This window comes from Vanellus vanellus (assembly GCF_965231255.1).
Source record: "Vanellus vanellus genome assembly, chromosome: 28".
Classification (NCBI taxonomy): domain Eukaryota; kingdom Metazoa; phylum Chordata; class Aves; order Charadriiformes; family Charadriidae; genus Vanellus; species Vanellus vanellus.
In genome coordinates, this window is record NC_138933.1 from 66,444 (window position 1) to 183,088 (window position 116,645).

Genomic DNA, 116,645 nt, shown 5'->3' on the forward strand with positions numbered 1-116,645 from the left:
CACAGCTCTGGTAGACGCGGATCGAGCTCTGGCAGCGGTGGCTCCATCTGTGGTGGCGGTTCAGGGTATGGAGGAGGAGGCAGCTCCGGCAGTGGAGGCTCCATCTCTGGAGGTGGCCACAGCTATGGAGGAGGATCCAGCTCTGGCAGTGGCAGATGCAGTCCCCACAGTGGAGGGATGAGCTCTGGGGGTGGCAGTGGCTCTGGCAGGAGAGGCTCCATCTCTGGAGGAGGAGGAGGAGGAGGAAGCTCAGGTCATGGAGGATCCAGCTCTGGCAGCGGTGGCTCCATCTGTGGTGGAGGTTCAGGGTATGGAGGAGGAGGCAGCTCCGGCAGTGGAGGCTCCATCTCTGGAGGTGGCCACAGCTATGGAGGAGGATCGAGCTCTGGCAGCGGTGGCTCCATCTGTGGTGGAGGTTCAGGGTATGGAGGAGGAGGCAGCTCCGGCAGTGGAGGCTCCATCTCTGGAGGTGGCCACAGCTATGGTAGACGCGGATCCAGCTCTGGCAGCGGTGGCTCCATCTGTGGTGGAGGTTCAGGGTATGGAGGAGGAGGCAGCTCCGGCAGTGGAGGCTCCATCTCTGGAGGTGGCCACAGCTATGGAGGAGGATCCAGCTCTGGCAGTGGCAGATGCAGTCCCCACAGTGGAGGGATGAGCTCTGGGGGTGGCAGTGGCTCTGGCAGGAGAGGCTCCATCTCTGGAGGAGGAGGAGGAGGAAGCTCAGGTCATGGAGGATCCAGCTCTGGCAGCAGTGGCTCCATCTGTGGTGGAGGTTCAGGGTATGGAGGAGGAGGCAGCTCCGGCAGTGGAGGCTCCATCTCTGGAGGTGGCCACAGCTCTGGTAGACGCGGATCGAGCTCTGGCAGCGGTGGCTCCATCTGTGGTGGCCGTTCAGGGTATGGAGGAGGAGGCAGCTCCGGCAGTGGAGGCTCCATCTCTGGAGATGGCCACAGCTATGGAGGAGGATCCAGCTCTGGCAGTGGCAGATGCAGTCCCCACAGTGGAGGGATGAGCTCTGGGGGTGGCAGTGGCTCTGGCAGGAGAGGCTCCATCTCTGGAGGAGGAGGAGGAGGAAGCTCAGGTCATGGAGGATCCAGCTCTGGCAGCAGTGGCTCCATCTGTGGTGGAGGTTCAGGGCATGGAGGAGGAGGCAGCTCCGGCAGTGGAGGCTCCATCTCTGGAGGTGGCCACAGCTATGGAGGAGGATCCAGCTCTGGCAGTGGTGGCTCCATCTGTGGTGGCGGTTCAGGGTATGGAGGAGGAGGCAGCTCCGGCAGTGGAGGCTCCATCTCTGGAGGTGGCCACAGCTATGGAGGAGGATCGAGCTCTGGCAGCGGTGGCTCCATCTGTGGTGGAGGTTCAGGGTATGGAGGAGGAGGCAGCTCCGGCAGTGGAGCCTCCATCTCTGGAGGTGGCCACAGCTATGGAGGAGGATCCAGCTCTGGCAGTGGCAGATGCAGTCCCCACAGTGGAGGGATGAGCTCTGGGGGTGGCAGTGGCTCTGGCAGGAGAGGCTCCATCTGTGGAGGAGGAGGAGGAAGCTCAAGTCATGGAGGATCCAGCTCTGGCAGCGGTGGCTCCATCTGTGGTGGCGGTTCAGGGTATGGAGGAGGAGGCAGCTCCGGCAGTGGAGGCTCCATCTCTGGAGGTGGCCACAGCTATGGTAGACGCGGATCGAGCTCTGGCAGCGGTGGCTCCATCTGTGGTGGAGGTTCAGGGTATGGAGGAGGAGGCAGCTCCGGCAGTGGAGGCTCCATCTCTGGAGGTGGCCACAGCTATGGAGGAGGATCCAGCTCTGGCAGCGCTGGCTCCATCTGTGGTGGCGGTTCAGGGTATGGAGGAGGAGGCAGCTCCGGCAGTGGAGGCTCCATCTCTGGAGGTGGCCACAGCTATGGTAGACGCGGATCGAGCTCTGGCAGCGGTGGCTCCATCTGTGGTGGAGGTTCAGGGTATGGAGGAGGAGGCAGCTCCGGCAGTGGAGGCTCCATCTCTGGAGGTGGCCACAGCTATGGAGGAGGATCGAGCTCTGGCAGCGGTGGCTCCATCTGTGGTGGAGGTTCAGGGTATGGAGGAGGAGGCAGCTCCGGCAGTGGAGGCTCCATCTCTGGAGGTGGCCACAGCTATGGAGGAGGATCCAGCTCTGGCAGTGGCAGATGCAGTCCCCACAGTGGAGGGATGAGCTCTGGGGGTGGCAGTGGCTCTGGCAGGAGAGGCTCCATCTCTGGAGAAGGAGGAAGCTCAGTTTCTGTTGGTGTGGGATCAAGGTCTGGTAGTATCTGCACTTCTGGCAGCGGAGGGTATGGCTACGGGGGTGGGGGATCCAGCTCCGGGGGTGTCTGCGTGTCTGGCAGTGGCGGGTACTGCTCTGGTGGGGAAGAGGCTTATGGAGTGGAGAGCTGTGGAACTGGGATATACAGCCCCTCCGATGGGAGTGGAGAATGCCGCTCTGAAGGAGGCTGCTCTCCTCGAAGGTGGGATTACAGGTCTACTTATGGAAGTGGCTCAGGTTCTTCTGAAGATGCTTCCTACAAGTGATATTTGCAGGCGAATATCTGCTGGTGGGGTAGGAAGAAGGCATTCCCCTCGCTATCGGAGGCCATCGTGGCTTTCCTGCCCACTGCTGACTCACTGCTGGTCTGAACGGGGTCACACGTAAGCCCGAGCTATCTTCTCCCTGCTCAGCCATCTCCTGCATTCTCCAGCCACACACCTCTGTTTTACCACAACGTTGTGATGGTTTCTATTGTTTCCTTCAACTTCCTCTGAGCGCTTCAATCCAGGACGTTTGGAACCTTTGTTCTTTGGCAACTAAAAGCTTGACACCCTGCCTGCTGTGTGCGTACTGGTCATTGGCGGATTCGCGACTCTCACGCGTACGATGAGATTTTCTAAAGAGCTCTTTAACCACTTTATGGTGCTCTGATCCAACCTCAAGAAAAAAAAAAAAAGTGGAAAAAGTGGAAGAAGGTGTTTACGAAAGAATTTCTGTTGGGGGTGGGGGGACAAACACGGAACATCTGCTGCGAAAATGGGTTTCAGGGGAGAAGTCCTATTGGCCTAATCTAGCCAGTCAACCAGGACACATGGCTACATCTCCGTTCCGTCATTCCCTCCAGGAGTCACTCTTCAAATAACCGGGGGACAGACCGAACTGTCCATGTAGATTTTGTTAGAATTGCAGCTGCAGATAAAAAACAAGGAGCAGAGAGTTTATGAACAACACTGTCTCCTTATCTCGCTTCTAGTGTAGTTTTTCCACCAGGGGTCCCAAATCGAAGCTGGATGGTATGTACCCAAGTAAGCCTTTTTTTGGCCAACATCTCATTCAATGGTCACCTCCATCCTTTAAGTCCAATCAAAAGTCCCAATGAAGAGCAGAGCAGCTGAGATTACCGGGAAAGTTTGTTCAAGACGCTCAATGCAACTGTGTCACCTTAATTTGGCAACACTCCACTTAAATAACCAGAGTGTCACAATCCCGTCAGGAATATTTCACCTCTTTTCCCCAGTTGGAGGGAAGGTGGGATCCTCTTCACTGTTTTTCAATGAAACCCAACTGTGAAGAGTCCTGGGGGCGGCAGCCAGCAGGGAGCGAGGTGCTCAGCTGGTTGGGAAGTCCACTGTGGAGACCCGTTCCCAAATGGCCGTAGAGCCACGAAAACAGCTACAGCAGTTTGATGGGCAGGCACAAAGGGCTAAATCACACCTTCATAGCGTAGTCTGGAAGCAGTTAGGAGTACCCTGCCCGTGGGGAGGTCTAGACGCTATTTCAGTCAAAACTAGGTTATCGCTGCCCTCATCAAATGCAGAAAGCCCCACGCAAGCTGTGAAGCAGTCAGCCGTGTTAGCAAACCCCGCTGAGATAAGCCTGTGTTTCCATCTGGGCTGGCTCGCACCCCGCAGGTTCAGCGTGTGGGTGGTGTGAGTCTACCTTGGCTTGCGAAATGCCACGTAGAGCTACCCTCCGACCGCTGAGACGGTTTATTCACCCTGTTAATTCACCCGAGCGCAAACCCAGGCTGGGTGGAGAATGGCTGGAGAGCAGCCCTGAGGAGAAGGACTTGGGGGTGCTGGTGGATGAGAAGCTCAACGTGAGCCGGCAATGTGCGATCGCAGCCCAGCGAGCCCCCGGCACCCCGGGATACATCCCCGGCAGCGTGGCCAGCAGGGCGAGGGGGGGACTGTGCCCCTCTGCTGCGCTCTGCTCTGGGGAGACCCCCCCGCAGTGCTGCCTCCAGCTCGGGGGCCTCAGCACAGGAGAGACATGGACCTGGTGGAGCGAGGCCAGAGGAGGCCCCGGAGATGCTGGGAGGGCTGGAGCCCCTCTGCTGGGAGGACAGGCTGGGGGAGGTGGGGGAGGTCAGCCTGGAGAAGAGAAGGCTCCGGGGAGACCTCAGAGCCCCTTCCAGTCCCTAAAGGGGCTCCAGGAGAGGTGGGGAGGGACTCGATCAGGGAGGGGAGCGATGGGATGAGGGGGAACGGTTTGAAACCAAAAGAGGGGAGATTGAGATGAGATATGAGGAAGAAATTGTTGCCTGTGCGGGTGGTGAGCCCCTGGCGCAGGTTGCCCCGAGAAGCTGTGGCTGCCCCATCCCTGGAGATGTTCAAGGCCAGGTTGGACGGGGCTGGGAGCAACCTGGGCTGGGGGGGGTGTCCCTGCCCAGGGCAGGGGGGTGGAACTGGATGATCTTCAAGGTCCCTCCCAGCCCAAACCGCTCTGTGATTCTATGATTAATGGTTGCTTCTACATCACTCACTGAAACAGTTCAGTTCTTCAGGATCGAAGCTGCATCATAACATCCCCATTTTTTATCTGAGAGATTTGGTGAGAGGTCAAGAAAAAGCCTCCCCCCTTGCAATAAAAAGCAGAAGCTGTGAAAGGTAATTCTGCACGCTACCACGTATTGTTGGGCTTTAGTTTCACTGTGAAATTAATTGTGTAGACAGGGTGCCTGGAGCTTCTCATCTCTCATCAGAAGAAATAAAGCAAGAATATCACCACTGCGGTCGGGTCTGTGGTTTTTTTTACTGCTCAGTTTTGTAGAGCGAAAGGTTGAAAAGGAAGAAGGGAGAGTCAATGGAGAGAACCCGGCGCTTCTGGAGGCAATTCAAAAGACTTAATTTGTGCATCTACCTCAGTACGGGATGAGTCACCCGCTGGAGATCAGACGAACCATCTGTTTCGGCCGACTACAAGAGGAGCCTGGGAGAGAAAAGAGATTGCGAACCCCCAACTCGTACGAGGGGCCTGATCAGCATTTCCACTAAGTTCTTTTAAGTACTGTTTACACCCTGGCAGGACGTAGCCTGAAGTGCTGGGCTAATTTAGTGAAGGAATGGTTTGGAAGGTCTATCAAAACCTGTTCTGCTTGTCAGCTAAGCTATAATCATATCTCCAGTTTCTGGAGATGAGCGTTCTGGCTCCTCCTTCCGTATAAAACTATCCCTTTTTAAGTAGGAGTGAAAAATCTGGCCCAGGATTTCAGTTGTCTAAAAATATAATCTCTTTAAAATGTTTAATTATTTGCTGTTCCTTTCCTTCAGCAGTTGTGTGGTCCCACTCCTGCTAGTACCTGTCGGGCGCTCGTGTATTTGGCTCTGTTAAGGCCGAGGGTGAGTTTCGGGTCTTTGGACCGTACAGATTTGAGCTGGGATGATCAAGCAGATGATTTGCTTTCCACCGCCACAACACATGTGAAGTATGGAAAGTGGCTAAAAGAGGTGCAATGTCAACGTGGGGAGCATGGGGGCATGCCCACTGCTGATTTCTTGTTGACTCAACACTAAGTTGCTCACGTCAATTAGATGTTGCCTATGCATTTTTGATGGAAAATGCCACAAGACAGACGGCCTACGGCTGCGCCCAGAGACATTTTGATTTTTGAGGTTCAGGGGCTGAGCTGAAGTCATGAGAAGAAGAAGATCATAAGACGGGGCCTTCGGATTAGTGCCAGTTAATGTCTTGGGGCACGTGTTATCAGTCATCGCAATCCTGTAAACAGGCTCAGGATGTAGCACTGAAAGAAGGTGTCTGCTGACACCCTGTGCCCAGGCACAGCTTGAGCCTCCGAGAGCACTGATGTGATGAACAGGGCGTCAGGTATGAGGAGAAGACACCAAGGCGGTGAAGAAGAGGACAGTAGGTCAGGTGTCATTAAAGCTGGTGGTAACTCTCCCTGTGTTGTGTTTCTGCCAGAGGCGCATTACTGGAGGCACGCATATTTTACAGAACGTCCAGGCTCATAGCTGACCTCGGTGTACAAATCCACGTGAAACCTCACTGTCTCACGAGGACTGAGGACCTTGTTGGTCCTGAACTGTCCTGGCTTCTAAATATTGCCCTCTACAGCTGTGAGCCAGCTCTTGCTAGTGGTATCCTGAGCGGTTTCTGAGCGTTGAGCTAGGTGTGAACAGGCTCATGTCACCACCAAGATCCCAACCAAGAACCCATGTGGACAGGGAGGCTGAAGATGCATTAGATACCACCACCTAGTGGGAGAAAACAGTTGTACCTCAGTAGCATAGAGCGGGTCTTTGCGCCGTCTCTCCCACTCTCTCTCTAATTGATGGAGTTTTGGGCTTGAGCCCTCTTCGCTGTACGGATGTGGCCAGAACAACACGTTCCCTCCTGATTTACATTGGCAAAACCCTGTGAAATTAGTCAGGGCCCCATTGTAGCGCCATGAAAATTGTGGGCCTCCTATCTTCATTGCTGGGCCTCCTTCCAAAATTCCTGGTGATTAGAAGTAAACGAATGAGCTGTGATTACCCTGGGAGCTACTCACCTGGTGCCCACGTACACATACAACCCTCCCTCTGCTGAAAGGGACCTGCAGCAAGCACAGTTGCTCTGACCTGAATACACCGAGTTCCATCAACTAGATGGAAGCAAGTGGAGAAGATCTGGTGCATTTTAAATGCATTTAAATGGAGACTCTCTGCTGTTGAATGACACACAAAAACTTTGTCTCCTGCTGCAAGTTGGGTGGGATGAAAGGAAGCTGGGAGAGGAAGGCAGAGCTGACCTTGTGGTCCTATCGCTCGAGCTGGGCAGTTGAGAACAGCCCAAGGGTTGCATCAGGTGCCATCATCTCCCTTTTGGGGACTCAGGGTCATCAGGGGACACCTAGACTCAGAGGTGAGGCTGATCCAGATGGATGAACCTTTTGCTATGTCTGGGGGCGTGAAAACCCAAGTTCAGGAGTTTTGCTTATCAAAGTGTATCTATGGGAGGAAACTTGTGAAACCATCCATGACCCGGTAGGCTCTAACCCCAGCAAGGAAACAAAAGCTCTGAGCTGAGGCTTTCTTGCTTGAAAGGAACCAAACTCTCCTTGCTAGCACCAGGTTTGCCGTGAGGTCACCCATCCCTGCTCAGAAGGTGCAGGAGGACCACCCGGCATCGTGGCACCTCATCACCGAGGCCGTGCAGGAGCAAGCAAGGGGATCCAGTGGAAGACCAAAGAGAGACAAACTGGAAGCACAAAATGAAGACGGAGTCAGAGGAGCTCCAGGCCAAGCGCCCTCCTCCTGGGCTCCAACCCTGCTCTTCCAGCTGGGATTGCCACGGACTCTGCCTGTATTTAAGCAGCCGAGTGAGACACACAGGACTTCAATCATTCCTGCTCTGCGGTGCGTAGGTGTAATTGATAGTGCTGTCAAGAACCTGCAATTAAGCTAGTTGTCTTTCCAGCTACTTCATACCATCAATTATCTCTCTTGCTGGGCTAAGGGCAAGCTGTTCCAGCACAGAACATTTGCAAATAATGAGGTAACAAGGAAACCTTTGGCATCAGCCGCTCTTGGAGACAGAATACCAGCAAGGTTTCTGGTAACCAGTTTTGTTTGTCATCAGCCTTCTTGCGCAAGGTGGTGAAAGAGGCCTCCAATGAGCCCAGGGGGCGAAAAAAAAAAATAAAAAAAAAAATAAAAAAATCCCTGCAAAACCAAGGAAAGACGTGAGCACGTGAAATGCTACCCCGTTTCTTGGGATTCTGAAACGCTTAAATGTTTTCGGCAAAAAAAACACTGACCCAGGTTTGAGCCTACCGAAAAAGTTAAGGAGGAGTGTGGCATAATAGCAGGGGAAACCCATTTCTTTCAAATCACCTGAAATGAAACCCTTCGCCTTTCTGTTTTGAAAGAGCCTTTGGCAAGAAGCCACAAGGACAGGGATGTCACCGTGGCTCCACCTCTGAGGCTCTCAGCAAATATATTAAACTTATCAGCCTTTTCTTCCCCGCCTGTCAAGCAACTCCAATAAATCTTTTCTGTTTGCCTTGAGGTCTCCCAAAGGTTCTAATTACGCACTCAGATATAAAGGATATAGTAACAGAGAGTAGCCACGCAGCAGCCGCATTAATGAGGTATTTTTGCAGGATACCGGTTGCTGGTGCATTCACAGCCTGCCCACCAAGACCGAGTTTACCACTGTTTCCAATTAAACAATTAACGATCATCCGGTTCACGGCCTTGTGGCTGAACTTCCTATTTTCTAAGCTATTTATTGTCTTCTCCACGCGGCTCTCATTTTTCGATGTGTCCTACACGATCAAAGCCAAAAACTTAACGAGAAGACACAGCTACGCTAACCTATTCCTCTAAATTTGGGCATCTGAGCCTGAGCTGCTGGGAGGGCTGGAGCCCCTCTGCTGGGAGGACAGGCTGGGAGAGGTGGGGGGGCTCAGCCTGGAGAAGAGAAGGCTCTGGGGAGACCTCAGAGCCCCTTCCAGTGCCTAAAGGGGCTCCAGGAGAGCTGGGGAAGGAGTTTCTACAAGGGCATGGAGTGATAGGACAAGGAGGAATGGTTTCAAACTGGCAGAGGGGAGATTTAAATGAGATATTAGGGAGAAATTGTTGCCTGAGAGGGCGGTGAGCCCCTGGTGCAGGTTGCCCTGAGAAGCTGTGGCTGCCCCATCCCTGGAGGTGTTCAAGGCCAGGTTGGACGGGGCTGGGGGCAACCTGGGCTGGTGGGAGGTGTCCCTGCCCAGGGCAGGGGGGTTGGAACTGGATGAGCTTTAAAGGTCCCTTCCAACCCAAACCACTCCATGATTCTATGATTTTAGACTTTCTTGGACTCAACAAATAAGCGAAAGACTCTCTGGAGAGCAATAGCTCAGACGCGCCTGTCTCTTAGCAGACCCATCATCAAATGTTAGAGGAGATGAGTCCTGCCCCATCAGTTACGGTCTTTAACTGGGGATGGTGTGTGGAGGGTTATTTATAAAAAAAGAAGTAATTCACCCTCTTGTATCCCAGCAAGGACGTTCGCGTGTCTGGTCCACTCTGTGGTTCCCAGCTTCCAACGGTGGGCTGTGCCTCACACCGTCCTTCGTGAAGGGAGCGACTATGGACAGAACAGATACAGCGAAAATCACTTACAATTTGGTGTTCAACACAACATTCCTCTACAGCGCGTCCTTGACAGCGGGAGGTACTCTTAAGGCCACTTGCTAAACTGTAATTAATGTAAGGAAGGCGGACAAACTCAAACAGAAGAAGAATCCTCACAAAACCCAGCCCGTGGGATCCTCCAAGCTGAGGATGCAAACCAAGCGATTTAAAAACAGTAAAATTCCATAGGATTTCACAAATGTTCGGAGTTATGCATTGTTTTGCATATTTAAACCTGCAAATTGCTGCCAGGCAAGGCAAACCCCAAGAAAACCCCAAATTATTCATCTGCATCGACCAAGCCCCGCTTCTGAGGCGCGTATAAAGGCGGCGCTCAGGGGCGTCGGAGCAGAGAGGGCCCTTTTTTGAGCTGCGTGCTCTGTGGTCCTCCAGCATCCTCCCCCCCCTCCATCACGTCTGCCAGCATGAGCCAGCAGCTGTCGGCTGGAAGGTCGTTCCATGGGAGAAAGTTCTTCTCATCATCTCCTGCTCTGAATGGCACGAGCCGCTGCCGGGGCAGCGCTTCGCCCTCTGCTGCGCTACTTGGAAGAGGTTATGGAGCCTGGAGCCACAGCAGCCAAAGCCTCCGAAACACAGATGGGTGTAGATGGATTTCTTCTGGCCGAAGCTTCGCACAAGGGGCCTGGGGAGGCTGGGGGTGCAGGGGCATCCATGCCAATGGTGGAGGTGGGAGTCACGGGGTAGGTTTCCATGGCAGGAGCTGCAAAAGTGAAGGTATTCGTGCAGTGCACATCAACGAGAGCCTGCTACAGCCCCTCGATGCGAAGATCGACCCCGAAATCCAGCACGTCCGAAAGCAGGAGAGAGAGCAGATGAGGAGCCTCAATAACCGGTTTGCCTCTTTGATTGACAAGGTGAGAGCTGAGACAAGGCTTAAAGGAAGGATGAGCTGTGAAGTGTGAAGGAAACCTTTTTGTGCTCAGGTCTTTGATTCCTCTCTTTCTCTCACCCTATTACATGAGCCTTGTGCTCGTGTTGGCACGCATGACCCCAGTACCGTGGGCTGCAGGCGCAGGTCTAGCTGATAACGTTACTTTAATCTGGTTTATGTGCTTTGATCATAGAATTACAGAATGGTTTGGGTTGGGAGGGACCTCGAAGACCATCCAGTTCCAACCCCCCTGCCCTGGGCAGGGACACCTCCCACCAGCCCAGGTTGCCCCAAGCCCCGTCCAACCCGGCCTTGAGCACCTCCAGGGATGGGGCAGCCACAGCTTCTCGGGGCAACCTGCGCCGGGGGCTCACCGCCCTCACACTCAACAATTTCTCCCCAATATCTCACCTCAATCTCCCCTCTTGCAGTATAAAACCGTTCCTCCTCATCCCATTGCTCCCCTCCCTGATCAAGAGTCCCTCCCCAGCTCTCCTGAAGCCCCTTTAGGCACTGGAAGGGGCTCTGAGGTCTCCCCGGAGCCTTCTCCTCTCCAGGCTGACCCCCCCACCTCTCCCCTCCTGTCCTCCCAGCAGAGGGGCTCCAGCCCTCCCAGCATCTCCGGGGCCCCCTCTGGCCCCACTCCAACAGCTCCGTGTCCTTCTGCTGATAAGCTGCATCTGTTTTATAACTAGTGGAAGAGAGCTGTTCCTCCAAAGTATCTTACTGAGCTTCTGATTTCTCCCTGTGTAGCTGGACCTTGTAAAGTTGCATTGTCTCCTATCGATAAGTGATGGTTTCCACTATCAGCCAACTGAGGTGCAGATCTATTTCAATATTCCGTGGCTTCTGCAGCTGTCGCAAAGGCTGTGCTGTCTAGGGCTTCCTCGGAGAATGGGAGAGCAGCGTGCCCAGTTTGCCGTAGGATGACAGGATGATGAAGATCGCAATGCCCATTTGTCCTCTCATCCCCTTCAAACCACAATAAGCCCCTGGAGCACTGACTCAGAAGAGCAGACGCCTTGTCGCCCCCCTCCCCATTCATTTGGTCCCCATACAATGCATCTAAGCACGTGTCTGAAGGAGGCGGCTTTGCTTTCTGACTGCAGGTCCAGCACCTGGAGCAGCAGAACAGGGTGTTGGCCACCAAATGGGACCTACTCCAAAAGCAGGTCCTGCCATCCCCCAGGAACATCAGCCGTGTCTTCGACAACTTCATTTGCCGCCTGTGGAGGCGGCTGGACTCGTTGCTGCATGAGAAGGGGCAGATGGAGCCTGAGCTGAACGACATGGACAAGCTCGTTGAGGAGTTCAGATGCAAGTGAGTGAGCAGAAACCATCCACAGGGCAACGCGAGCTCAAACAGCTTGTCTAATTGGATTTTCTTATTTTTGTCCACATAATTAGACTTCTCTCTAACAAAAGGCGGAGATCCAAAAGCACCCTGAGCCCGAAATACCACAAAGAAGGTCTCCAGTCTCAGAATGACCCAGCAACCCTTCTCTCCTCTTCCCCAACAGATACGAGCAGGAAGGCAACAGGCGCACAGCTGCCGAGAACGAGTTTGTGCTACTGCAGAAGGTAAGGGGTTCGCACGAATGGAAGGGTTGGATGCAGAGATCCGAGGACTTCCCTCCCATCTGCTCCTTGCAAGGCAAGGGTCTGGTCTTGAGAATAAGTCATGGGACAAGTACGGATGCAGAAAAACACGTCACGGAGGATTGCCAGAGAGCAGGAACCCTCTGCCCTTCAGCACATAAAGCGTATTTCACTCTAAACGGACACCTGGCTCCTCCTAATGCCCAAATCACGATGCTTTTCAAGCAAGAACTCGGCAATGTTGTATATGCTTTTGGGACCCCTCAGCTGTTGCTGTTCCGGGAGTATCTGAGCATCCCAATTACATTTCCTAAAGAAAATGACTTACCCTAAACATATAACAAAATTGCTTTAGGTCTCCGTGTAGGCACCATCTTGACTTCTAAATGCCTGGAAACTCTTTTAGGATGCCGACTGCGTCTATCTGGCCAAGGCAGAGCTGGAAGCAAAGGTAGAAACCCTAAAGCAAGAGACAGAGTTCCTGAAATGTGTTTCTGCTCAGGTATGGATGCCCCTGTCCCAACCTTCCTTGATGGCAGCTATTCCTACCACCCGCTCCTTGTCTACAGTGATTTAGGCCTGATTAAACCGATCCATCAGGCTCTCTTTGGGAGGCAATGGGAACCCCAGACAAGGAAGACCTTGAGATCTCAAAAAACCCCAAACCCTCAAGTTGCATGCATGACCAAATCTGGTCTCAATCTCGGGCCAAACCCTCAGTGGTGGTGTTACCGCCACTGGAGTGTGAGATAAGAACTCCGGGGACAGAGACGTACTGACCACTTACTGCCACTTCACGTGGCTTCTAGGAAATCGCTGAGCTGGAGAGAAGTCCCTGCGACACCTCTGTGGTCGTGAAGATGGACAACAGCCGAGGCCTGGACATGGAGGGCGTCCTCAGGAGCGTTGCGTGCTGGTATGAGGACACGGCTCAGAAGAGCAAAGCAGAGTTGGACGCCTTGTACAGAACCAGGGTAGGTTGTAGCGTCCGGTGGCATACCCTTCGTTCACTCACTGTCAAAAGCGCCAGTGCACAGGTGGAGGTTTTTTTCCTTCTGTCTTCACTACGTAACTCCTGAACCTAATTTTCCATTCTGCAAAACTCTTTGAGTCTCAAAGTCAGGAGAACAACCCCGGAAGTGGCACAGCGCAATGGGACACGCGGAAAATGGGGTGGTTGTGGTTGAACAGCGAAAGCTACAGGAGGAAAGCTCCGTTTGCTGATGGAAGTCTCAGGAGCTCCAAAGTCGTGAGGACTTCTCTAAATCCAGTTTAATTCACTCTGGAAAGAGAAGCAAGGCTCCTATATTGTGTACACTACAAGAATTAATTTCCAGCTCTCTCTTTTCTTACTATCAGTTCCAAGAGCTTGAGGGGGCAAAGGAGAGACATTGCAACGAACTGAAGTCCCACCAGCAAGAGATTGAAGAGCTGAGTTTTGTGATCCAGAGAAGGCAGCGCGACCTTGAAAATGCAAAGAAGCAGGTATGATGGATCCTATTTACTCACTAGATCCCAGTTGTGAGATCCCAGGTCGTGTTTTCTACATCTCTGTGGCGTTTCTTTCATCTTTAGCAAAGAACATTGCCTCACGCTGGCTCCATTGGGCTGGAGAAGATCTTACCAGGGCTGAAGGGGGAGGAAGGATTATCTGCTGGCCTATGCTCTGCTGAATCATTTTGATTATTGCAAAGAACTAATTGCACCAAATTAGGTTGTTGGATTAGCTACAGCCACTCGGAAAATTGTTAAAATTGCTCCAGCAAGAATTCTGGCAGGAGACAATGCTTCTGACACAGGTTCAAAGCATCCAATAAGTAGGGTAGAATTATGACTCACCAGTAATTCAGCACCCATAGAAACTGGTATAATTTTCAGACCATCTAATTCATTATATAGTTTATAACGGGAAATAATGGAAAACCTTAATTATTAGTTCCAATTAGAGCAAAGTATTGGTATCCTCGAAACAAGACCTAAACTGGTCTGGCAGCACAGGGACACGTCCAGCCTTTCTGTAGTACTTCAGAATTGATAGCTGATTTTGGAAACATTTGGCTTTCCTGAAAACAACCCCAATACTTCCCAATTTGGGTCTCTCAAAAGAAGCAAGGGTTTCTCTTTCAAAGGTGAGTATGGCAAAGAAAGAGGGCAGGGAGAGTATGGACTTCTTGTGTCCCCCCTGGCAGGTGTCCTCTCTGCAAACGTCAGTTTGTGACACTGAGCGGCGCGGGGATTGCGCCCTCAAGGATGCCCGGGAGAAGCACGTTGAGCTGCAGAATGCCCTCCAGAAGGCCAAGGACGAGTTGGCTTGCATGCTGCGGGATTACCAGGAGCTGCTGAACGTCAAGCTGGCCCTGGATATCGAGATCGCCACATACAAGACTCTACTGGAGGGTGAAGAGAGCAGGTGGGTACCACCACGACCACCTGTGGGCAGTCTTCAGTCCTTGGGACTGGACGTGATGGCTAACCTTGCGACCTTCTTCTCCTTCAGGATACGCCTTGGGAGCCCCGTGAGAGTGTGTAAGTAAGCTCAAGGTTTTTTTTTTTTTTTTTTTTTTTAATTTTCCTTAAAACATTAAGCAATCTAGCTCTGGTTTTCAGGGGGAGGAGGAAAGCTGCGTCCTCCCCATGAGCGCTTCAGCTTGTGTTTCCCCACGACAGCCATCACCACCGCTTGCAACGCCATCTCTGGCGGCGCAGCCGATCTGGGATGTGGGTCTGGGAGACAGGCCAGAAGATGCAAGTCCTCCTGTCGCGCTGGTGGAGCGTCCCTACCCGAAGATGCTGGAGGATTCACCCCCAGGAGCGCTGCCAGCTCTGCAGGCACGCAGCACATCCCTGCTGCTCCCCGCGGCACCCCCAGGAGTGAAGAATTTAGGGCCGGAGGTGGGGACCCTCCGTGCCAGAGCTCAGCCCCTCCGGGCACCGGCAGACTCTGCAGTAGGACTGCAGAGAGCTGCAGAGCCGCAAAGAGTTTGGGGAACTCAGCTCACCCACGAGGGCCGCGTTGGCCAGGGGTGAGGATTTCCACCGGACCTCCCTGCCCCAGGAACACCCAGATCTAAACTTCAGCTGTGAGAGTCAGGGCAACCAGGGCGCGAGACCTGAAGTAGCAAAAGGAAAGCTCTCCTCCACTTTCAGTGCTAAAAACGTCCTCAACTCCACCTCCCACGCAAGGAAGGGCCGTACCGGGTAGGAGCAGGTTGTAGCATCGCGAAACCACATCAGAGAAACTCCACCGGGATCACATCAAAAAAGGGACACTTAAAACATATCCCTTTTGATTTCTGCTGTTTCTTTAAAGGGTTGGTGGTTGTGTTGGGGCACTCGTCTCATTATCACTCAACTCCTGCTTCCCACCAGCCGCCTTTCTTATTTATTTATTTCCCCCCCCCCCCCCAATTAAGCCTTCGCTATCTCTGAAACAAGTTGTGATATTTAATTGGGAATCCTTTCCCCGGAGTGCTCTGGGAAGTGTTTCTGGAAATGAGCTCTCGAGGACTCACCGCTTCATCAAAGTCCGTCTTGAAGTGATTTTAGGCAAGTCAGCGGAGTGGCGGTGGTGAGACGCTCGGGGTGACGGAGAGGAGGGGCAGGACTCCAGCCACGCTCTTTGTTCGCTGTCTTGGAGCAGTTTGGTCATCCCTACGCGGGCAGGCAAGTCACAAAGGAAATCTCCGTTCCAAAACACACATTTCACCTTCTGCAGCCAGCAAAGGGTAATTAGCTCCCGCGCTTGGTGTCCTGACACGCGCATAAATGACAGCACCCTCACGTGCCATCTCGACGACTCGCGAGCTTTAAACTTTTTGCTCTTTTCCCAATAAATTGCACGGACAGCAAACGTGTTGCCGCTTGTTTTTCAGCGTTTGCCGAGAACACAGAAAGGCCCTATTCCCACATCGGACAAGACATCGCTGCTGATTAGGGGTCTTAGCAATTAAGCAGAGGTGGCAAGGCTGCCCTGAGAGTCTCACTGCAGATGCAGTCTTCGGTTGGCGTAAATTCTGGAAGCCTTTGAAAGTCAGCCTATTTATGCTGGTTTGCACCAAATTTGGCTCCTACCCAGCGCTACTCAGTGGGGGTTTTAAGATTCGTAGAGAAGCCATCTCGGTCCCTCTGCATGTCGATGGCACGACTGCCACAGAGGTGTGACGACAAAACACACTTTATACCTCTTCAAAATGTGCTGCTATAGGGTCATTACAGGGAAAAAAAAAACCAAAACAAACAAGCTCAGGAATGCGCTTGGTTGCTTTTTTCAGCATCATTTCAAAAATCCTACAACTACCAGTTTAGGATTTCAAAACAGATCAAAGGGAGATATTTTATTGTACGTTTGAGCAGATTAAAAAAAAAAAAAAAGAAGCCAACAAATTAGTAACGCAAATCAACCACAAAGGACTGAAGTGTTTTGCGATTAAACTGATGAAAGCAAACGAGCAGAACAAAGAAACGAGCCATACAGAGGCAAGTTGGACAGAGAGGTGTTCTGCAAAAGGGGGGAATCTGGAAAGAAGGTCTTTCCTATCCGAATCAATTATTGCGATTCAGAACTGGAAGAGCTTTCGCTCCCCCCACAATTCTCCTGTGATGGGAAGTTATTTCCCAATCAAATATCAGGAGCACGAGAGAAACCAGGCACAATCTCTAATGAAGAAAACCACAAGAAAGATTCCCGAAGAAAAGAACAATCGAGCAGCCATAAATATTCATTAAGAGGGGTTTAAGCATCTCATAAAGGTTATGGTGTTCCCATTGAAAATAGACGATCCTGTCACTTTTTATGCAAGAGAACAATATGTCAGGGAAATGACGCAGAATTAGGGTTGCTTTCTCACCTCCAAACTCCCCCCCAGGTCACCACTTCAAGATCTGATACCTCTCTGAACATCAGCACTTCTGGAGTCAGCCGGGCGTCCCGCCGGAGTCGGAAATTCAGCAGTACATCACAAAGCTGCGCAAACCAAGTCGAACGTGGGCTCGGGCACCAGGGCATCAGCATAACAAAAGGACGAGCTTATCTCCTGCCGGCTGAAGGCGCTTCCCAGGGGGACCCGACCCACCTTCCATGGGCAATTCCTTCCTTCTACGGCTTGGAGAACCTCTTCTGCCCAAGAAAACGGCCTCAGCTGGAAGGGATAAGGGCTCCTGTAGATTTGTAAAGAAGTTGCTGTAACCTAATAACAGCCGCAATATTTTTTATTTTTTTTTTTTCTCCTTTTCTAATCTTTGTGCTTTCACGGGCAGTGTGATGCCACCCCATTCAGGGGCCCCCATTCCCATACACCCCACGTTCATTTCCACTGTGCAATCCTGTGGGAGGAAGACATCAACATGAAAAAGATCAAAACAATCCTTTGCTTTGTTGCACGCCTCAGCTTTACAGGCGCTAATCACTGCACGGAGATAGGACACATGCACGCATCAGGAGCCCAGCGAATCTGGAGAGCGTGTGATGTTGCTTGCCTACTCTCATTAGGACTTCAAAGGCGCTAAAGAAATTTGGCGCCCAAAGGGTGGGACTAATTTCACCTAACTTTAACCGTCCAGAAGTGGGGCGCCTGGTCGAGTTGTCTGGTTGTCTAGACTGCCTCTGGTAGTCAATGAGAAGAGAGGTGAGTCCCTCCAGAGGTGGATTCCTCCCACCCGCCTCAGCTGCCTATTTTAGGATGCGATGAGTCACCGTCTGGAGATGCCTATCTCTTTCCATTAGCCACAGAGGGAGTCTCAAAGACGAAATTAGAATACACGGCTAGTTTGATGGCTGAAGTAGGGAGGAAGGTGCACCCAGGCCCAGTGTTTGATGAATTTTATGAGGAACATCCTTTGAAAATCCCAGCCTCGACTTCTAACATAGAGCAGATGTAGGCTAATGAGAGGAAAAAATACATTGCCAGACTGAATTCCCTTGCACAACTTTGGCTTTGGGATACCAGGGAGCCAGGCTGCGCTAATTAATTCAATTCTTTAACATCTCCTGAACAACATGGGCAAGAGTCTACACAGTCCAAGAAACTGTGTGTATAAAACCCCACGTTACGACCCAATCTTACGTCTATCAAATGGTGTTAGCCCAGGCAGGTTATTGCCATTGTCCTGTCTGAATGCAATGAGTTTTCTACGGCTGCGGATAATTACAGAGATGGAGCACGGCTCTTTGAGACTATCACATAAAACATATTTTAAGAGCTAGTTCGGATTCAACTCCAGAGGCAACAAACAAATTAGTGAACTTCACATGTTCTTATAATGAATTCCATTTTCAGCAGCACATGGAGGGAGAAGAATGCTGACAAAGGGAGAGATTGCAAGTTGTCAAAATGACTCATCCAACCCCTCATCAAAATGTTTTCCTTTTTGGCTTCCTCAGTCCTTCCCCTCTTTTTCTTTTTTTTTTTTTTTTTTTCTTTTTGAGTCAAAAAGGCGCAACTTTTGGCTTCGGAGTACTCCCCCATTGCCTGTGTCCATACTCATAACAACAAACTGTCAACTCTTGAGGCAAAACGCTCATCGTTCCTTGGAAAGACCTAAAAGACATGAAGTGACCCTTCTGCATAGGCGCTTTCCCACCGGGATTCAGGAGCAACAACAGCGACTTGGCTCACACAGAAATTTAACCCGATATTGGGCAACCTGTGCCCAAAATCTCTCACCTATCAGGAAGCCGGTGGCTGTGGCGAGGTGTTTTGGAACTGGGGCTGCTGCAGCCCAGCTGGTTCACAGACGTTTAATTGCAGCCTCTGCGGCGTTCCAGGTGTCTCCCACACAGCCGACGCGTATTATGGGGCGCAGAAAAGCAGCGGTGGCACACCAGCCTTGGGTCTGGCTCCTGGTCCGGGATGCAGTTTTCCTATATCCCGCTCACAACAACTGCCTTTCGTACTCGTCGTTGGATTCAAAAATGCCTTTCGCTTCAGATAAATTTTTGTTTGGCGCTTAAAGGATCTGGGAAGTTACAAGCGTTAGCTTGAAGTCTCTAATATTTGTTTCAGCTGATAATGCCAATTGTGCTGGCAACCCAGTACAAACTGTGAGCCTAAAACACTATAAACAAAGCTGTAATCTGAAAGTCATGCTATAAATATGTCGAATTATCCTGTTTGTATAGGGCAAAAGTATCAGTTTACGCAACTAATTTATACCACCAGCCCCTCAAACTCACAATTACACGTTCAATTAATAGCCTTGTGAATCTCGGTGCTGCAGTCACGTCCGATGGTTTCCGCGTGCGTGTCTTCTTAAAAAGAACTTGATAGTAGATGGTTTCACGTTTTAAGGAGGTTTAGCACTGTTTTTATGATTTGCACTGCCTGATCCTAACTCCCGGAAAATGTTTTTGGAGTGGGTTAGCGAGGATGAGGGAACACAGCTACCAGGCGTCTCCAAATACCGTCATGTTGTGTGTATAACGCACAGACTTCTCCATGCGCTGCTCCTCTTCAGTTAGGAAGGACCGAGGTCATTTCGTTGTTGGCACTACAATGTCTATTTTTCTCCCAAACAATTTAGTCTCAAAGAGCTGAAAGAGCCCTATTGTTTTGACTTTCCAAATGTCGGTTTGGAGAAGGCCCCGAGATGGTTGGCAGATAGGTTGACTGTCTCACCTCCTTGGGCTAGCGATTAGGAGAGAGAGAGAGATTCATCTTGCCGATGTGAGTCAAAGCCATCCCTGGTGTCCAGTCTAATCTACTCATTAAGTCTTCCCCTGTTGATGGAGAAAGACCAGCGCCTGCGGAGGGTGAATCACCACAGTTCCCCTAAGCACGGACCCAGGGGCTGTTTCTCTTGGAGGTGGCTCTCCATCGAGTGTCAAGGACGTGTCTGGCAGAGTCACCCAACTTTTAGCTGTCGCTTCTTGCATGGGGTGGATCTCACCAGGCTGAAATGTGCTACTGTTCCTTTTTTGTTCCCTGTACAGACTACCAGAAGATGAAACAAAAAGGTCTCTGACGTCCAGGTTGGTAGAAGCTCCACTACAGCAAGGGCCAAGGATTGTGTCGAATCGACTTCAGGTTAAGAATTTGCACAATTACTCAAGTGAAAATGTCACTGACTGCAGAGAACATAAAGCGAGTAAGAAAATTGAAATACGCATATGAATCCAGACCCATAACTCAGTGAAATTGTTGGTGTTTCAGGCACAGAAATGATCCATCCATCCCAACACCACTTCCACGGTGTTTTTTCCATTGTTGACTTTCTTCTTTTTTTTTTTTTTTTTTGGTTACTTTTCCGCACCCAAAACAAGCCTGGTGAGAGAAAAAAGGAGAGATTGTGAAATTACCCCCACAAAGTGCAAGTCTGCAAAACATGCCATCATACACAAAAACCCATGAGACACAAAACCCCAAACGACACACTGCAAACAAATCACAAAGAGTTTCTTCAAAAATGTTCGCTAAACTATAATTAGCGTAAGTTAGGGGAACACTTCAAACCGTAATATATTCTAAGCCAACTTGCACACAGAGCACTTTTAGATTCCTTTTTATTTCCTCAGTAGTTAGTATTTGCCGGGCTGTTTTGCATTTTGAGGAGCATTTATTGCTGCCAGGCAAACCAAACCCTTAAGCGCTTTAAATTAATGTCCTGATCCTATCAAGGCCAGCTTCCCAAATGTATATAAGGGGTAGCATCACTGTGGCACTTCAGCGGGATCTCTGTTCCTCTCCTGCAGAAGAGCTTCCCCTAAACTTTCATATTCCACCTTCAAATAAGCCACGATGAGCAGACAGGCGCCTACGGTGAGATCTGTCCTGGGACGAAGAGGCTTCAGTTCAGCTTCGGAGATTTGTGGTCGAAGCTACGCCGCCTCTGCCTGCCAACCCGGCCGATGCGGAGCTGGTGCCTACAGCAGCCGGAGCGTCTGCAACCTAGGTGGAAACAGGAGGATTTCCTACGTCAACGGGGTCTGCGGCACTGGATGTTTTGGAGACTTCGGCTTCGGAGGCGTAGGCTATGGTAGCGTTGGAGGAAGGGTTGGCCTTTGTGGCCCCAGGGGATATAGTATTGTGAGGGGTTACCCCGATCGCAAGGCGGATGGCATCCAAGGTATCTGCATCGACGAGCGTCTTCTGAAGCCCCTCTGCGTTGGGGTCGACCCGCTGGAACATGAGATACGCTGTCAGGAGAAGGAACAGATCAAGACCCTCAACACCCAGTTTGCCTGCTTCATCGACAAGGTGAGTGCAAACCTGCCCCGTGCTTGCACTTCTTCGAGAAAAGTGAAGCACAACCAAACCCCTCCAAAACCCCCAGCCCAGCTGACGGCATGAATCCCTGAGCCGGGTCCATGCAGGGGTGCAGGTTCCCACAGAGCCATGTTGGTTCAGACTGGGATCTTCAGGACTGGGGAAGGGCTCATTTCAGCCACGTACCGGTATTCGCTGGTGTTTGTATCGCGGCTGCGGTAGCACTGGACTTTCTTGCAGGTGTCTCCTCTCTGGACGGCTTCAGGTCAAGGCCGGGTTTCTCATTGCAACCTTGTTCTAGCTCAGCTAGAAGTTACAGCCCCGACAGGCTCATCTTTCTCTCCTGTGTTAGACACTTTTTTCCCCCTTTGTAAATAATATAGTGACCGTTCCGAAAACATTCCTGAAGGCAAAGGAGGTTAATCTTGATTTAGGCACCTAAACGTTAGATAGTCAAGTCTGAGCCACCACCTTAAGATCCCTTTGTAAAAAAACCAGAGACAAACAGGTTTCACCCTCTGGGGACTCAATCTCATCCTACAATACATCAGAGGCACCATCCAGAGGAGTTTTATTTCTATTCATTGGTGAGAAAGGCAGATTTAGACATATGACTTTTGGATTTCTGAATAATTTAGACGTGTGACTTTTAGATTTCTAAATAAGGGCAGATAATTTTATGACCATCGTGGCGTATCGCCTCTCACTTCCCCAAAACAGTGAGAGCAGACAGTTAAACCCGGTGCCAACTTACCGCCTTCATCTCTTTATTTGAAGAACTGCTGTTTTTTTGGCCTGCAGGTCCGATTCCTGGAGCAGCAGAACAAAGTGCTGGAGACCAAGTGGGGCCTCCTGCAGCAGTACGTCCTACCAAAGAAAGGGAAGAACCTTGAACTGTACTTTGAGAATTACATCTGCGACCTGCGGAAGCGCCTGGACTGCTTGCTCTGTGAGAAGCAAAAACTGGGCAGCGAAGAATGTGCCACCAGCCAGCTGGTGGAGGAGTTCAAGTGCAAGTAAGGACCTTCAGGTCTCCTCTAGCTGTTGGCATACCGCTTCTCTGGTTCATCTCAGGCAACATCTCCCAGACATGTGGCACATCCCCTTTGGGGATGTCACATTCTTCTGCCTCACTTGCAAACTCTTTGCATTGTTAATGCTGTTGCTCGTGAAGAAGCTTCTGATCTTGGGACGGTCTAATGTTTGGTCTCCAGACACTGATCTCACAGTGCCTGATGGCAATCTCTGAGCAAGGGAAGGTTGTTATTTATACCTGGTGGTTAATGTCTCTGTGTCTGATGGTATTGCTTTCCCTCAGCCTTTTCCTTCTCCTTTTCCAACAGATATGAAGAGGAAATCAACAGGCGCACAACTGTGGAGAACGAGTTTGTGGCACTCAAAAAGGTGAGAAGCTCAAAATACATGAATCACGATACCTATCAGAGGTTTATGTGGTGTGAAGCTTAGCTGAAATAGCGCCTTATTAGCAAACGCCCAGGGAAAAAATGTTATAATGAGCAGAAGGAGGGAGGCCTGTAAAGAGGCACAGGGTCAGAAAAAGAGGCAAATGAAAGTAGAAAGTAAAAATAATGTACCCTCAAAGCTTACATCATCGGCACGACAGCAATAGTTGTCTTACCCCACGCACAGTCTGGAAGTGTAATGGGAGGGTGGATTTGTGGAAGGGAGACAGAGCGGGAGAGGTCACGCTGGAATACCTGGTGTCTGAGATGCTGGTTATTTTCTGACCGTCTCTTCCCATCCTTTATACTTGGACATCAGAAAAGCAGAAATCATTTGAACAATATTAAAAAATGGTGTTTAAATACTCATTAGTCGATTCTGAGTTTGTAGCTACGTCCTAAGTAATAAATAAACTAATCCCTGTAAGTCACGTTGGCATGGTTTTGTTTTCCTTCAGGAGACACCAGGGCATCTTGACTCACCCTCTCACACCTTCCTACTCCTGAAATCTTGTTGAAACATGTTTCTCTCTTATTGGCGCTGCCTCTGTCTTCCGTGAGTTTCTCCAATGTTTTCGGCGAGATTGGGCTGGACCGTGTCTCCTCTCTTTCAGGATGCAGACTGTATCTTTTTGAACAAGGAAGAGCTGGAGGTGAAGGTGGATCTGTTGAGAAGGCAGCTGGAGTTGTTGAAATGTGTATTTGAGGAGGTGAGTGTCTCTGGTCCGCCCCAGGAGTCTGGTAGTGCTGTCTCATCCTTCAGGTTCTCCAAATTTCTACATCTCGAAATCCCTCTTGGACATCTCTCATCCCAAGCCCTGAATACTTGAAAGCATGGAACTACGAGGTTGATATAATATTAGCATGGAATCATAGAATTGTCTAGGTTGGAAGGGACCTTTAAGATCATCTGATCCAACCGTGATTATGCATTCTTAATGCAGCTCCAGGTATGAATTGGCCGTGTCCTAACTCTACCCCTGAGACAAGAGATGCGTCTGTCTCGTTACTCCGGATTGCAGTTGTCTGATTAGAGCTAAAGAAACTCCCAGCTTCACCCTGTCATTAACATCAGTAAAGCAGCTGAAGATGACAGGATACCAAGGGTTAAGTCACTCAGATTCCTTGCCCTTGATGTGGACAGAATTGCTGCAGGTCAGCATGTAGGTCAGCAGCTGACATGTGGCAACTCATCCAGCAGGGAGGATTTTCTGCTGAGCCAACCCCAGGGACATTTCTTGACTTGTTATACCCACCAGCTGAGCAGTGTGGCTCTTTGTTCCAGCCCTTCCTTCCCTACAAAGCCTGAGAACTGCTAACAGCTGACTAAGCCATTCCCCAACCTGTAGGAACGAGCTCAGGTGGATCGCCAGCTATGCGACACCTCGGTCATCGTGAAAATGGACAACAACCGCGACCTGGACATGGAAAGCATCATCAAGAACGTTGAATGCTGGTACCAAGAAATAGCTCAGAAGAGCAAAGAAGAAGTTGACGCTTTCTACCAAACCAGGGTGAGTAAGAAGCAACCTGGGCGTCTGCCTGGCAGCTTAACAGGCTGCAGGTCAAAAACGACCATTGTCTTCTTTCTTGGTTCCAGTTCCAGGAGCTTCAGGATAAGAGAGGCAAGTACTGCGACGATCTGCAGAGCAACAAGTGCGAGATCTCAGAGCTAACCCGGATGATACAGAAGCTGCAGTGTGAACTGGAGAACGTGAAGAAGCAGGTAGGAGAGGCCCAGAGGCGATGTCTCCAGAAAGGGCAATGTCTTGGAGGACAGCTCAGATACGGGGAAAGATGATGCATTGGCCTTTAGTAGACTTAAAGCTGCTCTAGGCTGTAGTTGGAAAGCGTATAGTTGAAAAGTGGATAGATAGAAGGAAAGATGGTGGGATTTTTTCTCTCTTTGCAATTGAAAGAGCAGATTAATCCCAAACCAGAATGTCCGGGAATTAGGAAACGAAGCCTTGAAGCCACCTACACTGTTATCCTCCCCTCTGACAGGTCTCCTGCCTGCAAACCTCCATTTGTGATGTTGAGCAGCGCGGGGATTGTGCCCTCAAGGATGCCCGGGAGAAGCATGTTGAGCTGCAGAATGCCCTCCAGAAGGCCAAGGACGAGCTGGCTTGCATGCTGCGGGATTACCAGGAGCTGCTGAACGTCAAGCTGGCCCTGGATATCGAGATCGCCACATACAAGACTCTACTGGAGGGTGAAGAGAGCAGGTGGGTGACAGAGACCTTGTCCCTTTACTCCTGTATATCACAGGCCAGAACGATTCCAGCTCCCAAGTGAATTTTGCCGCTCCAGGATCCTCCCAGGCTCACAGAAACTGGGGCTGGAGAGGTGGCTGGAGGCCACCCAGGCCACCCTCGTGCCAGCAAAAACAGCTCCTGTCCTAGGGATAGTCAGGCGCGTTACAACAAGGGATTAAGTGGGCTGGATGTATGGCTGGAAGTTATGAGTAACGTCAGGTTTCCAGATGTACGTGCAACTGGTTAACAGGATAACGCGTATTTATCTTCTCTCCCCTTACAGGATATGTGTGGGGAACCCGGTGAGCGTGTGTAAGTAACCCAAAAATTTACAGCCATGAGGGTTTCTGGCTTTAGGAAAGGCAGTTTATGGAGTATCTGTCTTCCCCATCTCCCTCTGCCTCCGCCTCCCTTTGCCATTTCGGCCCAGGCTGACTTTGAAGGTTTACTTCCAGAAATCTCAAATACCTCTGAATTAAAAAAAAAACAACCCAAAACAAAACACAAACTTTATCAACCTTTGGATGGAGGGGGGAAGGTCAAATTCATGACCCTTTTCTACTCTTGGAGGCAACAGCGAGCTGTCCTGGTGAACCCTCCAGGCAACGCACCGACCTGGGAAAGAATTTGCCACCAGCCAGATGAAGCAAAGTGGGAACGGGGAGGATCTGCGAGGGGATGTACTGGGACACGGGGGAGGAGTTGGAAGGAGCAGGGGCTCAGATACGTTGGACAAATCTAGAGGAAATCAGGTTGGGTCGGTTCAGCCACTCGTGAAACAACTTGCCTTGTGAAAGTCTTCCAGTTTTCCTCTCTCAGTAATTAATCCCGTGGGCTGTCTTGCAGCTGTGGTCAGCAGCGGCTACAATATCCCCGACGACTGCGGGATGCTGGCTGCAAACGGGGCTGCGTGTGGCTACGGCTCCCTGGGGAGAAGGTCCGGACGACACGGCTCCCAGAACGGAGGATTCAGCTCCCGGAGCGCTGGGATCCATCCCAAGAGAGTCATCAGCTCGGTGGCCAAGCAGTGTGTCCCAGAGGTGTATTGCCAAGCCGGAGGGGTCAACTGCAAAAATGGGGGATTCAGTTCCCGGAGCGGGGGGTACCCAGCCCGCACCGTCATCAGCACGGGAAACGGGGGCTTGAACGCTAGGATGGGGGCTTGCCAAGCTGGTGGGGTGGTCAGCTTCGGAAACCAAGGCTGCGTCATCAGGCAGCTGGGGGGCTCTCCCGTCGTGGTCGCGAACAGCCCTGAAGTGGTGGGGTGCAACAACGGCGTGGTGGGCAACTACGGGGTTGTCAGAGACCCGTGCGTTGTCCCATAGGGCCACCGGCTGGGGAGGTGGCACAGCCAGCAACGTCGGAGAGCAAGGCCCAGACGCGCAGGTCCTACCACCGAGATGATGCAGGATAGCTTCTCTGCCCACTAGTAGCGACATTTGTCACCCAGCCTATCCCCCCGATTATTAGCATCGGATACAGACCCCACCAAGTCACATTTTCAGAGTCCCCAACCCTAAAGACACCCCCAACAAGCTTCTCCAGCAGGTGCTCACCACAGTGTTACTTCTCTGAGTTTATACTGTCGGGATTATCGCAGCTTTAAGGGTTTGCTTGTGGCGCTGCCTTCTCTCTCCGGCTTTTCCCATAACGAGCAGATTCATTAACAATGTTCTTCCTTACAAGACGCCTCTTTTTCTTCCAGCTCCTCCCAAAGCATTTCAGAAAAGAGAGTGATGATTTAACTTTCCCAGGAGGCACTGCAAAGAGCACGTCCCCTTATTTTTTATTCTTTATTTTTTTTCTTTTATTATTATTATTATTACTATTATTTTGGTCAAAGAAGAAACCCTGAGCTGCAAATTTGAGCTTAAATTTTAAAACAAGGCAATTTCAACTTTCAAAGCACCTGCTAGTTACGCTGCAGCCATAGGCTTTTTGTGGAATTTGCTTACAGATGAACACGTAGTACTTTACTTTCATTTGCTTCTGCATGTTAGGGGTGGCTAGTTCAAAGCGTGCTGATTTTTAGAAGAGCTCACCCCCCCCCATCCCCATCCCCATCCCCATCCCCATCCCTGAAATGCCGAGGGAAGTTATTGGTGCACAAGTCCGAGTTGACACCTTGTACTCACACGAACAAAGCTTCTCTTATCGACCGCTCAAACTCCCCAGCTTTTCACCGTGCCTTCAATAAACTGCATTGAAAGTACGTGGTTCGTCTCTGAATTTTTCCATAGATGGTATTTAGAGAAATTACAAAATGGGGGAAGAAGTGTTCTTTCCCAGTCTACAGGGGGAAGAAAGGACCAAACAGATCTTTTGATTCTCTTTAGGCAGTTTGGAGCGTGGTGGGACTCAGATGCCAGTAGAGTCCAATGGTGTTTATTCTGTTTTATTTACCTCCTGATGTCACATCACCTGTAAGATATTTTATAGCCCAATTAACACCTGATGTCAAAGATTGCCAGAAACCCCCAAAACGGTTCTGAGCACTGTAAGATGTCCTCTGTGATGAGTTTGCCAACCTGCAGGTTCACTCACCACTGCAACCTCAGAACAACCTATTTCTTTGATCCTTCCATGTTACCGCAGTTGAATGAAGATAGATGCCGATGATGACCTTCTGGGCTCAACGGGCTTGTCATCAGGGCTGGGCTCTGCCAGAGTCGTATCGTGCACATACATTGTATTTCAGACATGAAAACCTTTGCTTTGGTGGCATCAGGGCCAACAAAGTGTGACATGTACCCCGCACGACTTAAAAGGCAATGGGATAAGCGAAGAGATCTCTTGGCCATAACGGGGTGGAATCGACTTTGCCTCAGTTTCGAAGTCTCCCACGGAGAGCTCAAACGTGAGCTGGTGGGCTCATTTCATGGAAAGAAACCAAGATTTCCACGGGGTTATTCATCTGACCAAACACAGGCACCCAATTTAGCACGAAATGCATCAAGCTCTAGACTCTACTGACTCCATCAGTTAGATCTCTCCTGGCTCTGCAGGCAGCCCGGGGCAGGGGTATTAGTGCAAATGCAGACATCACCATGCGAGACGCCGGCATGTCCTCAGACGAATACACCCTGCCTGTCATCTGCTGGATTTGCAGACGCTATTATCACAGTGAAGTTCTCCCTGTCTCCAGCACATGAAGAATTACAGGTCACACGGCACCACTAATCTCCCCGCTCTCACAGGGCAAAACTCTAATTGCAGCCTAAAAAAAGTGAATATTAAAGACTGACGCAAGGAGGAAGATAAGCACCTTTGGGGAAGGGCACGAGATGTTATTTCTGTGCTAAGAGCAGAAACTGTCTCATCTAACTTTGACCATCTGCGTGTCAGACTCGGGTTAGGTGAGGTGGACAGTCCTCCACCCGACCCCCTCTCTCAAACGAGGAAACCCACTTGAGCAGTTTACCTACCCTTGATGTGGCTCCAATTAGATGAGACAGATCCCACCTCAGCAGGTAATTTTGCATCTGAGCTTGATGCATTCACCACTTGCAAATGTAATTTGGGAAGAAGGCAAGCCCTGTGCTTAGAGTCCCTGCTGGAACATTAGGCAGCTCCAGTGAACTGCCTGAAGGTCACCGATTCCCTGCACGGTTTCAAGATGTCACTCTGGACCACAGGAGCACACAGGACGGTTGTCCAGGAACCACCGTGGCTCCAGGTTTGGGTCTTCCTTGTGGCTACGAGGAGGCATGGTCGTCCCTTCCCAATCCATAGCCAGAACGACTCCGCTCGGCTTTGTTTCAGAGGCCACTTCTCGTTGGGTTTTGCTGTTCCTAAAAAAGATGGTTGGAACTCTATGATCTTCAAGGTCTTTTCCAACATAAACCATTCTATGATTCTATGGTTCTATGGTTTGTTCGAGGTGGAGAAAGCCACAGCTTTGGGACCTGGGGTTAGTCCTCACCAGCAGCTGCTGGTTGACACGACCAGTTGGTCCTGCTCTTGTTCACTCTCCCTCTGTGGCCCAGAGAAACAGGAACGGGCTTTGCATGACGTTCCCAGCCTCGAAGGGCTGAAAGCCCAGCAAGCCCCGGAGTCTTCCAGAGCTTTCCCCTCCCCACCATTAAAGTCAGGACACCAAGGTGTCCCCAGATAAGAGAAGACACAAGCCTGGGATGTCGGTTGCGGTGCCTCATTCTCTTGCTTCAGGCGTGAACTGCAGACAGGAGGCTAAAATAACCTCCTCACATTAGCAAGGGTGACTCGTCCCATCCCCACCGAGGAAGCAGTAGGCGACTGCCTAATTTCAGTGGGAGAATAATTATCTTTTAGTGGACTGAATAATAGAGAGAAGAAAGGAAGATGATACTACCTCTTCCAAAAGAAGGGCAGCTCCTCTCCTCCTCATGTTTGAGCCAACACCCAAATATTCTTAGCTATAATTTTGGCAAACCGAAGAGGAAAATGAAGGCGGCATTTATTTTTCCTCTATGGCTACAGCTGAGTGGGCTAGCTCTTCAGATTTTGTCACAGTAGCAAAAGGAAAAGGTTCATCTCAAATGGTTTTCAAGCTATTCATTAAAGCTTGTATTACAAGCTCAGGAACATTTCCTGGTAAATGATTGCTATTTTTCTTTCCTTTTTTTTTTTTTAATCTTGAGGATTGTTGTTTTTTTTTTTTTTTTTTTTTCTCTTCTTTCTAATAGAGATTATCTTAAACAAACAGTTGTTTTAAGTCGGGGAACTGGATTTTCCGTCAGTTAAAAATAACTAGAGAAAACATCTTGATAATTGAGAAATGTTTCCATTCAGTCCTTTTTGTAAAGAATATGAACAATTTAAAAATACCGTTCCAGTAATTTTATTCTATGAAACGCTTTGGTTTTGATGTTTTGGCTGACCAACACAAGCACTCCAAGACAAAGCCTACCATGGTCAAGGAGATAAAGAAGAAAGTGGGAAGAAGCAAAGCCATCTGGACTAAGTGCATGGTCCAGGTCTCCTCCATCATCTGTGGGGACAGATGGGCAGCTCGGAGGATGCCCCCTCCAAAAACCAAGCATGTCTTGGGTGCGTTGCAAAAAGAACAGTATGCAGAAAAGGGTGACTCTACTCTTGCATCGGGCAACCTCCTGCAAATATGTCACCACCCTTTATAACCAGCATTTTCCATTTCAGCCATCCTGTCCAGGGTGCAACGCTTCTGCCAGAAATGAATCTTCAAAAAAGACAGTTGTATCACACTGACCCACTCACCCTGAACCTAATTTATAGACTAGAAAGGGTGACTCACCTTAAGCATCTCTCTGCACTAAATAGACCAAGACGAGAACGCGGGAAGAGGCGGGACTCTTACTGGAACAGAGAGAAAGTCATCTTCCAAGAAAGTCATCTCCAAGAAAGTCATCTCCAAGAAAGTCATCTCCACGGTGCGTCCCTGCGGTATGAGGCAGAAGAGATGGCACAACCGCAGCCATCAGCTGAAAGAAAACACTTCGCAGTAAATATTTGAACTGGTAATTAACCCGAGTGGAACACATTAAACAAGGAAATGTTCTCCGAGCCAAGATTGCCATTTAGGCTTTTTCACTTGCTCATTATTCTGTGTGTGTGTGATAGTTACTATAATGTTTTTTCATGTCAAAAGCAGATACCAATTACCACTGGCCAAACAAAACCACGCGGGCTCAAAAGACATTTGTGTCACCCAGCCATGCCCAGCATAAGGGATATTTTCAAAGTCTGCCACTAGACGGGCTCTTTCCCTTCCTCCTCTGCCTCTTTCTCCTCTCCCTACCCGGAATGAGCTAAAGATGCCAGACTTCTGCGGTCTAGCGTTGGACGATGGGTCTTTGAAACCTTTTTTGCTCAGAAGCAGCAGAAAAGGCAAAAGCAAACTCGTCCAGCTTCGAATCGGTAGCAACAGTAAGAAATTTGAACGGCTTTGCTGGAACAAGAACCCTCTTTGGTCTCTGTGCGAGTCCATGGAGACCTTGGTGCTGGACCGGTGGACCACACGCGGGCTGCAGAGAGGGCGACACAAGGTGTGGAAGTACCTACCGGAGTTTTGGCTTTTAAGATCTCAGAGACTGCAGGGACCCGGGTGAGGGCAGAAGGTTTGGAGTTCATGGCAGCAGAGGAGCTTGCAGGGTGAACCGTGGTCACGGCGATACTGGTCCCACTCAACCTGCAAGCAGCAAAACCAGTCAAAGCATCAGCCGAGATGAAAGGTCCCAGCAGTGGTACAGCTCTGGGGCTGAATCATCTGGGACTAGGAAACACCTAGATGAAGAAATCGCAGGAGCAAATCTGCCCTCTTTGCTGATAAGGCAGGAGCAGGAAATTTGCTTTACTCTGTGGCGAATTCCTTACAGAGCCAAACTGGGAAGCCCTCAGCCACATCAGAAAGATACGGTTTGGAATATCCCACTTAAAAAAAAACCCAAACATCAACTTGTGTAATTTCAGCTTTTTACCTTAGGAGTTAAAAAAAAAAAAAAAAAAAAAAAAGTTGAAATACCTCAGAATTTCCTGGAGGACAGAAGTTGCGTTTTCGTGGCCTGACGAAGCGGATGCAGATTTATTGCGTTTTTTACCATTACTCAGGGAATCATTATCAAGGATCATTTGCCTCTCCCCCTCCCCCAAATTTTGAAGCTATGCATCCAGCTCCCAGAAAGCACAGTGGTTTTATTTCCCCTTTCTGACCGCTGGACCAAATGCGATGGTCTTGCTCTCCTCCTGACACGCTGCCTTCTACTCTTTAACGAACGCACCGTTTACTATAATTATTACTCTGTTATTATCACCCCCAGCACACCAAGTGGGGCGTCTCGCGGTTGCACAGATGGGAAACCCGAGGATGGATTTTCAGCCCTGCATCTGCCGCCCCAGAGACACTTTGCGCAGGAGGTGGGAACAGACGATAGCCAAGGAACCTGCCACAAAGCAGATTGTGGATAAATACGGGTAAGAAATTAGCCAGTAATTAGTTCCTCCTGTGAACGCTCATTCCTTGCAGCCAGACGGCTCCACAATCCACATTATATTCAAAAGCAAGTTGTTCCTTGTGATGTGGTCGATATTACTAACGGGAGGGAGGGGGAAGGTTTCAGGCAGAGGTCTCACTCGAAAAGGGGTGGATCGGGGCAGGAGCAAGATATTCTGGGCTTGTGGTCCAGGCTCAGCGTGTGGGTGGAGAATTCTCCACCTCCCCGGGTATGAGCAACACCGGATCATGCTGGATCTTTCTCGCCTCTGCCGAGTACAACTTCTTTCCTTTTAAGCTGATTTTAATGGAAACTCCAGTTTTCTTTGGATGCTTCTTTGGATGCGCCTCGGGTATTTGTCAGTCCTTAATTGAAATGAGGACAACTAGAACAAAGTGGACGGTGGTCCTTTCTGTTTGGTGGCCAAACCAAACATCTGGGTAAATTCTGACCCGGCTGTCGCTAAGCATTTTGGGGGCGTTCAAGGTTTCTCTTCTACATCAATGATGTAGACCTTTTCAGGAGGTCTCCTCAAAACCCAGGCCAGCAGATTTAACTTTCCTCCTCCGCTTTTCCTCGGCTTGTGTCATTGAGGTGGCTTGAGGAAACTCCTACCCACAGCCAACACGACGCACAAGGCTGCTCAGAAGAAACGAAGGGAACCCAAACCCAAAGCAGCCACGCAAACCGATGGGCTAGTTGGGTGTGAACGGTTCGGTGTCTGGTCCTGCGTCAGCTCCCGCGGCGCTGGACGGTGCATGCCGTGCTACGACAGAGCCGCGGGGCAGGGTGGGTTCGTTGGGGCAGGAGCTGGAATTGCTGAGATGTGTGTTTGAAGAGGTAGCAATTCCTCCCTTTCTCTCCGCAGGGAAATGCAGGTTATGGGTTGGTTGGGTTTTTTTTTCCTGGAAACACCCTCATCCTTAGCACAGCCCAGTTTAGCGTAGACAGAGTTGGGTTTCGGAGATGGACCATCTACGTATCCACCATACTAACAGGCCTTATGTGCTAGTTGCATATGGGAACAAAAATCCCACTGATGTTCTTCGGGGTTCAGGTGTTACCTAAGTGGGGAATCCTCTGTCTCTACCCAACGCTCGCTGGCCACCATCCACTTCAGTAGGTGGATTTATCCTTTTTCAGGATGAAAGTTGGCTGGGTATATTCCTCAGCGATGAATCACTCCAGGTCAGATTGTAGCTGCAGGATGAAGACTCACATTAGACAATTAGTTCTGCATTTCCCCAAAAGCGATGCAAATGAGGGGGAATCGCTCCGGACTGCAGCTTTTTTTGCAACCTTTAGGCACAAGCTTTGCAACGCCTCCGTCGCTGTGAAAACGGACAAGTGATGGGAGATGGGCACCATGAGAAGCGCCAGCACCAAGCAGAGCTCAGAGCAGAGCAGACATCGGGGCTTTGTACCATAGATGGATGGACCCATCAGCTCCTGAATACCACCGCGCAAGAGCAACTGCCAGCTCTGGAGGAGCCCAGATGTTGACCTAGGATGGTGTATTAAACAGGACCTTTGCCAGCTTTCTTGAAATGGGCCATTTTTGTACAACAGAAACTAAATTAACCATGTTATCACGTGAAGAAAGCAGGCAGATGGAAGGGTAAAGCGTAAAACCCTTTAACTTTTTAAAGTGCTCTTTCGGTTCTGGGGTCAAGGAGCCTGGTGTGACTGAGAAACGGGGTCTGAACCCTCAGCACCCGAGACCTCCGGCGCTGGAGAGGAGACCATGAGCTTGCCCCGCAGCGCTCTGCTCGTGACAGTGACAAAGGGTTTGGGTGGGAAGGAGGTGCTAAACCTCTGCCGAGCAACAGGCAATTATGCCAAACCCAGTAGCAATCTCATAAGCAACAGGTCCTCTTTATCATACGCTCTTGGAGTAACTTGAAAGAAGCCACTCAAAGGGGGTATGACGTTTTGGGGACTGTGCGCCTCGGGTATTTGTCAGTCCTTAAATGAAATGAGGACAACGAAGCCACAGTTGTCATGCTCAGTAATTAAAGGGAAAGTAAAGCCACCCATCTGTCCTTTGACAGGTAGCCTGTCTGCAGACGGGTATTTGCCATGCTGAGCAGCGCGGTGACGGCGTTTGCGAAAACGCCTGGGAGAAAAAAAAAAAAACCAACATGAAATGCTCTCCAGGTTAAGCCAAGGAGGAGCTGGAAGGCCGGGTGTGCAATTATTAGGATGTCTTGAACACCAAGCTGCCTTTTTGGTCATTGAGATTTCCACATGCAAGCCACTTCTGGATGGAGAACAAGAGAGGCAGGTGCTTAACACTCCCTGGTATCACACGCAGCGCCCAGCAGGCGGATTACCCCATAGGATATTCACGGAGAAAAAGCAACCACATAATAACAAGAACAAAGAGAATAACAAGGCCAAACACCGGTGTGTGGATGTTGCTTCAAGAAACGACACCGGAGTTCCCCAAATGAATCTCCTCGGCGTGCGCATCCCCCGCTGAGCGGAGGAGGAGATGGGTCCTGATTCACTCGGGGATCCCCTGAGGGCAGAGTTAAGAGTTAAACAAAATCAAGAAACTTCCAAGATCTCTGTGCTGTTTTGGGCTTTCTCTCCCCATCACGGAGCGCTGGGTTTTCTTGCAGCGCTGGTTCCCACGGCCGGTGTGATGGATGGTGACGGTGGCCCAGTTGGGATTTCAAACTCAGAATGGGCACGTCTCTGGCCATGGAAGAAGAGTTTCCTAAAACACGAGATTTAGGTCAAGAAGCGAAGGAACCCACCTCAGAAACACAGTGAAACCAAAGCGTGACTGAAGGCACAGTGGTCTTACACGCTGGAGGACACAGCTGGGGCAGAGCAGCGTTTAGCCGTGGGATGAGGGATTACCCATCCAGAGGTACAATCGTTACCGTCGCTCGCCTTTATCTCCCTGAACGTGTGGTTTCGTCGCAGTTCGGAGAGCAGAAATGGAGGTTACCGCCCCGCCGCCGTGCTGAGCTGGGGAAATAGCGACGGCGGTGCCCCGCGTTTCAGCCGGCTGCTCTCCGGGGCACCGGGGCTTCAGGGAGCATCCGAGCGGGTTTTTCTGAGCATGATGAATAGAAGGCGGTTGCAAACTCCTCTAGGACTAATAATGCGCTTTATCTCCAGTTAACCCCACGGAGACAACCAGAATACAGAGCTGCCACCTCTGGGGTGACACATCACCCTTTTTTTTTTTTTTTTTTTTGCGTGTTGGTGGCAAAATGAATCACAAAAGTGACTCCAACCATTCATTATGATAATAGGTACGTCCTCGAGAAGCTGTACCTTCTGTAATCTCCTTAATCTGAGTGTCCATCGGGGAAGCTTAATGAATAGGTGCTCATAAACACGGCATTGTTATTTCTCCTGGTTCGTATTTGTCCTTTTATTTTGCCGGGGCTGGTAGCCGCGCAGAGATCCCACCTCTGCTCTTGGATCACGGCCCCGTGGCCCTGCGAAGCGTGACTCCTTGCCTCCAGGTCCTCCTGCCACTGGTGGTGACTCTAGAAAACAACCTTTTGCTGGATGGTACCAAGCGCTCTCATTGCCTATTCATGGAGCCCAGGCCTCTCGCTTCAACTTGGCGACTAGTTTTTAGGCAGCTGAGTTCACGTAGAAGCAGTCCCACACCAGAAGTGGTTTTATTCTTTCGTGTTATCTCACCTGCCGAGTCATTTTTACAAGGCCAGCGACAGGGTTTGCTCTCTGCTGAACACCTCTCCTTGTCCCTCTCTGCAGAGCGATGAGTTTTACTGGACGTGGCACAGAGAGGTCGCGCTGCTGCTGAAAGCTCTGCGTCCTCTGCTCCGCTGCCAATAAACAGCGCATAATGTCTGTGCATCGTCTCTACTCCACTTTTTTTTTTTTTTTTTTCTCCAGGAACCCTGTTTATAAGTTTGCAAAATTAACCCTGTTACATTAACCACACACTGAAGAGCTACTTTCCGTGGTCATTACTATATATACTCATGCGCACACACAGACACAGACGTACGGACCTATCGATGGGAACTAGTTGAAATTCAGTGGCTGAATTTCCCTCCTCCCACGCGCTCCCCTTTCGCTCAGCTGCTGGAGGGCATCGCTGGAGTCCCTGCTCGGCTCAGGGCATGAAGGAACACGCTTTCTGGTGAAAAAAGAAGAGAAGCATAGCACAGAAGAGAAGAGACAACTGTCCCGTGACACAGTATGGCAGTACTTCCAGCTTCAAAATCCGATGTGGTTCTCACGGCTGTTTTTTACAAGAATTTCCCGCCTTTCCCCAGAAAACCACCTTCTGTGCAAAACTCATGCCCGTGGCCGGCGGATGCTCTCCCTCCGCAGTGGCAATCCCCAACGCTTGGTCCTGGCCGCCGTGCTTTCATCACGGCTCTACCATACCAATTCCACCCCATTACTCAGAGCCCTAATAGTCCACCGGGCCCCGAGCGTGAGCACAAAGTTGGTCAGATGATGCAAAAGCGCCTTGCAAATTCCTATGCAAAAGAGGAACCTTGCGAAGGAAGGGGGTGGACACCCGCGGTGTTTGGTACAAAACCTATTCGTCTCTTGCAAAACAAGACAGTAAATAAGAACTACGAAGGAGAGTTTCTTGGCTTAGGTCACCCGGTAACGCCGTTGAAATGGAGAGTTTAAAAACCCAACTGAGCTGCCTTGTGCTGCCGCTGGCACTCTGCCCCTCCAGCCAAACATCCAGGGGTCGCAGAAGTTCTACCTGAAAGATGCAGGCAGCTCTGCACCCAACGCCCGGGCTTTCCACCACACAAGAAAAGAATTGCCCAGAATATGACAAAGTTGCCCTGAAGGAAGAACCTGGACCTGCTGCCAGGGGACCAACCGTGGCCAACGCATCGCAGTGGGCACAGGCAGGGCAGATGTCCAGCTCTGGCTGGTAGGTAACTCTCTAGGTTCCTCACATGAGACACCACCTTTGGGAGCGATACTCTCTTCTGCTTAGCTTCCTGCCACGGTACCCCAACATCTTCTGATCAGTACTGGTGTTGTGACCGACATTGGTCACCCACATTTTGTTATTGTCCAGCAGAAAGACTGCAGAAGGAGGGTAAAGGTTTTGGCAAATGTCTTGTCCGGCAGCACTGCAGATGGTGCACATGGGCAGTGACCACCAATTCTCCAGGAACGGCCTGGGAGTAACCTCAGGAGATATCTTGTCCGTCTTTTTGCCCCAAAGCAGCATAAATGGCCAAGCTGAAGGTGAACGGCTACTGTGGAGCAAGGTTACTGGTAGGAAAGCAAGGTGCCCAGTGGCGATGGAAGGAGCCCAGACCATCACCTCTACCCCAGTCCCCACAAATCCACCATCTGCTTTGATGTGGCAGCAGAATCAAGCTGCAGTTAAGAGACTGGGAACAGCCACCTTTGGAGGGGTGGACCCGCGAAACCAGAGGGAGATGTCCCAGGGGCCTCATTAGCCATTTTAATGGTGACTTCGCTGTCCCTTTCGCAAGGAGCCACAAAAACTGCCCAGCCTGGAGGGAAGGAGGGAGAGCATCAGCGCGGCCAAGCCCTGCCGACCCAGTTTCCTCAGGACAGGGTCTTAAAAAGCGGTTTTCTCAGTGGGAGAAAGCAGATGTGGGTGGCTGGGTTGCTACCGCCGGAATCGTAACAGGAGGTTGGAGAACCCCCCTGGGCTCTCCCTCTCTGCATGGGTGGCTTAACAGGTCCCAATTTAGTAAGGTGTTTAAGCAGAATTAATTTATCCTAATGCATCTGGGTACATGTAAATCTCAAAGGCGTAAGTCTCATGGAAGCCACCACGGTTCAAGGAATACTTAGAGCCAAGGACCTCAGGGGTTTCCCCGGTAAATCGGGGTGGAAGCTGCTGCTTTAAAGCTTTGCTGAATCCCGTCAGCTTGAAAACAGCGGTTTCACCTCTTCCTTGTGAAGAGGAAGGTTAGTCCCTCTCTACGGCTCTTCAACCACTACACCTGACCTGCAATCAGCCAGGACGTGGTCATGGAGGCATGAAGAAGGTCTCTACGAAGAAGGCATTTGCGTCTGACTTGAGCCAGTGCTCAATAAAAGTGATCGCAATCCTTCTCTTCAGAAGACCAAATCACATCAGAGCGCTTCCTCCTTTGAAGTTGATGTAACCGGCGCTCAGGGCTTCCACCATGTGACTGCGAACCGGCTTTGTGAAAGCTCAGCAGATGGAAACCACAAGCGCTGCCCTGAACCGTCACCCTCTGATGTGCAAGGCTGGGCACCTGGAAGAAGCCACTTCTTAGGGCTGCGAGGAGGAGCCAGAGGTTGAAGCGCAGGTTTGTTGCTTTCGATCCATGGGGAAACAGCCTGGCAGCACATCGTACGTAAGAAGGGGTCTCAGGGCTCGCAGCCGGTGGAGGAACGTGGATGGTTGTCCCACGAGTGGCATTTTCCCTGCTTTCCAACAAGACCGGGGGCTTAGAGGGTCTACAGCCCTCCAGCGGTGCTTGTAGCACCCATGGGGCACAAGGCACTCTACGGTGGGTGGCCGAGCAGAGGTATGGGAGATAGCAGCGACCTGATCCGAATCAAGATCCAGATTTCTCACAGCTGGAAAAGCCGGCAAGTCGCTGCCCTCGAGGATGAAGGGCCGCCTCCTTCTGGCCATGAAAAAGAGCTGGAGCCTGCCTCTCTGCTCCTGCTGGATGGCAGAGCTTGGAGAGCGGCTGCTCCTGGTCACCATCCATGATCATCTCTGCCCCACTGCGGCTGCACCAGGCCAGCGTGTGGGGCTGAGGTTTGCAGAAAGCAGGACCGCAGCAATCTGGCCGCCTGGCTTCTCCCTGCTTTTCAGCTTGCCCATGGTTGTGCCCACCTAAAAGAGCTCATGAAAGTCACGTCGTATGGACCTACCTCAAGGCGAAGTGATGCTTTAGCCCATCCACAAATATCCTATTCCCAGGCAGTGCTCCAGGCTTGGCTGCAGACCACACACACAATTGTCCTCTGCAACGCTTCCACCAACACTTCAGCACAAAATAAAATAAATTTCCAAAATATTTCCCCCTTTCACCTATTAGCAAGAGGTCACGGTGCTTGGATTACCTCGGGCAGAGTGACCTGAAGGACGCAGTGCCCAAAAGCTCATCTGCTTTCTCCAACTATCTCAATCTCAAAAATGAAAGCACATCTCATTGCAAGATGTGCCTCCTAATGTACTCTGACCAATGCAGCCACAGCGGAACTCCTGCACGATTATAATTGCATATGGTATTTTATAGTTCATTTCAGCCCATTATGAGACCTGTAGAAAAAAAAAAGGAAGGTCTTTACCTGCAGAGACTCCACAAATATTCTAAATCACCCTAATTCCCTTGCATTATTTTTAATTCAAGGCAACCTACTTCAAGTCTACAATAGCATCGACTAGGAACCCTCCCAGAACCTGTTAATTTTGCCCCAGCAAAGATGCAGAGACTTCTTAGGGCGAGCTACGCAGTCACTTGTGATTCTGTGATTAGACCCCTTTGTCAAGGCAAAAAAGGAACTTTATTTGTTTCCAAGCAAATTCAAAAATCTTTTTAAGAATTTTAATTAAGACGGTGCGGCACCTTCTCATTAGCAGATATTACTAGAATAATTTAACGTCAAATAGGTGTGTCACAGGAATACGAGGAAAAAAAGTTCACTCCGGCTAACATTTCTCAACCTGTTTGTAACACTTCGCTTCACTTCTTTGTTGCATCTCCAGCTATCGCTTGCGCGAACCCGCCGCGCGCGCCAGCCGCATCACACCCAGATGCTAAACACAATTATCACCTTCCCATGGCACATAATTCGGCAATAAATCGCCGTCTGCGGTAATTCTTTCCCAGAAATGCCTCATCGTCGGTTCCGTACATTGTAAGGGGCACACGGAGCCCAGCGCCTCGACTCCGTGTGTGTGAACCCCACATCTGCCCCACGACCGAATCTGTCCTCGGCACCATCGCGCCCCGTTCACGCTCCGTCCATAGGGAAACCGCCAACCCCATCCCGCCCCGCTTATCCGCACGCGAGCCGGCAAACGCGGTGGCCACCGAGTCGCCCACGAGAGCCCTGGCCATACCCACGAGAGGAAGAAAGGAGAAGGTTCCCGACAGCGTCGGTGCCGCGCTGTGACGGATACGCCTTGCCTCCCTTCTCCCCTGTCGCCACCGGTCGTTGCTCAAGAGCCAGCCCGGGGCTGGCGAGGGACCCTGGAAGGGGCGTCATCGCCACCAGGTTCTGCAGGAGGTCCTGAAACATAATTAAACGCTGTGGTGAAACCGAACCGTAAACAAGCCATGAATAAAAACCCCTTGAATTATTTTGCTAAACTATAATTACACAATAAGGAAGCAGATTAATTAAGTAAAATATAAGTCCTGAAACTGAAGCTTGCAAGCAAAGCAGTTTATTTTAATTTCCACATTATTTCGTATGAGATAGAAGTGTTTGCTGTGGGTTTAAAATGTTGGAAGCCATTCCTTGCTGCCAGGCAGACCAAACCCAGTTGGATAAATTAAATTTTTGCATCTCAGGCACCTCCTGGAATGTATATAAGGAGAAGGGCTCTGCCTCAGAGAAGCTAAAGGAGATCTCCTTCTTCCACTCCCTGCTCCTCTCTCGCTCGTCTGCTTTGCCGGTCCCGCTTCACCCCCCCGTCTCCCCCAGCCACCATGAGTCGACAGTGCTACACCTCCAGCTCCCTCCTGGGAAGACGGGGCTTCTCCTCGGCGTCCGCCGTCTGCGGGCTGGGCAGGGGCAACAGCAGCTCAGCCTCCGTCTGCCAGCCGGTGGGACGGAGATGTGGCATCGGTGGCTTCAGCAGCCGGAGCGTCTGCGACCTGGGGAGAGGGCAAAGGATTTCCTTCGGCGGGAGCTGCCGCAGCGGGGTCTACGGCGGCGCCGGTGGCGTTGGCCGCTGCGGCGTGGCTTACGGCGGAGGCCGCTTTGGCGTGGGCACCGTCGTGGGGTTTGGTAACTGCGGAGGCTACGGGGGCCTGGGCAGCTACAGAGGTCTTGGGGACGGCGTGGCCATCGGAGGCTACGGCGGCGGCATCGGCATCGGCCTGGGCGGAGGGAGATCGGAAGGCATTCGGGGCGTCAGCATCCACCCAGAGCTCCTCAAGCCCCTCTGCGTGGGGGTCGACCCCGAGGAGTGCCAAGTGCGGACCCACGAGAAAGAGCAGATCAAGAACCTCAACAACCAGTTCGCCTGCTTCATCGACAAGGTGAGACCCCGCGTCCCTCGGGGCGGGCCGGCTGCCCCGCGGCTCTGACGGATGGAGGGTCTCTAGAGAGACAGCGTCGGTAGCTATGTCTCCTGCCACCCTGGTCTCGTAAACCTTTCTGGTAGCCCACGGGGGTCCTGACCTGGCAACTGTTTGGATTTAAGCCTTGCGCCAAGGCAACCGCACCGGTGTTTTACCTTTCCACGGTCACCAGTCTGCTAAATAGCTAAATTGGGAGCGGCTCCAGTAAATCAAAACCTGTGAGAGAAGGGATGGAGACACGGAAATGTAAAAAGGCAAAAAATAGGAAGTTTTATTACAAATGTATAATCTGACATTGTTATCGCACCTCTATAGAATCATAGAGTCATAGAATCATAGAACGGTTTAGGTTGGAAGGGACCTTGAAGATCATCAAGTTCCAACCCCCCTGCCCTGGGGAGGGACACCTCCCACCAGCCCAGGTTGCCCAAGGCTCTGTAGACTCCAAAGGACATCTGCATTGTAGAACAGTTTGTGTGCTTCATCAAGGAGACGTAGAAAGACAGAAGTCTTGCTAAAATGAGATGAACAATTCTAACTTCTCCGTCCCTCCACTCTGTGAATGAAACGATTTGGTGATTTCCAAAACAGACATAATTTATCATTGCTTTCTTAGCTTAGCCTAAGGGTTTTCAGGACTGTTTAGAGATGTGTTACAGGAAATGATTTTTCAAACGGCAGAGAAACCTTTGCTCTGCCCGATCTTGATTTTCCTTGTGAGTTGTTCTGCAGCCGGAAAAACCAAACCCATGTAGGAGAAGCTGCTCCGCTTCCTCCCATTTGAAAAAATGACTTATTCATGACCCATAAAGGTTCTCAACTACTAGAGAGCTCTTTAATCTAGAAGTGAAAGGCGTGATAACTAAATTAGATACATTCAAATGAGATCCTGGATGGAGCTTTGAGTGCCAGAAAATTGTGATCAGCCCATCAGGGGAGGCAGTGGATCCTCCCTGGGCCGGTTGTCGCAGGGGAAGAGGTGGTGGTTGGTTGAACTGTGCTTTGGTCAAACCCACCATTGGCCTCAACACAGAGCAAACAAAGAGAGATGTCCAAGCCTGTGACACGAGTCCTGGGTGGGACCGGGTTTAGCTCAGAGAAGATGCTGTTCTCACTGAGAAAACAGCCCTTAACTGTTTACATTTCTGATTTTATCTTTATTTTTCCCGTTTGGAAGTGGAGGAACCCAAAGCACCTTTGCCTGGGACAAGCTGGGGGCGTTGCGTGACTCTTGCATCTCTTGCTTCCCCAGGTCCGACTGCTGGAGCAGCAGAACAAGGTGCTGACCACCAAGTGGGAGCTGCTGCAGCAGTATGTCCTCCCAGCTTCCAGGAGAAACCTGGAGCCCGTTTTCGAGAACTTCATCTGCAACCTGAGGAAGCAGCTGGAGTGTGTGCTGGGGGAGCGGGAGAGGCTGGAAAACGAGGAGCGGTGCCTCAGGGACCTGGTCCAAGAGTACAAGTGCAAGTAAGTAGTACGCAGAGAGAAGCTGCAGAGCGGGGTGTTTGCTGGCCTGGAGTGGCTTTTCTGAGCGTGAAGCCAACGCAATTGCGTTGGGTCCAAGAACTGGGGCACAGGGAGGAGAGAAGGGCAGGGCACACCGGTAGCGGGCTGGCTTCCCATACTGGGGTCCTACTGCTGCACCTCAGATGCTGGTGATGGACTGGGAGAGCTCTTCAACCACGGTGTTTCCTTAGGGAGAGGGCCAGGGAACCACTTTTCCTCTCCCTAATGCTCCTGCACACCACCGTGGTTTGCCCTATCAAATCTCCCACATCATCTGCGCCTGTGGCTGCCCCAAATCTTGTGTCCCCAGTGTCACCCGTTCCCACAAAACCCTCAGCCTATTTGTCTTCACCCCACGCTTTATCCACAGCGTCTCCGTTGGGGTTCCTCCCCTCTTCCCAGAGGGAATGTGGGAATTGGATTTTTTAATCTAAGCTACAGACATTCCTTAATAACTCCCCGTGCGCTCTGCGGAGCCACGAACCAGGACACTTGGTGGCTGGTGGTACACAGCACGGCATAACAGAGTAGTCCTTTCTCCAGAGATCTTACAGTCAAGTCATCTCAGATGGTTTTTTTTCTTGTGGAGACACCACCAAGGAGGTCAGACTCATCTCCCATGGGAAAGTTCTTCTGGGCCCCAATTACTTGGTCGTTACACACCGGCTTTCCTTCCCATTGCACCTGGGAGCTTCAAAGGTTGCTCAAGCTCCTGACCTCCCTTGGGGCAGTCTGGCCACAGTCTCCCCATAAACACTGGGAGCAGAGTCTTGGGTGCTTCAGAAAAACATCACGCAAAGCAGCAGGGCTAGAAGATGCAATCCAAGCCTTCAGCTGAGCTACACAGTTTTGCATTTCTAGTGGTTTGGCCTGAATTACTGCCGTCTCACACCAGCCACCGCGGCTGCTGGCGTGGACTATTTAAAACTGCTGAACAAAGCCCAGTGGGGAGGAAAGAAATAGCAACAAAGCAAAAATCAAAGAGGAGGTACAAAGCGACCAGGGCGAGGCTCTGGTTTTAATCACGCTCCCCTTGTTCTGCACTGGCCGTTTGGGTGGTGGGGACGGGACCCCCGGGGCTCAGCATCCCACCCCTCTCCTCTCCTCCTGCAGATACGAAGATGAGATCAACAAGCGCACGGCTGCGGAGAATGAGTTTGTGGTCCTCAAGAAGGTGAGTCACGCCAGGGACAACATTGGTGAGACCAACTGAGTGTGGTGGGCGCGAGGGCAAAACCCAGGCGTGGGGCCAGGGAGAGAAATGGGGAGTCCTGGCACCGTGACGCCGCCCGAGCCCTCATCGGGTAGCCCCAAAACAGAGGTAACCCAATGAATCTGGAGAACCCCCATCAGGTTGTAAGCACACGCAACGCAAACCCAGACAGTCTTAAGGGCTGGAAATAGTGAGGTTTCTTCCAAACCCAACATAAACCATGGGCTTTGCCACAGTTCTTGTTTCTTCACCTCTTTTGACCAAATCTGTGGTGTCTTGCCAGGATGTGGACTGTCTCTACCTGACCAAGGAGGAGCTGGAGGTGAGAGTGGGCCTCCTGCGGCAGCAGCTGGAGTTCCTGAAGTGCATCTACGCCGAGGTAAGAGCTCCCGGCTCCCCATCTGCTGCCCCCCTGAGCTCTTACACCAAAACTAAATGCAGGGAAAGGTGACTTTTCTGAAAACCCTGAAATCACAGCCCCCAAATCTGTCTCTCTCTGCTAACAACACTTTGGGAAGGCAAAGGGCGTTCTTGGTTGTCTCCCACATCGCTGGCTGCAAAGGGAGGGATCTTTTGCATGAAAAAGCCCCTCGAATTCTCATCCCAACCATCCCTGGAAACTACTGAAACATTTCACTCTCCAAAACTCAAATATTTTTAGCACTTGACTCTTTAAGCTACATTAGTCAAAATATTTTGGTGAAAGTAACACTTTCATCCAAAACATAGCAAGTTCTTACCAAAACACGCACCTTTTCTAGCCAAACACCTCCCAGCACTCGCCCCCGAGGGCTTCACAGCCCCGAAAACTGCTGACGCAGCCAGAAACGCCGAGCTGCGTCGAAGCCAGTTGCTCCACCAGGATTCCCCACCCTTCCTTAGGGAACTGCATGCAGCAATCCCATATTGTGCCACCAAAACAGGTCCCAGCTGCCAGCTCTTGTTGGAAACCAGTCACCTGCCTGGAGATCCCCACGCTCTAGTTGGGTGTTAATGGGAGAACCTGCCCCAACCCTCCACCTTCTCACCAGACCCCCCCTTTGTTGGGGGCGCTTGCAGGCACGGCATGGGCTGGTTGAGGGAAGGGGACTGACATGTGATGGACCTTGCAGGAGAGAGCTCAGCTGGACTGCCAGCTGTGTGACACCTCCGTCATCGTGCAAATGGACAACAGCCGGGACCTGGACATGGAGGGCATCATCAAAAGTGTCGAGTGCTGCTACGAGGAGATAGCCCAGAAGAGCAAGGCTGAAGTGGAGGCTTTCTACCAAACCAGAGTGAGTATTCGCACCGCCAGCACAGATAGCAATGAAACCCCTTGGCCAACACAACTCTGAGGACCTCCAACTCTGAGGACCTTCTGTCCTCCATGATGCAACTTAAACCCACCCCACAGTGTGTGTGCGCTGTAGTTTGCAAAAGAAAGTCATGCCAAAAAAAAACCCCCACAACCCTAAAGAACCCTTAAAACTGTGTTTTAAGAGTTTTCTCTAAAAGCAGTGCACGGCAGATCACATTGTTGCTTCAGAGAGGTCTCCTCTCTGCACACCCATCGGGAACACCATCCCCTTCCCAAAGGGCAAATGCTCGGGACTTACCCGGGACTGTCGCCTTGGCTGGGCTGAGGTCATGTCTGGGTGCTTCCCCGGGAGCACTGACATCACTGCGGCTCTGCAGAGTCGCCACCTTCCCTGGAAGGGGTGATTTGGGCGCGTTAACGTCATCTTCTTCCCGCGCAATAGCTGGAGGAGCTCCACAGCAGCCGGGGCAAGTTCTGCGACGACCTGAGAAACAACCAGAGCGAGATAGCTGAGCTCAACCGGATGATCCAGAAGCTGCAGTGCGAGTCGGATAACGTGAAGAAACAGGTAGGACGAAGGGTTGAATGCCGCATGGGCAACGGGGCGTGCGGCAAAGGGCTTCGTCCTCACCAGCTCCCACCCCGCTGAGGTGCAAAGAACCCCCCAGCCCTGTGTTTGCAGCTTCTGCTCTGCTGTTGGTACACAAAGAAGCAGATTTACTTCTCACTTAGCAAATAAGCAGAAGCCACTTGGTTTGGCTGTAGCAGAAACGGTGTTCACTGTATCCTTCTACCGGGGTGCAGCCAACGGGTCCCCCCCTCTTCACCCCAAATAGCTTGGCCATCACGTGTCCAGCCTAAATCCAGGTTCTCTGGTAGTTCCCAGCTGAGAAACAAGGGGTTACACGCGCAACCCTGTGGAGATGCCTCTTCACATCACCACTGGCCACCCTCTTGCCCCTTACCGTCCCCAGATCGCAGCTCTGCAGACGGCCATCTGCGACGCGGAGCAACGGGGCGACTGCGCCCTCAAAGACGCGCGGCAGAAGCTGATCGACCTGCAGACTGCGCTGCAGCAAGCCAAGGACAAGATGGCATGCTTGCTGAGAGACTACCAGGAGCTGCTGAACGTCAAGCTGGCCCTGGACATTGAGATTGCCACTTACAGGACGCTGCTGGAAGGAGAAGAGAGCAGGTAGGAGCATCCCGGGCTGCACCTTGTCCCCATAGCTGGGAAAACGCAAGAGGAGGAGAGAGAGGCGGTGGGAAATGTTGAGTGGAGGCAGCTCCCCATGGGCGCGGAGGGGAGCAGTGTCCCTTTTCTCCCTCCATGGGTGCAGAGTGGAGCATCATCCCTTTTCTCCCCCCATGGGCGCAGAGGGGAGCATCATCCCTTTTCTCCCCCCATGGGCGCAGAGGTGACCATCGTCCCTTTTCTCCTGCCATGGGTGCAGAGGTGACCATCGTCCCTTTTGTCCCCCCATGGGCGCAGAGGGGACCATCGTCCCCGTTTCCTCCTCACCCTCCCAGGGCAGCGGGATCACAGCGCACCGAGCACGCTGCAGTCAGATCTCCTGCCTGGGGTACCAAAAGAGGATGGGATACTATGATGTCTATGGGATTTGGGGATCCAACCCCACAGTGCTTCAGTGGGCGATTTGGAGCAGCACCTCACGTTTGGGTGCAGAGAGAAGCTGAAGGAGGCAATGGCTGGGCGGCACCTCTATTTTCTTGTGTGTTTGAAGGAATATTTCCCTCAACACATCTCTGAGACGTTCCTTTTCTCAACAGGATATGTACCGGCAACCCTGTGAGCGTCGGTAAGCTAATGAAGCATTCCCTTGATTTCCTTACAAGTCTTTTAAGCTTATAAGTTTCCTTATAAGCCGGGTTTTAGCTGCTCTGGGAGTGACTGAGCCTGTTTTTCTCCCACAGCTGTGGTCAGCGGCGGTGGCACCGTCGGGGAGTGCCGATCCCTATCTGGAATGGGAGGCAAATGCACCGTCAAGACAGGAGGAGCCGGCGCGGGGTTAGGGGTGGTCTCCTCCTTCGGCGTCGGCGGCGCCGGCTTTAGCACCCGGAGCGTCGATTGCCTCCCCAGGGTTGGGGGCGGCTTTGGGGCCAGGAGCGCCGTCAGCTGCGTGGGGCGAGAAGTCCTCACCGGGGCGGAGGGGGTGCAGTGCACCACCGGCGTGGGCAACCTGGGCAACGTGATGTGCGCCGGCGTGGAGCAGTGCAGCCCGGGAGCCGTCATCATTCCCGGGGCAGGGGTCTGCGGCACCGGGAGCCGGTACAGCACAGCTGTGCGGGTGGTCAGAACAACCCGGTAGAGTCCAGGCTGGGGGGGGGGGCGACGACCCGTTGTATTTTAAAATAATCAGCATTTCTGCAATAAAACAGTATTCCCCTTCCTTCCGACAGCTACAGGGATCACACAACCATGCGCTGCCCGTGCCCGCACAATCAGGCTTAGTTGCTCTGCTGAAAACCCTTTGCATGATCAAAACCCACCTTCTCTTGCGTGTCCTTCTTGGGGGAAACTTACCCCCACGGTCTCCGCCAGGTGAGAGTTTCATTTCAGAGAGTCCACACCGGTCCTTCACACATCGTCTCGGCTCTTAAATCAGTCTTCTCTCCTTGACCCCTTTCCAGCGGGGATTTTCTTCCCCTAACGCAGCTATTGCAAAAGGATGAAGAATTTGGTCATCCCAACTTCAGAAAGAGCAGCCACATTTTTAATTGTGGCTGCGGCTATTATTTCACTTCTTTAACGACACCAGAAAATCCCATTTTTCCTGTTTACGAGAGGGTTGGTAATGCTTATGCAAATTGGTCCAAGTTGCCACACCAGGTTTGGCAGAGCCGATTTTAATTACACACCGACGAGCACCTTATATTTCTGTAGTTAAATGCATGCGTTGTTTTTCCTGTGTGTGTACCAGATAGACGGATTTAAAGCTTTTAATGTGTAAGTGAACAGAGTTGATTATCCTTCGCTTACTCCAAACTTTCAGCTGTACCTTCAATAAACTACACGCATAATTCATGCTTTGCTTCCCGGGTTTCATTTCCCTCCCCGGTATTACCAAAAGCACAGGTATTTTCTCAAACGTGAAACTCCGAACGGGCGGGGTTGGGAGCTCGCAAGAAGCAGAGTTTTAACAAAGTTCTGGTTTTTGCCAACTTTGTCTGCTCTCCATCCTGCTGCGCTTTTGCATACCTTTATTCCATCCAGACAGCAGCGTGGCCACAAGGAAGTCTGGAAACGCAGCGTAAAGTAGGATATTTAACGGCCGGTGGGACGTGCGGCTCGGTCGGGATCTCTCGCGTGGTCAGGGATCTCTGGAGGCAGAACAAAAGAGCAGCCAGGCCCTCGGTTAAAGAAATCGGTGAGAACCAGCGCTGGTAGTAACTGGACGAAAATCATACGGGCATGTAGTGATAGGACGAGGGGTGATGGCTTCAAACTGGAAGAGGGGAGATTTAGATTGGGTATCAGGGAGAAATTCTTCCCCGTGGGGGCGGTGAGCCCCTGGCGCAGGGTGCCCCGAGGAGCTGTGGCTGCCCCATCCCTGGGGGTGTTCAAGGCCGGATTGGACGGGGCTTGGGGCAACCTGGGCTGGGGGGAGGTGGCCCTGCCCAGGGCAGGGGGTGGCACTGGATGGTCTTCAAGGTCCCTTACAACCTAAACCATTCTATGAGTCGATGATCCCACACCCCACCCCTGAAACCCTCTCACAAGACTCTGCTAATTTTAAGAGAAAGGAAAAGAAAAGTGCACCTTCCCAAACTTCCTCAAATGCCCCACAGTCCTCAGAACAGAGGAACCTCCACGGAGAGCAGCGGCTGTTGGATGTGCCCGGGTGTCCCCTCCTCAACATCCTTTGCGGGGAGGGGAAAACCTTCTCCAACCAGTTTAGGGGACTGGGATTTAGGTGAGATCAGGTTGCCCCCTCCCTTTTCCCTGTGAGGGTCCCCACTTTCCAAGGGACGGTGACCCACGGAAAGGGCTCCATACCGCGGCTGGGAAGGGCTTGTGCGGTGGTGCTCATCACAGCTGGGTGCACAGCTGGATGCCGGGAAAAGCAACTGGCCTTCCCTATCTTCTCCCACGGCTCACCAGGGCGCAGATGAAAGCCCCCAAGACAACTTTGCTCTGGACTGCCCTGTGGGCAGGTCCATTCACCCTGTGAGAGCTACACCGAGGAGTGGGTGTCGTAATTTATTCCCCGACGTCCCACTCCGCTTCCTAGACTTCACTGCTGACTCACAGCTTGTCTGCCCCGTCCTCTCCACGGCTGGAGGATGAGTTGAACCATCACACCGGGCTCGGTCTATCCATGCCGGTGTGATGGTGATGAACCCACCACGGGTTCCCACTGGTTGAGCATCTGCCTCTGCTTCTCTCCCAGCACAGAGTGTGGCGGTTTGAGGCTCCCCACGTCCGCAGTGCTTTTCTGATGAGAAGCAAGATGGTTTAGTGGAAGTGATGAGCAGATAGAAGATCACAAATTATTTTTTAATAGATGACATGCCTTAGCAACACTGCCTGGGCTGGGGTGGGGGTGGTGACAGCCAAATGGATCAGCCCTTGCTGAGAAGGCAAAACCCACCCACCTCAAGAGGATGTTTTTCGAAACGGTTATCTTCATCTCTTCTGTCTCAACGCATAGGACTCGGACTTCACCTCGTTTGTATGTAAATAAGAAGCAGAAACACCCAAACAAGAAGCTCCCCGTGCCCCAACAGCTCATAACTCATGTTGATCACCTCCCTGCAAAGCAATACCCGCACACCAAAAACCAGCCGGCTCCCCAGGGTACCAAAGCAGCCCAGCAGCTCCTCATTTCTGGGAGAATACCTTTAATCATCCCTGCCCTTCTCAACCCCCCAGTATTGCAAAACCCCACGTTTTCTGCTGCCTGCTCGAAGATGTTCACGTAGCTCAGGCTATTTTGGAGAGAAAAAAAGGCCAGGAGCGCGGGTTTTGGGGCAGTTTGGAGGCCAAATCCGGCTTGGTGTCACTCTGGACGTGCCCCTGGGTAGAGTGACAAAGTCTAGCGGAGTCGATCCAAATTAACAGATGCAAATCGCCACAACTGTCTCTGGGGACGGAGCCCACAAACCTCAGCTCCTCCGTGCGATAGACCAGCCCGGTAAAGAAACGGTGCATTTTTTCTCCAGCCTTTGCATCGCTCGCATACCTTGTGGACAGTGGGCTGAAGGAAGAAGAGTGTGGGAGCCGAAAATGACAATTCCCTCTTTCTTATTGGCAGCCCCACCTTTAATCCCATTATATTCATTCAGCTCTAATATCTGATCCGAACCCGTTTGTCAGCTTCAGGACAATCTGCCTTTTCTGGGGTCAAGAAAGCATGAAGACAATCTCATTTTCCCATCGCACCCGGGCTTTGAGTTTCATGCAAATAATCAAGGCTATAGATGTTCATGAATTTCAAGTGACAACCCAGGCAGATTCGGAGCAACATTTTCCAAAGAGAAGCGAGCCGACCTGCTCCAACCGGGAATTTCCCACTGCAATGGGAAATTCCGTTCGAGTGACCCAACTCTCCCGGTTTGAGCCTGCCTGGTGGCATTTCTCTGAGGATAATCAGATATTTGGTCTTCTCTATTCGGTAGAACACGAAGCGCCTGCTTAATTTTTCTTCCAGAGATGCCAGTGGGATTTTTTAGCTCGTACTTAATGGTTTTGTAGCGCTGGAGCACATGAATGTGTTTTTCAGGGCATGCAGAGCCCTGTCCTGTAAATATGTTTAAGCTCCAGTCATGCGCACAGCACGGGCAACGCCACCAGGACAGCAACACGCTCCGAAAACGAACGGAGCTCTTAAATATAAAGAATAAAATAGGCTAAACATTGCCGTTCCACAAAGTCTGAGATGCCAGAAAATGTCACCACACCCTATTGAATTTGCTCTTTTTCCCAAGGACTCCAGGAAGTAAAATAAGGGGAATTTGTGGGAGTATTTTTCATGCTGGTTAAATCTTTGCTTTTGGCAACATTTTGAATGGAAAGGTTCAAAGGTCTTTAAAAGAAATCACAGCTGTAAAGAGCTAGAAACTCAAGACCGATTACATCTGAACGTTAACATGCAAATAATACTGCTCCACAAAGCCGGGCAAAGCGTTTTGCAGAAAATCTGCCTCTTTCATGGAAATGATTTTAGATCAAGATGAAAATGCATCGATCGGTTGGCTGGAGACATTGCAACGGCAACCTCTGGGTGGGATGGAGTTGTCCTCTGAAGATGCCAATCGAAAGGAAGCCTGGGAAACCTGCCACAGACTAAGCACCCGACACTAAATGGCCAAAATTTAAGGTGACATTTAAATATAGTGTCTCATAGGAAAATCATGGATCCGGACCTGTTTGAGCTAGTCAGCTCAAAAAGACGGTCTCTGCCATGAAGAGGCAGGCTGGATAAACGAGAGCCCCGAAAGAGGTGTCAGGCTTCATGAACATCACCCCCGCACTCCGCCTTCATGTGAAGAAACCCCGCCAAGTATTTTTGCTCAGATTTAGCCATTTTATTCTCACTGCCTTTCACTCAAGCGGATTCAGGGGACTCTCCGCTGAGCTCTATAGTGATCTGCTACACCTTATAAATAGCATAGGGGTATCTGGGTAGCTATTTCTCTTTCTTTCACCCTTTTTTATTTCTTTTCTTTTGCTTCGCAGCTAGGAAATAAAATAATCCACCTCTGCAAGCGCATAGAGGCTGTGCAGCCCTCCCTGCCAAAAAAAATCAGGGGGTTAGATAACTCTTCTAGCTGAGCAGATTCGCACCGGCTCCGATAGGCGTGTTCGCGTGCAATCAGTGTTTAACGAGTTTCAATAAGACAGCTGGCTGCCTGGCACGTCAAAACCATGAAGGCACTAAATTGATCGCTGGACTTCCCTGCAACCAAGCCCAGATCCCCAGAGGGATAAAAAGGGCATCCCGCACCCCCTTTCCAGAGAGCCGCACTCTCCCAGTTTGCTGCTTCTCGCCAGTGCCGGGCTGTTACCTCCTGCTGCAATGAACCGGCAAACCAGCAGCATGAGAGCGGGAGGTGGAGGCAGATCCTACAGCACGGCCTCGGCTATTATTCCGAGCGGCAACAGGGCCGGCTTTAGTTCGATGTCTGTGGCACGGTCTGGTGGAGGTGGAGGTGGTGGTGGTTTTGGAAGGCTCATCGGAGGAGGTGGTGGCGGTTTTGGCAGCGGTTTTGGCAGCAGGAGCCTCTACAACCTTGGTGGTAGCAAGAGGATGTCCATCGGTGTTGGAAGTAGCTTCCGAGCTGCTTTTGGCAGTGGAGCTGGTGGTGGCTCCGGCCTGGGAGGTGGAGGTGGTTGTGGACTTGGTGGTGGCGGAGCTGGTGGCAATCTCGGACTTGGTCTCGGTGGTGCAGGTGGTGGGTACGGCTTTGGTGGAGGTGCTGGTGGGCTTGGCTTTGGTGGTGGACAGGGAGGTGGCGGGGGGTTTGGCTTTGGGGGAGTAGGGGGGCTGGGAGGCTTCAGTGGAGGGCTGGGTGGTGGCAGGAACCCAGCGGGATTTGTTGGTGGCCCACCTGGAGTCGGTACAATCCAAGAAGTGACCATCAACCAGAGCCTCTTGGCACCACTAAACCTGGAGATAGATCCAAACATCCATCAGGTGCGAAAAGATGAGAAGGAGCAAATCAAGACCCTCAACAACAAGTTTGCTTCTTTCATTGACAAGGTGAGACTTCACCAAATGCCGTGGAACCGTGGTAGAGGGGGAGCGAGACAGTCTTGTAGCTACAAAAATACGACTTCAGAGATCTATAGCCTATTGCATGTTTCCTGTCTGCATGTCTTCATTAAATTCATCAAAAAAGAACATTCTTCTAAAGAGTTACAAGGCAGAAAACTAGACTAGAGACTAGTAGGAAAAGGATTAGATCCAGGTTTTGCGCCTGAGAAATAAGACATAATAGGTCAAATGGAGAGAGCCAGAGTTTCAGGTCCAGACCTTGCTGCTTAACCTAGCCCTCTCTGTGGGGAATCACAGCAGACGTGTTAGTCCTTATTGCTGTCTTGCCTGCAAGCTAAAGTCCTTTTTATATTGACTCAACTTAAGTCCTTCCTTGGCTTTTACTTGGGTAAATACGCAGTGTATGTGAGCAAAAGGAAAGGCAATTAAGTACCTGTCTTTTTACCTGTAGTATTCAGATCTCAGCTTTAATGAAGGAAGATAAATATCTCTTACAAAGAAAGAAAAACCAGAGGATGTTAAAGAAAGCGAGTAATGAAAGAGCTGAACCCACATTTTCTAATGATTGCTCATTGGCTTGCTAAATTAAATTAAACGAGAACTGTCCACCGAGGGCAGATGGACTCACTTAGCCCTAGATAATCTGGAGGATATTCACAGCTGGACTTAATAGTCTCTCTCGGTTTGGGATTTCCTTGGTTTGTGCTATGCATCACTCCCAGTTACTGATGACTGGCCACCAGCACACTCCCAGGTACCTTCTGCTAAACCTCTTCTGCTTCCCAATGCTCAGGTTCGCTTCCTGGAGCAGCAGAACAAGGTGCTTGAGACCAAATGGACCCTCCTGCAGGACCAGGGTCAAAAAAACAACTCAGGCAAAAGCAACCTGGACCCACTCTTTGAGGCTTACATCAACAACCTGAAACGGCAGCTGGCCAACCTGCTCAACGAGAGAGGACGCATGGACGGGGAGCTCAAGAACATGCAAGACCTCGTTGAGGACTTCAAGAACAAGTGAGTGCCTGTTAGCGACACATCCAGGCACCCTGGGGTGAAACGGGATGCAAATGGTTCAGCTTAGCATTAGGCAGTAGGACTTATCCCACTTAAATTTAGCTTTGTGAAAGTCAAATGTTTAGCCCGAGACAGCCACCAAACTTTCTACAGGAAAGGGAAAAAAAAAGTATCTCCAGTTTGTGCTCTAGCCCGCAACACAGTACGTACCTAATCCCCCTCTAACATGCCGCTCCTGGGAGGTAACGCGCTCTGCAGAACCCCTCTCTTCCTCAACAGCAGCAGAAGGTGGTCCATCGACAGTTTTCCAACCAGAAGATGACCAGGGAGACCTTATAGCAGCCTTCCAGTATCTGAAGGGCACCTACAAGAAAGGTGGAGAGGGGGTCTTTTTACAAGGGCATGTAGTGATAGGATGAGGGGAAATGGCTACAACCTGGAAAAGGGGAGATTTAGAATACATATTAGGAAAAAAAATTTTACTCTGAGGGTGGTGAGCCCCTGGCGCAGGTTGCCCAGGGAAGCTGTGGCTGCCCCATCCCTGGAGATGTTCAAGCCCAGGTTGGACGGGGCTCGGAGCAACCTGGGCTGGGGGGAGGTGTCCCTGCCCAGGGCAGGGGGGTTGGAACGATTTGATCTTTAAGGTCCCCTCCAACCCAAACCATTCTATGATTTTACAAAAATGCAGATTCAGCCAGGACACAACTTGTGGTGACGCTTGTGAAGGAAAATCATCTAAACCAGTTTTCAGCAAAGGAAAATCACCTACATCAGCTTTAGCCTCCTTTTTCCATCTGCATTATGTCAAAATGTCATTTTAACCCTTTGAGAAATGGAACTGTCACAAATTTGAGCTGGGCGGTTTCCAGGAGGTTGATTTAGAAACCCCGTACCCAGCCCAGATAACCTTGCACTCCTACCTGTACCACTTTTCTGCTTACCGAGGTATGATCCAGCACGTCTTTCCCTTTATCCCCACAGGTATGAAGAAGAAATCAACCGACGCACAGCAGCGGAGAATGAATTTGTGGTGCTGAAGAAGGTGGGTGAGACAGGAGGTATTAGGGATGCTGAGCTAACCCTAACCATTGCATGGGCTGGGAATGTCCTGAAGGATGGGAGATCTCATGGAGCCACATCCTCATCCTTTAAAAGCTGTCATCTGGAGTGTGGTTTTGGGGGAAAGGAATGGAGGGGCTCGGAAGATAGAAGTAAATTCTTGTCCCACTCCTGTCCCACAACATATACACATGCTCGCCTAGGAAAAACAGAGCACGGAGAAACAAAGATCATAGAATCATAGAATGGTTTAGGTTGGAAAGGACCTTGAAGATCATCGAGCTCCAACCCCCTGACCATAGGCAGGGACACCTCCCACCAGACCAGGTTGCCCAAGGCCATGTCCAGCCTGGCCTTGAACACCTCCAGGGATGGGGCCTCAACAACCTCTCTGGGCAACCTGTTCCAGTGCCTCACTGCCCTCAAAGTGAAAAATTTCTTCCTAATCTTTAATCTAAACCTGCCCTCTTCCAGTTTGAAGCCATTCCCCCTCGTCTTATCGTTACAAGCCCCAGTAAAAAGTCCTTCCCCAGCTCTCCTGTAGGCCCCCTTTAGGGACTGGAAGGCCACAATAAGATCTCCCCGGAGCCTTCTCTTCTCCAGGCTGAACAGCCCCAACTCTTTTAGCCTCTCCTCATAGGAGAGGTGCTCCAGCCCTCAGATCATCCTTGTGGCTCTCCTCTGGACACGCTCCAGCAGGTCCATCTCCTTCTTATGTTGGGGACTCCAGAGCTGGAGGCAGTACTCCAGGTGGGGTCTCACAAGCGTGGAGTAGAGGGGCAGAACCACCTCCTTTGACCTGCTGGCCACACTTCTCCTGATGCAGCCCAGGATACAGTTGGCCTAATGGGCTGTGATCGCACAGTGCCGGCTCATGTTGAGCTTCTCGTCAATCAGCACCCCCAGGGCCTTCTCAGGGCTGCTCTCCAGCCATTCCCCGCCCAGCCTGGATTTGTGCTTGGGATTGCCCCGACCCAGGTGTAGGACCTTGCACTTGGCCTTGTTGAACTGCATGAGGTTGGCTTGGGCCCACCTCTCCAGCCTGTCCAGATCCCTCCCCTCCAGCGTGTCTACCTCGCCAAACAGCTTGATGGTCATTAGTGCCGGAAAGCCCAGGTACCAAGGCCAGTGGCCTGGACCCCCCCCTTATCCACTAACAAAGTTACACACAGCACTTCTTTTGGCCAAGAGGTGTCCTCTTGGTGCTCTTCCAGGGGAATGTGCCAACCAGAGCTTCTCCAGTCAGGCAGCAGTGGCAGGGGCAGCCTCATCCCCAGGCTTGGCCAGCTCTTGGCTGAGCTGAAGAAGAGGTACCAGGGGCCGCAGATGTCCCCATGGTTGCTCTTTTCCAGGATGTGGATGCTGCTTACATGAACAAGGTGGAGCTGGAGGCCAAAGTGGATGCCCTGACCGATGAACTCAGTTTCCTCCGAGCACTCTACGATGCGGTACAGACACCCTCCTCCCCCGATTTCTGTCCTGTTGTCACCCCCTGGATGGTGGCTGCCATCACTCGTGGCTTTTGAAAAGGTAAGTGGAGCTGACCGGGATCCTCTGTGCTTCCTCGCAGGAGCTGGCTCAGCTCAGTGCACAAGTGTCCGACACCGCTGTCATCCTGTCAATGGACAACAACCGGGACCTGGACCTCAGCAGCATCATAGCTGAAGTCAAAGCTCAGTATGAAGACATCGCCAACAGGAGCCGGGCCGAGGCGGAGGCCTGGTACCAAACCAAGGTGAACAGACCCATAGATGCCATGGATGCATTTCTGGGGAAAATGACTGCTGGCCCTATGTAAGGCTGTTTGAGCCACCTCTTGTCCACCTGGACATCTCAGACGCTTTACTCTTCCTTCTGAACCTCAGTTCGAGGAGCTGCAGGCCACAGCTGGGAAGCACGGGGACGACCTGCGCAACACAAAGGGGGAAATCTCTGAGCTCAACCGGCTGATCCAGAGGATCCGGTCAGAGATAGAGAACACGAGGAACCAGGTAGGAATGGCAAAAGGAGCCCGTGGAGCCCCGTTCTGTGGTCCTTTAGCACTGCAGCTCTGCTCTCTGCCACTGCTTTGCTGATTGGGGACTTTAGCAGCCACAGAGTATGATGTCCCTCATTAAACGTACTGAATTCCTTCCCGAGAAGGGTACCACGCTGGAACATGTATTAAATCATTCTTGCCAGGCTGGCATTTCAACTCCAGCAATGTCAGCTACGGGTGAATGACCTCAGTCACAGCTTTTTTCATTAATGCCCCAACCAGAATGGTTTTCTCCCTTGGGTGACTCTTACCCAAAAAGAAAAGCAGCGGTTACGAGTCCCAATCCCTCCTCTTGCAGTGTGCCACCCTGCAGACGGCCATCGGAGACTCCGAGGAGCGCGGAGAACTGGCCCTCAAAGATGCCAAGGCAAAGATGATTGACCTGGAAGATGCTCTGCAGAAAGCCAAAGCAGACATGGCCCGGCAGCTCCGTGAGTACCAGGAGCTGATGAACGTCAAGCTGGCCCTGGACATCGAGATCGCGACCTACAGAAAGCTCCTGGAAGGAGAGGAGAGCAGGTGGGGGCAAAATCCCTGCAGGAATAATGGTGACCATCGCTCTGCCCCTGCCAGCAGTTGGTCCCCCTGCCCGTCTCCTTCGTTTTGCTCTAACCTCCCCCTTCTCTGCCCTCCAACAGGCTGAGCGGAGAGGGACTCAACCCCATCAGCTACTGTAAGTATCGCAACGCTTGTTTTGCTTTGGGCCCATCGGGAGCAGGGGCTGTGAGGAACCTTGGGAAAAGGGAGGTTTTGCCCAATACAAGACATTCAGAGCCCTCCACCAGCTTTAGCGGCTTGCACAGGGGACAGAAGTTGGGTTCGGGTCCTGCAGGTCAAGGTCCTGCTGATGGTGTTTTCTGGAACTGGGTAACTGTCAAGCAGATGTCCAACCCTCTGGTTGCTTTCTCTTGCAGCTGTCATCAGCTCTGGCATGGCTGGTGGAGCTGGGTTAGGAGGAGGGTTTGGTGGACTCGGCCTAAGCGGCGGCGGCGGCGGAGGCGGTTTTGGTCTTGGAGGAGGCGGCAGCGGAGGTGGTTTTGGTCTTGGAGGAGGTGGCGGCGGCAGCAGTTTTGGTCTTGGAGGAGGCGGCGGCGGCGGCGGTTTTGGTCTTGGAGGAGGCGGCGGCGGCGGCGGTTTTGGTCTTGGAGGAGGCGGCGGTGGTGGAGGCTACAGCTTTGGAAGTGGAGGACTTGGACTCGGGGGTGGTGGTGGTCTCGGAGGTGGATTTGGAGGAGGCAGCGGTCTCAGCGTTGCGGGCGGTCTTGGCTACGGAGCAGGTGGCGGCAGCGGTCTGAGCACCGGCGGAGGGAATTTCAGCTCTGGAAGTGCGAAAGGCACCAACCCAGGTGTGAAAATCGTCTCCAAAACCTCCTCCAGCAAAAAGAGCATAAAAAGCCAAAGCCTGAAGAACGCGACGCAGCCCGAGTAAAACCGCCACCAGACCCTCCCCAAAACCATCACTCCTGCATCACTCCCGCGTCGCTCCTGCGCACCACCATCCCCTCCACCCACCTCTGTCCCGGCTCCTCGCACTGTAGTTCTTAAGCGTTTGGATCACAGTTCAAGAAAAGCAGTGGAGCACATCTTCACCAGATCCCTCAAAGTACCTGAAACAGGATTAAAAAGAAAACACGGGCCTAAGCGGTTTTCTGAATGGGGAATTATTTTTTTGTTTGTTTGTTTGTTTGCTTTTAATGAGGCTGAGCAGCGTGTTTGTAATTGCTGGGCCATCAGCCGGCACAGATCAAATAGCAGGGAAGATGCAAAAACTTGGGTTTTTAGCTCAGTTCTGGCCCACGGGAGCCCAGAGACGGGCTGGGAACTTGGCTTCCCTTCAGCCTGCTCCGTCGTCACGGCGGGGGTGAACCAAGCTCGCTCCTTCCAGTTAAGCAACTCGTCTTTATCAGAGACGTGGGTTATTTTTCTGCTATGTAGAAATACCCCAGGAGGTTGCTGAAAGATCCCAGGCAGCGGTTTGCGAGCAGGGGGGGCCCTCTTCAAATATCCCTTATCGCAGGAGGACAGAGCCCGTTAGGAGTCACCTCTGAGTCATGCAAGTGCGATGGGAAAAAAAATAAATAAAAAAAATCCCTTTTTTCCCCCCCATTCACAGCCGAGCTGCAAAATACATGTTTCTTCCAGATGTGCTGAGCATTGCAGCTGGGTGAAGTCAGGCACACGAGCCGGGCCAGTGGTTCAGAGCGTGGTATTAGGAAAGCAATCTGAGATACCTCCACCCGAGAACCACCACCCACAGGGATGCCGAGTCAACCTGCAACCAGCTTATCTAAAAGGAAGCCCAAACTACTCTCCCGCTCCCGTCCTTTCCCTTCATAAATGACAGTTTGCCCATAGCGGCACCTTCCACGTCATCTCCTGGGTGCGTTTTGTCAGAGGAGCCATCAGGGACTGATCCACAGCATACGGGAAAGGGCTTGTTTTCTAAATTATAGGATTTTATAATTCTAAATAATGACCGAGGCAGAGAGTTCTTCAAAAGCCAGATTGGTGTTTGTAGTTAAATTGGGTTGCTGTCCTGTCTCACGCTAGGTTTTGTTGGAACGGCCTCAAAAATGCCCAAATCATCCAACAGTCCAAGTCACGCTGACTTTGCCCACTGTCGTGGTAGCAGCAGTCGAGGTGAAAGTCTGAGCCAGGGAAAATCCCACTGAAAAAACTGCCTGAAAGGGCCATGTCCACACCGCTCCTGGGGTTATTCCCACATCTCCACGGGGTGGGGGTTTCTTTGCCGAAAGACCGAATTTGGTAAACCGAAAAGTGCCGTCAGTTTTCAGCGCAGCAGGTGGGAAATGAGGCAACTGGGAGCAGGAGCCCAAAGGCAAAGGAGTGCCCAAAATCTAACTTTTCCCTTTCTGATGGAATTTACCCCTCGAGCTTTCCACCACGTCTTTTTTTTATTTTTCTGAAAGTACCGCTAAAAAAGAAAATTGCCGCTTTTTCTACTTCAGTGATAGCGATGTGACGCTGTGTTTTCCTTCCTCTCTCTTTTTGGAATGTGTCCAATAAAACTGGATTGTAACTCATTTGTTCCCACATCTCTTGATTCTAAACCAGAACCAGTCACATGAAATACTCCCAACCTTCAGCAGACCGAGCTTGGGGGGGGGCTTTTGCTTTACTTTGGGGGAGAAGTTTCAAAATTCTGAGAAAATTGTAATGAAAGCCTTGAAACCAGTTGTCCCAAACCAAATTGAAGAATCGGAGAAAAGAGGAGGAGGAGGAGGGTGGGGGTTTATCCATTAAGTGACCAAAAAAAAAAAAAAAAAAAAAAAAAAAATCAATCACTCTTCATTTTTTAACTCATGATGGGGGTTAATCCAAAAGTCCTTCCTCTGTGGAGGGGAGGGTGTCGCACAGCTCTGCTGGCTCGGGACAAACCCCAGTCCTGATAAAAACCCAGAAAAATGTAATTTTTCCTTTTTTAAAAAGACTTGGCAAACCCAAGCACACACAGAGCTCTGGGGGAGGACTTTTATCAGACTGACCTAGACTGAGGATGGGTTTCGGCGAGCTGGAGCAGAGCTACTCCCCAAACCGCGCAGGTATTTCAGTCGACCGTCATTGCAAAAGGAGAATAAAAAAAAAAAAAAAAAAACACAAAAAGGGGGGAAAAAAAACCCCACAACCCTCAGACACACAGTCACACCTTATTGCATTTCAAAGAGTCAGACGCTTTGCTCTTCCCTGACCTCTCGACACCGCGGCTTCGCAAAACTCAGCGCAGCAAATGGGAAAGAGCAAGTAAATACACGCCGGGCCAGCGGCTTCGCTGCAGACGCTCCCCGCCGCCGCTTCGGCAAAACCGCACCGAAACCCAGACGCACCGAAAGACGGGAGCATCCAACGGCCCCTCGCCCCCCCGAAAATCAAAGGAGCCGCGGGCAGAAAGGCTATAAAGTCCGGGGACAAAACCCCTCGTCCCCTGCTGCGGCAGAGGATGCTGCAGACAGACGAGCCAAAAACGAGGGAAGGTTAAAAATAAACCCTGAGTCACCTCCGTTTCTGCACTCACCGGGGCGAACACCGAATTACACCGCGCGGGTGTGAGGAATTCCTACAGCTCATGACGACCTAACCTTAACTAACCTGAAAAGTTTGAATGTCTTTCTTCCAGCCTGCGCTGAAAAAAACAAAAAATACAATGAAAAGGGAATAACCGGGCGCTGAAGTGATGCTCGTGGGCAGCTGAGCTCCCCCAAACCGCCCTTCGCTGCGCACCCCCGGCCCACCCACCACCCTCTGGGCACCCCCTGCCTCCCAAAATGCCATCCGAGGGGGCAAACGCAGCCCTGAGCCGCCCCGGGAGGACGGCCAGCGACACCAGCCAAGCAAGGAAACCGTGTGGGACTGAGAGATTCTGCAAGAATTTGCCTTGTTTTGGTGCCTAAACCATCATTCACTTTACTCTTCCAAATCCTTTGTAATATTCCACTTAATTGCCGTTGTCTGCAGCAACAGGCTTTCCTAGAAGAGCTGGGGAGGTAATGACTGCCTTCAACGTGAATCCTTGCTCTTTGCTTTAATTAAAACACTTCCAGCCTGTGCTCTGGTTCCCAGGTGTGACTTTGCATAGCTCTTTTCGGGACTCAGAGGCAGACTCCCTGCCCGGCCCCCCCTCCACGGGACCCGGCACACGTGTGCCGAATCACACCCGCAGCCTTCGGAAAGCAAATCTCCGTACCTCTGCCGTGCTCGTAACAGAATTTATTGATTATTTCGCCAATACCGGCACGACCCCGGGGCGGCGTTACAGGGGGGCCGCCTCTGCATGGCCACAGGGCTTCGTTGCTTCTGGACGGGGCGAGCGAGCGTGGGTGCGGTTTTCCCTGCGAAACTCCGCCGTTTCCAGCAGCCGGGAGGTTCCCACGTCTCCACTCCCGAGGCGAGAGCACCCCCTTGCTACCGCCCCGCCGTCTCCCTCCCAGCAGCCCGTCCAAGGATCGGCTTCCCCCGAGGCGCTGGGGGTGCCGGTGACTCACCCCGTCGGCAATAAGCAGCGACAAGGAGCGCTCGCAGGAGATGAGCGTTGGGAGCGCTGGCTGCTTCTGATTGCAACGAGAAAACAAAACACACCAAAAAAAACCCCAAACAAACAAAAAAAAAAAAACCAAAACCCCACCAAAAAACCCGAAAAACAACAAAACTAATACAAAACAAACCAAAAAACCACCCCTTCTGCTCAGGTTCTTTCAAGTCCCCAGACAGAGAAGACAGCGGTTGGAAACACATCAACAGAAACACGCTACGAGACGCAGCGGATACCCTTAAGCCGCTCATTTTTGGATCAAGTTCCTGTACTTATCGCTCACGTAGCCGATTTCGAGAACTTTTCTGATTTAGCTGCCTGGGGTTTCATCTCTCCCCCTCGCGCTACCGTTTTATCTGCCCTATAACACGACCAAGGCGGGCAGCCCTCGCGGCTCGAGGACGCGGCTGGGCAGAATCCAGTTGGCAGATCTATTTTGGGTGGGAGGAAGGGGATATCTTCTCTTCTAACCCGGGTCCAGCTCTTCCCGGGCGCAAGCGAAGAGGTCCCCAGCCCTCCTGCCTTCACGGCGTCCTAAATCACGACCCGGCCTCAGCACGGGGGTGGAAGCTGCACGGTGGGGGTTCACCTAAAATCAAGGGGAAAGGTCTATTTTAGAACAATTTTCCAACGGAATGATCTCAGCGGAGTGAAGGAGGGGGTGGGAGGGAGCTGGGAGGAAAGCGGGTGAATTCCTCTTCGCGGAACGTCTCCGAGCCAGCAATGACGTGGAAACGGCTGGTTAAATATGGGGGGGTGTGTGGAAAAAAAGTGATAAAAATACCACTTCACAGGGAGCTTTTGAACCCTGAGCCTGACAAGGCGATTCAAAAGAAGAGCAATCATTTCAAGCATCTTTTTACTACCTATTTTATAAGTCTTGTAGTAGTATTTCATGTAATTTGAAGTTATTTGGGAAAGGGGGTTCACTTGCCGTCTTTGAAAGCCGCACTCACTAATTTCTCAGTTTCCCCTGCCACCAGGGAGACAATTTTTTTTGGGGGGGGGGGGAGTAAGATTCCAGAAAATCCTACCACAAGACACCTCCCGCACAGCTCATCTCTGCGAGCCCACGACCGTTTAGATCTCCTTTCCGACAGGAATCAAAAGAGCCGGGCTGATAAATAAAACCACCTTCAGCCCCAGCTTTCCCCAGCCCCCAACACGACCCGCCTGTCCAGTCCCAGAGCCGGCGGCCTCGGAAAAGCCCCTCTTTGTGCTGCCGTTTGCCGTGCAACGTGTTAAACCCCTCAACTTCACCCTTGGAAAAGCTTCAGCGCAAAGGAGCCTTCCTCCGAGGAGCGAGCCCTTGGCACGCCTCAGGAGAACCAGCTCCCAGGGTCTCGGGAGAATCGTGTTGCGTCCTGCTCCCCGAGCGCAGACCTCAGCGCCTCGTCCCATTCAATTCTAATTTCATGACTCAGAGCGGCAGGCTTTGGTAAGAGGGGGGAGCTCCCTCGCTCCGTTACTTTCTTGCCTGCAAACAATGCATTTTTCAGCGCCTCGCCGTAGCCTAGGTGTGTTTGACAAGGCAAGTTGCTGCAAGGCACGTCAAGTTCTGAACTCCCGTGCCAAGTTTTCCAAGCAGATAAAAGAGGAGGCTCCCAAGCTCTCCCATCACAGGGGTTTCTGTCTCTGTTGCCCTCTGCTCTTTTCCTGCCGCGCAGCTTTTATTCACCAGCCTTTTTTTTCCGCCCCCCTTCTCCTGCTCTTTTAATTTCCAACTGAACAAGCCACCATGAGCCGGATCTCTCTCAGATCATCTACTGGAGGGGGCATGAGGGGCTTTAGCTCAGGCTCTGCTATCGTAGGAGGTGGCAGTGGTACCAGAAGCAGTTTTAGCTCCGTCTCTGTCTCCAGAGTTGGAGGAGGAAGAGCCGGAGTCGGAGGAGGCTTCGGAGCTGGTGGTGGCTTCGGCAGCAGAAGTCTCTATAACCTAGGTGGGAGCAAAAGAATTTCCTACAGCTCAGTCGGTGGAGGTCTACGGAGCGGAGCTGGTGGTGGATACGGCTTTGGTGGAGGAGCTGGCTTTGGTCTTGGCTATGGTGGTGGAGCAGGTGCTGGTTTTGGCTTAGGAGGAGCTGGTGGTGGTGGCGGCTATGGGCTGGGCAGTGGATTTGGGCTGGGAGGTCCCGGATTTGGTGGTCGAGGTGGCCCTGGGTTCCCCGCTTGCCCACCTGGTGGCATCCACGAAGTGACTGTCAACCAGAGCCTCCTGGCACCCCTCAAGCTGGATATCGACCCAGAAATCCAGAAGGTGCGAACACAGGAGCGGGAGCAGATCAAGACCCTCAACAATAAATTTGCCTCCTTCATCGACAAGGTGAGAATTTGGTCTTAAACATGGAGCCATGTATATTAAAACAGTTGCCTCGGGAAAGAGCACCAGGAAGAAACCTCCTTTGGATTTAGGGTCTTGCCTGAACTCATCCCAGACGACACACAGCGTGGGTTTGGCTGAAAACTAAGAACCGTCTGATGTTGCCTCTTTGCAAGGATGAGCTTTTCAGTGCCTTATTTTATAGAAAAAGTAAATCCCCCTCTCCTCCCTGTGAAAACCATCCTGGGGGGCTGGAAGGATCTTCTGCTGGTTGTAAAATGGCACAGCTCTACACAACTCAATGGGATGACACCAGTTTAAACCAGGAAGGTGGGCTGAGCATCTGGTGGGGGGAGGAACACCTAGAGTTGCAAACACGGGTGTTTGGCCTTCTTAACAGCCCTTGGAAAAACCTCACTAACCCTCTGAGCTGCTTTTGATACTTTTGAGAATCCGGTGCCCTAAATTAGGAAGATCCTAATAATTCCCCCCTGACACCTTCCCATCTTCTCTTGACCTTTTCTTTCTGCGTTGAAGGATCCCCCGTTTTCCTGGCAGCTCGTATTTTTTGTGCGCGTGTGTGTGCTTTGTTCACCGGGGCTTCAGCACGTGCCTGTTTTTCTTTCTCCCCAGGTGCGCTTTTTGGAGCAGCAGAACAAAGTGCTGGAGACCAAGTGGACCCTCCTGCAAGAGCAAGGTCACACAGTCACCAGAAAGTCCCTCGATCCCCTTTTCGAAGCCTACATCAACAACCTCAGGCGGCAGCTCGACAGTCTTATGGGAGAGAGGGGACGGTTGGACTCGGAACTGAGGAACATGCAGGACATGGTGGAAGACTTTAAGAACAAGTAAGAAATCGCGCTCTGTAGCGTAGATGATGGGGAAAATCGGGGCAGGCGGTTGCACCGGGTTCCCCTTCCCAGTTCGCAAAACGAACATATAGAAGCCAAATTTGGTCTCGGAATTATCTCTAGTTATATCAGAGTTCTTACGTGCAGGGTCAGCGTTTAGCACAGAATTCACACGCCCGTGGGAAGCTGCTCCGGTGTAACGGAGGTGACAGCCCGATCCCTCGAGCCTCCCAAAATAATACACCTGGAGACAGAAAAAAACCATAACTGATGAGTATAATGGACATGCAAACAGGGAACGGAACACCGCCGCAAGCTGCCGGCTCCCCGAATCCCCCATTTCTCTTTTGGCGAAGGAGATCCCAACCGCCCCGGAGGGCCGCTCGCCCACCTCTGAGCGCACGAAGGATGCTCAGCTCTTTTCTCTGGTCCTCAGCAAAGACGAGGCTGTCCCAGGGGAGGGAATTAATCCCACCCTGAGATAAGCCATCCAGCAGAGGCGGGATGGATCCTTTTAAGGACACACCAGTCGGCGTCTGCTGACTACAAGGGACATTTAGGTGGTTTTTTTTGGGCGAGGCCAATCGTTTTTAGTTGGCTGTAGTCTGGCGAGAGCAATCTCTCCCTTATCCAACCAGATCCGGCCAAATGTAAATTTGAGAAAAAAACCACCCTGGAGTCCCGAAATATGTTTATATTAGACAGTTGAGCATGTGAAGAGACAGGGGGGTTTTTGGGGGGTGTTTGGGGGGGGTGAGACGGCCCTTAGAGCTGACAGGACGGACTGACATAGCTCCTGCACGCTGTACGTGGGTGCATTTCAGGTCTCAATATGTATTAGAGGCTTTTAGAAATCCTGATCAAGCCAAAAATGACACGTGATATTGTCTGGATTTCGGAGCTACTGCCTGGGAAAGAGAAGTTTTTTTTTTTTGTTGTTTTGTTTTTTTTTTTTTTCCCACCCCCCCCAAGTTTTGAGTTGGTTTTGAGTTGGTTCCCAGTCCGCTGGATTTCCACTTCTTCCCGTGTCCGCTTGGAGATCCATCTGCAGGAACGGCTCTGCCAGTATCACTTAGAGGACTGGCACGGACCTGCCTTTAAAATCCAGGTCTTTGCCTCAAGAGCCTACATGTTTTGTCTACTTTCTAGCTAAGCCCTACCCTGGTTTATCTGATGGGAGGATGTTGCTCAGAGCCATAAAAAGTTCCACAGAAACATAGTCTGAGGCATAATGATCTGCTCTTGCACAACCACGGCTAAAGAATCACAGGCTTTTTTTTTTTTTTTTTTTTTAAATTTATTTATTTTTTAATTAAATGCTGCAGCGCTCAGAGCCATTAGCATTGTTATAATATCAAATAGGTATATTATTATATATTTGTAGGCACCGCAACGCAGCTTTGTGGAAAACCTTTTGCATAGCTTTGCTTTGGGCAAAGGTCACCAAGAATTCCTGCTCCCGACCCAAATGGGCTCTGATCCTGCACACATTTATGCATGAGCTTGGCTTTAAGGGCAGTGATTAAAATCCATTAATTTTAGCCGGGACTATTCACAGCAGGGTCAGTAATCATTTGCTCTGCATCTGCTCTGGACTGTAAAGAGGTGGGAGTAAGGAATACACCCGTGAGCCACAACTGATGATTTGGGACTGGAGCGGTCCCATCTCTGCTTCCCATGTTGGCTTTGCTCTTCATTCCCACCAAACCCCTCTCGCTCGTTTATCCTAACAGATATGAAGATGAGATCAACCGGCGCACTGGTGCAGAGAACGAGTTCGTGGTCCTCAAGAAGGTGAGTGAACTGGGAGTTATGGGAAGGACAATGAAATTACCTCGGCACGCCCCATGTTCCAGCAAAGCTGAAGGGAGTTGGGGTCCTCCAGCCTCACGGTCGGGTCAGGCTACGGTGTCGGTACATCTAGGAGTCAGTATGGGCTGGGTCCTCCTAAGGCCACGACGGAGCTGATGGAGCTGCCCTGTTTTCTGGAGTTGGCTCCTCTGGTTGCAGTTGGAAGCCATCTGGCCTCTTGTGCCTCAGTTCAACTCTGCCTCGGGTCACATCCCCGGGAGCCAGAGCTTCGCCTTCTGCCCAAGAACCTGGTTCTGGCTCATGAAAAATGTCCAACATTACATTAGAAACACCAGACCCCCTTGATCAAAGCCAATATAAAAACAAGCCTAAAGAATAACAGACCTGGAAGCAGAGACACGGTCCCACTGGTGCCCTGAAGCCCCTTCGGTTTGTGATTTCATCAGAAGTCTTTGGTTTTCTCCTCTTTAGGATGTGGATGGTGCTTATATGAACAAGGTTGAGCTGCAGGCCAAAGCAGACGCGCTGGCAGATGAAATCAACTTCCTGAGAGCCCTCTACGAAGCGGTAAGCCGTCAGCCCTCCCCGCGATAGCGTCCTCCACAGCTCCCTGCCGTACGGCTCACCGTGCCCGGGAGCTCCGGCCACCGCGCTCAGTGCTGTACAGCGGTAAAAGAGAAGGTGGTCACTACCTTTTCGACGTTATAATGTATGCGTAAGATAGAAAAAGGGCAGATAGGTAGAAACAGAGCAGGGGAAAACACACCTAAACGGCTTGGCAGAGAGGGCTCCCAGGCCACCTCCTCTCTGCATGGTTCCCACCCCAGATACCAGACCATTAACTCAGGTTTTTTTGCATCTCCTGCAGGAATTGTCCCAGATGCAGCAGCAAGTGTCCGACACCTCCGTGGTCCTGTCCATGGACAACAACCGTAACTTGGACCTCAACAGCATCATCGCCGAGGTCAAAGCGCAGTACGAGGACATTGCCAACCGGAGCCGGGCAGAGGCCGAGGCTTGGTACCAAAACAAGGTGGGTAACCAGAATGACGGACTGATTTCGGTGCCTCACGGGGCATCACACCAGCTGAGGGGAGGCAGGACTAAAGGAGGAAGGATCACAGCATTACACCAGAGATGGATTTACCCTTCTGCACATGTTGCAATAGGCTCCTGCGCTCAGATCCCCGAGTGGGCGCTTTTGGACCACTACGCTTGACCAGCCTCATATTCCTTGCGGTGAAACCAAGGGACAAGATGCTTAAATGCCTTGACCCTGAGCTCACAAAGAGTCACGGGTAGACCTGCCCTTAAACCCAGAGCGCTCCTCTTTCCCTTCCAGGTTCTTAACCATAGGTGACAACCCACAGGCGCTCTATGCAATGCAATAGCTGCCTTCTTAGCATATATTGATAACTTAGGGCAAATGCTGTTATTCCATGGGCAGGTTGCTCAGAGGATTGTTGTCCCCCACCTCTTAACCTGCATCCAGACCTGCACTTCATGCCCTGAAGTGCCCTCACCCTTCCCCTCACCCCATGGGGACTAACCAGCGCTCTCCTCCTTTCTGCGTATCAGTACGAGGAACTCCAGGTCTCGGCCGGGCGGCACGGGGATGACCTGCGCAACACCAAGATAGAAATTTCAGAGATCAACCGGATGGTCCAGAGGCTGCGGAATGAGATTGAGAGTGTGAAGAAACAGGTAGGGGGATGACGCTCCTGCAGAGCAGCTGCTGCACAGTGGCGGGACGGTGGGAGGTGATGGTGGCCAGGCATGGCACGAAGAACCGGGTCCTGGCACTTGAGCGGTGCCAGAAGGCCAGGCCTTCCCCTGCATTACAGAGGACATGGCCACCTCCGTCTCTGCCCACCAGAGAAGGTCCCTCAGTGCAAGGATGTGCTGTGATAGCTGCTTTCTTGCTGGGGAAGCAAGTTGTGAGCTACTAAGCCACTCCAACAAAGGTGGGAAGCAAAGCAGAGAGATCCTTTTCCTGGGGGACAGGATTACGGCTGCAGGTCCCCAGCTGCCCACCCTGTGGCACCTTCCCAACAGCCCATCAGGAGCTCTCGGTGCCACACTGGGAGCCACCAGCCACTATCTACACTACCATAGCAATACTCAGGAGAGCAGTTTGGGGTAGCCCAAGTTAAACAACTGCCTGTTTCTCCTGCTTTTAGTGCGCCAACCTCCAAGCAGCCATCGCGGAGGCGGAGGAGCGTGGGGAGATGGCCCTCAAGGATGCCAAGGCCAAACTGTCTGAGCTGGAAGATGCTCTGCAGAAGGCTAAGGCCGACCTGGCCCGGCAGCTCCGCGAGTACCAGGAGCTGATGAACGTCAAGCTGGCCCTGGACATCGAGATCGCGACCTACAGGAAGCTGCTGGAAGGAGAGGAGAGCAGGTGAGGACAAGCACATGGACCTGTTGCGTGCTGCTCTTCTGAGCAGGGCACGTGGCCAGGGGAGGTTTAGATTGGATATTAGAAAAAATTTCTTCACTGAAAGTCTTGTTAAGCATTGGAACAGACTGCCCAGGGAAGTGGTGGAGTTGCCACCCTGGAGGTACTTAAAAAATGGGTAGATGTGGTGCTGAGGGACATGGTTTCATGGTGGAGTTGGCAGTGTTGGGTTGATGGTTGGACTCTATGATCTTCAAGGTCCCTTCCAACCTGGTCAATTCTATGACTCTGTCTCCTGGGGCTCCAAGACACAGCTCACTTCAAGGGGCTGGAGCACCAAGTTGGTGAAGATATAAAGGAGCACCAAGACATAAAACAAGGGCAGCAAGATGGATACTTTAAATTGTGAGCTTTCTAGGAAAAGATGAGTTTCTCCAGCTCCTGGAACCTGATGCACTAAGAAAAATGAACAATATCACCTTTCACTTGTGATGCAGACACACCCCACCAGAGGATAGTCCCTACCAAAGGCCATGAAAGTCCAATTAGATGGTCCCAGGGACTAATGTTATATCTTTTCTGTGCTTTGACATTACCGCTTACTTTCCCCTTTCCCATCAGGCTCGCCGGAGAGGGAGTTGGAGCCGTGAGCGTCTGTAAGTATCTTTCCCACCCCCTTCCCCCCCTGCTGGCTCCCCGTTGCCGCAGGGGTGGTGGTGCCAGTGTCCCCACCTCGGGGCAGCCGGCAGGACCCTATAGCGGGTGTGCGCCGTGTCTCCCCGCAGCCGTGGTCAGCAGCTCCAGCGGGATGGGCTACGGCGGCGGCGGCAGCTGCCTGGGCATGGGCGGAGGTCTCGGCATGGGAGGCGGCGGCGGCGGCAGCTACAGCATGAGCAGCAGCGGCGGCGGCTTCGGAGGAGGGAGCGGAGGGTTCGGCGGGAGCGGAGGGTTCGGCGGGGGGCTCGGCTACGGCGGAGGCAGCACCTTCAGCTCCGGGAGCAACCGAGGTATCAGCTCCAGCACGGGAGGCAGCCTGAGGATCGTTTCCAAGACCACCACTAGCAAAAAGACCATCAGATAAGGATGGCGAGCACCAGCCTCCCCACGCGGATGACGACGAAAGCAAGTGCTGCCCTATGAAATCAATGGTGTAAATAGCTGCGCTAGACCCTCTCCTTCCTCCGTCCTTCACCCCTCCACCTTTGGGGCAGCGGGGGGAGACCAGGACCCCACCGCGAGAATCCGGAGCACCTTTGGCTAAAGCATAGGTTGTAACAGGTCATCGACCGGGCTTTGGAGAGCCGTTGTGGACCCCGGCGGTGGCTCTTTCAGCACGGCCCTCGTTCTTCCCTTCTTCTCCCCCTGGGGTCACGCGTTTAAAGCGAAGTGGAAGCACTTTGCTGAACGGGGACAGCCGTGCTCAGCCACGCACATTCCCTTCGCTCATCCTAAAACAAGGGTGACAGCCTTGTGAAACCTCAGTCCTGGGTCCTCAGCAGTGAAAATAGCTCCAAGACACTCTAAAAGCCTCTGCCACGTGTTACAACCTCCAAAATGCTTTGTCCGCAACTAAAGATTTTTTTTTTTCCCCAGCCCCTTCTGTTTTCTCAGGCACCTGTGGGAAAGGTTATTGCTTTCTGTGTATATGAATTGCCACGCTGATTTCTAACTCCTCCTCCTCATGGCTACAGCCTCTTCACCCTCAGACCTACCGTGCTGTATGGTCCAATAAAGAGCATTTGTCATTTTTAAAATCTGCTGCTTTTTGGCTTTTCTTCTCCACTGATGCAGGTACGGATGCATGCTCTGTCCCAGCTGCAGTGGGGACTCTCTGTTCATGAGAAATGACCACTGCCTTGAAGATAAACCCCTCACTTTTGGGGCTTGGGCTCTGGCGCGGCTCTGGGACAGGCTGGGGAGGGGGGAAAGAAGGGTGGGATGGACGGAGAACTGAGGCACGGGGAGGAAAAGCTGCCTCGGGGCAAAGCCAAAAGCTGGATGAATCCCACTGCGGCGGTTAACGGCAAAGCCGCCCTTTCTGCCCATCGCTGCAGGAGTGAGAAAGGGCAGAAAAGTGGGAAAAGGAAGGTGATTCCCAAAGGTTTAGCTGGGATTCGTCAGTTAGCACGTGCGGAACAGGGCTCAGCCCGGCCGTTAGTTAAAACAGTGCAAACAGGAGGAAATCTTACGGCAGCTCTGGGCTCTGCACCACGGCGAGGAGGCAGCAAGAACCGCATCGAGCAGGGAGGGGAATGGAGCAGCCCAACATCGCCCCGACCAGAAGAAGCAATGGGAGGGAGCAAAGAGGGGTGGGCACAGGGCAACGCGGCCAGTATCTGCCCAGGCAGCATTTGCACACCGGGGCTTCCCTAGCACGCACAAACGTCTCGCTAAATATCCCGGTGCTCCTCTGGAAGGACTGTTTTGGCTTCGTTTTGAATGAACCTGAGGTCTTCCAAGGTGCCGGCAGCACTCAACCTCCCAATTCCCATCCAGCTCCCCCCGGGGAGGGTTCAAAGCTCTGCCTGGACAGAGGGGTTCAGGCTCCCGCGCTGTTCCCATGCTCCCTCCTGCGGCTCCGCGGGTGTCCCCAGGCTCTTCCATCCTGTGGGGCTGTAGGGCACCACAGTGCGAGGTGGGAACCAGCCCCAAAGGCAGGAGCTGGAACACGAGCCAAGGGTGAGGAAAGGGGAGCAGCTGAGGACAGGCCCACATCCCACCGGGGATGTTGGTCCCCAAAAGAGATCGGTTGGCATCCACCAACCCACCCTTCATCCCTCGTGAACTCCAACTGGGGGTGCACCCAGGCAGGACCCCAGGGAGGGAGAGGAGACGGGGCCATCAGCCACGTCTGCACGGCAAAAGCACCTCGTGCACGGGGTGCCGGAGCACTCGCCGCAGGGAAATACCTCCGAGCTCCCGAGTCAATGGAACCCCGCACGCCTGTCACGCTGCGCAGAGGCGTGCAAGCACCCGGCAACCCAGCATGGTGTCTCCAGCAGGTGGGGACCCAGAGCAAGAGAAAGGCACGGTGCCACCCCGCCAGGGCTGGAAGCCCTCATGGTCCTACGGTGGGGCTCACAGCCACCAGCGTCCCCCCTCCAGCGCACGGGAAGGGGTGAGGAAACGATGGTTTTGGAAAGCGGGGGCAGCCTGTTTGCACCAGAGGAGGTTTTGTAAAGGGTGAAGGGGTTGGGCTTCATTCGTTTCACGGTTTGCATCAGTTTTCAAGCACCCGACCATGTTTCTTACACTGCTTGAGGCAACAGAGTGAAGCCCGCAAAGCGGAGGCGTTTCTAACAGGCAGAGCACCCCAGCTGGGCTATTCTTGCTAAACTATATTTTGTTGTGAACATTAACAACATTTGGTTGTTGAAAACATCAAATATAAGTTTGTTCTGTTCTTTTTTTTTTTTTTTTTTTAACAGAGGCGTGCACAACACGCTGTGCATCAACGCCAGGGCCACCACCAACACCGAACCCTCCATGAACCCCGGTTGAGCCGTGCTGCCGAGCCCTCCCCATCCCCGCCGTACCTGACATCTCTGAGCCCCCGTTGGTCTGGTGCCACAGGCTGCTCTCGGGTCCTCCTCCTGCCGTCTTGAGGGTGAGGATGCTACCAAGGAAAAAAAAGCACTGAGCAGCTATCAGTCCCTTTTCTGTTTCATAGAATCACAGAAGGGTTTAGGTTGGAAGGGACGTTGAAGATCATCCAGTTCCAACCCCCTGCCCTGGGCAGAGACACCTCCCCCCAGCCCAGGTTGCTCCAAGCCCCGTCCAACCCGGCCTTGAACACCTCCAGGGATGGGGCAGCCACAGCTTCTCGGGGCAACCTGCGCCAGGGGCTCACCATCCTCACAGGGATGAATTTGCTCCTGATATCTAACGGGAAACGTTTGAAGAGCACACGCTTCTCTGCGGAAGCAGACAGCAGATGCAAAAAGCCATCTTCTAGTTACCACCTCCTATTTGAAGACCTGGAAAACACATGTTCAAGTCAAACTTGACAAGTAATTTTAGCCAACAACTTAAACATTTGGTTAAATGTTCTTTTAAAACCAACATTTCATTTCAACATTTCCTATGGGAACGATCCTGTCTCTGGAATGCTGCAACATCTCCCCTTAACATTTCCCGAATGAAACTTTGCAGCTTTTTGACTCAAAAGCACAACTTTCCTCAAAGAAAAATTATTTTGTTTTGATTTGCAAATGGTTTACACAGCCTGCGAATGAAATAAGGCACGAAATGGCTGCAGGGGAGGTCACGCAGGATGCAGCAAAACCAGCAGCGGAACAATATTCCCAGGTACCATCTGCGAGGCACATTCCGTCCGAGCGTCGCTGTTTAAACCGGGCAGCAACATCCCGCTGCCCAGAGCGGTCGGAGCTCGGAGCCCGGCTGCGGGCGATGTAAGCGCCACGGGGACCTCCGGGCTCACCTGCGGTGCGACAGCACGCTGCACGGCAAATAAGCACGAGGCCCCATAAAAACTGTCGCGCCGTGACCGGATACACGCGAATAATCCTTGTTTATCTTACCGGTTCTGAGAGTGGTGTCGTGCGGATCCAGTTTTATTTCAGCAGGGAGGAATTAAACTTGACGCAAGCGCTACAGCTTTTTGCACGGGAATTCGAACCAGGAGCAGCGCTTGACGCCGGACGGAGTCGGGGGACACGCCGTGTGTGGGCACAGAGCTGATCTGAAATAACGGGACTTTCCAGCAGCACTGCTCCCAGGGCTCGGATTGCTTTATCGGGAGAAAAGACGTACCCTGGGGCCGTGAGAAAGGAGGAGATGCTACAATACCACCGCGATAACCTTCAGTGTTGAGAGGTCTTGCTTTCCACATGGAGCTTGGTGGAGGTCGCGGCCCCACTCGGGGCTTACAGACAGGCTCGGAGAGCACTGCAAGGTGGTTTGGGATATTTAGGTTTCTTCGGGTACCCCCATCTAAGCACCAGCGCTGCACGCAGAATAGGATAAAGGAGCTATCAGCCAATACCCACCTAAGGTCAGAGGCTCTTTCAAGAGGCACCAAGCCACGGGGGGGGGGGGGGAAGGAGACGTCCCTGCTCTGTACGCGGCATCTGGCAACAACGGCAATAATGAAGGCGAAGTTATTCCCAAACTCTGGGCTGCATCGGTGTCTCTGTGCTAGCCCAGAAAACAATTATCTGGAGAAAGCAGGTCACACCTACACTTCAAAGTCATCTAGTAGTTACAGCTGACTGGCCTCCAGATACCGCTGGGAACAGGCTCAAAGGACTGCAACACCCATCGCGGGGCACCACCTATGGGAAAGCTTCTGAGGAGCTCATCCTAATTCATCCCTTCGGGAAATGAGATTCACGGACACTGGCCTCCTGCTCGGGAGGTCTTCTCGGAGGTCCCCGTCCCCGCAGCACTGGGACGCCGCAGGTTGCGTGGTTCCCCGTGGAAAAAGCTCGGGGTGACCGGCAGGACTTCATTAACTTGGGATGAAATAGTAAATTACGGTCAAAATGAGTAGGGTTTGAATTTAGGTTAGCAGCCCAAGTTTAACCCAAAGGCTTTAATTTAAGCAATTAAATTAAATTAGAGCCTTGACTTTACTGATAATTAAACTGAGATTAGGTAGCACAGGTGAACCAACCCAAGTTAGTAAGACACGCTCTTATTTTACAAATATATGTATTTCTGCAAACAAAATACACAAGAGGCACTTCTAAAAATTTCCACTTTGTCTGAGGAAGGACCTCCATCATCAGACAAAGGCATCCACGGCGGACGCTGGGGAGGAGCAGTGGTACAGAGAGGTGGAGAGGAGGAGGAGGTGAGGAAAAGCTCTCGGAGGTATCCCCCGTCCGCTGGGCTGGGTACACAGAAAACGCTTCAAATTTCTCACTAACGGGGCCGGAGTTGCCTTTGTCACCCTGATAGAGTCAGAACTCGTTTTCCTACTCTCAAAGGAGAGTTATTACCTTGGTATCAGCACGATGCCAGAACCAAACTCAACCAAAACCTTACTCCTGGGTTCACAGCACGGTGTAAAGGGATGTCCTGCCTCTTGGTCTGGGACTCGCACCCGCCGCCGCCTGTCCCCTCTGCTCAGCCTGGGAGGAAGAAACGAGGAGGGGAAGGGAACAAAAAAAAAAAAAAAAAAAAAAAGGCCTTTGGAGCCTGCTCAACCTCGCAGACGGCGTCTGCCACGTCAAGGGGGGCTCTCACCCGGCGGGACCTGCCCAAACACAGCTCCCTTTGTTTGATTAGGGAGGAAAAACTACAGAGCAGCTGGAGCGAGCACAAGCATTATCCTCCGGTGGAGGAGGAAAAGTCCGTATCGGAGCAAGCTATCTGCATCGGAGCAGCAGATTCACTACATGCCTGGAGCCGCAGGGTGCACGGGGGACACTCCCCCAGGAGCTACCTGGAAACCCCGTGTTTCATCAACAGAGCAGGGTGGGGGCCCCCCGTGCCATCACCCCATACCCCAAAACCTGTAGCTACAGCTCCTCGTGCTCACAGCTCTGCCTTTTGTAATTACCTCTCGAATTCCTTCCAGATGAGTGACAACCGCATCACCTCCACCCTAGTGCAAATGTGAAATGGAAAGAAATTAATTTCTTTTTACTTGGTTGGAGGAGCTGTATTATTACTATTATTAACCGTGGACTCCAACGCAGTTGGCGTATTCTTTAGCCAAAAAAGACAAGTTTCATATGTAAAAGGAGCCTGAGGGGAAAAAGGAAAGTACTGACGCATCACGCTGTTAGTAACCGAGGGTGGGTTTCAGCCCGGCTAACTCCGCACACCCTGACTCAGCCATCTGCCCTACCCACGTCGCGGTGGTGAAGGTGGAAAGCCACCTCCAGGGGCCTCTCCGTCCACCTGCCTCGGGGTGGGGGACTCGGCCGTTTGGTGGGCATCGCCGCCGCCACCAGAAAAAGCTTTCGGAGACGGACAGCACCCCAGAGAGCAATTCCCGAAGGAGCCACCGGAGTTTAAGACGACTGCACCTGCCTTCCTGGCTCTCTGGGACTTGCATCTATATGAATCAAGCAGGCTATGTTGGGGGGAGGGGGGGAAATAAATAAATATATAAATAAATAAATATATAAATAAATAAATCTGACGCATTCAAGCCATGGCATCAGTCAACTGGCGGGCAAAAATCTAAGGCGGATCAATAATCCGCCGCCTCTCGGATGCGGAGATGTTGGTTGCAATCCATTTACTTCCAGTTCCCATAGGTGCAGACGTGCAGAGGGTCCGACCAGATGAGACAGCCCCCCCCCCCGGGCAAAAACGGCAGGGTTAAGCTCTTCCTTACACTGAAAGCTCAGTCCTGTAATAGACACCAAAATAAACGAACGATCGCTACTTATTTCCCCCCTTCATTTAAAAACCCAATTGCAAACGCAATCCACCGGCAAGAAAGCAGCCGAGGAACCAACGGGGACAACACGGTATTTCGGGGAGGTATTTCGTGGGTGGGGGTGGGATGCATTTGCAAGTTGACCCTCTTGTATAAATAAATTATGTATGAATCGCCTTTTTCTGAACAACCTGAAAGGCAGCGAGGGCCGGAAACGTTCGCCGTCCCTCAAAGTGAATTCTTTTTTCACGTTTTTTCCTATTTGACTTGGTAACTCGGACCGCCCGCAACGCTAAATAAACGCAAAGCGAAGGGCTGCGTCGGTACCTGCGGCTGAGAAAGGTCCAGGCTGCCTCACTGCGTCCGGGTCGCTGTGGGTCTGGGCGGGGGGAATCCCTTCCCCGGTGGATTCAGGCAGGCAGGATCCCACTGTCAGCCCGGCAGTGCTGAAAGAGCCGATTAAATCGTTGGGAAACGATGTTGTGTTTATAAACTGTGAGTTGGGAACGGCCCCGGAACACTCCATTTCCATAGAGGCAGCGGATTCAAAGCAGTTCCCATTCCCACAATTTTTCCTCCTCTTTTTTTTTTTTTGGTTTTTTTTTTTGTTTGTTTGTTTGTTTGTTTGTTTTTTTGTTGGGGGTTGTTTGTTTCCATCCTGCTGAAACATCAAAGTTCGAAGCTCCAGAGCTCCAAAGTTCGAAACCCAGGATTTGTGACAGAGCTCAGTGGCAGCTGTCAAAACCCACACGTGAACAAAGGACCTTGTCAAAACATTTCATTTTCATTCCTGTATTATTCTTCTATCATTGAAAAAGAAAGAAAGAAAAAAAAAAAAAGTAAGTTTGCAAGACACAGGATTTTCAGAAGAGACCAGCTCAGGGAGCTGAACCTTTATAAGGACGGACGCAAAACTACTCGTGCGGATACTCTGAGGTGGCAGAGGGGACCATGCAGTACCTGTCACAAAACCCCGGGACAGAAGAATTTCCTGCGGGGCTTGCCGTAAAACACCGCTCTGCCCGACCCAGAGCCCTCCCTGAACACACGAGGGACTGTGACTCCTCGAACCCCGGCTTGCGACCGGCGAAGGGGCGAAAGCAATCCCGAGGGATGAAGTTTTCGAGCGAGAGAGGCGTTGAGTGATGGGCAATTTGAGCGGTGTTTTCCTCCCCGTGCCCACGGTGACTCACTGCACCTTTCCAAGGCTTTGATATGGCGAAGAGCCTGGCTGTCTACAAAGACGGCAGAAGGCGACAGTTATTCCCAAACAATGCCACTGTTGCTCAGAACCCGGCTATATTATTTCAGAAGGGCGTGTGTGCGGAGTGAGTTCACTCTCCAGAATGCTGTCGGACATGCCAAGCTTAATTAATCAAGAAAGATGATCCACCTCATCAAACCCATCCCAGTCTCATAAATGCATAAAAGGGCTCTCCTGAGCCCGTGGAGAGCACAGGTTCATCTTTCTCCTTTCCCTCCTACTCCTTGCTCCAGGCCAGCACCTTTGCTCCTTTATTCTTGCTGTAGCATCCATCCCAATCCAAAAGCCAGCAATGTCTCGCCAGTCCACCGTGAGGATTCAGAGGGGAAGAAGTGGCTTCAGCGCTGCTTCGGCCGTCGCCCCAACCACCTGCCGCACCAGCTTCAGTTCACGCTCCGTCACCCGGGTCGGAGGCTGCAACGCTGGCAGCGGGTTTGCTAGGGTTGGTGGTGGCTTTGGAAGCAAAAGCCTCTACAACGTTGGTGGATGCAAGAGGATCTCTGTGGCTGGAAGGGGTGGTAGCTTCTACGGATCTGCAGGTTTTGGTGGTGGCGCTGGTAGCGTGTACGGTGGTGGCTTTGGCATGCCAGCTAACCTTGGCTATGGATATGGTGCGTTTGGTGGTGGCATGGGTGGATTCCCAGCTGGGGGCATCCACGAAGTCTCCGTCAACCAGAGCCTTCTGAAACCTCTTAACCTGGAGATTGACCCCAGCATCCAAAGGATCCGAAAGGAGGAGAAGGAACAAATCAAAACCCTCAACAACAAATTTGCCTCCTTCATTGACAAGGTGAGACATGAGCTTCCCTAAATATCTTGTCCTGATTTTTTTTTGAGGGGGACTTTTTTCTTAGCTGTTTTATGAGGGCGCAAGCTGGTGAAGAAGGAATAGAAGTGAGGAATGAGACTGGAAGATGCCCAGTCCCCAGAAATTCCAGGGAACGGTACCTGCTACATAGTGGTTGCTATGAATTAATCATCCAGTATTTGAGGTCTTCTTCATTTGCTGCTTGACATCTCATAGGCAGTGGAGAAAGAAAGCTTTAGAAGACAATCCCATCTGTCTGGAGATGTTGGGCTCTCTCCACTGAGCATTAGAGGAGCCTCGATAACAGTTTTTTAGACAGTGAAAGTGAGATGCAAGCAACCCATCTAAAATGACCAAGAAAGGAATCGCATGAATTGGCACTAGGGAGAGGAGTAGGCTTCTCGTTGCTTGAATTTCCTCAAAGGCATTTAAAGTTATCACTGCAACAGGACCGGCGTGTTTGGACTGTTAGTTCAAAATAGCAAAATCCGATCCGACACCGTCCGCCCACTTCATTTCCTTGTTAATTGTATGAGATGTACAAGAGCATCTGCTTGATTTCTGGTCTGGTTGAGCAGCTCCTCTTTGGTTTCAAGGAAAATGCTCCATTATTTTGGAGATTTTGGAGGGTGGGGGAGCTATACCGAAGGGAAGGAGAAACGGCACTTTACTCCTGTTTTCTCAGTAAGAGTGCAAAGCCCGTTTTGCTCTTATCTGATTTTTGCATGCACTCTTCACACAAAACGCACCTTGTCTTGATTTAGCAAAGCGACAAAGGGGGAGCCTGGTGCAAGAAAATCAGCAATCATTCCCGAGTTTGTCTGCACCGCTAAGCAGGGTCCCTGCAGCCAAACAGCAAATTCCTTCTTCTACCAGATGAGAATTTGGCTGCGAAAACCAGCCGGGAAGAGCACTTCACCACCTCAGCTAGGACTGAGATCCCCCATTAGCAAGGAAAGCTCTCCAGAACCTCTGTTCTTTCCAAACATCTTGAGGGTATTTTTGCTTGCAGGTCCGATTCCTCGAGCAACAAAATAAAGTGCTGGAAACCAAGTGGAGCCTGCTTCAGGAGCAGGGGATGAAAACAGTTAGGAACAACTTGGAGCCGCTTTTTGAGACTTACATCAACAACCTCAGGATGCAGCTGAACAGTTTGCTGAGCGACAAGGGGAGGCTGGAAGGAGAGCTCGTCAACACACAGTACATGGTTGAGGACTTCAAGAAGAAGTAAGTAGAAGCAGAGCTAGCCGTCTACTTACCTAGGTAAGGTACCTTTCTCCAGTCAACATCCCTTAAGCCAACTGGGGGATCCAGGAGAGTCCAGGACACAGGAATTCCCGACAGTGAAAGTTGTGACGTTTTCTCAGGATAAACGGTAACAGAGTAACAGATCCAAATACACAAACATTTCGGGAATAATTTAGAATACGATCAAAGACTTATTAACTAAATTACCAACTGAGGGGGGGGGGGAATTAAACAGTAGGTCTGAAAGTTTCAGGACAGCGTGCTTCATTTGCTTAAGAAGGAATATGACTAATGGCCAGAAACAGGAAAAAAAAAGAATAGATTCTTTAATATTTTTTTTTGATGTACTTGTTTTAACTAGTTTAGCCTATGAACACGCTCATGGTCTCTTATTCAGATGCTCTGTAGGAGAAAAGAACATTGTATGCAAAATGCTCTTAAGGAAGTTCATTCCAGCAAACTAAAATCACCTCCGTCTGTTACTTGCCTAAACAAATGCTCCTTCTGCCTCCCTCCATTAGGTACGAAGATGAAATCAACAGGCGTACAGTTGCAGAGAATGAATTTGTGACACTCAAGAAGGTGAGAGCAAATTACAGAACGCCACTGGACAATTATTTGTAGAGCTCAAATCTCCTATTCATTCGCAAATCCATCCGTTCATATTCCAAAAGCTTTTTTTACGGTTTCTTCCCTGGACTGTTATTGCAGAGATACGCCTGTTCCTGACTTGCTAATAAGAGTTTAAAACACATTACCTAAATTTGTCATCCTCCAGGATGTAGATGCTTCCTACATGAACAAGGTGGAACTACAAGCCAAGGTAGATGCGCTGACTGAAGAGATTAATTTCCTGAGAGCCCTCTACGAAGCAGTGAGTACAACCACCTCCCAAAGACACTTCAGCCCTCAGTTAAGAGCTTCCCTCCCTCCCTTCCTCCGAACGTCTGTAATTTCTTCCCCCGGGAGATGCTAAATCCTTCACCTCTTTAGAGTTATACCAACCGTCTGAGCCGTTTAGATAACAATCTGCAGCCTCTCCCAGGTCTGCGCGCTCCTCTGAGGATGAAAAGGCATCGCTCGGGTGAACGAGCTCACCCGATCCCCTGTGCACTTCGCAGGAGCTGTCTCAGATGCAGACCCAGATCTCCGACACCTCCGTCGTTCTCACCATGGACAACAACCGAAACCTGGACCTGGACAGCATCATCTCCGAGGTCAAAGCGCAGTACGAGGACATCGCCAACAGAAGCCGGGCTGAAGCAGAGTCCTGGTACCAAACCAAGGTGAAGAAACTGGGGGTTTCCGTGCTGTTATCTTCATGTCTTGTCTTGAACAGATAAAGTCTTCCAAGGCTCTTCCAAGAAAGCCTTCTCAAATATTCCACCTTGCACAGCAGCTAGTCTGGGCTCGAGGAGGGACTCATGCTTTTAGCACCCTTGTGACTCCAAAACTGATGGGTTTTCTCTTGGCTGATTGTTCCTCTCTCTGTGACAGTACGAAGAGCTGCAGGCTACGGCAGGCAGGCACGGGGACGACCTCCGTACCACCAAGCAGGAGATCTCCGAGCTCAACCGCCACGTCCAGCGGCTGCGGTCCGAAATCGACAGCGTGAAGAAACAGGTAAAAAGCAGCAAAACCCACACTTTTAACCAATTTACCCCCTGACTCGCAAGGGAGAGGAAGGAAAACATCAGAGGCAACCTAGGCAAGTTCTGCTCAGTTTGACCCTTTTTCTCTCAAAACCAGAACTGTCACTAAAACCGGTGAAGCTTACGGTGCTGGGATAAGACTTTGTGATTTTGGGGTGGACAAAGAACAAGTCGAGGCCCTGTGCGGGGAATTTGACCGGGGGGTTTCTCTTCCATAGTGCGCAAACCTGAAAGCGGCCATCGCGGATGCTGAGGAACGTGGGGAGCTGGCCCTCAAAGACGCCAAAGCCAAACTGGCCGAGCTGGAAGATGCTCTGCAACAAGCCAAGGCCGACCTGGCCCGGCAGCTCCGCGAGTACCAGGAGCTGATGAACGTCAAGCTGGCCCTGGACATCGAGATCGCGACCTACAGGAAGCTGCTGGAGGGAGAGGAGTGCAGGTGGGTGGGAAACACAACCCTTCTAGTCCTGATGTTGGGGGAGCAAAGCGATGCAAGCGCTGGAGATGCTCAGCATTTCCGAAATGCTAAAGAGGGCATTGAGGGGGTGGAAAGTTGTCCTAGTTAATGGGAATAACGTTGCGGGAAGCATCCCTGAATTACGCCGAATTGTTATTTTTCTCCCCCAAGGTCTCTGGGAAACATACCCTATTTTCCCCCCCACCATCAAAAGATTTGTTAAACTCTGACCTCGCTGTGTTCTGTCCCCTAACAGGCTGGCTGGAGACGGCGTCCCAGTGAATATCTGTAAGTCTCTAAAACATACGCAATGACGCGATTTAAGCCTGAGTGTGCCTCCGCACCGCGAAGCCACTGCCCAGAGAAACTGAAAGCTTTTCTTTTTCCTCCTTGCAGCCGTGACCAGAACGACTGTGGGGACGGGATACGGAGGAGGGAGCAACCTCAGCATGGGAGGGGGAATCTGCAATATGGGGAACAGCTTCAGCTGCGGAAGCGGTCCCGGGGTTAGCAGCACCACCCTCGGAGGCGGCAGCAGCTCCAGCGTGAAGTTCGTCTCGACCTCCTCCACCAGAAGAAGTTACAGAAGCTAAGAGTCTCCTTTCAGACACCTTCGCTCGCCAGAAAACACCTTAACACCGGTCCTTTACTAAAGCGTAGTTGGGGTCAACAGAATGAGGGCCACCTAAACCCTATGTCTTGTCACAGAGGAGCCACACTTTAGGAACTCTCTCTCAGCTGTGTTGTCTAGCACGCGTTGTGCAGGGCTCTGCCACTGAACGCGAGTCCAACCGTTTTAAATTTGCAACTTGCTTGTTACAGCTCAGCATTTTTTGGCCGGATTTTGTATATAAAACGTGTCCCATGACTGTTTGTCTCTCTTCACTTTCTGGTGTTTGTCTAATAAAAATGCATATGTAATTTATTCTATTGTGTGGACCTTTTAATTAAAAGGCAGGCAACAGCAAATGCAAATGCAGATAACGAGCTCTGCTCCTAGGGCCCTGCCCAGTTAAAGGCGCAGAATTTCGCTCCTCGTTCACATTTCTTCAATCCCCTCCATTAGCAGCCAAAACACACAGGCACAGCGCGGCACCAAAGGGAGGTTTGCCGCCGAGTTCCACGTTCTCCCCACCGTGCAAGGAAAACACCTGGAAGGTAAACGCGGGGCACGCCAAGGCAGGAGCCGGGCACCGGGGAAAAGGTCTAAGATTCATTTACTACGCAGCTTCCAGCCAATACAACACGCGAGCGCCGGGCTCCCGGCGGGTACAGAGGGCAGTGCCAAGTGTGTGATGTACTTGCATCAACTGAGAACAATAGGGAACTAATTACCAGGGGAGTCAGAGCAACCACCCGACTCGTTCAAGTATATCGGTCCATCTCAAAAGCCCGTTCGCTCTGAGCCGTCTCGCCTAAGCGCAGGTGCCAGTGGTGCAAACATCTGCCTGAGCGGGTTGAAAGCACTCTCTCCCCGTTCAGAGCACTGGCCATGCTGGTTTAGGTGTTTATCCATGATGCTGATGTTCCCTCTCCTTTGATTATAAGCAGGCAGAGGATCTGGTCCACGTGCACTCATGTGCTACGTAGAATGAGATGTTGCTCATCCAATAGCTATAAATATAGCCAAGAATGGGTTACCTGCTGGAAAGTGAAAGCTTTCAAGATCCAATGTTTCTTCTCATTCCTAGAATACATTGGAGAAAAGATCTTGTTTTGAGAAGGTGGAGGGAAAACCAGAGGAGATGTCGCAATTTCAGATGTGGTTCTGACTAATCGGGAGAAATTAATTGAGAAGTAAAAGCAGAGCATCATGTGGCTGAAAGCTACAAAGAGACAGATCTCACTGCTGGAAGATAAGTTGAACAAATAGATGTGATTACAAAACAGTCCCCACCCTCGTCCCATGTACTGCAGTAAGTTCAAGCAATGGGTAGAGAAGTGAGAAGCACTCAGGAAAATACTTGAAGAGATGGGCAAACAGTGGGGAACTGTCAGTCCCTGAATGAGAGACTGAATTCAGATTTTCCTTTGAGACTAGCAGTTTTCTGTAGTCTTCTAGGATGCTCTGAACTCTGCGTATTCATAGAATCACAGAATGGTTTAGGTTGGAAGGGACCTTGAAGATCATCCAGTTTAAGACCGTCCAACCTGGTCTTAAACACCTCCAGGGATGGGGGAGCCACAGCTTCTCAGGGCACCCTGCGCCAGGGGCTCACCACCCACACAGTCAACAATTTCGTCCTCATGTCTCATCTAAGTCTCCCTTCTTCCAGCTTGAAGCCATTCCCTCTCATCCTATCACTCCATGCCCTTGTAGAAAGTCCCTCCCCACCTCTCCTGGAGCCCCTTTAGGCACTGGAAGGGGCTCGGAGGTCTCCCCAGAGCCTTCTTTTCTCCAGGCTGAATCCCCCCCACCTCTCCCAGCCTGTCCTCCCAGCAGAGGGGCTCCAGCCCTCCCAGCATCTCTGGGGCCTCCTCTGTCCCCACTCCAACAGGTCCATGTCCTCTGATGTTGGGGACTCCAGAGCTGGAAGCAGTACTCCAGGTGGGGTCTCCCCAGAGTAGAGTAGAGGGGCAGAATCACCTCCCTACGTTCCTCTCTTTATCCCTCAGGAAATCTCCCTCCCAAAGACTTGCGGGCTTGGTTATGGGTCTGCTGCAGCTCTCCACTCCCGCTCCACCACCTCTCCCTGCTGAACACTCACAGCAGCTCCCTGGGAAGGAGCAATATCCTCACCCTGAAGAGCACCTGGGCAAGCTTAAGCAACAGTCTTCCTCACTGCGGGCCAAACACACTCTCTGACCAAAGAGGACATAACGTATATAGCCGAGAGGCAGGTCAGACGGATGCCATCATTGCATCAACACCTGGGTCGTAACACAGAGATTACGAAGCCCTTTGTTTAGCACGGGAAAGGCTGGGGCCAGAGCATTTGTCCTCCCAGGGCACCTCTTTTTAAGCAAGATACAAAAAAACACCCTGGCAAAAGTTAGTGTCTCTGGATACACGACCCACGTACAGCCGTGCTTGCTGCAGAGCAAGGCTCTGGTCACCACCTACATAACCTTCTGCATCCAGTCCTGCTGGACCAGTTACACACATGAGGGATGACCTGGGGCTTATGTTTCAGTGGGAGAGGACAGCCCTCATTAATTCTAGCACAGCCCAGATTAAAACCTTAGTCCTAATGAATGAATGGTGGTGGCACTCAGGGGCTTGAATTTGCAATGTGTGGAGGGAACTGATTGCTAATTGCTACCCATCACGTTTTTACACAGTTCTTTAGGACAGACAGTCGGTAGCTCCTTTCTATTAAAAACTGCTGCTTGTTGTAACACACAGTAGCTGAAACACTCCCAGAACAGTTATTTCAGCTTTGTTCCAGGGTGTGTAATGGAAACAGAAGAATAGAGAGGAAAACAGAAAAGAAAAAAAAAGAAAGAAAAGCGTGGCTGAAAGGCAAAAAGAGATGACGGGCATCTGCAAATTACCCTCCGGGGACCTTCTGGTCAAACTCACTTGACTGCCCAGCCTCCGCGTGTGAAACGGCAAGCACAAGTGCGTACTTGAAAGATGGATCTGTGAACATCTGCTCCATATCCCAGTGCCTGCACGTGTCTTTTTAAGGGCTGGGGAAAGCTACGACTTCCCAGCCACGCTCTGCAGGTGGGCTGCTCCCTCCGCTGATGAGCGGGTATCCAGCTTGGGCACTGGCATCCACAAGAGAGAGGTGCCCCGGCAAACCCAAAGGGCTGCGGGGTCCAAGAGAAGCATCTCCATCCCCGGGCATCCAGGCAAGACACCGGGAGCACCCTTCAAGCATTTTGCCTGCTGTGGGGTAAGCACCCATGTGTACGGTGCCACCACACAGGGCAAGTCAGGACAGCACGCGCCTTTCATCACAGAAACGCACTATTTGACTTTTCCTGGGTGCTACGCGAAATAAGAGTAGAGGGAGTTGTCTGTGAACAATGTCGAAAGCCCGGATCCCAAGCACTGAGCTTCCTTGTGAGTAAGAGATATCGGAGGGGAAAAGCAACGGAGGTGGGGAGAGCAGCCTGGGAACAGGCTTCATACCGCGTAGAGACAAGGTCAGCCCGTGAGTCAGGAAACAGCCCAAAAAATCTGCGAAGGTGAAGCCCTGAGAAATCGCCAACTCAGGTTTTGCGTCGTCACAGCCAACGGTAACTCCCAACCAGGTCACATTCCCGTATTTCATCATTTGCTGTCAGTCTGAATCAGGATGAAACGTAGACACATTTCGGAAAAAGAAAAAGTCTGAAAATACCATTCATAAAACTACCTCACGTGGCCTTCCCACTCCCCAGCTGGTTTTTGATATCCGATGGCCCAAGACTTCCACTAATGCCCCACCACCATCCCAGCTTTCCCTCCATCACCTCTTTCTCCCCTCCGTATCAGTTCTGTTTTAAATGACTCTTGTTTGGGCATGAGAAGAAGAGTCCAGAATTTCCGACAAGTCAGGGCCTGAGGAGCTGATGCCCCACTGGGGTTTGCTCAAAACCGCGGCAGCAGGAAAACACAGACCCGCAAGAACAGATTTCTCAGATCTCGGACCGCTGCACCGTGAAATAACGCGCCTTTACGCAACAGAGGGATTGATTCATCCACGACACAGAGATGAGCGAGCGCTTGCCCAACGCGGGGAACCATCTACTGCAGAGGTGAAAGGAGGGAGTGGGAAAGGGACGGCTGCGAGCAAGAGTTGAGGCAGGCGGTATTTAGTCTTTTCTCAGATATTTCGACAGCCAGATCATGACCAACACAAAAAAATGCAACGCCTGCACTTCGCGAGTGCTTCATAGGTGCTCGTGCTCATGGTGAACTCACCGTCCGCTTCGCCGCTGGGTGTGCCGAGCCCAGTTAATCAGTAAGATGAGCACCACGCCAGACCCATCCCCAGCTCGTGAGGGTATAAAAGGGCCGGTCCCAGCCTGGGGGAGCACAACTGCACCCTCCTGCCTTCAGCCACTTCCTCGCTGCTTTACTCTTTCTGCCGCTCTCACCCCGCTCACATCAGCTGCCATGTCTCGCCAGTGCGCTGCGAGGAACCAGAGCAGAACTGGCTTCAGTGCTGCTTCTGCCTTCATCCCAAATGCCGGCAGCATCAGCTTCTGCTCACGTTCTGCAGCCCAAGGTGGAAGCTGCGGTACCGCTGCCGGGTATGGAAGATTTGGTGCAGGTTTTGGAAGCAGGAGTCTCTACAGCCTTGGTGGATGCAAGAGGATCTCCGTGGCTGGAAGGGGTGGTGGCTTCTATGGACCTGCAGGTTTTGGTGCTGGCACTGGGATCTCCTGTGGGTTTGGTGGTGGAGCTGGTGGTGCCTTTGGGTTTGGCGGTGGCATGGGTGGCCCTGGATTCCCTGCTGTCCCAGCTGGGGGCATCCATGAAGTCTCAGTCAACCAGAGCCTTCTGAAACCTCTCAACCTGGAGATTGACCCCAACATCCAGAGCATCCGTAAGGATGAGAAGAATCAGATTCAAACCCTCAACAACAAATTTGCCTCCTTCATTGACAAGGTGAGACATAAGATTTCTTGGTTATGTTCTGTGGGTTCTTCAGTGGGGAAGCACAAACAGGGGCAGTTACATCTCTATCAGCAATTTTACTCCTCTTGTACTGCCATTTATATCAGCAGGGGAATAAATCTATCTGTCAGCCTGGGAATAAAACCCTGAGGGTTTCCGGGTTGAGACCATTCATCCCTTGCATTAATGCTGAGATGAGACCAGTCAACAAGGGGAAAATGGTGATAGAGGATGTGAGGAAGCAGAGTTTGCAAAGAGAGCAGGAATGTTCAAGAAGGACAGGGAACTGCTGGAGAGGGTCCAGCAAAGGGCTACGAAGATGATGAGGGGATTGGAGCATCTTTCTTAGAAGGAAAGGCTGAGGGAATTGGGGCTTTTTAGTCTGGAGAAGAGAAGGCTGAGGGGGATCTTATCAGCGCTTATAAATCCTTCAAGGGAGGGTGGCGGGGGATGGGAACAGTCTTTTTCCAGCGGTGCCCAGTGACAGGACAAGAGGGAATGGGCACAAACGTGACCATGGGAAGTTCCATCTCAACCTGAGGAGGGACTTCTCTCCCGTGCGGGCGGCAGAGCACTGGCACAGCTGCCCAGAGAGGGGGGAGTCTCCCACTCTGGAGCCATTCCAAACCCGCCTGGAGGTGTCCTGTGCCACTGCTGGAGGTGCCCCTGCTCTGGTGGGGGGTGGGACTGGGGGAGCTCCAGAGGGCCCTTCCCACCCTGACCAGTCTGGGATTCTGTAATGTTAACATCAGATGCGCAGTGCTCACCTGTATGAGCTGTCAGCTCTTCCCCAGGGGCTGAGAGCTCCCACCTTTCAGCACGTGAATCCTTGCAGGATTGCACCTCTTAGGAAAACCATCCTAAAATCCCTGTTTCCAAAACATCTGCTTTCTCTACCCAGGTCCGATTCCTTGAACAACAAAACAAGGTCCTGGAGACCAAGTGGGCCCTTCTGCAAGAACAGGGCAACAAAACCGTCAGAAACGACATCGAGCCCCTCTTCGAGACCTACATCAACAACCTGAGGAGGCAGCTGAACGGCTTGCTGACCGACAAGGAGAACTTGGGAGGGGAGCTGAACAAAGTGCAAAGCCTTGCCGAGGACTTCAAGAACAAGTGAGTCTATCCATCCGCGGTCTGCCTGGAGAGCGAGGTGGGCTGCGACAGACCGCAGCTCTCTGTTGCATTTGTGCAATCAAACAAGGAAAGAAGGTCTTTCTGCTGATGTAATCTTCTGAGTAAGGCCCAAGTTTAACGTGAGACGTGTTCAGCCTCAGTTCCCTGTGATTGAAAGTCACAGGCAGAAAATTCAGGGCTAAGAGTTGAAGGTACAAAACTGTACATACAAAAAAAACCCCAAAAATAAGAGTCTGGTCCTGAAAATATGAAATAAGTTTTGTACAAACCTAGACCAACACTCCATTTCCATCCCGCAGATACGAAGAGGAGATCAACAAGCACACAGCCATCGAGAACGAATTCGTGATCCTGAAGAAGGTGGGTGCCTGCGTGCTGTGCCTCCCAGCCCTGCACCAGCGCAGCAGGGAACACGTTCTCTGGCTCCTCCTCTGCTTCTCCAAAACCTGCTTCATTTTGGTGATGCGTTTTCTCTTCTAGGAGGTGGATGCTGCCTACATGAACAAGACAGAGCTGCAAGCCAGGCTGGACTCCCTTTTGGAGGAGATCGATTTCCTCAGAGCCCTCTATGAAGCCGTAAGCACCAGGATTTACATCCTTTTTCCCAGTTTCCAATGTCCTTGCCTTCCTTTCCCACTTCAGAGGCTCAGGACTGATCATTTTCCAGCCTGTTGCACTAAATAATTCAACGCTTTTTCCATTTCACCGTCTGTCTTAACCCTGCCTAAATCTGTCTCGGAAAAATCACTTTGTCCACCCAGGTCTACCCTCTAACCTGGGGGGTCTCCTCCCTCCGAGCAATATTCATGTCTTGAGTGACTCACCGAAATACCTGCTGCTTTTGCAGGAACTGTCCCAGATGCAGACCCAGATCTCCGACACCTCTGTCATCCTGACCATGGACAACAACCGCAGCCTGGACATGGACAGCATCATCGCGGAGGTGAAAGCGCAGTACGAGGACATCGCCAACCGCAGCCGGGTGGAGGCTGAGTCCTGGTACCAGAGCAGGGTGAGTGCCCAGGAGGGCTTCTGCAAGGGGAAGACCACACTCCCTCCCGCAAATGCCCATGGGGAGGTGGGTCTAAGTGATTTTATAACACAGGGTGTCTTCAGATTTAATAATCCTATAACATTTGGAAGTGCTAATTTGGGATTGAGAACATACACATACTTCTGAGCGCAAACACCCACATTCTGCTCGGCTCCAAAACTGATGGATTTTCTCTTGGCTGATTGTTCCTCTCTCTGTGACAGTACGAAGAGCTGCAGGCTACGGCAGGCAGGCACGGGGACGACCTCCGTACCACCAAGCAGGAGATCTCCGAGCTCAACCGCCACGTCCAGCGGCTGCGGTCCGAAATCGACAGCGTGAAGAAACAGGTAAAGGGCAGCGTAAACGCGTAAGACTTCCCTCTCGCTGTGGTCTGACCGTTTGGCTGTCCAGCCAACTCCAAGGAATATAAACAAATGCATCTCAGCGAGTTCTGCTGGATCGGGAATGAATATGACAGCATTTATCTCAGTGCAATAACATCACTAAGAGTAACTTAATATTAGTAAATCTGAGGAGACGTAAAGAAGTGTGGAGTTAGATCAAATCCAGGTTGTGACCTGGCTCAGAACATGGATTGATTCAATGACTGTTAAGATCACACCGATAGATGTTAACCCAAAGGCTTCTGCATGTAGACCAGGCATGGTCACCTCAAAGAACTGGTCTTTGCTCCACATAAGGAACACAACCACCATTTTTCCTCCGCAGTGCGCCAGTTTGCAGACAGCCGTTGCAGATGCTGAGCAGCGCGGGGAGATGGCCGTCAAGGACGCCCGGGCAAAACTGGCTGAGCTTGAGACAGCCCTGCAGAAGGCCAAGACAGACCTGGCCCGGCAGCTCCGCGAGTACCAGGAGCTGATGAACGTCAAGCTGGCCCTGGACATCGAGATCGCGACCTACAGGAAGCTGCTGGAGGGAGAGGAGTGCAGGTGGGGGCAATTTTATATCCCAGTTTCCAGAGGTGCAATGCAGTCGCAGACCCTTTTGTCAGGTTTAGGTTTCCCCCCTTCAGAAGACCTGAAACCTGTTTAAAGGCAAGGAATTGCCCATAAATCTGAGCTATTTGGGAAGATGGCAGCCTTTCGCACAAACTTTCCAACCTCTGCCAAAAACATTCCAAGGAAATTCCCCCATCTTTTCCACCAGCTCCTGTTCATGGGTTCCCCTTGAATTCTTACTGGCTCATTTTGCTCCCTAACAGGCTCTCCGGAGAAGGCGCCGGCGCAGTGAATATCTGTAAGTAACTTTTAAAGATAGTTTGGCAACTTTTACATTTGTCTCCCTGCCACCCTGAGCCCACTGTTTGAGGTTACCTCTAACGAGCGTGTTTTTCTCTTGCAGCTGTGACCAGAAACGCCGTAGGATCGGGATACGGAAGCGGAAACTGTCTCAGCTTTGGAGGCAGCAGTGGTGTGGGAGGTGGGGTCTGTGCCGGAGGAATGGCCTTCGGCTCGGGAAGTGGACAAGGCACAGCCGGGTCATGCATGGTGGGTGGAAGCAGTTCCAGCATGAAGTACGTCTCCACCACCTCTTCAACCAAGAGGTGCTATTAAAGCCAGACATCCGCGTCGTTAGCTGCTGTGTGCCAAGTCTCCTCTTGTACCGTGCGCAATCCTCACTCTGTTACTTGGAAAAGATTTGGAAGTCAAAGCTGTCTGTCCTTATTTATATAAAACATGCCATGCTCCCGTTTGTTCTTTGTCTCTCCGAAACCCTCGTTTCCCAGTATTTGTCTAATAAAATGCACGTGGATATTAGTTCTGCCTCATCCTCCTTTTAGTTCCAACTACTTTGTAGGACCTTGGGGAAAAGAGTGGCTGACATAGAGTAGAGTTGAAGGTAAACAAAAGTCATACACACAAGAGTTGAGACTTTTCCTTCCTCTGCACTCACTGCAACTCCACGGACACCTCTAAGATCCAACAGGAACAGAGCAGTTGGATGTTTTATTCCCATCTGTGTGCGCAAAGTTTTTCGGCATCAGTATCTCCCACAGCATGGGAAAACACCCACCCTTCCTAGGAGGCACCAGAGAAAACGACCTTCTATCACGATTTCCACATTACAGCATCTCAGCGTTTTCCCGCCACCTTGATTGCACCCAAACCTCTGTAATCTTTCAAGGTTTTGTAATGAGTCACGTAGGGATACAAATGTAGTTTTTCCCAAGAAAGCAAACACCTCAGCTCCCGCCGTTCTGTACGTGCACCAGCTGCAGGGGCTAATAAAATGCCGTCGCTGCCATTACCATAATTAGAAACGGAAAAGACCCATTAAACCCCCAAACTCACCCTCTTTGGGAAGAATAAGGTCTCCAGGCATCCACTGGGAGATAGTTAAAGACCCTGAGGGTAAGGAAGGTTTCATTCCCCTTCTCTGATCTCCCAAACAGCAGAAACAAGAGACAAACTCCAAAAGCACCAAAGCTGAGATTACCGTAGCAGATTGTCCTGGTTCCGCCTCTGACATGGCCCTGCCGAGGGACTAAAGCACTAGAGGTAAACGTGACGCACGTTAAGTGCACACTCACTCCTAGCCTACAGAGAAGGTGATATAGTAAACCTCAGCTTTCATTAATCCTCTAGATCTAAGCACAATAACACGCTACTGGAAAGGAAATGGCTCATCCTCAACACCTGCCCATCTTTGGTATCTCTGGAACATATTTCCACCGACACCAGCAAAACCGGTATTTGGTTTGTTATTTAAACACTGTCCAGCATCAAATAGGCATCTCATGACCTGGACTTTTACAAGTCGGGCTGTTTTCTCTCTGGGGGACCATTCAGCACTTGGGCAAAGCAAAGCGTCCAGGCTCCCTTTGCAGCCAACAGAAAGGCCACAGGTGCCTCCCAAAATATCATCTTCACCAGAAGTACCTCTGTGCGGACAAAGTGCTGCCGGCAAAGATGAGGAGCGCAGACCGAGACACCCAACTTCTCGCCCACATCAGGATGGGTTGCTCCTACCCCAAGGCGGCTGGCAATCAGGGAGCAAGAGCAGTCTTTTCTTTAGCACAGCATGTCAAACCGGCATTTTCAACATCTCCAGATTCCCTCTGGTGGCAACTTCAGTCCCATCAGCTTTAAATCAAATGGGCACTGACACCAAGTTAGAAGCAAGCCCAAAGGGAACTTTTGGACTTGTATATATATATTTTTTTTTTTTTCCACACCAGTAATCCCCGCTCTGAAAAATACAGGTTAGAAGATTTGGTTAGCTTTATGAGCCTGAAGGTTGCCAGCCCATTGCATTAGCGAGTCTGTTGATTAACGGGTTGCGAAAGGTGGCCCCGCGCCAGCATACCAAACCGATTCGCTCAGTCAGCTGAGCTGCGGTCCTCTGTGGACAAGCCCAACTCTCCAAAAGGATAAAAGGCAGAGGGTACTACCTGTTCCAAACTCATCTGCCATCTCACCTCCGTGTTCACTCTCCTCACCGGCGAATTTGCACAGAAGTCAGTTGGCATTAGGTCAGGAGGACTCACTCCAAGTTCGAGTGCTGCTTCTGCCGCTATGCCTGTTAACCGAAGCAGCTTCAGCTCCATGTCCATGTGCCGCAGCAGTGGTGGAGGTGTGCGACAGATCAGCGGTGGTTTTGGCAGCAGGAGCCTTCACAATCTAGGGGCAAGCAAGAGGATTTCCATGAGTGGAGGGTATTGTTCTGCTAGACCAGGATACAGTTATGGGTCAGGTCATGGCGGGTTTGCGTATAGAGTTGGTGGAGCTGGGTTAGGGTTTGGAGGAGGATGTGGCCCTGGAGGTATTCAAGAGGTCACGGTCAACCAACACCTCTTGGTACCTCTTAACTTGGAGATTGACCCCAACATGCAGAGAGTGCGGCAGGAGGAGAAGGATCAGATCAAAACCCTCAACAACAAGTTTGCCTCCTTCATCGACAAGGTAAGACACGTTCCGCTTCATCCAGCCTGGCCACGGCCTGTGGAGCAGGATCAGGAATTGCTCTCAACAATATAAATTTACTTCTAAACCCTTAATGCACAGAGATAAGGATTTTGTTATCTCCATAAATATAGCTTTGTTTTGTCAGAGCTCCACAGACAGTCTGGATATGGTGCAAATTATTTTTCCAGGTTTCTTTGCAGTTGAATATTGCTCCTGGTTTCCAAATCTTCCTACCAATGAGCTTTCCATGGCATGCCCATCTAAAGCCCACTTTAAATGACATTAAAAAAAAAAACCAGCCCCCCTGACATTAAAGCCCCCATCTCAGGAAAAATGAGGCAGGTTTTGAGTTGATGGTCCCGAATGATTTCAATTGTTCTGATGGGTTTCAGGTGCGGTTCCTGGAGCAACAAAATAAAGTACTGGAGACCAAATGGAGCCTCCTGAAAGACCAAAAAATTGTGAAAAATAACCTTGAACCTATGTTTGACGCCTACATCAGCAACATGAGGAGACAGCTGGAGGCTCTGGGAGGGGACCGGCTGCGGCTCAGCTCCGAGCTGAAGGCTATGCAGGATGCTGTGGAAGACTTCAAGATCAGGTAAGCAACACACACACACACACACACAAAGAAACCTGCCCAGTTTTTCTTCACTCTGTCTTCTTGCTGGATGAGTTAAAAGACCCAAGGCAACCCCAAAATTGTGAAACCTCAGACAGGACTGAAGCAACTCGGTTCCCCTCGCTTTAGCTGCTGGCTAAGCGTCAGCAGCAGCGCTCTCCCCGTTGTGGGACACATGCATCTGTTTTTCAGGGAAAGGGGAACTTTTTCAAGGGCTCAGATGGGTCAGACATCCACAGGCGTACGGCAGCAGCTTCTCAAAAGCCCAGCCTGGCCAGAATGTCAAGCTTTCCAAATGGTTTCAGCTCCTGTGTAGTCATTTTAATAGGGACCAGGATGAAATCTGACTCCTTACAAGACTATCGAGTGCTCTGAACACTCACACTTCTTATTGGTGTGAGTTCCTTTCCAGGAGAGAAAAAGAATATTTCTTTTAAGACATTTTAAGTCTGTGCTTAAGTGGTTTTCTTTGGTTTTATTTTTTCCCCCCTTTTTTTTTTTCCTTTTAATTATTATCATGTCTCTTAATCTCAATGTATCGGATAGTTTTAGCCCTTCTGAATGTCAGGAGTTAGCTTCTACCCCCTGGAAAGTCACCGAAATCTTGGGCGAGGGTTTCAGCTCAGCTCATTAACTTTTTAGGCTGTTCGGAGGAGGTGTTCCCTCTCTCATCCACTCTTTGCACTTTGGAAAAACATCTATCAAGCGTTAGTGTCTGCTACCGTGCCCAGGAGGGATACACTGCTTAATGGACATGAATAAATAAGGAGCTTAAATTGTCAATCTGGAACCAGAAAAACAAGAGAGGAGAGCGAGGAGGAGGCTGCAGCTCAAAACAGGACACGCGCATTCTGCCAAAACCCCTCTGCTCTCCCTTTGTTGGGAGATCGCGTGTCTGACGCTTTCTGCCACCTTTACCAACAGTGCCTCTAGCCCAAAAGTAGCATCGGAATAGAAACAACCGCCTTGGGGATGAGAAATCCTCATCCACAGTCTTCTTTGAGACTCTTTTATGGTTCTCTGTGCCTATAGAAAAGAAATGTTTAACAGAGGAAAAAAAACACCTGTCCTGGGTCAGTTTGGCCATTTAAGACCTCAGGGTCTGCTACAGATCAGCCATCCAGGTATCCTTAACCCATTTTAGGATGGGACAAATGACATTCTGGAGATAAATATATTTCTCCACCAGCTACAGATGAAACTCCAAAGAACATAGCTTAGCCAAAACAGCCAAGTTCCAGGTAGCCAACTTGAGATGAATCCCAGCCATTAAGCCCAACACTGCTATTGATTCACTGGGTCAGAGAGTGTCCTCCTCCAGTTCTTGTCAAAAGCCCACGGTGAAAGCAATTTTAAATTTTGAAAAGCAATGTCTAACGTTAGCACAGTCTGGAGCTGCAAAGCAGCGACCGAAGCTGCTCAGCTGCGAAGAGACCCGCGGGTGCGCCATGACTTCAGACAAGAAATCCTTTGACAACCAAAGGTCACATCACAGAAGAGGTTCAGACTTTAATCCCCTGCCTACAGCTAACGTAAAGTGGCAAATATTCCTTCTGGCTCCAGATCAGAGAATCTTTGAGCAAAAGCTCAATTACATCATACACATCGCTGGGCAGGGACCATCATCTCGCGTTGTGCCAACAATGCCTACATCTACCAAAAGGACATCACTGCTTCTTCTCCTCCTCCTAGGAATTTGTTCTTCTTTCCTTTAGCTATTTTAAACTTTGTGGATCCCAAAGTATTCTTCCTAATGCTTTGCTCTTCTCAGTCAAATACTAATCCATATAGCAATTAGAAATTAGACATACGCCAAATTAGTTTTCCTCTTCTATGTGGCTAAGAGCTTTGAGACCCACAAATCTATACGCAGGCTAGGACTTTGCTTAATGGACATTATTTTAAGGGGTGGATACTCCTGATGTGAAGAAATCTTCCCCCATGAAAGGGTCATGAAAGGCTAACGCTTTATTACCTGCACGGACTCTTCCCTTTGAACTCCTGTCTTTCATCTCCCTCATTTAATCATCTCATTTGAGCTGGGCATCAGTCCATGGCTACTGCTGGTTTTTATCCTTTCCCAAGAGTGGGACTGCGCGCTGCTGCTGATCCCGACCTTGGCTCTCCTTGCCCAGGCCATCCCCTTCCCTCCTTCCCGGCCATCCCCAGCTCTCCCGAAGCCACCGCGGGAGCTGGCGTCAGAGATCCCGGCTCTTCTGACTAAGCCAGGTGTGGCGGCGATGAGCTCAGCTACGGCTCCACCCAGCCCTCCCGGCCTGAGAAAATTTAGAGAGTACAAGGCTCCCATTCACAACGAAAACTTCTGGGAGGATAAAACGTGCCTTTAATGAAGGCCTGCAGCTTTTCTAGATGGCCTCCTCCCACCACCTAGCCCAAGGGTGCTGTCTTTCTATCGTAATCGGTGAGATATATATATATATATCTCATAATGTTATGTATAATATATGCACTGACATCGCAAGGACAGATGCGCATTGTTAGGTAGCTATTTCTGTTGTTCCCTCCAAAGATATATCATAGAATAGTTGGGGTTGGAAGGGACCTTTAAAGGTCATCTAATCCAACTTCTGTGCATCGGTGGTAAACGCCCCTGGGAACCAACTCTTTAGTCTCCCCTCAAAAACCCCACAAGTGTGTGGAGGAGGGATTTCCATACGCCCATGGTGGAGGGGGTGGGTTGCAGTACGGAAGCCGGGAAGGTCTGCTCATGTCCCCTTCCCAACAGGTACGAAGAGGAGATCAACAAGCGCACAACTGCAGAGAATGACTTTGTGCTGCTGAAGAAGGTGAGGCGCCAACAACAAAGAAGGGACACACTTTTTAAAGGCAAAACGCATTTGAATGCAAATGACCCTTTTTATCCAGCCGTGCCAAGCTGGGCAAAGCACTTAGCAAACGCGTAGTCATCCCTCCTTGAAGCAGAAACACCCAGTTGTGCCAGTGTGTCAGTCCTTGGCAATAGCTCCTTCTTGTTTCAGGCCCCTCATCCAAAATTCAGGTGAGTCCCGGTACCCCCAGGTACCAGATCAGATCTGGGTCATCCATACCCTGTAGTCACTCCACTAGATGCTCTGCCACTTCTGCAGCCTCTCTGTGTTCATTCCCACCCGCCACGGCTCCCCTGGTCCCAACTGCTGGAAACACAATCAGCAACTTCCACTATTTCAAAGCATTGTCTAAAATATCTATCTGTGCACTGGCAAAAAAAAAAAAAAAAAAAAAAAAAGGAAATTCAGTGGCTTCTGACATGTCAAAAATTGCTTAGATCTACGGCCATCCTCCTTCCTTCCCCACAAAAAAAGGTGGAGGGAAGAAAGTAGTTCACTCTTGGCTCTGTTTCAAGGCACAGAGGTCAAGAAAGTCTTCAGTTCTGGCTTGTCTCATATTAAATGACAACTGGTCTTTGTACGAGGATGTAGACAAGCAAGGTCTGGTTCACAACCTCTGTTGTTGCCGTTCCAGGATGCGGATGCCGCCTACGTGAACAAGGTGGACCTGGGGACCAAGGTTGAAGCCCTGACAGATGAGATTAACTTCCTGCGAGCCCTCTATGAAGCAGTAAGAATCTCCCAAATTTACCAGTTCTGCTATTTCCCCATTTTTGGAACTGCAGTTCCTCCCCATTCCTCCCCTCTACCACACATCATCTCTGGGACAAGTACAACAGTGAAACACTGGGGACTAAGAACAAATTTGTTTGACTTACAGGAGCTGTCCCAGATGCAGTCACAGATCTCCGACACCTCCGTGGTGCTGTCCATGGACAACAACCGAAACCTGGACCTGAACAGCATCATCGCAGAGGTCAAAGCGCAGTACGAGGATATCGCCAACCGGAGCCGGGCAGAGGCTGAGTCCTGGTACCAGAGCAAGGTGAGTGTGTGAAAATTACGCAGGCGAGATAGGAAGATTTTTGTTTAGCATTTCCCAAAGGCTATTTTGTACTGGAGAGTGCAAGGAGAGAGAACAGAGGAGTAGGACATAAAATCAAGTCTATTTGGATAGGGTTTAATTTAGTTTCTCGGACATGTGAAAATGCTATTTTGACAATGAGAGTGAGAGGAGCACGAGGAGATAGAGGGAGGAAGGAAATATGCCAAAGCTCATGAGGAAGAGCTGGAATTGAGTACAGAAGGAGACAGAAGACCTGGGCAAGAGAGGATCAGAGCAGGGTCAATCTCTACCAAGGAGTTCCAGCTCCTGCCCAGATCTGACCGTGCCCTGGTGTCCTGTCTCCCCGCCCATCTCAGTATGAGGAGCTGCAGCTCACGGCTGGCCGCCACGGGGACGACCTCCACAACACCAAGATGGAGATCTCGGAGATGAACCGTGTGATTCAGCGGCTCCACTCAGAAATCGATAGTGTAAAGAAACAGGTATGGCACACAAGACTCCTCCAAACATGGGGGCACCTCCATCTCCACGACCTTGCTGTACCTTTGCAAGGATGCCTGGAAATCGGGGTCCAAACCCACAGAGCAGCCACCAGACCTATTTCCACTTCTTGCAGTGCGCCAGTTTGCAGACGGCCATCGCAGATGCCGAGCAGCGTGGGGAGATGGCCATCAAGGATGCCAAAGCCAAACTGGCTGGCCTGGAAGATGCTCTGCAGAAAGCCAAGGCCGACCTGGCCCGGCAGCTCCGCGAGTACCAGGAGCTGATGAACGTCAAGCTGGCCCTGGACATCGAGATCGCGACCTACAGGAAGCTGCTGGAGGGAGAGGAGAGCAGGTAGGTGGCTCCCCTGCAAACCAAATAATGTCCAAACCCATAGATCTTTTCACATTTGCCTTGTGACAAGAGAGGGAACGGCCACAAAAACTTGCAGAGAACCACCCCCTACCCTATGCAGTTAAAGGCGTTATTCCAATTCCTGTTGGACGCCCATCAGACCTTAACAGCCCAGACCATTCTGTTACCCAGTGTCCCTGGTGCCAAACTCTCTCGCTTGAAATTGTCCTAAATAACAAGCCCTTCCTTCTCTGTCCTCTCTTTCTTCCAGGCTGGCTGGAGAAGGTGTTGGTGCAGTGAATATTTGTAAGTAATCTGGCTCTTAAGCAATAGATTCAGTATTCATTGTGTTATTCCTTAAACGTACCTGGAACTGCGGATAAGACAATGAAAGTGAGCTCTGCAGCTGGTAGCTACCAGCACAAAAATGGAGCACACTTGGGGTTTTGCAGTGCTCCGCGGGACTGGGGAGGCCAAAAAGCCCAATACATCTTGTTTCTGAGCAGCTCTGACCTTGAAAGGGTTTGTACACTGAGATCGCCCCTGGGAGACTCCGATGTCTAAGGGCGGCTCTGCTACAGGATGGGAAGAAAAACCAGAGAGTAAGATGTGTGAAGTACAGGCAGCGGTAGACTGTCCAAGAAAAAGCACAAATGTGTGAAACTAAAGGTTGAAAATCCTTTGTGCTGTTCCAAACAAACTAACCCTCTGCCCATGGTTTCCCCTCGCAGCCGTGGTCTCATCCGGGAGCAGCTACGGAGGTGGGAACATGCTGGGGCTGGGGTCAGGCTTCAGCAACAGGCTCAGCATGGGGGGAACCGGCGGCAGCTCCAGCGGCGGGAGCTGCCTGGCCGGGGGATTCAGCTCTGGCGCGGGAAGCAGCTCAAGCGTGAGGTTTGTGTCGAAGAGCACCACCAAGAAGAGCTATCGGAGCTAAGGCGCGGCGGCACCCAGCTCAGCCGGAGTAGAAGAGGTTGAGCACCACCTCCTGCTGCCAGCACAAAGCCTATTAACACCACCCAAAGAGCCACGCTTATCACCTTCCCGATAGGGGAAAACATATTCCCAGCGCTACTCATTGGCTTGGCAGAGACGCCTCTCCAGGTCCAATTAATCCCTCTGCACAAAGCCTCACCTAGCTGACCAGAAGCCCAGCGCTGCTTGTCAATGAGTAATCAGCCTCCCCGCTAATGGGTGCCATCGTTAGAGCTCAGCTTGCAGCTTCCCAGCGCTCCCTTTTGCTCCAGTGCCCCGATGCAAATCCAGAGTAGATGCGGGACTTGGATTTACATCAGTGCCCACGAAAGCAGAGCATGTCCCTTCAGCCGCTTATGATATAAACCAGGAGGTGTGCTGAGTCTCTCCCTCCTAATCAACCCTGCTGGGCTTCCTCTCCCCAAAGGCTTGAAGAATTGAAAATGACGCACCTTTCAATATAGAGGCAGCTGCTCCGTTTCCCAATTCCTCCTGCGTTACCGTCATTTTCACTCCGCGGCTCCAAAAACGCAGTCTCCATTTCCCATAGGTGAAAGGGGTTGGCTCTCTGTAATGTCCAATTCCTCACCCACCTCGTACATATAATTTAAGCCGAAAGCCCACATCGCCTACTGGCTGTAGACCTTTGTCTCAGCCGCAAACCATTCTCCTTTCCACCAGCCAGAGTGAGCTTAAAGCAGAGACAGGGGTTAAAAATACAGGAAAAACAAAGAGGAGGAAGAGCAGCTTTGCTAACGTAGAATTTTACATAACCTGGAAAAACATCTCTGGTTTAGTGCCTTTGTTCTTAGCTTGTGTTTTGGTTTGGGGGGTTTTTCTTCTCTTTTTCTGCCTTCCTCCTCCTTCCAAAGACGAGGGTTGGAGATTTATGTGCCAAAAATGTAACTAGCTCGTTTCCCCTCATCTTCTGCTCCTGTTGAACCTTACGAGTTTTATGAAATTTCTTCAATAAAACTGCAATCAAACTTACCACGAGCAATGTGGGTTTTCTGTGCCATTACAACATTGATTCTAAAATTCTGCTTTTAGGTAAGGTTTAGATTTGCCGTAGGCACTTGCTGTCACTCAGAGTCTTCCCATACCCTCCTCCTCCTCCCCACACCCTCCTTCTCCTCCCCACCTCCATCCCGGAGAGGAGGGGGAACGTGAGCTGTGTTGGAGACAGGGCTCGCAGAGCAGCAATACCCAAACATTTTGGGAGGGTTTCCAAGTTGCACCGCCAACAGAGCAAGACCAGAAGGTGGGGCTGGTTTCACCTGGCCGTAAACACCTCCATCTGAGCCAGTCACGGGACAGAAACAAACACTTTTGGGTCAAGCGATTCGCTCCCCCGTAACACCTCCCTCACTCCGTGGGACTGAAAGAGCTCGAGGCAGTTGGCTGAAGATGTTCTGCATTGCAGGAGCGTTCCCAAAGGTGTCTGAAAGTCAGGAAAGATGGATCCCACACACCAGAGCTAAACTTCTGGAAAGGCTGGTTCTAGACCTGCAGCTTGTGCAGGGAAAACAGGAGGGATTTATCTCCATCCTCTCTCCAAAGTGGCCAACAGAGCTGTCAGGCCAAGAGCTAAACGAGGATGCAATCCCAGGAGAGAGTGATGCTCCCGAGCTGAGATTTTTGTTGGGTCAGCAGATCGAAGCTGGGCTGGCTCAGACAAGCTGGCGGTACTGAACTCTTCCCAGGTCTGTAATTAAAAACCCAAGAGAGAAAAAGCCAGAAAAGAAGCCAACGTGACTTCTTCCACTTCATGGAAGATGCCAACTATCACATGTAGCAGCTGTTTTCCAGCATCCAGGGCCTAATCACGAGAGGTGCTGAGCTCTCTGAACTCCTTTTAGGCTGAGTCCCAAAAAGCACTCAACACACACAACTCCCACACAGCTTTACCCTAAAATCTTGTGTGGCTAAACAAGGCAGGCCAGCCTTCAGCCTTGCGTGCATGAACTTCTCTCTGATCCTCTTCATGGAGCAGAACACGTTCTCAGGCCATGGTGAATGCCAAGAAAAATCACATAAAAGCAAATGCGCCTTTTTTAAAGGCTGAGATTTTCAGGGCTAAGCCCTAAGTGTTATCCCACCGGAGGCAAAAGAATTAAGAGGGTTCCCACCCATGGCACACAGCCTTTATGATACTGCAGCAAAGACGGGACTGAAAATCACCTATTTCATTTTCTAGGAAAGACTTATCTGCCTTTCCTGCATCTTTGTCACTCTGAACTCACCTCCTTTGCTGAAAAATAAATATAAATATATATATATAGTCCAAACTTGCATTCACAGGGATTTGTTGGACAATTTCACCAAAAAGGAATGACCAAGCCCAATTCTGCTGGAAGCTATTCCCCACGTAGGACACTTCTGCAAGCAACAAGATGAGAGGTGTTGGTCTATCTGACCGGTGCTGACACCCTAAAACACTCCCCTCAAAACTAGGGAAAACAACACTCCCTCTTCAGGGCATTTGGCAGAGGAGAGAAGCATGTGGGCAGCTCCAGAGACAGAACATCAACTCGGAGGGAATTTCTCCTTGCGAGATCAGTGCACTCACTCCACCATCACCTCCATCTATTCAAACTTTGGCTTTGGATTTCCCCAGCTGGTGCAAAGGTCTAAGCTGGAAACTCTTTTTGCCCTGCAAACACTAAAAGATCGGTTCTACTTCTCTCTTTCATGCTTATTATTGGGGTCAGGCTGCGCCGTGGGGCTGTGCGGTTGAGCGTGTGGGGACTTGCTGCCCAGGATAAATCCAGAGTATCTCACTGTGGCTGTCACCCGGAGGCCAGGTTCTTGCTACTGAAGGAGCAGCCCTTCCTACCTCTCCCACCCAGTTACTGAATCTGCTTGTACCTATGAAACTCCAGTCCATCCGTTGCAGGAAGCTGATAATGAGAGGATGGTGGTAAACAGAAGGCTGGAAGCATTCACAGCGTACCAGCACTGCCGTTCTACCTGCTGGATTGCACAGATACGCTACGACGCTTCAGATGCTAACGCTTCGAAGAGTTACCTCCTCCCTTAGAGTTACCTCTTGCTCTGCTGAGATCGGCAGAAGTGTAAAAGGAGACATCTCGTGCCGGGGAGGTGGCGGTGTGGGGTACCCCCGGCTGGGATGCTCCGGCAGCAGAAGCCTTGGTGGCAATACAGGCTGCAAGCCCCAGCTAGTGACCAGCAGCTGTCATCTATTGTGATACGGTGACAGCCCCACCAGTGTGGGGCTGGGCTATGGAGGTGCTGCCTTTGGCTGCAGGGTCGGTCGGTGGAGCCCCAGGGCTCTGCACACCCGTTGCCGAGGTCACAGTCAACGGGCATCTGCTCCGGCCACTCAAGTTGGAGATGGACCCAAACCTTCTATGGGAACAGAAAGTGCTACAGGAGCAACATTGAGCCCAGGTTTGAAAGTTATATTGGCAACTTGAAGACGCAGCTACACCTTCTGGGAAGCGACAGAGCCAAGCTGGAAACAGAACTGAGTACCACACAGGCTATCATGGAAGATTACAAGAAAAACTAAGCTTAGAAAAGATAAACACTCCAAAACCAGGGCTAGAACCGATCTCATCTAGTTTTTGGATGGCAGAGGCTGCAGAAGATGCAAGATCTCCTCCAAGTGTACACATATATGACTTGCATCAGTGCTCGGTTTCCATGATGAGGTAGAGCATTTGGAGGTGGCAGAGGAAGATCAGATTCATATCCTTGCTTAAGCTGAATAATGAGGTGCAAAGTGATCTTTTTTTCTTCTCGGGTATGAAGAGGAAACGCACTGGCAAACACGTGCCGAGAATGCGTTTGTAATGCTCAAGAAGGTGAGAGCATTTCCAACCAACCCAAACACTTACTCCAGGCTTTGAGCATGAACAGCAGCCAAGACCGGCAGAAAGAGAGGGTGAGACTGCCTCTCACTCTCCAGTGACTCTAGAGGGACCTAAAGGCCAACTTTCAGGAAGATTTCATTAAAAGAGTTGAATCCCACCTTAAGTTAGTCGGTTTTAGCTGAGCATATTCATTTTGGGTGTTTGTATACCCCAACTGGTCAGAACCTTTCCTTCGCCTCTCTGTGTCTTGTGATTTTTTGTCTTCTGCCTAAGAGGATAAGAGAGCGAAACCATTTAATAGCGTGGTAAAATTTACAGCCTTGAAAAGAGCAGTCTGTAATCTCATCGCTTGCTGGCATGAAGAAGTTTGCTCTTTTATTTCACAAACGCTTGATGCGCTTCAGGACACAGATTGCGCCTACATGGACAAAGCCGAGGTGGAGTCCCTCACCCAAGAGATCAACCACCGGAGAATCCTGTATACAGCGATAACGGCTTTTCCTTCTCTGCTCCCCTTTCCTCCGCTCCATGCCTCGTTAGGAGGTCTGTGGATTTAGGCTATCACAATCCGTCACTAAAGATCAGAGATTTTTTTTTTCCTGTTTCATGTGTTGATTGCTCCAGATTTCAAAGGTGTTGCTCTTGCACTGCACGGGCAGGATCCTAAGGAATCCGTTTCAACTTGATGGTGAAGGTAGGAGCCAGAGAGATTAAACCAGAAAACCCCTCTTTGGGTTTTCTGCAGTGAGCCCAAAGTCACAGTATGCGGAGCACACCGCATCTCCTTGTCTCCAACCACGGAGATCCACAGGGAAAATGCCTCCGGTGTGGGCGACTGAGGATCTGCCTGCCGCCCCACGGACATCACTCAGCTCCAGCCATCCATTGCACGCACCTCTGTTGGTGTGCCAGTGGACAACAGCTGAAGCCTGGACATGGATGACACCATCGCTGATGTCAAAGCTCAATATGAGGACATTGCCAAAGGAAGCCGGGCTGACGCAGAGTCCCGGTACTACAGCAAGGTGAGTCACAATGGACAACTCACAAAAGTAGTTAAGCCCCACTTCTACTAAGGGCTCCGCTTCTTCAGGCTTCCTGATTTGGGTTGAATAGGGCTGTCAAAGGTCTGCGTCTCACCCACCTGCTGTGTTTTCCCTGTGTGTGATACATCCCCTGGTAACGGCTTCACACATGGAGCTGCTACTGTGTAAATGAGTCATTCGCATCCCCACCCCCTCGGTAACAAAGGTTTTTGCCTTAAAGCTCAAGATCCGGGACTGCGGCCCCAGAATCACACAGGAGGTTTCATTACTGACTCATCTCCTCATTCCAGCATTTATTTTCATTGAGTTTTCTCACTCCTTGGTATGAGGAACTGAGAGAAACCACCGGCAGACACGACGACAGCTTGCATAACACAAAGAATGAAATCGTGGAGCTGAATCGGGCGATTCAGAGCCTGACTGGAGAACGCAAAAACGCCGAAGCCCAGCTAAGGATGGCACAGGGGCAATAACGTGTCAATCGCGATTCCCAGGTTGTGGCTTTCCAAAACCCCTCTGCTAGAGCGAGGGAGCAATAAAGCCAGTTTTGATGAAATACCGACAACTGCTCAACTCCAAGACTTGCCTGTAATCCCCAGTATAGAGTAAAATGGGCTATTACGACTAATAATTGAACTACCATCAGTAGAGACCTGCAGTGAGAAGGCAACACATACACCAAAGGCTCCGCTAGGCAGAATTGTCCCAGAGTTAGACATTTACCTGCAGAGTCTGAAAATATAACAGAGCGCAGGTGGGCGAACACAGAGCCAGGCAGGTTCAAGAGCTCTGAACGTGCAGATACGCGGCAGCAATGACAACCTCCTACCTGCAGAGATGCAAACTGCAGCCGCTGCCGAAGCCGAGGAGCACAGGGAAGTGACTGTCAAGGATGCAAAGTGCAAATTCTCCGAGTTGGAGGTATCCCTGCAGAAGGCGAAGCAGGACATGGCCCCGTGAGTACCAGGAGTGATGAATGTCAAGCTGGCCCCAGACATCGGAATCGTGACCTACAGGAAGGTGCTGGATGGAGAGGAGGTGGGTGTTGGTATAACCCTGCAAGATACTTGCAAGGAAGAAACAGTAACACATCTAAACCCACAACCACCTTTCACAGTCTGATGAACCATCACCTCTGTCATCGCAGCAAAGCCCACTGAGACCCAAAACCTGAGGGGCTGACGCTTTTAAAAGCACTTTCCAGCCTTTATGGACCCACACGCCTTACAAAGTCAAAAGTTCCTAATGCACTCAGGTTTCCCCCTCAAATGGGAGACCTTGCATGAATAAAGACGATGTCTTATGTAGCCTCAGGTCCTATCAGGCCAAGATCTCAGCCAAGTCGTGCCTGGCCACCTTTGCACCCCAGCCAAGATGACCGGGTACCTACTCACACGTGGGCTAATGGAGGGGACACAGGGAAAGCCGCTGGCCAGGACTTACGCACACAGAGCCCGAGTGTCCCAGAGCTCCCAGATCCCTATAGCAAAGCCAGTAATTTTGGCTTACAATTGTAACCAACCGCTGAACAGGGAAGGGGAGAGAAATGCAGTAAACAAAACAAAATCATTAGTTTGAAACTTCCGCCCTGCCCCTACAAAACACGCCGCCCTCCCACGCAGCGACGCGGGCACCAACGCTCTCCCTGTCCTGCCACGGAGCCAGACACACACACACACACACGTGTGTGCGAAGAGCAAAGCCGGGAAGAATCGCCACAATGAGGGCATTCGCCTGACGTAGGAGGCGAAGGACCAAGCCTGGCCCTGCCCCAAACCAGGTGGGAACACAACCTTCAATTTGAGGGATGAAGGGTGGAGGAGACGCCAGTTTTCTGAGGATTTGGCCAATAAGAGTTTCTGCGAAAGCTACCGTGTTCCCAGCGCCGGTTTCAGTTTCAACTAATCAGCAATTCCCCCCAAATAAATTACCATGTTGGAAAACACCCGTATCTGCAACCTGCAGAAAAAAAACAAATCACCTTGAGAAACAGATTTGGCCCCACAGCTGTTTCCCAGAATTACAACATGTTACCTTTTTATAGGCAGAACCAACAAAACACAGTCATTTACCATTAACCTGCCTGCAAGACTTTCTTCATTAATTCTCAATAAATTCCCATTCATTACGGGTAGCTTTTATTAAACATCACATTGAATCACGTTCTCCTTCAAAGCTCTTACTCGCAAGCGGAGGTACTAGCGAAACAGAAAGATCTCCTTTGACAGAAAAGCATTTTGCATTTTCAAAGGCTCCACTCCACTTTGTCCGACCGATGAAAAGCGGAACATTTAATTTTTACCACGTCTCCCGCAAGCAATTTGCCCAGCACAACTCCCCTAAGCTTTGTTGCTATTACACGAGACCTAAATATGACCCCTTCAACTTCAGAGCGTTCTTCAAACCTTTATGGGGCAAACACGCCGGCGCTTTCTCTGCCGGTAAGCGCAGGATATGTTAAGTAGTTCACATTCTTTGCATCCTAAACATTTTGTGGAAGTTTCATGCAGCCTCGCCCCATTTTCCACGCAAATAAAAAGAAGGTGCTCCGGTGCGGTCAGAAGAATCTGCTCCCAGCACACCGCCTGCACCGATCCCTCTCCCGCCACCACCAACCATGTCCTGCTGCTCCTCCAGCATCAGCTCCAGCCACGCCATCAGGAATTTCAGCTCTTCCTCTGCAGCTCTTCCCAGAAATCGATGTGATTTCAGCACTGCCTCGTGTCACCGGGGCGGTGGTGTGGGCTACCGTGGTTTGGGTTACTTCAGCAGCAAAAGTCTTGATGTTGTGGCGTTCTCCCGGCCCAGAATAGCTCTTGGAAGATGTCCTCCTCCGAGACGTGGATATGGCTTCGGTGCAGCTGGTGTGGGGTTTGGCTACAGAGGTGCTGGCTTTGGCTACAGGATTCGTGGAGTCTCCAGGCCACGCACCATCACCATCAACGAGCAACTGCTCCAACCACTCAGATTGGATCTCGACCCCAATGTGCAAATGGTGAAGTACCAAGAGAAGGAGCAGATCAAGACCCTCAACAATAAATTTGCTTCTTTCATTGACAAGGTGAGCTGAGAACCCCTCCCCAGATCCCATCTGCAGGCAGGAGAGTCCAAGCGAGGTGTCCAGCATGGAAAGGGCACGAAATCCATGTAAGACAACTCAATTTAGACATTGAGGACAACTTGCAGAAGGGTGCCAGTTGAGCACCAAGGTGTGCATGAGCCACTAGGGAAGCTTCAGTGTCCCGGCACTATCGATCTGAGCTCTAGGCCCAACGGCAGGGAGGGAACAAGCTAAAACCAGTGTCATCACCATTCTTCTCTGCACATCCCCAATTTATTGCAAATCTCTCCTTTCTAGAAGCACTTTGATTTTCGTGCATTTCCACATGGGTGGCCCAGGAACATCCCATGCACAAAAGTGCACTGGATTGGGAAACGCTGCATTCCCACGTACCGAGAGCAGGAACACACAATTCACCGCTGTTGCATGGACACAGACTCCCACGAGCCCTTAATCCTCATCTCGGTTCCTATTTTGCTTTCTGGGATTCAGGTTCGACTCCTGGAACAACAGAACAAGATGCTGGAGACCAAGTGGAGCTTTCTGCAGGGTCAAAACCACTGCAAGAATACCATCACACCCGCGTTAGAGGCTTACACTGGTAACTTGAAGAAGCAGCTGGAAGCACTGGGGTGCAAGAGAGCCCAGTTAGAAACGGACCTGAAAGCAGCACAGCAGGTTTTGGAAACCAATAAGACAATGTAAGTAAAAAAAAAAACAGAGAAATGTGAGCGAGGGGCTCAAAATGTTGTTCAAGATTCATAAAGAGGCAGAGACTGAATTTTTTGTAGGAATAAATGGTTCCCAGAGAATGAGTAGGTAGACGGACAGGGCTTGGAGCAACCTGCTCTAGTGAGAGGTGTCCCTGCGAGGGGCAGGGGGTTGGACTAGATGGGCTTTAAGGTCCCTTCCAACCTAAACCATTCTGTGATTCTATGGAGAGATCTACAAGGATCTCGGTATATAAAAGAAGGTCCAAGTTTACAGAGAGATGGAGGAAATAGAGGATGTCCCTCTTCCAGGTTCTCCTTCTCTCCTTCCTAATTCAAGGCATTAACATTTTGAAATGTTCAGCAGCAGTTTGCTGTTGCAGAGGTCAACTGAAAACAGTTCTGCTGCAAATCTGTACAGACGCAGAAAACCTCTCTGAAAACACGTTTGCTTTCCCATGGGCTACGAAACGAGACCAAAGCATCCCGAAACATTGTTTGGGGAGAAGGAAAAAAAAAAAAAAAAAAAAAGTTAGCAGCTTCACTTCTTGAAAGCAAGCCTGCAGAAACCCGAGCAGAGATGTAATTGCGCTGAACTCAACCAAAATCTCCCGTTTTCCCACGCAGGCACAAGGACGAATGCAGCCAGCGGAGGTGCACCGAGAGCGAGTTTATTGCCCTGAAGAAGGTGAGCAAGGGACTGTTTGAACTCAGCTCGCTGGGTTCAGGTCTTTGGGGTGCATGCGGTGATTTATTTCCCAAAAAGCAGCACACAAAACAAGTACAAGCAGGAGCTGGCGCTGGGGTTTGCTTGAACTCAAATCAGCAGCGACTGCGTAATTGGGACCTGGCGCATGGTCACGGTACCAGTGTTGGAAGTCCCTCACCCCAAGGGTAGCCCTGAGTCTGCTCTCACTAACAAACTTCCTTCTTCTATCCCCAACGTGTCTCCAGGACGCAAACTGTTTTTTCTTAAACAAAGCAGAGCTGGAAGCCAAGGTGGAAAGCCTGAAAGAGAAGGTTGAATTCCTGAGGATGTTCTACAAAGAGGTAAGAAGCCTCTCTACTGCTCCCACCATCGTTTGCGTTTCCCAGCTGGATTGTGAAGCTGCTTATCCCAAAGGAGAGGGGAAAAGGGGGTAACACAGGGCAGTGGGCATCGCTTGTGGTGAATGGGGAGACTCAGCAATTCACCTCTGCGCGGTCACCCCAAAGGGGAGCAGAGCTGCGCAACGTGGGCACCACACCAGGTTGGGGACGAGCATCTCTCTGACCAGCTTACCCCCATGTTGCCGCCAGGAACGCCACCAGCTGCAGGCCCACATCTCAGATGCTTCAGTGGTCATGCAGATGGACAATCGCCGAGATCTCAACTTGAATGGCACCATTGCCAACGTCAAGGCTCGGTACGAGGACATTGCCCGCAGGAGCCGGGCAGAAGCGCAGGCCTGGTATGAAAGCAAGGTGAGAAAACCCCACAGAAGGAGGGGGTTTGGGTGCAGTTTCTCTCTTTAGACCAACTTCAAACCCAGAGAAACACCCTCCCCCACTCTCCTGATTTGCTCCGATTTAACTCAAAGCATGTGGTTTGGGGATACGCAGCAATGTCTTTGGGGCTTTTTTAGTTTGAGGAGCTGCGAGGAACTGCAGGCAGAAACGCTGACAGCCTGCGAGACTCAAAAAACACGATAGCTGAGCTGACACGGAGAGTCCAGAGACTGAATGGAGAAGTCAGGAGCGCCAAGGACCAGGTGAGCACAGCCACATCTGGGTGTTTCAGCAGGGCAGAGAGCAAATTGCTGTTCCCAGAAGCGCCCACAACCAAATTACATGATGCTGTAGCACCTTGCAAAGGGTGTTCATGAGCTGGGACTCTGCTGCTCCGACTAGGGCTACGTTAAAGCCCTACTCATGCAGTGCTTGAAGGCAGATGTGGTTACAGCATCCCATCCCCTACGATCAACACATGGGAGCACTGAAACTGCCTGCCCAGCTCCCTCAACCCCCTGCCAGAGGGGCTGCATGGCCATCTTACTGCTGGCCTGGATGCTCAACCAGACTTTCAACCTATCTCTTGCTAATCATAGAATGGTTTAGATTGGAAGGGACCTTGAAGATCATGCAGTTCCAACGCCCCTGCCCTGGGGAGGGACACCTCCCACCAGCCCAGGTTGCTCCAAGCCCCGTCCAACCTGGCCTTGAACACCTCCAGGGATGGGGCAGCCACAGCTTCTCGGGGCACCCTGCGCCAGGGGCTCACCGCCCTCACAGGCAACAATTTATCCCTAATATCTCATTTAAATCTCCCCTCTGCCAGCTTGAAGTCATTCCCCCTCGTCCTATCACTACATGTCCTTGTCAAGAGTCCCTCTCCAGCTCTCCTGGAGCCCCTTTAGTCACTGGAAGAGGCTCTGAGGTCTCCCTGGAGCCTTCTCTTCTCCAGGCTGAACCCCCCCACCTCTTCCAGCCTGCTCTCATAGGAGAGGTGCTAGCGCATTACATTTGAAGACATCAAGAGACAGCTAAGACTGACCATATCTCACTCCTTGCAGCGCTGCAAGCTGGAAGACGCTGTGGCCGATGCTGAGCAGCGTGGGGAAACCACTGTCAAGGATGCGAAGCACAAACTCTCTGAGCTGGAGACGGCCCTGCAGCAGGCCAAGGCTGACCTGACCCGGCAGCTCCGCGAGTACCAGGAGCTCGTGAACATCAAGCTGGCCCTCGACATTGAGATTGTCACCTATAGGAAGCTGCTGGAAGGAGAGGAGAGCAGGTGGGTGACAGATCCTAGCAGGGCTGCACAACCTATTGTAGGTGCACGTGTTGAAAGGCAAAAAAAAACCCAGCCAGTGCTGGTTTGGAGCTGCCACACTGCGAGTCACCTACACAGTCCTGATGCTTATCAATACTCAAAGGGAGGGTGCCAGGGGATGGGAACAGTCTTTTTCCAGTGGTGCCCAGTGACAGGACAAGAGGGAACGGGCGCAAACGTGACCATGGGAAGTTCCATCTCACCCTGAGGAGGGACTTCTCTCCTGTGCGGGCGGCAGAGCACTGGCACAGCTGCCCAGAGAGGGGGGGGGGAGTCTCCCACTCTGGAGCCATTCCAAACCCGCCTGGACGTGTCCTGTGCCACTGCTGGAGGTGCCCCTGCTTTGGTGGGGGGTGGCACTGGCGGGGCTCCAGAGGGCCCTTCCAGCCCTGATCATTCTGTGGTTCTGTGATCAGTTCTCCCCACCAGTCCTAAGAGATGTCCACCAGTGCAAACTCACCCAAACAGCCAGTCCTACTCCCTCCAAACAGGAGGAGACATGCTAGAGAGGGTCAGGCTCACATTTGAGGGTAAAGGGCTTTGCATTTGAAGATAGATTGCCAACGTGTAGCCTTTTCCCATTCTCCACAGGCTCTGCGCAGAGGGCGGCTTCCCCATCAGCATCCGTAAGTTGGAGGATTCACCTTCTACCCAACTCAGGCACCTTCTGCCTTATTTCCAGGGAATTCCCCAAGCTGAAACTCAGCTTTGCTCTGCCTTTTGCAGCCGTCTGCCATTCGCAGAAAGGTCTCACCGACAGCCCAGAGCCCGGCTTTGCCAGCACCCAGGCGGCAGCCGACAGAAACCAGAGCAGCAGCGCGGGGGTCTGCAGCACAACCATGAGCTGCAGCACCAGCGTTGGCAGCAGGAGCACGAGGAGCTCCTACATGAAGGTGGTGTCCGTGACCAAGTCATCCAGGAACAACGTGTAAAGAGCTGTAGAGAAACGGCAAGGCTGGAAACAGAGCGACACACATCCCCTTCTGCCAACACACAGCGACAGCCGAGCCAGAGCAGGCGCGCACCCAGCTCCCCCAGGCTGCACCCCCACTTTCCAGCCACAGGGATAGAAAAGGCAAAGAGGTCTTTCCTACGCTCAAGAGTTTCACTACTTCTGCCAGGGAATCTCAGAGCAAGAAAGGCTAAAATCCCCCTCATCGCTCCTATTATGCGGTTAAAACAAGGCGCCTTGGGTGTAGCTCCCCGGTCTTTCCACTGCTACAGATTCAAGGATGACAATGAAGCGTGAGAGAGGGCACCTTCTACCTGTGGCTCCTACCTACATTTTCCTTAGCACTTTACCCAGCCCAGTTGTCTGAGCAGCTCCCACCCTGGACCAACCTAGCTTTATCAGCCTTTTACATCACACATACACCCCTGGCATGAGCAGAACTCACCCAAAATTGCCTAGCTTGCAGTTTCCCTACACACTGCATCAATTTCATTGCTTATTTGCTCCAAAGGATAGATTTCAAGGGCTGTCGCTGTTCAAAGACAGTTTGCTTCTGCATTTGCATTACCTGTTTCGAAACTGACCCTCAACTTTCCTTTTCCTTCTGGGTTTTTAATGGTCTGGCTCATCTGTTGCCATAAATGCAGTGATAACTGAGGAGTCTGGGGGCCAGAGTCCACTGTCAGGTATGGAAGGGACTGATCCATCGATGTATCTGGCCCCAGGATGCAAAGCTCCTCTGATCTTATTCAAGGGATGCAAACCCAACCATAACCACATGGAACCAGCATCAATTGCATTAGCAGTTGTGTGGTACCCAGCATTACATTAACCCTATTTGGGAAGAAAACGAGGAAGCGAGGATTTATTTCTAACAACCGTATATTTTACCAGCAGCTTTCATCCTAGTTTGAGTCTTGCATCTCCAATAAATTGACATAACAACTCAGTTACCTTCACTCGACACCTTCATTCGGGGGAAAGGAGGGTTAATTCTAATCTCTGCTCCAGGATCTCAATGCCAAAGCTCACAGGGCTCTAACCCAGACACCGGCAAAGCCCTCCATCTGCTGGGAGCTCTTCCTTCCTAACCCAGACACCGCACCTCCATGGTACCCCATAACCTCCAACACATCCTTTCCCCACACGCACGAGCGGCTGTGCAAGGAGAGGAGTTATAGCTTCTCTCCAGAGCACCACTGAGTTGGAAGAACCGCTCCCTCCTTCCTCACACCCACGGAGCAGGATCCATTCTGCCCAACGCTGAGCGCCTGGCACAGCCATCTGCCAGCAGGGCACGAGACGCAGGTGCTTCCCAGGTTGGATGTCTTCATTAGGATGGGGTGGAGCCCCAAATGATTCCCCCCCAGGAAAAAACAAACTGACTAAAACATTTAGAGGCCACTGACTAAGCAGAGATGCTCCAGCAATTTGCATAAAGTTAACTAAATCTTCTTATTACTATCATTGATTGCTAAATCCCCTTAAAACCTTCACCGGTTGCCCAGGAACTCCTCCAAGCCATATACCAGGAGCTGCTGGAGGGTTTTACAGCCCTCCTTGTCCTTCCTCTCACCCTGGCACCAGCCCAGGTCCCGCTCAGCCCTCCAACGGCGCAGCGCTGTTGCGGCAAAGCCCTCAACAAGGCAGCCCCCCCCCTCTCCCAGCCCACACTCCGTACCTCCTCCCAGGCTGTCGCTGCTCCAGGGCAGGAGCAGAAGGTGCCACTATCCCCAGCAAGAAGCTGGAGGTCCTCTTTTCATCTCCACTGTATGGGGTGTTGCCCTTTATAACCTCATCAAGCCAATTAGGCTTCCCATCAAGCTAATTAGGTTTCCCAGGTAGAAGCCTTCCCAGGATAGGAGTTGTCTCCCCCCAACCTCGCTCCTCCCTGCCCAGTGGGAGCTGGGGACTCAGCCCAGCCCATACTGGTTTCTTGCCATTTAATTCCTTTCAAACACAAGATGAAAATCTCAATCAACCTCAGAGGAGGGGTTTGGCCTTAGTAGTTATGGAAAACTGATGGAAACCAAAGCAAATACAGCTGAAACACCAGGGAACTGAAGAAAGCTCCCTGCCACCTGCAGCCTTCCTCCCAGGCCCAGTTGCATCCCAGTCCTCACCCTTCTCCTGCCTCAGTTTCCCTACAGAGAAGAACAGAACCCACCTCCTTCGTAAAACCCTCCGGTCGCGGCGGACAGAAGCGCATTGCCAGTGACCTCCGTCCTGTTATAATGGTGACACACGGCCGACCTCGCATCCCAGGGTTCGCCGGCGGTGGTGCAGCGGTGCCACAGGGGCAGGTGGATGGAGCAAAGCAACCGCATCCTGCAAGGCAGCCCGACGGGAAAGCCCAGGGACGGGCCAGCAGGAACACAGCATTCAGCCGGGGCATTTAACTGCGAGAGAAAATCAGGACAGCTCACTAGGAGGGGAGAAACACGGGGGCCGAGAGCAAGCAGAGATAGCACACACACTCAAAGAAGTATTTGCTTAAAGTATGAGACAAAAAAAACCCCACCATATTACAAAGCATATTCAGGTAAATATTATAAAGTATACTTAATTATTGTGCGTTTTACCCTGCAGAGAGCGAGAGTCAGAAGCTGCAGCGCTCTGTGCCTTGGCAGGGGTAGTCGGGCTTTACACCCGCACGGAAACCAGCAACGCTGTAAGAAGGAAAAAAGCAATTTCCCTGTTTTTATGAGCTGAGGAAACAGCACGATTTCCTTGTACAGTTGGCCTGGAAAGAGGAAATACTACTGACCGCCCAGGTGAAATCCGCTGGGCACCTAAAGGTGCCTGTGAGTAAAGCACATGCACAGAGGCACCTCCCCAGCCGCTAACACACTCACGCCAGGGCAGCGCTATCGAGGTGTTTCACTGAGCTGATAATAACTACGGGCTTTGAGACGTTTCAGTGATGAAGGCAACACTTACGGTTGTGGAGCTGTACCATGGAAGGCTGAACATACACAGCTGAGTATAGAAAGATGGATGTGCTCCTGACTGTGGAGTATTACCTGCCTAAATCGTAACAGGAGGGAAAACTGGGCTGGGAGGGATGTCATGCCCAAAGCATGAAGCGAATGGTGTCCCTAAGCTGTCATGAGATGGTTAAAGAACCTGCCCATTGCAGGAGGAACTGCCCTCGGCGATTGGCTTTGCTCTCTATTGGGCTCCATCTTTCCCTCAATTCACTTTCACAAAGCTGAACGACCTCCAGCTTTCCCTATATTCTTTGAGTCCAAATTCATGGCTCCTCCATGACCCACAGCAACTTCCCAGGATGTCCCGATGTCCAGACCAGGCGCATTCCTGGTCCCACACCAACACGGACATCCCTTGCCTGCGTATGATTTTATCCATGTTTCCAATGCTCCTTTATTCTTAGTCACTGCTGCAAAACAGCGAGGCCAAAAAATACTGCTCTGTGGATCGTTTGATGGCTTTGTCTACCTCTTAACACCTCTGAGACCTCCTTACTCCCATCATCATCCTTTTGTTGCCCTGAATCTCTCCAGTAGTGACATCCAAGCACAGGAAGCATTCCGACAAGCAGTGGGAGGTGAAGTGTGGCACCCGGGAGACTCAGCCCAAGCGGTGAGAGCTGGGGGATGGCTCTGCCCGCCGCGGGGTGAGCCTCGGCATCGAAGGCAGCTCACACATGGCTCAGTGGCGGTGCTCCGTGGTGAAGGGCTCCCAGAGCAGGTGGGTGCTGGCTTTCTCTGGGCCATGTCTGACTCCTTTTGCTGGAAGTGCAAAAATCTCTTCCGTTGCAAATCTGCTTCTGAAGCTGAATTATTTATCCTGAATCCAACCTGCAGAAATTGCAGTCAACAAGACGCTCGGAACACACCCGCTTTTACGCTAATTCAGGGCACTTCGCCTTCATGACATCAGCATCACCGCTGAAGCGGAGAGAATAAATTTCAACCAGCTCCACTTACGACTCCAGACTGAGTCAAGACCAGATCCAAAGAACGAGCACAAAGAGCATCCGTCTCCACGGACTTACACAGACACTTCATGGCATTCCCCGACGTGTGCAGATCCCCTTTTGCCCAGCAGCGCATGGTCTTCTGCGAAGGCGGAAAAGCTGCAGCCACAGACTGCACGTGTCCCTTCCCAGGTCAGTGGGAGCCT

General features: G+C 51.2%; 8 protein-coding genes and 2 long non-coding RNA genes across 10 annotated transcripts; 8 read left to right on the plus strand and 2 right to left on the minus strand.

The window, feature by feature from the left end:
- Nucleotides 1-20,616: 20,616 nt before the first annotated feature.
- LOC309682344 (keratin, type II cytoskeletal 4-like) lies at nucleotides 20,617-26,127 on the plus strand (the record flags this gene model as incomplete). The annotated part of the gene is made up of 9 exons (XM_082496422.1): nucleotides 20,617-21,075; nucleotides 21,886-22,100; nucleotides 22,428-22,488; nucleotides 23,162-23,257; nucleotides 23,897-24,061; nucleotides 24,148-24,273; nucleotides 24,552-24,772; nucleotides 25,086-25,114; nucleotides 25,649-26,127. 9 exons carry the CDS (start codon nucleotides 20,617-20,619, stop codon nucleotides 26,125-26,127), a joined length of 1,851 nt encoding a protein of 616 aa, XP_082352548.1.
- A 14,038-nt stretch (nucleotides 26,128-40,165) lies between these two features.
- On the plus strand, nucleotides 40,166-47,346 carry LOC309682341 (keratin, type II cytoskeletal 4-like; the record flags this gene model as incomplete). The annotated part of the gene is made up of 9 exons (XM_082496418.1): nucleotides 40,166-40,955; nucleotides 42,250-42,464; nucleotides 43,617-43,677; nucleotides 44,000-44,095; nucleotides 44,829-44,993; nucleotides 45,459-45,584; nucleotides 45,991-46,211; nucleotides 46,808-46,836; nucleotides 46,952-47,346. Exons 1-9 carry the CDS (start codon nucleotides 40,401-40,403, stop codon nucleotides 47,344-47,346), a joined length of 1,863 nt encoding a protein of 620 aa, XP_082352544.1. The 5' UTR covers nucleotides 40,166-40,400.
- A 4,710-nt stretch (nucleotides 47,347-52,056) lies between these two features.
- LOC309682337 (keratin, type II cytoskeletal cochleal-like) lies at nucleotides 52,057-58,295 on the plus strand (the record flags this gene model as incomplete). The annotated part of the gene is made up of 9 exons (XM_082496414.1): nucleotides 52,057-52,740; nucleotides 53,549-53,769; nucleotides 54,751-54,811; nucleotides 56,181-56,276; nucleotides 56,399-56,563; nucleotides 56,694-56,819; nucleotides 57,165-57,385; nucleotides 57,505-57,539; nucleotides 57,781-58,295. 9 exons carry the CDS (start codon nucleotides 52,057-52,059, stop codon nucleotides 58,293-58,295), a joined length of 2,124 nt encoding a protein of 707 aa, XP_082352540.1.
- A 5,356-nt stretch (nucleotides 58,296-63,651) lies between these two features.
- On the plus strand, nucleotides 63,652-70,375 carry LOC309682345 (keratin, type II cytoskeletal 6A-like; the record flags this gene model as incomplete). The annotated part of the gene is made up of 9 exons (XM_082496423.1): nucleotides 63,652-64,236; nucleotides 64,867-65,081; nucleotides 66,818-66,878; nucleotides 67,368-67,463; nucleotides 67,765-67,929; nucleotides 68,475-68,600; nucleotides 69,077-69,297; nucleotides 69,916-69,950; nucleotides 70,080-70,375. 9 exons carry the CDS (start codon nucleotides 63,652-63,654, stop codon nucleotides 70,373-70,375), a joined length of 1,800 nt encoding a protein of 599 aa, XP_082352549.1.
- LOC309682366 lies at nucleotides 64,809-67,037 on the minus strand. Its single transcript, XR_014270113.1, has 3 exons — nucleotides 66,919-67,037; nucleotides 65,226-65,328; nucleotides 64,809-64,917 (listed from the first exon to the last, which is right to left on the minus strand). It is a non-coding gene; the product is annotated as an uncharacterized lncRNA (long non-coding RNA).
- Nucleotides 70,376-75,367: 4,992 nt separating the features above from the next.
- Nucleotides 75,368-77,236, minus strand: LOC309682365. The gene is made up of 3 exons (XR_014270112.1): nucleotides 76,979-77,236; nucleotides 75,821-75,865; nucleotides 75,368-75,389 (listed from the first exon to the last, which is right to left on the minus strand). It is a non-coding gene; the product is annotated as an uncharacterized lncRNA (long non-coding RNA).
- Nucleotides 77,237-78,207: 971 nt separating this feature from the next.
- Nucleotides 78,208-82,673, plus strand: LOC309682351 (keratin, type II cytoskeletal 75-like; the record flags this gene model as incomplete). The annotated part of the gene is made up of 9 exons (XM_082496432.1): nucleotides 78,208-78,705; nucleotides 79,736-79,950; nucleotides 80,493-80,553; nucleotides 80,750-80,845; nucleotides 81,093-81,257; nucleotides 81,469-81,594; nucleotides 81,842-82,062; nucleotides 82,337-82,368; nucleotides 82,477-82,673. 9 exons carry the CDS (start codon nucleotides 78,208-78,210, stop codon nucleotides 82,671-82,673), a joined length of 1,611 nt encoding a protein of 536 aa, XP_082352558.1.
- Nucleotides 82,674-87,130: 4,457 nt separating this feature from the next.
- On the plus strand, nucleotides 87,131-91,381 carry LOC309682352 (keratin, type II cytoskeletal 75-like; the record flags this gene model as incomplete). The annotated part of the gene is made up of 9 exons (XM_082496433.1): nucleotides 87,131-87,625; nucleotides 88,536-88,750; nucleotides 89,071-89,131; nucleotides 89,252-89,347; nucleotides 89,619-89,783; nucleotides 90,029-90,154; nucleotides 90,537-90,757; nucleotides 91,030-91,064; nucleotides 91,170-91,381. The coding sequence occupies 9 exons, from the start codon at nucleotides 87,131-87,133 to the stop codon at nucleotides 91,379-91,381; spliced, it is 1,626 nt and encodes a 541-aa protein (XP_082352559.1).
- Nucleotides 91,382-93,343: 1,962 nt separating this feature from the next.
- LOC309682354 (keratin, type II cytoskeletal 75-like) lies at nucleotides 93,344-100,044 on the plus strand (the record flags this gene model as incomplete). The annotated part of the gene is made up of 9 exons (XM_082496434.1): nucleotides 93,344-93,730; nucleotides 94,126-94,334; nucleotides 97,102-97,162; nucleotides 97,839-97,934; nucleotides 98,085-98,249; nucleotides 98,627-98,752; nucleotides 98,887-99,107; nucleotides 99,379-99,413; nucleotides 99,839-100,044. 9 exons carry the CDS (start codon nucleotides 93,344-93,346, stop codon nucleotides 100,042-100,044), a joined length of 1,506 nt encoding a protein of 501 aa, XP_082352560.1.
- Nucleotides 100,045-104,853: 4,809 nt separating this feature from the next.
- Nucleotides 104,854-112,479, plus strand: LOC309682389 (keratin, type II cytoskeletal 7-like; the record flags this gene model as incomplete). The annotated part of the gene is made up of 11 exons (XM_082496472.1): nucleotides 104,854-104,943; nucleotides 105,766-105,920; nucleotides 107,848-108,025; nucleotides 108,518-108,726; nucleotides 109,363-109,423; nucleotides 109,690-109,785; nucleotides 110,035-110,199; nucleotides 110,361-110,486; nucleotides 111,288-111,508; nucleotides 112,139-112,173; nucleotides 112,274-112,479. The coding sequence occupies 11 exons, from the start codon at nucleotides 104,854-104,856 to the stop codon at nucleotides 112,477-112,479; spliced, it is 1,542 nt and encodes a 513-aa protein (XP_082352598.1).
- Nucleotides 112,480-116,645: the final 4,166 nt, after the last annotated feature.